General features: G+C 38.2%; 1 protein-coding gene across 4 annotated transcripts; it reads right to left on the bottom strand.

The window, feature by feature from the left end:
• Nucleotides 1-1,149: 1,149 nt before the first annotated feature.
• On the bottom strand, nucleotides 1,150-86,153 carry A1CF (APOBEC1 complementation factor). 4 transcript variants are annotated; one of them, XM_073241044.1, is made up of 13 exons: nucleotides 86,047-86,080; nucleotides 64,941-65,036; nucleotides 61,554-61,697; nucleotides 47,150-47,284; nucleotides 45,199-45,329; nucleotides 40,500-40,738; nucleotides 26,688-26,852; nucleotides 21,205-21,302; nucleotides 17,011-17,284; nucleotides 15,104-15,309; nucleotides 12,296-12,432; nucleotides 11,392-11,543; nucleotides 1,150-8,372 (listed from the first exon to the last, which is right to left on the bottom strand). In XM_073241044.1, the coding sequence occupies exons 3-13, from the start codon at nucleotides 61,650-61,652 to the stop codon at nucleotides 8,221-8,223; spliced, it is 1,788 nt and encodes a 595-aa protein (XP_073097145.1). In that variant the 5' UTR covers nucleotides 61,653-61,697; nucleotides 64,941-65,036; nucleotides 86,047-86,080; the 3' UTR covers nucleotides 1,150-8,220. The 4 variants fall into 4 exon arrangements, with proteins under 4 accessions (XP_073097145.1, XP_017515096.1, XP_073097147.1 ...); XM_017659607.3 differs by lacking the exon at nucleotides 64,941-65,036 and having other exon boundaries at nucleotides 86,047-86,153; XM_073241046.1 differs by lacking the exon at nucleotides 64,941-65,036 and having other exon boundaries at nucleotides 15,104-15,285; nucleotides 86,047-86,153.
• Between the last annotated feature and the right edge of the window lie 35,743 nt (nucleotides 86,154-121,896).

The following is a 121,896-nucleotide window of genomic DNA, read 5'->3' as shown; positions in this document are numbered from 1 at the left end:
CCTAGCCACTATGCAAGGCAGCATGGGATTAAAAAGAACAATTGAAACTACATTGAGGTAGACCTTGAGGGTTAGTTAGAGTATCAAGTCTCAGTTCACAAACACAAGCATGAAAGAAAAAAAATTACTTTATTTTTCTATAATTCAATTTGATTTTTGCCTGTGCTCCAATCTTGTAGGACAGGTAAAAGCAACAACTTGCCAAGGTTCATCCTCTCATTCTTGAATCATACTACAATCTTTAGTATCCTACATAGCGTAGTTATGCAGCTAAGTTCTAGCCAATGTGCTGTCAGCCACAGTGTGTGGAAGCTTCCAGTAAATCCCCTTAAGGAAAAGCTAGTAGGTGTCCTTTCCTCTTCTGCTTTGTCTCTCTCTACCCATCGGTTTGGAATGTAAATACTGTCATCTTAGACCCTGAGATTGAGACCATGCACGTAAAGCAACAAAAAGAAGGACCTTTTCTTCAAGACTGTGAAGCACACTACCAGCATTTTATTGCTTTTGGGGACTTTTGAATGCAGGACAGTCGTATCTCATTTAAATGGCTGCTCTTTTGGGAACTGTCATTGGCAGCCAAATCTAATCCTAGCTAATTCAGAATTTGGTGCTTAGAAGTGGGTGCTACCTGTAACAGAAGTTGAAATATGTGCCATTGACTTAGTGTAGGATTGACAAACTTTTGGAAAGGGTCAGATGGTAAATATTTTGGGCTTTGTGGGCCATATATGGTTTTGGACCCAAATTCTTCCTTTTTTTAAAACAACTCCTTAAAATGTAAAAAACATCTTAGCCCAGTCCTTGAAAAATATAATAACCATTCTTAGTTCAGGGGTCAACAAAGCACAACAAAGATGAAGGCTAGATTTGGTCCTCAGGGGACAGTTTACTGACCTCTATTCTCATCCAGTAGACATTAGCAGATGCCCCCAGGGCAAATGTTGACTTCAGAGCCTACTTACCTTCCTGGAGTCATGTTTTCTCACTATTTTTAGTTTTTGAGTATTTCTCTTGTTTTCTTTATTGATTGGAAAATAATACACTTAATTATTAAAAGTTACTTCTACTCTCAGAAGATGTGCCGGAGGGAACTTCTGTAATAGGGCAAATGTAAAGAAATCACAAAAAGGACATTGCAATTACGAGACATTAATATTTAGATATTTATTCAAAAAGGGTACAATTCTAGTTTTTAGGGAAGAAAAATAAATCATTAACTCATGTTGATACTTTAAAAAACTTTATAATGTTACTTGAAAATTCAACTGAAGTCATTTTGCCATCCTAGAATCACACTAGTCATCGCTAAATTGCATTATTTCTTATTTCATGTGATTTATGATTCTACAGTGCCCATTATGGTCATATTTTCCAAACCAATAATTATCTTCTTAGTAAATGAATGTTGTAATTTAATATATTTAGATAGGTCACAGTGTTCTATAAAACATTGTACTCAGAGTACAAAAATAAGTGCTTTATGCACACTCTTTAATACTGTTTTTTCTCTTGCTTTTGGTACTTCAGCTAACTAACTTCACATAAATAGTCAATAATAACAAAAAAGGAAAAGAAGCAGGAGATTGTTTAACATCTGGAAAGTAGAAATGCATTTTGCTGACAGCATGCTTTTCATTAAGACAGGATAACAATATCTGGCTATATTACAGTCAGAAAAGTAGAAAAAAAGAGGGCTCATGAAGGAATAGGAATAAAAATACCAATAATTACATTAAATATTTAAACCAGTGATATGATGGATCAAGAATAGATTTATCTGCACCTTATGAGTCCAAAGATCTCTTAGGAATTACAGTGGCAAGTGCCAAGTTTCAAAATAAAACCTACATTTGAATAAAATATGTATACTTCATTGCAAATGTATACTTTGTTACAAAAAATATAGGTACAAAGTTTGTTAAATAGATTTCTGGATTTTATAAACACAAGTATATTTGGAAAACAGGAATAGTTAACAACTGCAAGTAAACAAAATGCATGGGTAAGTGCTCATTAGCATCATAAATCAGTATGCAAATTTGTCAATTCCAAGTTTTGAAGCATGTTTTAAAGCTCTGGACCTCTAAAATTATTTCTTCCTATTTTTGCTGTCTTTTATATTTCTTCTGGAGAAAATATTTGACAACTCATTTTACTTAAAAAACAATGGTAATAGAGCAAGGGTTAAATTCATCTTTGAAAAGGCTTACTGTACCAACCTAGTGTTTGGTAATAATAATGGAAACTTAAAGTTTAGAACAGAGTTGATTTATTTTTGGGATTTTAAGTAACAAAATCTACCAGCTGATGCACTTAAATTAAGTGCAATTATATTCCATTTTTAAAAATTCAGAATGGATCACTAAAGTTTGTACTCCATAGGAGAAAGAAAGGAAAGAAGTAGGGAAGGAAGACAGAAAGGTATATATGTATATATATATATAGATAGATAGATAGATAGATAGATAGATAGATAGATAGATAGATAGATAGATGATAGAGAGATAGATATAAACATCTATTTATATATTTGTATTCATAGTTCATAGTTTCTGGCATAAGAGTAGGTATATAGCAAGTACAGAATCATACATTCTACTGAAGAACAGGTTTGTGTGTTAATAGTAATAGTACTATATAATTTGTTTAATTCTAAATATTAGTAAAGTGAATAAAGGAAGTGTAAAAATGAAAATACCTGTTAATAGTATTTTTCATTAAAATATAATCAAATATTTATATGGAATTATGTGAAGACTTTTGGGTGAAGAACAGTTCATGAACAACCGTAATGAAGTTAAATGCAAGTGAATTAATATTTAAGCAAATTCGTAAAACAGGAATTAAGGGAAGAAGCCAATGTGCTTTTTAAGGTTTGGGGAAATCCTTTCTGGTTTGGGGTATAAGTAACTTCGCTTAAGGAAGAAAGGAACCAGCAAATCCTCTAAGACCCTACTAATGCCGGATGAATCTTGCCAGGACAAGCACATGTCTCTGAGGGCTTTCATCTTGTCCCCTGCCAGACTGGCTAAGTGGCTGCTAGTTCTGTTAATTAAAGGCAAAACTCAGGACCCAGAGCCCATGGGCAGTGTGAGGAAAACTAGGACCAGAAAGGGGCTGGGCAGAGGGTCAGCTAGATGGGGAGTGGATTGAGGGTAACCATGCAGGAGAAGACGATGCATTCCTCTCTGTTTGAGTAGTTGGGCCCTTTAGTTTAAGCTGCGTGTGCTCTGGAGCAGATAAAGCCAATTCTACAGCATTAAAAAAAAAAAGCCGGTAAAGATGAGGTCATTGTTTAATTTGTTGTCTACAACTGGGACACATTTGAGAGTAAGAGGGGCTAGTGTTGATATTTATAAAGTAGGACAACAGACATAAGCCAGGGCTGTCTTGGCAAAGCTAGGGATATATTGTCACCCCAGAGGGACATTGCTAAACCCAGAGTGGGAATGATATTCTTGTGTCCAAGAAGTTCCTGCTGGCAGAAGCACTGTTTTTTGGTGTCTCCCCTCCCCTTAGATAAAGTAATGTATGTGAAGAGAGAACAAGGCACATTCTTTTTCTTGGTTTCTCTCTCAAAATAGGATAAAAGTCTGCAGAGATGTGGGTGCACAAGTGTTCTATATTTCATTCCAGCACTTTTGAGTGAATGAAGGCTTCTGATTTCCAGAAAAATAAGGGAACTGTTTTTCTCTTCCAGATTGGTTGTGAATTTCCCTTCACTGTTAACTGAAGTATGAAGTTTTCTTTTTGTCTTTCCTACAAAACTGAGAATTGGGGATGTTTAAGGTCTCCAGTCTCTCATAAATGAATCTGTTTGCTGAAGGTATATACTGCTTTCACTATTAAATGTACACTTTTTCCTTTCTGTGTAAACATTGTAAGAAAAACTTGGCTTTTAAAATGGGGATATTTTGGGAACAGTAGAATATTTTGTACCCATTTTTTATAGAATACAATTTTTAAAAAAATGTTTTACTTCATAAATAAAGAAATAGGGTATGGGAGTCAGAAAAATCTCATTTTTATAATTGTTTTACTGATTACAGCAAGACTTATGTTGCTTTGTTCTAATGTTGGCAAATATAAACATATAGCCTGGTGAATACATTGAAGTTTCTATGAATATATTCTTAAAAAACTCAGAGCATTTTCCAGATGTTATTAGAATGAGGTAAAATCTCAACATCAAATTTGACAGTCAGTTTAACAAAACCCAGTAGATGACTGTTGAATGACAGGCAGGAATGTTTGCTGCCTAGTTTCTCTCTGTCTTCCAGTAAGTATATTAAAATTCCTAAATTATGCTATTAATGTTTTCTTTCAAAAGTATTTATCACAAAGTTCACTTATGGTGCCATATCTGAACCATAGTTCTGTCTTTAACAGATGTATCTACTATATATGAAAAGGTGTCTACAAAATATAAAAAGTATCAAGTCTCTAGGTTAAGTTGTTGGTACATTTTCATCCCCTGGGAATTTCTTTTATGAGCATTAGAAGGAGTTAAATGATCATGGCCTTATATGAATATTGAGGCACATTGTTCACTTTTAGTTAACTCCTTTTAGGAAATCTCAGGGCTAGAGTTACACAATAGTAATAAATTTTATCAAATTTTATAGCTGTGAATACAGAGACAATTTACTCAAAATGCTAACTTTTTTTTATTGGCCCTTATTCTATAAAAGGCATCCTGGAGAATCTTCCTATCACCATGATTCAAATCATGACCCAGTTTTCCAAGACAGAACAATAAAATAATCATTTAAACATCTAGTGAAAGTTAACATAAATTGAAGATAATATTGAAGCCATATTTATGAAAAGTTAGTCCGTGTGACTGAAAGAATGTTTGTGTGTATTTTAAAATTCTAAGTAAAACTAAAACTAATTTCCTGCATAACTACTACCAATTTAATTTCCATCCACCATTAAAAAGTTAAGGAACTGTGATTTGGAAATCTGTACTCTTTTGTGGATATTTTTTGAAGTCAGTATTTTCTTAACATGAGGTAGCTTTCTAGCAGCATTTGGGTGCTGTTACCCAGAACAATGTGGTTTGGCAGCATACCAGGGTTTTGGCAGTGGGGCTGGGGGAAAACTAGTCATCTAGAAGAATTATATTTTGTTGTAGTTAAAGATAGTCTTTAGCTATAGTGGAATGGATGGGGTGGGTGAGAAGTACAGCAATGAAGAGGCAGCATTTTTACAGGTAAGAAAGTAGCTATCTAATCTCTCAGCTGTTCCATTTCCTCCAAAGGAACATTAGCTGCTTTCAATTCTCTCTAAGCTATTACCAAAATATAGAAACCCAATTCTAATATTTTACTAGATGTTTTTAGATGATTGATTTGGTTATTTTGTTGTTTTTGCTTGGTTGGTTGACTCATTTTTTTCTATGAAGAATTTTTTCTTGGAAGAAAGAATAGAAAAATAGATATTGATACACAAGGTACAATAGATATTAAATGAGGTGCTAATTTCTGAAGTTCCCAAATATGAACATCAAGCCAAATAAACCTCTGATTCTACTTTTCATGTCTTAAAAAATATCATTTTTTTTTAAAGTTTCAAATTCATTATTTCAGGACTGCCTCTACATTACTTAATCTGGTCAGAATATAAATAAAAACATATGGCATGGTAGGCACATTGTATGGATATGTTCTAGTGGAATTCAAAGAATTCTCTAGATTTTACTAGAATGAAATAAAATCTCAGCAAAAAATAAAGCCACATGAACTCACTTGAATGAAATCAGTTCTTAGGGGATAAATGTCATGAATATTTGTGTTTTTCCTTGAACAAATAATGAGATGTTCCTGTGGTAATTTTCTTGATACTCCAACATTATTGTATATTTAGGTCTCTGTTCTTAACCCCTTTGAAAAGTGATTATGATTTAATCTGGGATAATGATTTTTCTCATAAAAAGTTTCCCATATTAACTAATTATTCATTGTGATTAAATGTAAAACTCCTGGATCAAACCATCTATTTTGCATTGACTAGACATGCAGAGTGTCCTTTTCTATTAATTTCAAATATTTGAAGAACACTGGAACTTTTGCTCTTGGAATTTGGAATAGTTTTTTGGACTGAATAAGAATTTGCCTGCCCCCAGTGACTGTAAATTTGGACCTAAGAATTACTTAAGGAGGAATTTTTTCATTTTCTCATTTTTAGAATTACTTGAAAGAGTTATTTTACAGCCAATATGAATTATATTCAAATTCATACATTTTATGAGATGAGTATAGGTAAAATATGATTCGGCTGTTTTTAACTTAGATGATATTTTCTTGCATTTTCCTATTTAACAAAAGTGAAATAGAAAACAAATTAAAGGATAGAGTGGAAATGCAAAGAATATAGCAGTTCCCAAACTTAGACACACATTGGAATCACCTAAGGATCTTTAAAAATCCTGATGCCAGGCTCTGATCCTAAGACATTCTGTGCAATTGGTAGGAAGTGTGATCTTGGCATCAGCAGTTTAAAGAGATTTCTAGGTGTTTGTAATGTGCAGTCATGTTTGGAACCACTGTACTAGGGAATATGCGAAGCAAAATATAAAGCTGAAAGCCCAGGCCTTTGAGAGTTTTGAGCTATAGCCTTTGACACCTGATTGGAGTTAATAGAACTGAAAGATTACAGGGACTTTTTGTTACTGGAATTTACTTGATTTTTATTGGAATCTGGCCTGATTTAGTTGTGATCACAGAATTCCATTAAGGAGGTGATAAATTTTTGTATGCCTTTATGTTTGTTTTTCCTTGTGTTCTGTAGAATTTCAAGGGCCAAGGTATTTTAAAAATGGGAATTCTATTAATATATACCTGAAACTACTAATGAGACTAGAGTGGTAGTAATAGGTATTTGGTGTTCAGACCTCAGTTATTTCTGTTGGAACAAAAGGCAATCATTAACAAGTATGGCAAGCAAGTAGGGCCTTCTGTTCACCTCCAGCCCAATGTGTGTATCCCCCTTACCCCATCAGATATTCTAGGGGATTTTGGTAAATATACCACCCTTGCTAAGTGTCTGAAAAATCAACTTCTAATCAGCAGTGGCAGATATAAGGTTTTCCTGGGACAGCTTCGAGACTAAAGGACTCAGATTTACTTACTGAAGTAAAAAGAAGGGATGGTAGAGGATTTCTTGGGAGGTGTAAGTGCATTAGGTAGTCCAAGGCTGAACCCAAGTTAATATAATAGTCTCTGAATGCTGGATGGTGGTCTGGTGGCTACAAAAAAGACCACAGAAATGAGAGTAATTCTTCACTTCTCTCTTTGTTTGAAGTGACATTTTAGCCAATTTGATGAATAGGAAAAAGTACCACAAGTGGTACCATCCATAGGTTTGATTTACTCCTTTATGATAGTAAAGATAGGCAAAATGAGACTGAGATGAAAATAAGTCAATATGGTCAAGTCAAAATGTTAGGATGAGAAAAACCACTTCAAGTTGGAATGGTTATTGTGTTGTGGGGTCCTTGGGAAGGGTAGATGTTCTATGGAAAAAGAGGTGTGGGCTAATAGATTAACAAATGATGGGCCTGGATTTGTTTTAACTGTATCTAAAACACATCACATTAATTTCCAGAAAGTCCCCAGGTACTGTAGGGTACAGGGAGATGCTGACCTATGACAAACTGACTGGATGAAATTTTCAGACTAAAGTGATAGTGACTCCATCAAACTTTGAATAGTTATTCACAAGCTCCAGCCTGCAAAATACAGCCCATGAATGGGCCTTGGGGAACATGTTTTGAAAGCATTTTCCCTCCTTCCTACTGCCTGTTAGTGTATCACAAAGGCAGATGTTTAAGCTACGGTTAAGACCCTGCAGTTTACTTGGCTCCCTTGTAGTTGCTGACTGCTCAGGTCTGCTTAGCCCCTGAATTCTTGCTGGCAAAAAAAAATCTCTCTTTGCTTTGTTAGGGTTTGTACACACACTTCCAACACACTCAGGAACCCCAGAAGAAAAACTTTTGGGGGTAGTGGTTTTTTAGCTTTCTGTTAGAAGCCTTCTTGACATTTGATTTCATCAGGAAAAACATTGTCCTATCACGATTCTACAATTAGTATCAGCTGCTATACAGTCTCGGGACAGGCATTACTTTAGTACTACTTGTGATTATTAGTGGACAGTTAGAGGTTTAATTCCTTTAGATAGAGTTTTGTGTCTTATTCTTAAATTAAAAGAAAGATAGCTTCAGAAGGCTCCATATCCATCCCCTCGGGCAGTCACTGCAAAAGTGGGGTAGACCTCGTACGTTGTATATGCTGCTAAGTCTTGTCCAAGGGTCATGGCTTGCTTGAGCTGGGCCGTGGACACTGGTGCCGTTGGGTTAGGGACAGCATATCCTGGAGGAGGAGGCAGAGAGAACTTCATGAAAGATATTCAGATTTGCTCCCTGGTGGCTTCTCCTCTTCTTTTTGGATATGAAAATCTAACATATTACTTACAGCCAGAAATTAATATGTACATTTTAAAAGATGCTTTCAAGGGATATAATATCTGGACCAATTGACTAGGAGACAGTGTGTTCCTTCAACCACTTGTGTCAAAGTAACTTCACACTCTGAGAATCAGAAACTTTGGGGATAGATTCCATGAGACAGAAACTTAATAGGGCACTGAGTTGATTAAAGCTTGGGATTTAGAACTTCTTCAGAGGGTCCCAGAATTTACAAGGGAGGGGAGGTGACTGACGGGTTGGTAGGTCATGAGAGCTGGGCATCTGTGGGCCTGGCACCCCACCCCCATCTAAATGAAATATTGAAAGCCATTGCCTTTACCCAAGAGGGATGTGTAGGGACTGGGTAGACCAATAGGAGGAATATTTGAAGTTTTAGCATGTTTTCATATGGCACCAAAGATGCAAACCCTAGCATGTCCAAATTTAGACCTAATTGTGAAGGACAAAAAACATTTTCTCACCCCACCATCTAACTGTCTTTGATGCAGTTGGAGGTTTCATCCTCACCAGTGGAGAACCAAGGGGTTTGAATGGTAAGGAAATCGTCATGTGCTTTCACAGTAGTTTTATGTCTACTGATTAAAATTCACTGAGAGAAAAGAGCTTAACAGCTATTACTATCTAAGAAGCAATACTTCCCTGTTAAAGTTTTAGAGCAAAACCTGGCTATTTCTGAGATTCAAAATTGTAGAAGATGACAAGAAGAAGGGAAAAGTATACTTAGGCAGCAAAAGGGGACCTGATTTCTTAAAAAGAAAAAAAAAGCCCATTTGGTTTCTGTGCTCTGGAAGTCTGCCCAAGCTCAGACACATTGATTTCTTTCTGGTGGCTGCTCAGGAAATGATGCCAGGAAGCTTGCTGGACTATTTTATAAAAAATTGAATACACTCCTTGGCTCATGCACTTTGGGCAGTAATGCTGACTAATGCACTAGTAAAGTTTGGCATATTTTCCAAGGATATGAGAAATGTGTTAACAATTACTTAAAAATTTTTGGAAGTAGTATTTCTAAACTAAGTAAGTAATATGTGTGTGTGTGTGTGTGTGTGTGTGTGTGTGTGAGAGAGAGAGAGAGAGAGAGAGAGAGAGAGAGAGAGAGAGAGAGAGAGAGAGAGAGAGGGAGAGAGAGAGTGTGTTGTGTAGTGTAGATTTTATCTTTAGGGATTTTGACTTTTCTTTTCCAATTTGGCTAATTTTTTAAGTGCAAAAGTATTAGTGTTTCAAACAGATTCTTCCCTTGGAAACTATTATTCTTTGCTTGATTCCACAGCAATGCTACAATAGATGCTCACAAATTCTTAGGCATTCCCAAGACAACTCTCATGCCCTAAATATTGTTTACTTCTTGTAGGAGCAAATAGAAGTGAGGATAAGATAAAACATTCTTATGTTTTAAAGCAAATCTCTCCCAGCGAAAGCAAACTTTAAAATTCTCCAGACAGTGGCTCCTTTATTTTTATAGCACCTTCAGTTAGGCCTCTTGGGGGTGCAACTGTTTGCAGAACAGGAACTCGGTGTCCTCCAGAACTTAGAAGCCCTAGCAGAAGTCCCCAGTAGACTGACATGTCAACACCAGGTTTTATGGAAAGCCAGCCAGCTTGGGGCTGATGGCCCTGGTACAGCCCAGCAGGGACCCTGCCCCATGCAGTGGTGGCTGTTGCCTTGGTAACTGTGCAGGGGCGCACCACCCATCCCCATGCTCTGCAGGTCAAAGCTGGAATTGAGGTCACATTCTCATGTGAGGCAGGATTAGTTTAGCCTCCCCTGCTAGAATGGAGGATACAGGTCCAATTTTTGAGGAATAAAAGAAAACCAGAGCAAACTAGGTGTTATGGATATAAGGAATATAACAGTTCTCACATCTATGCATGACCAATATATGAATTACTCAACTGATGGGAATGTCATATTTCTAGGTCTGGTTAGAACTCCCTGAATTGGTCTTATGGGAGGTATGCTGACACAACTAAGTCAAGATGACATATTTCTTCAAAAGAAACAATCTATTACTAAATAAAGAATGGAGTTACTCAAACTGCTAAAGAAAAATTTCCAAAATAAATTTCTGCCCTTTCATCTCTAGAGGATTCATTTTTAATTATTAGCATTTATTGTATGTAATAAATGGGGAAAAGCCTTTTAAATGTGACCTTAAAGGCATATTGGCTTACAGATAGGCTTTACTTTAAGCAGTCAACATATGCTCCAGAGCAAAATTATAGAACAAAAAAATGAGGCCTGATATTCCAGGAAAGATATTGTAAGGATCTTTCTCTCTTTCTCATTCTTTCTCTCCTGCATACACAGTTTTGACTTAATTAAATAAAAATGTGATTTACCATTTCTTTCAGAAAGCAAAGTGATGAGGTGGGATTGAGTAGATCGGAGATTAAAACCGAGGAGGATGCCCAAGGATTGCTTAAAAGCTGCTTGACCTTGGCCCAATTCTTCAATCCTTCCAATACTTGGGTTTCTCAGTATACAATAGTCATTGTGCTAGAACCTATATCTTGTCCTGCCATGAGCATTACTGAGATAATATAAAGCATGTTGAGCATTTAGGTGAGTGCCTGGCACACAGTAAGTGTTCAAAAGACACCAGCTATTAATAGGTAGTTCCAGACTCTCCTACTGAATGTAAAAACGGAGCCAAAGCAAGCCAGACACAGAGAGACTGGTTCATTTGAAATCCCACAGCTGCTTAAGGCTGAGCTGAGACCCGTGGTGCTGCCCGGCTCGGTTCTCTGGCTTCATACCTTACTGCTGCACCCATGTGGCAGATTCTTTTGGAACACAGATGATGTGAATCAGATTTATTGTAGGTCGTGTTCACCAGCGACTCTGAGTCCACAGTACTAAGGAGGGTTTCTGCAGGGTGCCGATTCCCGCGCAGTTTACCTTACCTGTAAAAGCGGGAGCGGTAGGCGCGGCCGCAGCTGCAGTGGGAGCGTCAGTGCCCTCGGTGGGAATGCCCAGGGTCTGCAGGGTGTACTCGGCTGCATAGGTCTTTGCTTCGTCCACGTAGGCGCTCAGCTTCGGAGGCGTGAAAGGGTGGCTGGAAAGCACAGGTAGCCAGGGTAGGCATTTTAAACTTGTGCTACTGAGAGAGGTGGAAATCTACGGTGCTGTGAGCTTTTTGAGATGATTAGATAATGGACCTCTGCGTGGGTATTTTTCATTCTTTTTGCTTTTAAAGCTTCCAAATATAGATGCATGTGGGAATATCTGTCAATCGATCTAGAACCAGTGGTGTTTGAAGACATTCCTGTAGCATGCTTTTAACTTATTACATGGCTTTTCTAAAGTACATGTGAAACACTGGTTCTAAAATATGTAGAAATCAGGCTTGAGGTAAAATTCCAAAAATCGTGTCCACCAACAGAAAGGTTATATCTTTGGTCCAAAATTTAAAATGATAGGGCACAGTGTTAATCTATAAAATGACAATTTCATAGGGCTCAACCTAAATACCACACATTTTAGAGAATGGCTATAGTTTTCACTGCTTACATTTGCACTTTTTACATTTAACATCTGCAGTTTTCCATTTGTTGATTATACTACCCAGTCTTGATTGTCTATATAAAATTTGAGAGCTTTGAGATGCCAGTCTGATAGCAGGCACATACATCCCAACTGCACATCTCAATGGTTGCATTGAATGAACAATGAATAGGTAGTATACTTGGATATTTACCTTATTTAGAAAATGGTCCAATACACTTAACATACAGGGGGCTCTCACACTTAACATTAGGAGGCTATCCCCAACATCTAAATGATCAGGGATTTGGAGAAGCTACGCACATGGTTGGATTCTGGCTGGCCAGAGCAGGAATGGTGATTTTGTATAAGAATAGTTGTCTTTGATCCTGTCCAATGGCAGAATGCAGCTGATAAACTGGCTGTCCCCAGTTATTTTTCTGACAAATTTCTTCTAATATCTACAAGAGAAAAAAAGTGATTTCCTTTCAAATGTCACATTTGCATTATTTCCCCAGCTTGCAGGTTTTAAAATTCTAATCATCAGAGTTTAAGCTAATATAAGAAGATATAAAATGCCACATGGTTTAATGACTCATAAAACTTAAGATGAACCCAATTTGAACTCCATTTAAAGTGTTATGTCTATTAATTCACAAAAATCATTTTCACACCATTTATTCTAATATGTTTTTAGTTTAGTCCATTAGCTTAACTTTTTACCAATAGTTTAATATTAGGATTTGATATATTTATTCCATTTAAAAAATGATATTCCAGCACTGTGTGGCTGGATTTATCGTTATTATCCTCAATCCTTCTGTTAATAATGGTTTAGAGAAAATTAACTAAGACTACTCTTATTTTATGTCATTTGTTATAGGGTTTTCACATTTTCAGAAAAATAAAGTTAAAAAGTTTAATGGGTTAGTGTTTGCTAATGAACATTAATAGATGGGTATTGAAAGTTCAATGTCTTTGTTTGGCAAAACACCCCTTCTGGCTATTTTTACAACTATCTGACTTTTTAGAATCTTTCTACATGCTTCCCCCGCCGCCCCCCTTTCCTATCATTACTCCAAACTGAGTCTTGTCTAAAGGCACATTTGTTTTTCATCCTAAAGCCATTTTTTGGTGGCCTACAAGCCCCAATGCTCCCACTACTCAGCAGATTCAGTAAACTGTGTAAAACAGGGCAAAGGTCTGAAAAAAGCATCTCTTTGGGACAGAACAATGCCCCCAGGTGAACCTACGGATCTTCCTATCTCATTTGTTCTGATCTAATCCAGCTGCAATAGCATGACATTTTCCAGTTTATTAAATTTGTAGATGGCTCCTATCTTCTCTGTTAACTTTTTCTTTTTAATACTGTTAGTTATGCAGTGACTCTTGTCATCTACAAAGCACTCTGTAAGTCTCCTGGGCCATAGTAAAATGCTTTAGCTGGCAGCCTGTCTGTTCATGCCCAGTGTGCTCACACATGCGAAAGGAGTACTATTTCTGCCTACTGACTCTGCAGGGCAGTACTCGACCCTCTGCTCTTGTTGGACGTTCCTAACTTTGCTATGGAGTTGTTAAGGCTCCATCTATGTTGGTTGGGCTTGGCATGGTCTTCAAATTCTAAGCCATAGTTACAGAAATTCAGAGTCAGTTTAATTAAATGACTTTGATTAGTCGATAGAGATGTTTGCTCGTATGTTAATATAAAGCACGTCCAATTTCTAACACAGGAATAATATCAAAAACAGAAATGATTATTCATACTATAGCAGTTCTTAGAACTGTTACACAGAGTTTATGATTGTAATTATTTTTTGTTAAAAAAAAATTTCCAAGTCTCCGTGTACTTTAATTAGGTCTCTTGCCTTGGGTTTTAACCTAAGGGATGGCTAGCTTTTGTGTTTTCTGAGCAAAGCTCTGTCATGGCACTTACTAGATTTAATTGTAATTACCTGTTTATGTGTGAGTATCCTCTTGCTGGATTGCCCTATGAATTTTGATGGCAAAGATTATGTTATATTCACTTTTCCATCTCTAGACCCTAGCACAATACTTGGTGCATAATGAATATCCAGTAAATGGTCTTTGAATAAACAAGTGGTTGCCATTTACCATTCTGATAGGCATCGTTTTTTTTAATCGCCTGGGTAGAGTTAGCAGAAACCTTAGATGAACCAATTTGTGTCTATAAGAAAGCCATTAATCCTACAAAAAAAAAATTACTCAAAATGAGCTTTTAGAGAACCAAGTTTTCTGCTTGATATCGCGATCATAAGGCTACTTCCATAGATTTGAGGCCTACACATTTGGGGTGGGAGCAGGGATGTTTCCTTTAGGGTACACAAACTGTAACTGAGCAACTAGAAATTGTTACTCAGCCAAAGTGTCTCTGCAGAGAGACCAGCATGTACTGCACATCCGCAGAGAACTTCTAAGGGTTAATACAGATCCTGACTTGTGTTATTTTTAGCTCTTATTCACTTTCCATCCTGGAACAACTTTTACAACTTCTAATTTTCCAATAATAAAATCTGCAGCCTTGTGCAGAAACATGGAAATTAAGAACTGTGAAGTGAAAACAATAAAATGTATCATAATGCCATTACCCAAATTTAATCACTGAAGAGTCAGTTTGACATGAGTGATGCATCTCATAGTTAATATGAGCAAAGATCACTGTGGATAGCATGGTGTCTTCTCCTAAACAGTATTTCTAAGAACAGATGTCCTAATTGGTCTGTTCATTCCTTGTCATTTGCTAACAGACCTGGCTCACATACAATAGACATCTATCCTGAATTAGGGTTTTGCCTCCATTTTATATCCGTTAAGGTATTGGTTGATAATTCTTAATAGCTCTCAGGATCTTTACATTTCAGTGAAGATTATTTAAGGTGTCAACTCCATAATTAGAAAACAGAAAGGGTCTATAATGGAACAATGGCACTCAACACCCAGCATTCTCTCACAGTCCCGTTATGTTGATTGGCCACTTTATCTGTTTAAAAAAACAAAACAAAACAATACCATAGCCCAGGAAAGGATCAAGTCAAGTCTTTTGATGAAAGGTGACTGATGGTCTTTAGCCTAACTTAAATTTAAAGAAACTATCTTTGGAATATCATTACCTACCTGGGGAGCAAGTTTAATTCCTTGTGGTTTTAAAGTGACAGGGTTCATCGGGGTGAGCTCCATCCCGGGTAAAAGATCATAGAGTTTGTCTTCTCTCTTGTCTCCTTTGACCTGGTATCCACGACCCAGGCCTGTGTATGCCAAATAGCCACGGCCGCCCAGTCCTCTCACTCCCGCAGCCCCTACAGGTACATTCATGTAAATTTCTAGGGATGTAAGAAGGCATTAAACTGAATCAAACCACCAGAAAATCACCCTGAATCTTACTGTAATGGAAAAGTTAGCCCAAGTCACATTGATGATTGCTCTGAAGATGGGTAGAGAACTCTAGGATTCTAATGTAATGAAACTCAACATCACATGGGGTTCGCCTTAGGTGTCTTTTTTTTTTTCTTTTAACATCTGTGGAAGAAAGCAATACTATCAAAGCTATTGATGAGTACACAAGTAACTTTAAAACTTTGGTACATGAAAAATTTTACAATTTGTGTTTTCAGTTAACCTTCTGTTGGGAAGGTATTTATTAAAACATCCCAGCATGATATGACCCTAAATATTAAAAATCGGTCTTGGACTTTGTCATTGATCAGTAGTAAATTCTAGCTTCCCAATAATTCCATCTCAGTGACCTGTTGGAAAACCAGTATTTAGGAAAGATATTTTTAAGTTGACCATTTTCTCTGTTATATTCTGTCAATGTGAGGCTTACATTTCCATTGAGTTTCATTAATAGATTCTTTTTGATTTTTTGTTTTGTCACTGTTATCTTGATTTCCTATTGGTGGTACAAAGAAATAAAAAATTAAGTTGATTACCCTTCATCCATGAACATCATCATTGATTCCTTTCTTGTTATAAGACAGGTATTTTTTCACTTGAAGTTGAGTTTGCTTTTTTCCTACATTACAACTGGTTGACAACTTATATTTAAGGTATGGATTATTTAATGATGTGATTTTAGATTATAAATGCATCATGTTTTAGTGACATTATTTGTCTTCATACAGACAAATTATCCTAAAGGAAGTCCTGATTATTTCTTTTGCATTATAATTTTGGAGTGATTGTTTTATGAATATGGAATTTTTAAGGCTGTTGAAGACTAGAGCTCTTAGGGTGGTCAATTCAATTTCCCTGAAAAAGAATAAAACACATTAAGATAATTGTTTCCACAGTAATATGCTCTCCTTATCTCCTATATTGCTTGAACTAGCTGAAAACTGCTTGAATATTTGGAATTCTCATAGGGTTCAATAGGAAAGATTTACTGTTTGGCAGTCAGACTGAGGGATTTCCCCCCCCTGCCATTTGGACTTTACTGTTTAGTTCTCTATATCCTGGAGAGACATAGATGATTTTCTTAATAGTGTGACTTTTTAGAAGGTATAGCACATATTTCTTGGGGTAGGTCAGAGAAGAGTATTTCATATCTCTTTTAGGATATATTTATGGTAATTTGTGATTTATATATGATCATGATGCCACTGAGCCACCATCAAATACATATGTGCCTTGACATGTTTTTGCTATTTGAGATAAATGGTTTCCATTGGACCATATTACTCTCACTTGAAAGTTTTTAATGAGTCATAAATGACTGCAATAGGGTGGTCCAATGATAAGGGATGTGCTAATAATTAGTTTGTGCAAATTTCATGGGCTCATGAAAATATCAAATGTGTGCATTAGCCTCATTTGTATTATGTCTGACCACACTTTTTCAATAACCAGTTGTAATGTGAAAAAAGATTCCTATGGAAAGGAAACTATTGATACAACATTTGATTTTTAATAACCAATTTTCCAGTATTTTTCTCTCAGTGGACCCATCCAATTTATGTAAGGCTATTGCAATACATCATTTGAAATCGTAGAATTATTCTAGGGCGAGAGCTGATTGGTGTTACCTCTGACAGAAGGGGCTCGGATAATGGCCCTGTTGCCAAGATGTCCCTTGGTGGCTGGGAAATGAATGCTGGGAATTGCTGGATAGACCTGGGGGGCATAGAAGACAGGAGCTCCAAGGTAGGTTGCGGTGGGATCGTAAACATGGCCCAAAGAGTAGGTGTACTCTCCTTGCGGCATGGTGCCCCTTCCACCTGTGCCTCGTGTGTACCTAACGTAACTGTCTTTGTCCACTGGTTTGGCTAGAGTCACTTCGATGGGGGACCCATCCAGCACCTGTTGTAGAGAGCAAGGAAAAAGCAACATGAAAAGGTGTGAAGACAGCCAAGTGTAGCTGAGCCTTGGTAACATGCCTTCTGCGAAGTGTGAGTTTGCTGCTATATTGACTGTTCCACTTACATGTATCTTGTCTCTGAGTAGGTTTGTGTGCATGCCAGCTCAGTTTTCTGTGAGTGGTTTTGTTGGTAAATTGCACACCATAATAGGACAACAGGTTTGACAGTTACAAATTGCTCACTGTTCCTTGATACATTGATTATAAATTTAATCTAAATGTACTTAGAAGAAATTTAATTATAAATTATAAATTATATAATTCTAAGAAATCTGAGGTTAATTGTGGGTGGAATATGATCTGCACAACCTAGCACAGTAATATGAGGTTAAAAGAAACCAGTAAAGATATCTTATCAGGGGGTAACACCTTGGCGTGGGCAGTCGAGTTATGCCTTTCCAGCTACCAGACAGCTAAATGTCTTACATCTTACAGCAGCTACAGAATAGGTAAGTTTTTACTGGAAAAGAAAAGAGGCTTAAAAGTGGAGCTTTACTTAAGGAAGAGAATTCAAGGAGGCTATTGCACTGTCCTTCACAGATCCTTGTACAGAAACCTTTGATCTGCTTAACCATTGGGAGCTAATAAATGGGATGGTAGCGCAATATTCAAATTTCTCAAGTCATGCATGATTTAAAACTTGTCCTCAAGAATTATTGGAGTGGTTCTTGTCTGACATAAGTTTTTGACATTTTGCAAACAGATCCAGCTGTTGAGGATAATGGCTGTGTGTAGATCTGCATGCATGACTCACTTTCATATATTGCTTGCATACACAAGAGACAGATAGCACTTACCAAATACTTGATGGATTGATGTATTTCTTATCAAAGAGACAAGCTATTGTGAGGAAACATTTATAGCTTATTTCAAATAAGACTATTAAGAGCCTCTATTTTGTACAAAGAAAAGAAATTATGTAAAGTGTTCCTGGAGAAATTTATGTTCACAGCAGCTCATGATGTCATGAGCGAGTCAGTGGTTCCTGGATCATTGAAGTCTGCTGGATGAAGATTATGCTTCATAGTCATCCTAACCATTTTGGTCATCCTCTTGGGCAACTTCCTCTTAGTTTCATATATCTATGTAGCTTTTCAGTAGCAGGAGCCAGTATCAAATATGTTAGATGGGACACACCGAGAGAGAGAATCAAACTGATATTCAACTACTTTATACTGATGTTGATGTACTTAGGAGAAACAGACTTAGGAGTATTGAGTAATGGGGTGACCTTTGATAGAAACTTCTTTATCTTCAGTCTTGTCTTGAGGAAGATTGGAGACCCAAATAGGTCTCTGCTTATATGCATTTCCACATCAAGAGATATTTTTAATGGAATGATTCTTTACTTCAAATTCAGATTTCTCATCATAATAGATTTTATCTGTATTCCTCTGCTCCTCTAACAGTGTTTAAAATCAATATTGTATTCACTTATTTGGTTTAGAAAGTTTCAAGAGCTAGAGCAATATCTTCTTAGTCTGTATGCTCCCAAGCCAAGCAAAATTTATTGTACATTATAGACATCCACAGGAATTTACAGAATAAAGAAATAATCATCTGCAAAGCTCATTTCATCACCTTTCACTTTAAATGGGCTTCCCTTCCTACTTCCCTCACAGTATTATCTGGACTCCCATAATTAAAACCCATAAAGACTCAATCCTTCTTTCTTACTCCTACAGCCAATTAGTCCCTCTGTCCTTTGAATCCATCTCCTATAGTCCTGTGTACCTGTGTAGAACTCTCTCCTACATTCCATTCCTGTCCTAGTTCAAGCCCTTATTTCCTCCCATTTGGGGGACTGTCATAGCTTTTTAACTAATTCCAATTATATCTCTATCCCTACTCTGTAGACCTTCAATCTTAGTAGATTAATTTCCCTAAATTGTAAATGTGGTTACCCATTGCACAAAAATTTTCAAGATCTCATCTTGTCTAATAAACCAATTTTAGGAAAACTTAACTTTTGATTTTCCCTTATGGCATTATAGTTGAATACAATATTTAGTATATATTTGCTAATAATATTGAATATATATTTGAGTTCATAATATATATATAATTGCAATAAAAATATCTAGCTATAAATATATCTATCTGTAAAAATTAGGAACAATTTGAATAGTTGGCCATTGTAATTATTCCAATGTAATTAGCATTTGGTTTATGATTGACTGTCCCTTCTTAGCCATCACCACATATCTTCAGGAATGTTTTCAAACTGAGAAACCAACCTACAAATTGTTTTCAGATAACACTTTTATGATATTAAATATAACATCAATGAAGATGAAGTAATGTTCTGCTTCATAGACATGTAATTCAATATGCATTAATTTTTGGTTTGCAATTTTTTTTTTTTTTTGTATTTTGGAGTTAGTACCATTTCCCCCCATGACTCAAACATTTCTGGAGGCCCCAGAATAGCTTCTAAGCCCAGGCCCCACTGTGTCTGGAGGACCTGCACTGGAGATCCTGCCTTTGGCCTCTACATTCACTCCCCACCTGCCCCCAGCCTCTCTGCTCTACATGGCGCCCTCTTCAGGGCTCCTGAGCCTTTTGGGTTGGATTTGGCTCATGCAAAGCCCTAGGAGGTTGCGGGGAGAGGTAACAGTGAGTTTGGGCCATGTCTTCTCCTGGCTCCCTCTTTAAGAGGTTATGTTGGTCTGTCTCTATCCATTGACCAAAGATCACTAATTCTCTCAGAGATACACTCTATAAAATTCTTTGTCTTTTAGGTGTCCCATTACTTCTCCAACCCTTTGTCTCTTTGACTCCTGAGTGCCACGAGCCTTACGTTCCTGCACCATCTCCTTTGATTTCCCTACCCCCACACTCTCACTTTTGTAATTTGCTCATTTGCCGCCTGGCTGCTGTTAGGACTGGTTGATGCCAGGTCAGACAAGAAGCCAGCCCTCTGTGCCTTGTGTATGATGCTCTAACCAAACCGATTTATTTTCACTGTTCTCCAGTCATATCTAGCTCTTTCCAAATTCTGTGCCTCTAAGACTGTCTCTCCTTTTCCATGTTTTTTTCTTTTGGAATCCTGCCTAATTTCACGACTTCTTATAGATATTATCCTCTCATATTCATGACAGTTTTCTGATTCTTTATGGCCCACTTCTCCTTTCTTTGAATATTTTTATCTGTTTTTTTTTTAATGAAACTTACTGGCTGTATTTTGCAAAAGCATTTGTGTACTTGTTATTCCTCTGACATACTTGACATACTTTTAGTTCTTTGACAAGCGTCTTTGGTTTGATTCTTTTTGTATTCCAGACATTATTTTTGGCAAGATAAGTGGTCTACAGAAAGGTTTTAATGTTTATTGCACTGAAAAGTAAGTATTATATTGGTTTCTATATACAGATCAGAAGTAAGGATATAGAGATTAGTCTTTCCCTAGAACTTACTCTCGGCAAGGTGAACAGATTCTAAGCCTTCCAGAATTAGAAGATCAAACTGGGTAGCAGAATGATAACAGCTACCTTGACATCTTTTCTGATCATCAGTCTGCAAAATACTGCACTACAAAGGTGAGGATCTCCTTGAAATATGAGAGAAAATTGGGATGGGGAAGAAACACCTTGAAGCAGTCTGCTCCAATCTCTTCTTTCTAAGTAAAGTGAGAATTAGTGACCTGCCCAAATCAGCCAAGATTAGAGCTAGACTGGGTATATGAGCCGCATCTCCACTGTGTTGTCCACCACTCCTATCTTAGCGGACTGAGGGAGCCGTGTCAGAGTCAGAGACAGAGAAAGCCTGAGGGAGGTAGATTTTCAGGATTGTTCTTTTGAGTAAAACATCCACACCAAACTCTAATGGTATCTGTATGTAATTTTTCTTTGTGTCACTTTACCTTCCCATTTAAAGCTTTCATAGCCTCAACTGCGTCTTCTCGGTTATTGAAGTGCACAAAAGCATAATCTCGGATTTTCTTTACCCTCTCCACAGCACCTATAAGTAGAATGAAAGTAGCTGCATTAGTAAACTTGGAAGAGATCACACTGAAAATGATGTATTTTACATTTAGTTTCCAAGAGTATTTGACTTCTTTTTTTTTTGAGGCTCCATATTTATGTAAGGACCTCACTGAGAATATTTCCTTTGTCCAGGTTTAAAATTCTGCAAATTCAACAAAAGATTTTGTTTGAACTTTTTTTTCACACCCATATTCTGCCTTATAATTAGTTATGGATTTGTTTTTTCCACTTTTTAGATTGTAAGATCTTTAAGGGTAGGAGTAATCTTTCCTATTATGTACTCTTTGTTGAATTGAACTGAACTCAGTTATTGGTCATCTTATAAATATTTATTTATGTGTTTATCTTTTTTAATTGTATCGCTTTCTCCTCAGAAAAATGCCTTTTTCTTTTGATTTTTATATAATAAAATTTTGGAGTTAGAGACTTAACAATGATGTACTTCATTTTTCTTTAATTCATTTTACCTTTTTTTTTAAATTTAAAGATTAGGAATCCTAGTTCTGACAAAGTAAATGAGATTTATAAGAGTTCACAAAGCTAAAAATTAGAACTCAGGTTCCCTATCTTCTTATCTAATACTTTTTTATAAAAAAAAAGGTGATTTCTAAAAGAACATCTGAAAACTAAGATAGTTCCTTACCATAGTGTTTATAATAACTAAAGGTTGGAAATAATGTAGATATCCACTACTTCTACCTTGAGGAATAACTTCTGTAGAAACATACATATGCAAAAGGATCATATGCGTAAGGATATTATCACACCACTGTTGAAATAGAAAAATAAAATGACTTAGTGTCCATTTCATGAGAGTGATGAAATTTGATATTGTCATATCAAACAACAGTGAGGAGTCTTTAGAGAGAACAAATAGACCCATATATCCTGGGAAAGATTAGAGAATTTTTATTAAATTTAAGAAATTAAAAAATAGTAAGTGTAATATTATATCACCTATGTTTTTAAAATCCCAACCCATGTATATGTGCACATAAATATGAACACACACAGAGAACTGGAAAGATAGAGACCAAACTGTTAATAGGGGTTACTTCAGAATTGGGGAGAATAAAGGGGACTTTCATATTTTAATGTATGTTCTTTGGTATTTTATAAATATTTGCAAGGTTTATATAAATTTTTTGTGTGATGTAAAAGTAAATAACAAATCAGCCTAACCTGTTTTTATGGAGAGAAACCACTATGTCTGTTGATGAAAACATAAAAATAAAAAGCATTGTACCAAGTTGGTTGAACTTTATATTTTATGTTCTATTATCAAAATGTTAAAGAATATTGTTGCTCATTCAATTTTAATAATAGAACTTTTGCCTAGAGTAAAGGGAAGATGGAAACTTGTTTAATATTAACTTGTTAGCAGGTTGGCATGCCAAGTATCCTCTTTTCACTACATTCCCTTGGGTGTATCTTAAGATACTGGGTTTTCCTCTTCTGTTCTTCATTTCCAGAGAAACATAAGATGGGACCCTGTGCCAGGGAGGATCAAAGGAGGGAGTAAGTCCTCTCCTTTCTTCTCCTCTCTGTCTAAGTTCAGTTATCTATCCTACTAGACTCAAGGTCACAAAGACAATTAGAGTTTCCACTCTATCACATGGTTCAATGGCTATTAACTCTCTACCTTTGGAATAATGGTAGGGCTGTCATGCAAAGATAATTTAAAAACATTATGGCATTTCTCTCTCCACTCAGCATTTAACCCTTGACTTCTTATGATAGTGGTTATATAGAGTAAAATTATCTGGCTAGGCTGACAAATAAAGGTATTTGAGACCAGGAAGCATGTGAATTCCAAGTGAACTTCCAACATGGTTTCTTATGCCTTCCATATCAGGTGGGGTAATTATCGTGACAACCTCATGGCTGGTCTTGGTAAGTGAGAAATACAGCACGGGCCAATGAGGACCTCTACCTTTCCAGTCTTTGCTCCATTCATTCTTCGGTACCATCCTCCATCTAGGCTCCACTAGACTCTTAGCTCTCTGAGAGCAGTATCTGCTTCAGGGGCCTCTCGGCACTGTCTAATGCAGTTCCTACCTAGTGCCTGTGTACAGGGGCCATTCAATAAATATACCTGGAATGAGGCAATATTATCAATCAATTCATACTCCAACTTCTAGCAACCATGTTAGTTAGGTGATATTTCAGATATAATGAATTTAGATGTTCTCAAATTCTGCTTTGGATATTGAAATTGGCTTGCATTTCTGAGTGATAATGTCTAGCTGCACCTGCTCTTGGAGATCTTGACATATGAAAACTTAGCCTTATAAGACAGAAAATTAGAAAGTGAGAGTTTGTATCAAAAAAGGCTGGTTTTCTCTACCTGGCTTATTTTAATATGTTCCTTCTTTAATTTATAGGAGTTTGTATATTGATTGAACATCACTTGACAGAGGGTGAGGCAATAAAATATCAGTTGTCATATATCAGCAATGATGAAAAATACTCTCAAATCATAATTTAGGGAATTGGGAAAATACTACTCTGTTATCAACTAGTCAGTAGCACACCAGTTACCTGAAGAGAAACATACCTGCAATCCAAAGGAAAGGTTATCAGAGAGTCATGGTTTTCCAAGTGTGGTCCTCAGACCAGCAGTATCAACTTCACCCCAGAACTTAATAGAAACACAAATGCCTGGGCCCCTCCCTAGTCCTACTGAATCAGAAACTCTAGGGGCAGGCCAGCATTCTAACAAGACCTCCAGGTGATTCTGATGCTAAACTGTTTTAGGAATATCACATTTGTAGAATGACTATAATTGGAATTTCAGCAGATACCCTTAGGCTATCCTGGGGAAGAACATACATTTCCTGCCACAGTTTCTGTTCTGATTATTATCTATATTTTTAGGTTAATCAGGGTTAGAATTATACATGGTCAAATATTTGCTGGGAATATTCAGGTTCCTTCAAGGAACCAATCTTTAAATAGAATTTTTAAAGCATCATTCTCCTGTTTCTCTCTACAAATCTTTCTGGGTAAGTATAAACACATCCTTTCTGCTGGAAAATAAATTAGTTAGCTCTGACTTGTTCTTCCCAAAGCAATGGCTGCTAGTCATCTCTCCCCTGCAATTCTTAGTATATTGTAGGTGCTAAAAAGAAGCCACACATCATTATAGAGCTCTGAGCATTGTGCTACCAGCCTGAGAGAGAAAGGCAGAGGGAGAGAGGGAGAGAGAGGAAGAGAAAAAAGCAGGTTTAGCATTTATTATTTTCATTATAATTAATAGGGCCTAGGCATGTGTCTCTCGTCAACATGCAGATGGGGAAAGTTGATAACCAGGGACTTTGAAAGGAAGTAACCTTTTAGTAGTTTCTCATTCCAGCCCTTTCCCCCCCTAAAAAAGTAATGTTTCCATTAGAATTAATTAGATAACAGTGAGAAGTATTATTCACTATGGGAAGGTAGAAAGTCAATGCAAAGTGGGAGGTGCTGGTGCAGCAGTATTTATACACACACATGTCAAGTCCTATGTCCACAACTGCAACAAATTCAGATCTCAGCTTATATGTCACTTTTCTGCCTACCACGAGTAGGCTGTAATTGCTCTTATTCTTCTGGAGCATCTTAAACTCTTTCCATACACACAACACCCCTGTTAGCAGCTCCTGCAGTGCTTGGAACATAGGAGCTACTGAAGTAATGACAACTAAATGAATGAATAAATGAATGGAATAAGGATGGGGCGTGGCATTCATAGAGTTGTACAGGACATGCTCACATCCAGGATTTGCCACTTGCTAGTTGCATGACTCTTGGCAAACTACTTAACTGCTCTGGGTCCTGGTTTTCTTATCTTTAAAACAAAGGATGTAAAGTAACCTACACTGGCGGGTGGTGTTGGTGAGTAAGTGCCGCTGCAGTGCCTGGCAGCCAGTCCTTTGCACCTGTAGTCTCTGCATTGGTTATGGCCTCAAGCTGGGGAAGGAGTCACACCATTACACTAACGTGGCAGGGGAGGCTGAGCTCCTGAAGGCTGGAAAGAGACAAACCCCTGGTGAATTTTTAAAAAGACAGGAGAGACAGCCTCACTCATTACCTTAGGATGAATCATCAGCTTATTCTGTTCTACCTGACCATTGCCAAGACTGGAAAGAGGCCACATGAGTATGTGAAGCGAATCTTTTCAGGCAATTGTCACATGGCCCATGGCCCAAGCTTATCAACAGCCCTCAGAGTTACTGCCTGGACATAAAAAACACTCATTTATGGAATGGTGTTACCACAGGGTAAATTTAGGCTAGAGTGTGTTCCAAAGCCCACTAATCCCACAAGATGTCAGTCAAAAAGCAGGAGCTATGGTCCAAAATTTGGGAAATGAGCCACCTCACATCTCTTCTTTTGGAGATTTCCAAAACATGCAAGAAGGTTAAGGACTCTGAACAAGTTTCAAAAGTAAAAATCTGTTTAATGTTGCCGAATCTGTTTTTACTTATGTAACCGTGGACTCATTTTATCAGTAGCATCTAACAGTTTATAGAATGAATGTTCTGCAGAAATGGTTTTGGGAAGTGTTTTCTTGGATATTGTTTCTTGAAATGTTTTACCTGTCTCAGTGTTGTAGTTCCAATATGAGGAAAATGATGGGGAGTCAATCTCATGGCTTAAAATTGATAATGAATAGTATTGATGAGATGAGCAGCAACCAATTATCGCCTTCCACCTTCCTTCTATCCATTTTCCTTTCTTGTCACTAGAATGAGTTTCCTAGAAATGTCACCTCCTTACTCATGTACCTAAAGTCATAATCATATTCCATTAGACCTGCAGTTCTTAACTGGGGCAGTTTTATCCTCCAGGGTGTATTTGGCAATGTCTGGAGACATCATCTTGGGGGTTGTGACTAGAAGCCTGGATGCTGCTCAATATCCTATAATGCACAGGACAGACCCCTACAACCAAGAATTATCTGGCCTAACATGTCAAGAATACTGAGGTTGAGAAACCCTGTGTTAGATCTCTAGTGATGGTTATGCATTCGTTAAAAGAACAAATATTTATTGAGTATCTGCTATGCTCCCAGCACAGAGACAGGGGCTGAGGAGACAATACAAGCAAAAAGAACTCATGGAATTTATCGTTTAGTGCAGGAAATATGCATTCATTAAGTAATTACATAGATAAATGTAAAATTATAATATTGATAAATGTTATAGGACCACATGTCTCTCTTTTCTAATCCAAAGGTAGGAATGTAGTTTTATGGTCTGCATGTAATTATGAGAATGAGAAATGAAATCTAGCCTATTTAAAGTTATGGGAAGTCATCTCAAGCACAAGTGTTTTTAAAGTATATTTTGTAAAAGTAATCTTCCATGAGATGTCTTACCTGGTTTGATATTGTTGAATTCTTTCTCAATCATCTCTTCAGAGGTGGACAGCATTAGGTTTCTTACATAAAGGATTTTCACTGAAGACATTGTATCTTCATCCACTTCTACTTCTGGTTCTGCCCAGTCTACTGCAATAGGATGTCCCCATAACTGGATTCTTCCTGGTGGAAAGGGTCACAAGTATGATTGATGATATGGAAATCGGGACAACATCATCTCAGTTCATAGTGGTGGCCTTTTAAATGGAAATGACTCTTGAGGTCTTGATTGGGCAAGAAGACCAATAGTAAAAGGGGTGATTATTGATTTTAAGAAACATCCTAAATAAATGTAAGAGCTGCGTAGAAAGGAGTTCTATATGGCTTATTGTAATGATTGAGTATAAAGAGAACTAGGATGCAGTTTGAAATGGGAGAGAAATGAGGCAGCAGTGGGCAATGTTTGCATCTTAGGATGGTTCTCACAGGGTGAGGGGAGTCACTGAAAGTCAGATAGCAGAGGGGAGAAAGGAAAAGAATGGACTTAGGGCTCAGACATAAGAGCCTGACTTCAGGAGGCACTAAAAAGAATACAGTCTAAGTACGTATGCTATTGTGATTGGTGACCAGTTGCCACCACTGAGCTGTCCAAAAATGGTGCATGGGCAAGGGTGGGAGGGGCTCAGGCACCCTAGTTTGGTCAGGGCTCTGACCAGCTGTACAAATTAGGAAAACAGAGAGCAATGGAACAATGTATTACAATAAATTAAATTGTTTTAAAAGGGCAGTTATCCATGACTACATATAGTTTTGTAATCCTATAGTTGCCAATTGTTGAGTGTCTTGCACTATGCTATGTGTTTCTCAGATGCTTTCTCAGCTCCTTTTCATAGTAACTGTGGAGAGGGGAATGGTGTTCTTAGTTCTACAGAAGAGGAAGTGAGCTTTGGAGAGGATAGCTTGCCCAGCCTGTTTCGTGCCTCTACCACTCCCTTTTGTTTTTTGTTACCCAGCTGAACCCCTATACAGTGCAGATCCACGCTGAAGTGATGAGAGGAGGGTGAGGGTCAAGTCAGTTTCTAAATTTGGTAGAAAATCTTGTTTGTTTTTATTAGTTGTTTGGGAACAAGCTACATCCAGGAAACAACCAAAAGCTTGAGAGAACAAAATCAGAAATTCTCAGTATTGATAAGAGTTTAGTTCTTTAATTATTACACATGGGAGGCAGTTACTCTCAGTCAGAATGCATCTTTTTATTCTTTGAAAATCAGCCAATGAAAGCATCTGTGGTGTTGGCATTCTATAACCCCCAGCAAATCACAGGGACATCCTCAGGAGTTAGCTGCTCCTAGAGAAGCTGGCTGCCTGGTTCGGCACTGCATCCCAGAGGACTGTGTTCATTACTTTCTTTCTTGCCCTCCCCTCTGCTTCTCTTCTACCCCCTCCTTGTCTTTCCATTCCATTGCTCTCCTTCCCTTTCTTTTCTATGCTTTACATAGGCTTTGCTGATTTTCTTATTCCAAGTTCCCTAAGGCTCCCAGGTGACTCTGGCTTTGTAGCTCAGTGGTTCTCAACTTTGGCCTCACCTTGGAAGAAATTAAACAAATACTGCAACCTGGGTCCACTCAGTGGTGTGCTGGATCCAGTTCTTTTTCACTTGCAAGAACAGACTGTTAAATTTTCAGAATTTTGTAAGCCAGTTGATGTCACCTTGGTGGCTCAAAATCAGCCACAGAGGGAGTGTTAATACCATGGAAATCTTCAAATGCTACAAATAAGGGCTTTTGATTTTCTCTGGGAGTTGGCTGTTAAAGATTTACCAGCTCATTACTCAATTTTGATATAAGTGGTCTGGACTCCAAGATTCTTAAAATATTCTCAATAAATTCAGCCAAAATTGAGAACACATTGGCTTTTGCCTTGATTGAATTTAATGATTGAGTATAATGCTTCATAATGCTTGAGTATAAAACTGAACATATAGCCCATTGGCTTTTGCCTTCTGTGGATAAAGTTAAAGGTTCCTATGGCCAGGATTCTCACCTGGCCCTGGTTGGCTAGCTCACTACACATGTGTGGGCAATATGTCATTATTGACTCCATATAAAGAGTTCTGCCCAGTGCTCTGGGTGACACGGTGGCACGGCTGTAGGAGAAAAGAGATGAGGACAGAGACTGAGACGGCTGTGGGGGTAGGAGGCCCAGAGGCAGAAACTGGCTTGCTGCAGGCAGACTCACTCTGAGTGGACAGGATTCTAGTGATTGACCTGCCACCATGGGAATAATGTTGGGTATAAGCCCTTTCACCCCAAGAACGTTCCACTATCATTTCTTTGGTCACATTGAATCTGTAGTGAACTTGCCTGGGGCTGAAACCCATCGGCAAGATACCTTCCTAGCCTGGGACCATGATAAGTCACCCACAAGCCTGAAGATCTGCCAAAGGTTCAAGTGGAAGTATAATAAGCACTAATTTCCACAAACATCCCTATGGAAGTCAGAGTTGTAGATTTAGGAATGTGGGCTTCGAAGTCAAACAACTTCAAATATCAGATCAATAATCCTGCCTAGGAAACAGTCTTTGTAAGCATCAGTTGCCTCATCTGTAAAATTGGGATAATAAAAGCACCTACTTATTAATGTGAAGACAAAAGAAGATACATTTAAGGGACTTACCTTATCACTTTTAAATGAGGATTCAGTAATGCACTATCTTCTTGATATTTTTGTATGTTTTTCTCAGAATATGCACTGAAGGTTCGATAAGATTTTTTAGACTTCCTCTTGTCAGTTAGAAAACAGCAATGCATTCTGTAGATGCTTAATAACTCCTTAATGAGTTGTTCCCCAGGTGTTCCTATTTACTTCCCATGCAGGTGAATAGCTAGTATTAGTAGTTGGTAGATTTAACAGTGGATCACAAACTGACTCCACAATAGAATCATCTGGAAAACAAACACCAGTGCCCAACTTGGCTCCTCACAGAAGCCAATTCAATTGATTAGAAGTTGATTTTGGTACTGTTATTGTTTAAAAATCTCTTTGGGTGATTGTCTTGCCAATGGGTTTCAGCCCTGGGCAAGTTCACTTTGGATTCAGTGAGACCAAGGAATGACAATGGAATGTTCTTGGGATTAAAGGGTTTATTACCCAGCTTGTTCTCCCTGTGATAGGTTGAGCACTAGAATTACATCTGCATCCAACATTCTGCAGGTCTGTAATCCCCCTTCATCTCTGCCTCCACCCAGAGCACTGGGCAGAGCTCTTTATATAGTGATTCAGTCAATAATAGCTAATTGCCTACAGGTGTAAAAGCAGTAGCCTAGCAGCAGGCCAGTTACATTATTATGTAGTTCAGGTTCAGGTGAGGATCCTGGCCATAGGAACCTTTACTTTATCCACAGTGATTCACATTTGCAGCCCATGATGGACAATCATTGATTTAGATTACTGGTTCTGGAACTTGTGTGTAGGAGCAGAATTATTCTGGAAACATTATAAATGCAATGTGGGTAAGTTGGGGTTCCTACGGCCAAGATCCTAACAGAACCTAAACCATCTGATGATGTAACTGGCCTGTTGCTGGGCTGCCACTTCCGCACCTGTAGGCAATAAACTATTATTGCACTATATAGAGAGCTCGGCCCAGTGCTCTGGGTGGAGGCAGAGATGCTAGTGCTCGACCTACCGCTGGAGAACAAGCTGTGTAATAAATCCTTTCACCCCAAAGAACGCTTTACTGTCAATTTCTTTGGTCACACTGAATCCATAGTGAACTTGCCCGGGGCTGAAACCCATTGGCAAGACAATTGTTGAAAGTTGATGGGGTTCACTGTTGACCAAGGAAAAAGACAGGCTGCCCTTATGGGAGGGGTGCTTCAGCGGGCTGCCCCTGTGAATGGGGAAACAGTGGATCATCCCCCAATGGGTATGTGGTCTGAGGTGGCTTGCCTCCTAGAGGAATGGGCCCCACCCCAGGACTGGAGGTGAGTGGAGGTGACACTTGAGGCAGTAGGGGGGGCTCTTGGTAGAGTGAGCAGATCCTTTGAGAAGCAGAGTGCCCGTGAGGCAGCGAGGACTGTGCGTTGGCTGCTTCTCATAGTATTAAAAAGGTCTACAGAGGAGACCCAAGAAATGGCAGTGTGAGAACAGGAGCTGCAAACTTCACTAGATTCCCTGAGGAGGGAAATGGCCTTGATGCAGGAGGCGGCATGAGAACACAGGCGGCAGACTTCTGTGGATGCCCTGAGGGGGGAAATGACATTGATGCGGGAGGAGGTGGCACGAGAACATGATCTGCAAACCTCTGTGGATTCCCTGAGGAAGGAGATGGCCTTGATGTGGGAGGATGCAGCACAAGAGTGCCCGCAGCAAGGAGGCATTGGAGACAAGACGGCAGCACTGCCAGGTGCTCTGAAGGAGGAAGAGGCCATCAAGGAAAAAGATGAACTCCTGAGGGAAGCACAGGCAGAGGTGTCACGAGAACGGCAGCTGTGAGGCATTGAGCTGGAGGTAAGAGACCTTCTGAAGACTGAGGTAACATTGCTGTGAGGCACAGTAGAAAAGGTAAAGGTTGTAGCAGAGGAGGCACTCGGGGGAGGGAAGAGAAAGATGCCATCAGCCCCAGAAATGGAGGAGCTGGTGAAGAATGAAGGGTGGTGCCGGAGGCACTGGCACCTCCTGTATTGAAAGAAAATAAAGACCCAGCAGCTGAAAGTTCCCCAAGGGGAGGAGCAGCGCCCTCCCCAGGTTGTGGAGCACTCTATGGTCAGTCCCTATACTCAGGCTGAGCTGGTGGATTTGAGCCCCTGGTTTAGGCATAAGCCCTCCGAGTCAATATCAACTTGGCTCCTGCGTCTGTGGGACTTAGGGGTGGATGGAATTGTTCTGTCTGGATCAGAGATGGGAAAGCTGGCTTCCCTGACAGTGCAGCCTGCCTTGAGGCAGCCATTACAAAATACACATCAGACCCCAGGAAATCACTCCCTCCTCGATTGGCTTATGGCTGCACTTTGTGCTGTGTGGCCCAATCCAGGTGATCTGCCATCCTCCCCTGCTAGATGGCAGACATATCCTGAGCTCCAACAGGTGCTACGAGAGCTAGGCATGAGAAATGCCATCTATAGTCCAGAGAATTATAACCCAGATGAAGGGGTTTTTACTACTGGGGTGAGAAATATTGTACTTCAAATGGCTCCTACATCCCTCTTTGGGTCTCTAGTGGCCATTCTTTCCCCTCACTTAGGGCATCCCATAAGCGAGGTGACAAATACAGTAGCAGACTTAGGAGAGGCTGAAGCAAATGAGAATCCAGAAAGAAATAAGACCTGTTACTCACAAGAAGAATTTACCAGGCCCTATGAAGGTTACAAAGACCCAGATGTGGGTTGATTTAATATGGACAGGAGCAGATGGAAGGAAATTAGATGAAAAGTCCAATAGGATCTTCCTAGAGCTATGGCAACAGCTGAAACCAGAGAAGCAGTTCCAGCCATTAAGAACAAAGAGGCAGAGCCATGAGTCCAGCCTGTGTGTTTGCAAGACTGCCTGCTGGAGAACAGGCCAACCAGGAAGGTGATTGGCAAACATGGTTTGACTGAGGACAAGGTCGAGGTATCTGCCCTGAGGGACCAGGGGGGGACTGGAGGCCACATGTTGAAATAGCTATCCATTGGTCCCCAGTGAACATACAGTGTGTCCTGGCTCTGGTGGACACAGGGGCTGAATGTTCACTGATTCATGGTAACCCTGAGCGGTTCCCCAGGACTCCCACTATCATAGATGGATATGGGGTAAGCCTATCAGAGTGAAAAAAGCCCAAATCCCTTTAGGAATAGGGCATCTACCCCCAAAAAGAGTATATTGTGTATATATCTCCTATTCCTGAGTATATTTTGGGGATTCATATCCTGCAGGGTCTATGGTTGCAGACCACTGCAAGTGAGTTCAGACTGAGAGTACATGTGGTGAAGGCAGTTCTGAGGGGACATGCCAGGCACCTGCCCATAGCTTTGCCTGTGCCTCAGTGGGTGACTAATACCAAACAATACAAACTGCCTGGAGGGCGTAAAGAGATTGGAGAAACTCTCCAGGAGCTGGAAAAGGCGGGTATTATAAAGCCCACCCATAGTCCTTTCAGTTCCCCAGGTGGCCTGTAAAAAAGCCAGATGGCTCCTAAAGTATTACTGTGGATTACAGAGAACTGAATAAAGTCATACCCCCTATGCATGCTGCTGTCCCCTCTATTGCAGGCTTGATGGATACACTAAGCCATGAATTAGGAACATACCATTATGTGGTAGATTTTGCTAATGCCTTCTTTTCCAGACATTGAGCAGGAAAGTCAGGAACAGTTTGCCTTCACGTGGGAAGGATGGCAATGGACTTTAACCATCCTCCCACAGGGATACCTCCACAGCCCCACCATCTGTCATGGACTTGTAGCCCAGGACTTGGCTACATGGGAGAAACCACCAATGGTGTGGCTGTACCATTATATTGATGATGTCATGCTCACATCTGATTCTTTTTCAGATCTAGAAGGTACAGCACCTAGACTGCTGCAACATGTACAGGAGAAACGATGGGATGTAAACAGCACCAAGGTTCAGGGACCTGGTTTGTCTGTTAAATTCTTGGGGGTCTTCTGGTCAGGTAAGACCAAAGTTATACCAGAAGCAGTTATAGACAAAGTCCAGGCCTTTCCTACTCCCACAACTGTAGCATTGCTACAGGAGTTTCTGGGTCTTCTAGGCTACTAGAGAGTGGTTATACCATACTTGGCGCAAATTCTGAAGCCCTTATACCGGTTGGTATGAAAGGGCATCAGGTGGGACTGGGATGAGACATGTGCATCTGCCTTTACTACAGCAAAACAGGCAGTCAAGGCTGTGCAGGCCTTGGATGTGATAGACCCATCAAGGCCCTGTGAGCTGGATGTTCATCTCACTGAAGATGGTTATGGCTGGGGTCTCTGGCAGCAGCTTGAATGAACTCACCAACCTGGATTCTGGTCACAACTCTGGAAAGGGGCAGAGGTATGACACACTTTGAGAGTAAACCAACTGGCTGCCATGTATCACGCCTTACTGGCTACAGAACCCATCATTGGAATGGCCCCAATAAAGGTAATAACCACCTATCCCATCTTGGGGTGGGTACGAGACTGGACCCAAAAGCCAAGGAGTGGTGTGGCACAAACACCCACACTAGTGAAGTGGGGTGCTTACCTACAGCAGTGTAGTGCCCTCTCTAGTAGCCCTTGGAGTGAAGTACTCCAATGCTTGTTGGGGCCGGTGACATATACTAGTGAAAAGCAGGAAGAACTTGCTTCTGAACCATTAGTAGCAGAGAGTCCCTTTCAGGAGGGAAGAGCCCCTATACCTGAAGATGCATGGTACACAGATGGCTTCAGCCATGGGCAGCCACCAAAATGGAGGGCCATAGCTTTCCATCCTAAGACTGAGACAATGTGGATGGAAGATGGTGAGGGGAAGAGCAGCCAATGGGCAGAGTTGTGGGCTGTGTGGCTTGTGATCAGCCAGGAGCCCTGCCCTATAGTTGTCTGCACTGACAGGTGAGCAGTCTATCGGGGCTTGACCCTGTGGCTACCAACCTGGTACCATGCCAACTGGCTGGTTGGTCACTGACCCCTTTGGGGGAAAGAACTGTGGCAAGACTTATGGGCCTGTGGTCAGACTTAAATAATTACAGTATACCATGTGACAGGTCATTTGCCACTGGCATCCCCAGGAAATGATGAGGCAGATAAATTGGCCCAGATACATTGGTTAGAAGGAAAGCCTGCCTCTGATATAGCCCAATGGCTACATCAGCATTTGTTGCATGTGGGGAAAAAGACAATGTGGGCTGTAGCCTGTTAGTAGGGCCTGCCTTTGACCTTCGAAGAAGTTAGTAAGAGCCCAGCAGGAGTGTGTTGTGTGCTCCAAAAGGGACTTACACTGAGTTCCACAGCAACATGGGACAATAGCTAAGGGGCCTATACCCCTCGTCAGGTGGCAGATAGACTATATTGGGCCTCTACCTGTGTCAGAAGGATATCAGTATGTGAAGACTTGTGTGGACACAGCTACTGGACATCTGGTTGCTTTTCCTACCCATTGTGCAGACCAGCAGGTGACCAAAAGAGGCCTGGAGCATCTCTTTGCTGCCTATGGCCAACCACACGTGATTGAGAGTGATCAGGGCACCCATTTTATGGGACATACACTGCAAGAATGGGTACAACAGCTGGGAATCAAGGGGAAGTTTCATGTGCCATACAATCCTACCACAGCAGGCATGATAGAGAGACACAATGGCTTGTTAAAATCCGGACTAAAGTCAGATACTAATAGTTTGCGGGGATGGTCAGTCCGTTTATGGACTGTGCTACGACATTTGAATGAGAGACCCCTAAAAGGAGCTCTGAGCCCTATAGACATGTTGACACACATGACTGTCTCCCCTACACAATTGTAAGTACAAATCAAGGAATAATCACTGAAGCCGAGGTTTGGCCACCAGAATAACATCTTGCTGCCAGCACCAACTGCACTGAACCCCAGAGACTCCATTGAGTGGACTTGGCCTTGCACCTTTTGACACATGGACCAATGATGGCTGGCTCTCCTGACACCTTGGAGACAAGGCCTGGAAGCTGGCCTCCTGTGTATTCCTGGGATAACAGCAGAGTGGCCACCAAAGGTTACCACACCAAAGGTTGGACAGCCAGAAGGTAAGTGTATCTTACTGGGGAGTTTTGTTTCATTTTGGCCAGTGTATGCACCTCCAGTAGCACTATATATAGACCCTTCAGTAACCCCTGCAGGGAGAGGAGTAAAAGTATGGTTGGTATAGTAGACCTGGATGGGACCCCCTTCCTGCTACAGTCCTATCACAGTACCACTCTCTTGCATGCATCCTACCTGATGGACAAGATTTGCCTTTGTTGGTGGCATTAAAACACATGTCTTATCGCCCCTAAAGTCTCTGTGGATTTGAAACTTCCTCTGGCTTGAGGATTATTATAATTTTTGTTATTAGGGATCTCCTCTGGCTTGAGGATTATTATAATTTTTGTATCAAAATCTTGCTGTATCTTAATTTTTATTATCTCTAAGTTGTTGTTATCCTCTGTTGCTATTGTGGAATCTGGTTACAGTGCTTCCTTCAGCTTTCTCGCACAGGAACCACTGCGGAAGACTGAAAGCATGTAGATTGTAAGGCAAGAATCCTGGAGGGGTGGAGTGTGGGAAAGTTGGGGTTCCTATGGCCAGGATCCTCACTGAACTTAAACCACCTGATGATATAACTGGCCTGTTGCTGGGCTACCGCTTCCACACCTTTAGACAATAAGCTATAATTGCGCTATATAGAGAGCTCGGCTCAGTGCTCTGGGTGGAGGCAGAGATGCTAGTGCTCGACCTACCGTGGGAGAACAAGCCACATAATAAACCCTTTCATCCCAAAGAATGTTTTGCCCTCAATTTCTTTGGTCACATTAAATCCATAGTGAACTTGCCCAGGGCTGAAACCCATTGGCAAGACATGCAACTTATCAGATCTTACTGCAGACCTTCTGGGTTAGGCACCCTAGTGGGGCCCAGAACTCTGTACTTTAAGAGGCCCTCCAGTTGATTCTGATGCAGGTGAACAGTGAAAACACCACTAAACTTTTTCAGAGCATCCTTAGAGTGCTTGAATAGCCTCAGAACTTTGTTCCAAACATACCTCAGCAAAGATACAATGTTATGAGAGAGCTGCCACTATTAACAAAAGGGGTAGGTGGCTGGGGAGCCAATACATCACTTCAGACAACAATTTCTGTCTTCAAGTCTGGATCAATTAGGAAGAAAAAGCTCCTTGTCCTTACTTATCATGTTTCTTGAAGACCTCATTCTTTTGAAGTAGGCCCCTCAGAGGATTGCCATTTACTGAAATCCTTTATTACTATTGAATCTATGGTAAGGTAATAGGTAGAGTGTCCAAATGGGTAATAGATTTTACTCTCAGGCCTCAGCAGACATGAAACCATTTTCTCTGGCTGGGGTGTTCACCACTGTGTCTCATCTTGTTAGTCAGCTGATGAGGCAGCTGATTAAAAAGCCAGCTGAATGAAACTCAACTCAGCTGAAGCCAATGTAAGAGCCAAGGGCAAGGCGGGCTGCTTCAGATCGGGAGGCGGATGGATAGTGGATAGGGATAGTGAGGCCATCTGTATACTGCTGGATCCTGGGCAGAAAATCTACAGGGAAAAGTCAGGCCCCTGGGCAGTTGCAGAGCCGCAACGTGCTTGAGAATTCCTGAAGCTCCACTGCTCAGCCCTGCCCGACCTGGTCAGCTCAGCTCAGGTATAGAAAGAAGCTCATTTGCTCCATCAATATGCTGTTTTCTTGTCACCTTGGTAACCTGAAATCAGCCAAGTAGGGTGTTAATGTTGTGTAACTCCACTAAGAGGGGAAGCTGCCCATCAGGAAGTTCTTTTTCTCTAGGAACACAGGCCCTTAAAAACTATCATTGTCCCACTTCGACCCTCTTTCTCTACTATCTTCCCCAATCTCCAAATGATGTACATATCTTTTTTTTAAAATAGATAATTAAGGATGATAATGATGAATGTGGGCTGGAATAGTGGCACCTTAGGGAGGTGGTGGCTGAGCTGGGGCTTTGAATGCCAGGAGTCAGCAGAGAGCATGGGGAGGACAGGTCAGTCTAGTAGTGACTACAGCATTAGGAATAAAGGACACAGAACTTCACGTGTTGTTGTCTAGGGCACTGGGGAGGTTGTCCTGATATAAAAGAGGGTTTTTATTGGGAAATAGAGGGTAGCAAATATGGCTATAAAGGCTTGGGGTCATAGATGAAAGACCTTGAATGACAGGCTCAGAGGTTTACTCTTTGTTTCATACAGCAAGGAGTTGGTGAAATTTTTTTTTTTTTTGGTGGCATCTATTTCTTAAAATTGAAGTATAGCAGATATACAGTATTTCAGGTATACAGCACTATTATTTGACAGTTGCATGCATTATAAAATATTCATCGCAAGTGTAGTTATCTGTCACCATACAAAGATATTAAAGTATTCATGACTATATTCCCTATGCTATACTTTTCATCCCTGTGACTTATTTATTTTATGCGTGGAAGCTTGTACCTCTTTATGCCCTTCACCTATTTTGCCCATCCTTCCACCCCTCTTTCCTATGGCAACAATAGATTTGTTCTCTGTATCTGAGTTTATTTCTATTTGTTCACTTTATTTTTTTAGATTGTACATATAAGTGAAATCATATATTTGTCATTCTCTGACTTACCTCACTTAGTGTAATATCCTCTAAGCCCATTCATGTTATGGCAAATGGCAAATATTTCACTCATTTTTTTGGCTGAGTAATACTCCATTGCATCTCTGTATTACATCCTCTTTATCCATTCATCCATAGATGAACACTTACGTTGCTTCCATATCTTGACTACTGTATATAGTGCTGTAATAAACATAGGAGTGTCTATACCTTTCTGAATCAGATTTTGTCTTCTTGGGGCAAATGCCTTGAAGTGGAATTACTAGATTGTATGGTATTTCTAAATTTTTGAGGAGTTTACATCCATCAACAGGTCACAAGGGTTCCCTTTCCTCCACATTTTCCCCAATGCTTGTTATTTCTCATCTTTTTGATAATAGTCATTCTCACAGGTATGGTGTGATGTTGTGGTTTTGATTTGCATTTGCATGATAATTAGTGATGTTAAGCATCTTTTCATGTGCCTGTTGGCTATCCCTAAGTTTTCTTTGGAAAAATGTCTCTTCAGTTCCTCTGTCCATCTTAAAATCAGGGTATTTGTTGGTTTGTGTGTGCCTGTGTGTGTATGTGTGTGTTGTGTGAATTCTTTATATACTTTGGATATTAACCCCTTACTGGATATATCATTTGCTTTTTTTTGTTATTGATGGTTTCTTTTGTGCAGAAGCTTTTTAGTTTGCTTTTGTCTTCCTTGAATATTTATGAACTGACAAGTGAGTGACAGCATTCATCCTATCAACAACTAGAGACTGGATTCCTAATATTTGCAAGAACTTATTGAAAGGGTGCCATGATATTTTGGGAAAACTAATCTACTGGTAATATTCAGGATGGAGTATTCCAAGGGTGGGGTACATCAAAGAGAAAGCAGACCTGGGAGCATGATTAGGAGTCCTTGCAAAAAATAGTCTAAGGCTGGAATACATGTGCTTAGACTACAATGATGGCCTGAGAACAAGGTGGATATGAGGAACTTTTCTATGGCAGAATTTTTGGTGTTGAGAGAAGAACTGAAGAGGATAACCAGATATTAAGTTCAGGTCACTGAGAAGCTAGATGTGCCCATGAGGAGTTGCAGTGATTCTATGCACTGTGAGTCAGACGACTTGACCTGTGGGTAGTGAGTGGTGAATGGAAACTTCAACATTAAAAATACCTACTCTTGAATAGATTTAGCTATTTTGGGGGCTGTCCCATTGTGGATAAAGTGGAGATTCCTATGGTCAGGATTCTCACCTGGCCCTGGTTGGCTAGTTAACTACACACATGTGGGCAATATTTCGTTATTGACTCTATTAAGAGCTCTGCCCAGTTCTCTGGGCAACACAGCGGCTGCATGGCTGCAGGAGAGCAGAGACGAGACTGGAGTGGGGGCAGTGCTGAGGACAGAGACTGAGATGGCTGTGCGGGCAGAGGGGCCCAGAGGCAGAGACCGGGTTGCTGCATACAGACTCGCTCTGAGTGGACAGGATTCTAGTGACTGGCCTGCCATCATGGGAATAAAGTTGGGTATAACCCTTTCACCCCAAGAACATTCCACTGTCATTCCTTTGGTCACCTTGAACCCACAGTGAACTTGCCCAGGGCTGAAACCCATTGGCAGGACCTCCATCTTTTCACTTTAAGTTGCTTTCATGAAAATATTTAAAAAATCTTCTGTAAGCTCAGGTGCTACCTCACAATTTAAAACATTTCTAGAGGACTGATCCTACTGGTTTGTTTCATTTTTAAGAATGTGTATGAGGGCAACATAAATCTAGGTGCTTTGGTTCCTGTTTTGCTTTGTTTCTAATTCTGCTGGCTTTCCCATGTTTGGAGAAGAGTTGATTCCAATGTGTCTACGCTGTCATTCTTGAAAGCTTCAGTGAATATTTTAGAGCAAGCAGAGGGCTTTACATTTTTCCTAGGCTGATCTGCGGGAATGCCTTGGTGGAGTCTTAAGCTCAGGAACTGATGGTTGGTGGCCCAAGTGAGACCCACTCTGTGGTTGTATCTCCAAACAAAGATGACTTTCTATGGACAACACTTATTTTATCCCCTCAAATTAGATAGAAATCATTAGAATCTTAAAGAAGTATGTCACTTGTTGTCATTGGGATAATATATCACTTGCAGATTTATTATTTCTACATTGTAATAGATAATATACCCTATTTCTAATAAGGCTTGATAAAATCTATACATAAAGGTAATTGTTGATTGATATATTTACTTTTAAGAGTCTTCCCTTTAAGAATTCAATATAGGAATGTTTTAGTGTAAAGTTTTGGATTTCTCCAGTGCATTAAGTACACTAGACTTAATGCATAAAATGAATCTTTTTCAGAACACAGTCTGTGAAAACTTCAGGGAACTGAAATATGTCCTATGAGATAAGGAGACAGAATCAAAATATCACACAACCAAAGACAGAGAGCAAGAAAAGAACAACAAACATTTGTTTCCTTTGCTAAGAAGCATAGTCCCTGAGGCAGACAGGACAGAGTGGGGAAGCCTCACCTTTGAGGAGGTGGTGCTAACTTACCTGGTAGGAGTTTCCTCCGCGCCATGGCGGCTGCGCGGTGACTTTCATATTCCACGAAGGCAAAGCCCCGGTTTTTGGTCTTATCTGCAGCACTCGGGTAGACGATGACGTCAACGACTCCTTCGGTGACTTTTTTCATCTCTGATAAGATTTCTTCTCTCTTTTTGGTTTTTGGGATCCCGCCGACAAACAACCGGCAGTTGTCCACGCTGGCACAGACCCCTAGGAGGCGCCCGTTTCTGCCAAAAGAGCGGCGATTTGACTGGGTGTTTGAATCCTGGTGTGAATAAGGCTTAAGACAAGTGGAAAACGTATGGCCCTGGACCTTCTATGGCCTGCAGGTGTGGGGTGTTTCGTCTTCATAGTGTTTAAGCTATTCTTAGACAGTTGAGGCTGCTTTTGAGAAATTGGAAGATCTGTCAACACTGGTTCTACATTTTTAAAGGAACAAAAATTATTTGAAGCTGAGTAACATCTATTATTTTAGAATAGACGTGAATGCATCAGGTATTAGCAATCTTCACCATTCCCTAGTATATCCCCAATACGGAAGCCTTTGCACGTGGCCCACATTACTCATGGAACCTGCCTGGATTTGGAGGTATTTTGAGTTTGCAACTCCTGTCGCTTCCTTTCTTTTCCAGCCAAAAAGGGAATCTATTGTTAGCGTTCCTTCCATTATACACTGTTGCTTATTATCAAGTGGACTTAATACCTTCACTGGGAGAGTGTAGATTGATTAAACTTATCTGGGGGACATTTGGCAAAATGTATCAGAAGACTTGTGTGCATACCTTTGGCCAAATAATGCCCCTCCTGGGAAAGTGACCTTGGGAAATAGATGTGAGCACCAACAATTTTATATAAAGATATTTACTGCTATTATTTAAAACAGTCCCCAGATTGGAAAAGAGGGAAGTATCCTGCCATATGGGATTGGCTTAATGTATCTCAACTGAGATGACACTGATTTGGAGGCACTTCCTCACTGTACACTGTAGTAGATTTGTCATCCCTGGTCCCTGCCAAGTGAATGCCAACAGCCACTGTTAGTTCATCCCAAAATGCCTCATCTTCTTTCTAAATGTCCCATAGGGTAGACAGTACTGCTCCCGGCTGAGAATCACTGGTAAGCAAATGATGGGCACTCACTGCAGAGTGCTCAGCGGTCATTACACACAGTGACGTAGGCGAATACTGGAGCATGGAGAACACAGTCAGTGATTCTGTAACATCTTCCTGTGTTGACAGATGGCAACTGCATAATGGGGATGAGGATTTAATTAATATAGGTAACTGTCGAACCTCTGTGTTGTATATTTGAAACCAATATGATTGTATATCAACAATACTTCAATTAAAAAAAAAATTAAAAGAATATTGGTTAAAAAAGCCAGTTCACAATATGCTGCTGGATTAAAAAGAGACCCTAAAATAAGTGTGTGAAAAGGCCATTTTGATTAAAACTATATAGAGAATCTAGTGATCATCTTTGGGCAATGGAGTTATGGAGGAATGTTTTCAACTTTTATTACTTTGTGGGTTTTTTTTTTTGCTGTTTACTTTGCATAATCTATTAAGCTGTGTGACTTTGCAATAACACGAATTTATTCAAAATGAGTTAAGATCCTTTAACAGAAACTACTCATTCACGACATATACAGGTGCTCGGTCACATGAGTGGGAGATGACTCTGACTTCTTGGAATTAGTAGCTCTCCATTCTGCGGTAGGCATTCTGGCCAGGACTGGGCCACTGCCCTGATTGTCTTCTGTGCTTTCCTGAAGAACGAGGGCCACAAAACCAGATCTGTGCTAGGTCCCTCTCAGTCTGAATACTGTCCTAAGAATGTGGTATTTCTTTGGGGAGGGAAGGGTTCTGAAAGTGATCTTTTGTTTTTTTGTTTTAATTTAATGCCCTCCCCCATTTCAAGATACTTATTTAGAAATTATTTTTGGTAGAGGGCCAATTAATATCAGTTACCAGCAGGGGGAGCCTACAGTCTCTATGGCTTGTCAGGCATCTTTCCCAGAATCATTTGGAGACAAAAAGCCATCTCTCAAAAGCTGAGGGCAAGACTTTAATGTCTCCAGAAGCCAGGTATTTAAACAATTCTCAGTGAATATTTGATGAGGAGGATGATGATAGGATAATTGTAGGTCTTCTCTGGATAAGAACCTTAACTATCCCCTGAGAAATAGTGGCTAAGAGCAAATCAAAGGTTATTCTCTGTAAGAAAGGTTCTCTCTGGCAGAGTGGAAGTTGGTGAGGTGGGCTTTGGGTATCTTTTCTGCTATTTTATATTCCATTTATCCTACCTCTTAATTTTTAAAGTAATTGTGTCTTCACCTTGCTCCTAGCATCTAAACTGAACTTCAACTGGAATTTTGTTCACCAACTTTCTCTTTCCAAATGCTTTGTTATATTTCTCTTCTTCCTTCTCTACTACTGCCACCACTCTAAACAGCAGCAGATATTTATAGAGCATCTGATATGCTGGACACTGAGCTCTATGTGCATTATCTCATTTATTTTTCATAATACCCTTGTGAAATTTGTGTATTTTTATCTATTTTATAGATAAAGACACTGAAATTTAGAAGGTACTGTTACTTACAATGCACCATAGTAGATTTATTGTATTCACTATTCATACCCCATCTATTTTCAAACAGTATGAACAGGCCCCAGTATGTGACTATATTTTCAGTAGATACAGTAAACCCTGTTGATTTTCTACATGGCCAGTTCTACACCCATCTCAACTTAAATGCCATTTTTGGAATAACCCTTACTATTACAATGTCTGCGTCCCATGAAAGACCAAGGAATGGGGATTCTTCCAATCTCTGAAACTGTATAACTATAATATTAAAAAGATATTAAAGTATAGCTTTTTGTAGCCCTTTCCAAAATACTTTAATATGTATTATTTCATATAATTGATGTTCAGAATTTAATGCATATTATTTCATACGATGGCTATTCAGAACATCTCCATGTGATCAGGTGCTAATGATAAAACCAATGCATAAGAGGTTAGAGGAATTGTCCAAAGGAACCTGTGCTTTGATCTCCTAATCCTACACCAAACAGTTCTCCATATAACAGACAGAGTTCTTCTGGATCCATGAGGACATGTGCGGGAAGGCAGCCTCCCTTATATTTTCTCTAAGACTCTGTTCCAGAATCTAACTTTGGGACTGAATGGCCAGGCTACTAGCAGTTGCCTAATCTGATCAATCTTTGTGGCTAAAGGGTTTTAAGAAAAGCTATCATTAACCTATCACTGCATTCCAAGCACTGAACTAAATAGTAAAAATCTGTATAATATCTCCACAATAAAACCAGCGAAATGAGTATTGTTATCCCCACTTTATAGATGAGGAAATTGAGACTCAGGTTACATTGCTTGCACTCAAATGAAGCCTGTCTGACCCCAAAGCTATTGCTTTTTAATTGCTGCACTAATTTTTCTTCCAGGTGGCCCAGGGCTTCTTTTTAAGAAAGGATTTATGACCATTCCCTCCCAAAGTGAAAGTTTTAGAACTCAGCCCTATTTCCAGGTTATAAAAACCAGTTACTGATTATACAGGGTCAGTTACCCCCTGGAACCCTCACTAGTCCCATGGTTTTAAATGCTGCCTGTATTTGGTCAGCTCCCAAATTTATATTCCAACTGTGGCCTCTCCCCTGACTACAATAACGTCCAGATGGTCACCTCTCCAACATTTCCCCGGGATGACTAATGTACACCTGGAAGTATAAATTGAACCCAAGCTGTGCTTTTCATGTTTCCTGCTATTCTCCCAGTCTTTTCATGCAAACCCTCAGTTTCTTCTCTGAATTCTAAATTCACTCACAGTATTTGACAAAATATATCCCAAATCTGAGCCCTTTTTATCCCCTCCCACTCCACCACTAACGCCCTTGTGCCAGCACTATCATATCCTGTCTCCATCTAGATTATGGCCACTGCTCTCTCACTGGCTTCCCTCCTTCAATCCTCACCCTGCTATAGTCCATTCTTCACCCAACAGCCAGTCATTTTGAGAAGGGTGAATCTAATTGAAATTCTCCTATGATTTTTTTTTATTAGAATAAACCAAAATTCTTAATCATGGAGTACATGGGTCTTCAGCCTTCCTCTCTCTACTGTGTTGTAGCTGACTTTCTGTCACATCCAGCTTGTTCTCATTTTGGGACCTTTGGGAATCATCTTCCTCCAGGTGTGTCATAGCTCACTCTTTCCATTCAAGTATCAGTACAAAGTTTATTTCCCTGGAGAATATTTTCTTAAATGCATCAATTTAGAGTAGCTACCTCCTCTCACAATTTTATCCCATACCAGTTTTATTTTTTCATATTTTTTTCAATAATCTTATGTCCATTTGCTTCCTGTGGAAATAGGAAAATGTACCTTTATATTTCTAGTATTTTGTTGGGGCCTAGGACATATTTATGAAATGAGTAAATTAATTTTGTTTCTTAGGATATTTTACATAGGTTAGGTTGGCACCTTTTATATAGTATTGATACGAAATATGCCTTTAAACTGATTTTTACAAAGGAAAATAACTGAGATTTTTGTTTCTGGTTTGGCTATCTTTCTCATATACTATACTTAACAAACTTGATAGAAGAACAGATACAGGTACATTGTCTGATTCACTTTTCATCTAGAAGAGATGTATCTTACCTAATTTCATAATTATTAAGTTGCTTGATTGCATTCTTGGCTTCTTGCTTATTTGAGAAGGTTACAAATGCATATCCTCTATTGTTGCCATTAAAATCCATCATCATCCTCATTTCATAAATTTTACCAATCTATAAGTAATAGAAAAAGAGAGAATTCATATTTATCCATCTGCCTTCCAAATGAAAACACACAATATTTTCTGATGTCTGTCTCTGCCATATTTGGCATTTGCATCCCATGTGGAATGGTTTGCATATTTTCATGTTGGGATCAGATCTGTTATCTGACATGGGCAAAGTCAAGTTAAAAAAAAAAAAGTCAAGTACAACTGGCATTTCAACCTGAATTAATAGAATATCTTTTGGACAGAGCAAATGACCTTTCACCACACAATTACATCTATGGGTTTATACCATGCCTAAGGGACTTGAAAACAAGTTTGTCATCAGAAGGACAACTTTTGATAGATTTGTCCTTATGCTTTATTTTGGCCTCTGAAATCTCCATAGTTGTGTCTTTACTCAGCTGGCCATACTCTACCACTGATGTTTAAAACAAAAACCAGGAATGCTCATTTGGAACCTTGCTAATCTGACTTGTTGGCTGTCATTTCCCCAATCATGACATCAAGATGAGCACAGATGATGTGCTTCAGAGGGTGATATGGGAGCCCCGCTATTTTCTCAGCTCCTTAGGCTGAGGGTACATGCGAGTTTTAGACAACTGACCCAGGGCAGGACCTCCATGGTAGGAGGGTGCTCACTCTGTTCTTCTGGCTACAGCTTTTCTGCTTTCCCTCCTGCTACCCTAAATGTTCTCTGGCAGTCCAGACTCGGCAGTTTATTATTGCTGCCTGCAGTAAGAAGGGTGGCCCAAATAGATACGAGGCACATGGGGTTGAGGGAGAGAAGAGGTGTCGTTCAGCATATGAGTATATGCTGTTACCTCAGTGGGTGGTCCCCCTTGGCTCAGTTGCTCCTCCGAGGTATTCAGTGATGAACACTTATTGCCTCTGGGTGCATTAGGAAAGAGTTAAACCCTGTTTCATCTCTATGTTTCAACTGTTTCTTACTGTTCATTTTCGAACACCAAGAAACACTTGAATGTAGTACGTAGAATTCTTACAGGATTAAGTTCTCATAATTTATGCACATGCTAAATGAGATTATAAAAAAAATTAGCACTTCTGAATCTGAAGCTGAGTTACGTGCACACATGTGCACACACATACACAACTGATTTTGGCATTTAGGGGAAGAAATAACTCCCATTTTTACTAAGTTTTTTAGGAACGTGGTTGCTTTAAACACTACTTGGTAAATTGAAAAATTTTAATTTTGCATTCTCCCCTTTATTTTGGGTTTAATAACTTATTGGGAATTAAAACTGAGGAAATTTATTTCTTAAGTATATAATGACTTTGAGAGCCCATGTTACTATCTTGTTGATGTATTAGGGTAGACAAATTCAAACTCATAGAAGGAAATTTCATTCTGTATCAGTATGTATAGGCACATGTTTGACTCCTGACAAGAGTATATATTCCTTTTATGTGAAATTGTTGCACTTTATAAAACCACATAAAAATGTTAAGTTGGAGCAATACCTTTTTTAGACAGGTTGTGATAGTGTTATTCTTATCTGAGAGATACGCTGAGTTTGCAGTGAGATGGCTCTGCCAGTGGAGAAAGGGGATCAGCATACAGATTTGAAAGTCACTAGCAGTGGTAGCTCCAGCTGTCAGTAACAGGACCAAGAGCTGAGTCAAGGCAATGACAGTAAGGGCACAATCATTAACAGCTAGGACCATTTTAACTTTGTCCATGTGAGGAATAGCAGGTTGGAAGAGAATTCCTCACTGAGCAAGAAGAATGAGTGTGAATTCAAAGTCAAGAGAAAGTATATTTTCCTTGAAATCTAAGAATATTTATGTTAAATTTGGACTCACTTTTTCACATAAGGGTATGAGTTCATCCTCAAAAAGGTCTCTGGGAAGTTTTCCAATAAAAATTTCACAGCCCCTTTCTGGGGTTGCAGCATCCCATCCAGGGGGAGGGCCGCCGTATTTTCTCTGTCCATTTTCCTGCAAATTCACAATGGGTTGTACGGAGAGAAGAAAACATCTTTAGTTTGAGTTCCACAATTATTTTCAAAATTGCTTCACATTAAGGAGCATATTTGTCTTTGACAAGACTGGTGGCCTGGTCACACGATAAAAGTCAAAGTCCCTTCTATGTGAATTTTAATATGATAATTTGGGCTTCATTGTGAAAACTTGTAAAGTGCTGGAGAAATATAAGGGGTTATGAATTTTGTTGTTGTCATTCAAACTCAACAATATCTGATCATCAAAGGATTTAACTCTAATTTGAATCCAGGGTTCTGATTTAACACTGAAGTCCATGCAGTGTCATGGTAAGGGGTCTGCTTGGCTCTATGACTCATTAGCTTTGGGACCTTGGGCAAATGGCTTGACTTCTTGGAACCATTGTTTTTCATGTAGAAAGTGGGAACAATACTGGCTTTTGATTAAAGGAGGTAATGTATCAAGTATGCATGGTACAGGTCCTGACATGTGGTATCTATTTAGTAGTTATTCTCTTTTTGTCTCCTTGGATTTAGGCTGTGTCATGTGCTACTAGACAAGGCAATGTGAGCCCCTAAATAGAGATATTGTGAAGATTAACATTTGAAAGAGTCAGATGACTAATTTTGGAGATAGCTAGTTGAGGGACTTTAATCTGTTTGCAAAGCTAACAAGATAGGGAGAGGTATTCACTAATGTTGGATCTCTGTGGGGAGCAATGATGTTCTCAGTCCAAACAGAACTGGCTTCTGTTTTTCCCCTTGTGCTCTGACAAACCTTAGCAAACCCAGTGTCTTCTTCAGGGAGGAATAGCACTAGTGTTTCTTGCAGTGCTGTTTTTATTTTTCTAGAGGTTGAAGACCTAAAAGTAACCTCAGGGGTCCCAAAGAGAAGTATGCGCGTATTCTACCACGAGGGATCTGAAATAGTTCATTTGGTGGAGAAGGGTAAATTTACTTTCCACTTAGGCATATCCAGAGCTCTTTCATTATACTTTATTGTGATTTTTTAGAGAAAGGAAAATATAAGGGACCAGTTTACAGTAGTAATCAATAGTCATTGCTAATTTATTCAACAAATACTTTGAAAAGTTTTATAGTATGATACAGGTTGTAGGAAAAATCCCAGTAATGTAAAGGTAAAAATTGTTCAATGCATCACCCCACCCATCTGTAGTAGTTACAGTTGAATTTGCCTGCTTTTCCAAATATTTTCTATGTGCATTCTCAAGACATATTATTTGTTTAAAGAAGTTTTACATGATAGCTGATTGTTGTTTAAGATCAAAGTAAAATACCTTCTAGTTTCACTGTTAAAATTCTACAGGCATCAACTTGAGACTTTCTCAGTTGTAAGTGTTAGCACGAAGGCTTTTTGGCTCACAGCATTAAAATGTCTGTGACTGTGATCACATTTTTATTCCTACCAATTCATATCACGTTGCTTTAAATTAAAGATGTCAGATGAGTGTTGTACCTTGCCTTAATTAATTTTTGCTTCAAGTAACTAGGTGCTTTTCACTTCACTACATATTTAAATATTTGCCTCAAGAGTTTTTCTGTATGTTTTTATTCCCTTATGTGCTTACAGGATTATCTAGTAGCAAAATTTTAGTATTACCGTGACATCTGAGAAATGAAATGTTTTATACTGATAAGTCTTTGAGTACTTAGTTTTTTCTATATCTCAACAAAACTTTCCCCCAAAAATGAAGTTGATATTTTCAGAGACATTAAAGTTTTACTTATTTTATAAAATGTGTCTGTGTGTGTAGCAGTTATTACATGCCAGACATTCTTCTAATCCTCAAACAGTGCCACATCTTAAGGAATGTTACTGTCCCCCTTTTACAGAAGACATGGAAGCCCAGAGAGATTAAGTAATCTCATGAAGTCACATGGTTGAGAAGCAGAGGCGACAGGATTTGACCACAGGCAATCTGGCTTCAGAGTCCATCAGCTTCATCCCTACTTTTTGCCTTGCTATATGGAAGCCTAATCATTTATAACAGATTTATGCATTTAAGTACTTACTTATGAAAAAATTTATCATGCTGTGAAATGGCAAGCTCTCTGCTGCATTTAAAATCCTTCCCAATTTCCTATCACTTATTATACAAATTCTGGGGGAGAACACATCTTGTATCTTTTGCTTGCAGAGAGGCATATTTCTCTTGACAAACTATAATCCTCCTCTGTGGGCCAGCTGTCACTATTTGGTTGATGATAATCCTTCTGAGGCCATTTCTGTATATCTGTAATGTCTAGGGATATACTATTTGAACGATTATTGGAATAAATGTGGTATAACTGACAGTATTTTTACTCCTGAGGTTGAAGAAACCACATTTTCATCCCATAATGTTAAAGTGGCTCTTCCAGAATTTCTGATTAGACAAATTTGTCTGATAGCTTGAAAATAAATAGGCAACCAGCAGGCTGACCTTTTACATTTTCTCTTCAACTTTCCTTCTTGATGTAACTGTGAAAAATGTCACCAAACTGTTTTGTGCATGTCACGTGTGTAGGAGAATTCCTCTGCTTACAAGCCAAAATGATTGGGCAAGAAAGCTTCTTAATTGTCTTTCTGTGGTTTCTTTAAGCACTGGAGATAAATTCCCCAAGAATATTTTTTGGTCACAAAGAGCCTGGCTGCTTCAGAGATGTCACGAAGTTCCCACACTGGGGAGCCACGCTCTACGAACCACCCACCGGGCTTGGAATGCACCAGTGACGGAGCGGAGCGTCAGGCCAGTTTAAGATGGGCACTGGGCGTTAGTCATGGAGTTGGAATAACTGTCCACTACTCAGAAAGGACAGTTAGGAGCTGGATTGCTGGTATTTTAGGTGCTCTTTTTATAGTTGAGTTTAAAATAGATAAAGCTCACTTATAACTGCTCTTCCCCCTCTTGGCTGATGTCCTTCTGCTGGGATGCATTTCACCTCACAGCACAAATGTATTAATAGTTCACAGAGAAAGACTACAGGTTTTTGTTTTCTATGAGAATATGTTCACATAACTCTGGGACTTTTTATTTTTCCAGTTGAACACATGTACGCCGTTTACCCTTTCTAGTCACACATAAATAAGTGAAACCTTCAACACTGTAAATGAAAAATTGAAGACCTAATTCTAACTATAAATCCAGTGGCTTTAACTTAAATATTGGATACTGAGTCTTCCCAGTAACTCAATTTATATGTTAAGAGTGTTTGGAAGTTCCTTCTGCCACAGATATTTTAAACCTTTCATGATAGAATCGTAGAGTCTTTAAGAACTTATGTATACCATCTTGACCTTGGATAAATGACCTGGTATTTAATAAATGATTCTAAGCAATAGAACCTAGCATGAAGGTCAAAATAGACTGAGTTCATTTTGGCCACCTGGCATCTGATATTTTTATACATCTGGGGAATATGAGCAAAACTGCCTTTTCCTATAGGAGTTAAAAATGCCAGATACTTGCTTTCTCAGCTTCTCTTGCAGCTGGGACAGTCATAATTACAATAAAGTATAATTGAGTTCTTGTGAAGAAATTGTAATGGTGCAAACTTTAGTGGTGACTACTCCATAATGCTGGATATTTTCTTATTCCAGATTTGTGATGTGCTTTTGGATTCATTCCTAAAAGTTTACTCTTAAATTTAGTTCTCCCAATCCAAAATTTCTGTAAACCAATATGTTATAATAAATTTTTCTGCCTAATCAGGCAGAGTTGATTTCTGTTCCTTGCACATCAATTATGGTAATAAAAAAACAAAAAATAGCTAGAACAACAGCTAACTGTAATTGAGTCAGGCACTGTGCTAAGGGCTTACATGTTTTAAGTCACTTAATCTTCTCAACAAACATATGAGGATAATACTATTACCACTTTCCTTCTATGGATGAGAAATCTGAGGCACAGGTTGTATGCAAAATCATACAAGCAGTTAAGTGACAAAAACAAAATTTGAATCCTGAGTCTATGCTTGTATTCATGACATTATTTTTCTTTGGTTTTTATGTTAACCTAATATGCTCATTTTATGGACGAGGAAGCTGGGTTTGAAGAAACTGAGTTCAGAAATATTATGTGGCTTGCCTAACGTCACACTGGTTTAATTTATTGCAGAAAACGTTAGACAGAAGTTCCTATGATTCTCAACCTGGTGAACCTTCAGGGCATTCAGAAGTCACAGTGACTTTTCTTAATTCTGCATGTCATGTGTCACACCTATTGTTCAGCAAACATGGAGCCCAAGTGGTTTATAAACTGGAAGGATGTTAATTAATGAACCCTCGTTCAGTCTGGTTTTTTTTTTCCTGAGTAGTGATTTCAATTTCTTTAATGGTTCTTTGGAGATTTTATATTCCAAATCCATAATCAGCTTTTGGTTCTCTTTGGTTCTTTGTTTTTTTCTTGTAAAGAGGAAAGAAATTGTGTGCATTCTCTTAGTAAACTTCCTTCAGATGTTCTACCCATTTTCCAGTTGATTTATATTTATATTTATTTCTGCTCCTGCTAGCTCAGGGACTGGACAATCCACCCATTCTTGTTGGCACTTCAAGCCTTCACAAGCATGCCTCAGCAGGATTGTATGTCAGACTCCTGCAGGATTCTCATATTCGATGCTGATGTATCGAGAACATCTCTCGGGATTGTGTTGATTGCAGTTCATGAATTAACACTATATTTTCCCAGTTATTGATTTGTGAGATGAACTAAAGGTCGTTTTTAGGCATCATTTCTATTACTTGCTACCTATATATCTTTTCATATACTAGGGTTCAAGTCAAATCTGTGGGGGGCCTTAAATAAGATATACCAAAGGATCCTTTTGGGATATAGTTTACTTTGGCTTGTTTGTGACATTTTTGTTGCCTGAGGGCAACAGACAGTGCTGTAAGGAATATTCATTTGATTAATTGCATATAAAAGATAATGATTTGTTTTGGGTATTGTCTCTTTACCTTCACATCTTGTTAGGATCAGTGGCTTCATGTTGGTAAAATCTATTTTAGGCTGAAAATTCCTAGAAAGTAGAATTTATTTAACTTACATACTGTAGAAGTTGGCATTACCCTTATTAGTTGCTACTTAGAATCCTTACAAGGCATATGGAATATGCGTGCCTGATTTTTCTAAAAATAGAACAGTAACAACTCTAATATAAATACTGAATAAATAAGATATTGAAATTGTAGAAATGTGAAACTACAGTTAGCAACAGAAAAGCTAGAGCATGAACTTAATATGCAAATATAAGTTTAGCTTTATCATGATATAGCCTAGTGTTTTTCAAGATGTGGTATGAGAGATGATTATTAGGTAGTGTAATAGGCCAATGTTTATTTTAATGGTTATGCATTTTATTGTACATTAGGAAAAACTATCTCATAAAGCCTGTGACTTTTCCATTTATATAAGTGAGAAAAAGTTTACTTCTAAAATTAACTAAAATAGAAATAGTGAGTTGATTTAATGAATTCTAAATAAATAATATTATAGGTGCCTTGTGTTTATGGCAAAAATTATGAAGAAAAATGCAAATTGCTTTTGTCTCTTGAAAATGTTTGACTCACCACAAAGCCCTCACGTATGACCTTAAGTGTATGATACAGCTTCCATGAAAATGACTTTTAGTAAATCATGAATCTTGTTCCTGTCTCTCTTTGGAGGGCTGACCATTGAACACCTATTGCCTAGGAAAACACTCCTTGCTTCATTTCAAGTTACTAAGTGTCTCATGGAGGCAGAGCAAATTTATGTTATCAAACGATGTGCTTAATAATATCACCTTTTAATACTTCCCCTTTTCTGTAAGGTTTGTATGTGACAAACCTTTAGGAATTCAGTATCTCAATATTTGAAGTATTCAAAAGCAAACAGTCTTTTAAAAATAACTTATAAAAAGTTTTATGAAATTCAAGGTTTTGGCCAGTTTGTGGGCAAGTTAAATTCAAGAGTATCCTTACACAAAATTAGAAATCAGAAAACATTTTTTGGATGTGTAGGTATATTTCTACATAAGAGAACAAGTAAAATGCCAACTCACTTCTAAGACTCTGTTCACCTTTTGCAGCAAAGTTCCCCTAATAATGGACTGCAAGACATGTATTTATGAGACCAGGTTTTTTCTGTGTACATACTTCTGGCTCTGGACATGTGTCTTGACACAGTGTTCCAGTTTATAGGAACTTCTCAATTCCATCCAAGAAATAACTAGGTGAAAGTTTTGGTGATTCCTTTATCCATTTTGGGCTTTTTTTCCTTAGAAGTGTATAATTTATTCATTGGCCTAATCAAATTTTTAATGATAGATACAACTTGCCTTGCCTTTCTGAATGGACTAATATAGTAGATCTGGTTAAATTATATAAAGCTGTCCACATGCAAATAAAGATATTTGTCTCTGCACAGATAAAGAACATTTGGTTGGTATAATTGCTCTGCTATCCTTTCCTACTTCAACATATGCCAAGAAGAATTCCATCTAATACACCTGTTTTTTGGAATGTGAAAAGTTCAATATGGTAATTATTCTTACTACATTCCCATGAATTGTAATTTCTGACCAGTAAGCAACTTTGTAAGCCCTGATTTTAAACTCTTCATTTACAAAGGAATATGCTGACTAGGTGATTGCAAATCTCCTGTGAAGGTGTTTGGATGTTTGTGAAACGGAGGCTGCCTTTGACACATATTTGAACATGGGAAAATGTTCATAGGATGTTTGGGAGTTAGTCAATAGGATCCTTAAAGGAAATGTTGTAGGGACTTCTAAAATCGGTATATCTCCAATTGCAAATCCACGTAACACCTATTGCATTAACTACTTAATGACTTTCTTTGCATTGATTTACTTAAATCTGTGCACAACCAAAAACATGTATCATTCTTATGAGTGGATTTTCAATATTGTTTTCCACAAATGTAATTATAAAAACAGTTGGTAAAGAGGGAAATCATGATCAAATGCTGCTATATACTGTTGTCTTCTAAAAGCTTTGAGCCCTAGTCTTGTTCTCTTTGCTTAAAAAGATTAGCAGGGGCTGGAAAGATGTTTAAGACATACCTCTAACAACTAACTTTTCTCAGAAAGCTTGAAGAAGAATTGAACTGTGGAATAATTTTCTTACTGTGAGATTTAGTCATTTATGGTGTGTCAATGTACCATTTAACAACATCTCAATTCTCTGCCCCGCACCTTAGAAATCGTGTTAAAAAGCTGCTGAAATACTACCCAAGTTCATGATTGAGTGGTTCTGTGGTGTCATTTTTCCTTCCTTGCCTAGCTATCTTGGAAAAGTATTTTTGTATCTCGTAATGGTGAGCATTTAGGTTTTTAAGATGAAAGGTTACTTATTTTTGGTTGCTGATCAGTATTAAGCAGGTAACAACTTAAAACATTTTGAAGTTGCCTGCCAAGTCCTAAGTTTAAACAAGCAGTCCATGCTTCTGTGTATTTGAGTCATGAAATTCACACCTATTTTTAAGGTGATCAATAAATGGAAAACCTCATGTGCTTCTAGTTCAAGGTAAAGCAAAGATTTTGGACCTAATATTGAAAACGTCATATAACACCACCTCTCTATTAGGCTATTGGAAGAGAAATTCATTGCTGTTTGAAATGAGCTGCTGGAAGGCATTTGTTTCTTAGGATGCTAAAGTTCGCCTCACATGTCAGGCACACACATTTTCCACAAAATGGTTCACAGAACTATTACTTCATTTGGAGTCTTCCACACCATGCTATGGCATTTCTGACTAGTAGAAGCAAAGCTTCTGAGGGACCTTAAAATAAAGTTGGCCAGTGGGTGGGTGGGGTGATAAGCTTAGGGAAACATGTGCCCATGGTGATCTGGTCCCATCCTGTTCTGATGCTTCTTTACCTATTTAAAGAATTAGTATTCATGTACTTGGTGAATGACCTAGGTCTTCAGATAGCAGGGATATAAGTAGGTGGTGAGAAAAGGCAATAGAAGAAAAAGTAGGACCGAGGAGCTATATTTCAACATGAAGTCAAATCCCTATTTCTGTTCCTAGGATTTTTGTTTGGTGGTTGGAAAAGAATGTCATTGCCACAGCATTCTTCATCTGCTGCTCACTGAGCTAATCTAGAGGAAGGATTTTGTAAACACTGGGATCCTAAGTTACTTATTATTTATTGTGTTATTTGTAAAAATAATTATAAATTGAGAAATACCCAAGTAAAATAACTAAAATATATTTTTACCAAACCCAAGAGATGGGAGAGCTAACTTAATTTGGGATACCATTACAAGAGGGATGATATTGTAACTGGATTTGTGTTGATCTAGCACTATTCTTTGCACATTATGACTTGTGCATGTTTGACATATTGAACAAATGAGAACTACAATATGTGGTTGCACTGAAACTCCATATAAGAGAGCATGCATAGCAAGCAAATTTGAGTTGTGGAAATTAAAGGCTGTGTTTTATTCCTGATTTGAGGGAATTATTCCCAGGGAACCAGGCTCATGGCTGACTAATAGAGGAAGGGAAGGATGAAGGCTATTAATTTCCTATTTATCTGTAGTAATCTTACTTCATCTTTGGAATTAAGACATGCTAATGTCTTTACTGCTCCAAAGTGTTGTGTGCTTTGTAAATGCTTTGCTTAAGTAGTACTTCCCAGGTGGTTGCCTCTTGCAAGGGTACAAACCTTGCAAGTTTTGTTTGCTCTCATCCTCTAAATCTCAGCTTCAGCATCACCTTGTTGGAAGAAGGTTACCTGCCATGTTCATGACATTCATGGCACTTAGCATGATCTGTGATTAATTTGTTTGCTTCTATACTTTTTCTATCTTCCCTTGAGAATAATCTTCATGAAGGAAGAAATCATGCCTCTCTTTGTGGGATCAATGAATGAATGAAGAAGGGAATGTGTGAGGGCCCTGGCTTGTGTTGGCATGAGTCATGAAGTGGTGGCATAAAGGATGCCATCCCTGCCTTTAAGGAAGCTTAAACACTCATCTACATTAGAGGGAATTTTCTTTAACAATGATTAGTGTCCAACACAGTGTACTAGATTAAGGGTTAGAGTTGGGGCCAACAAACTTTCTGCAAAGGGCCAGATAGTTGACATTTCAGATTTAAAAAGAAAATCAATCCTTTAAACATGTGAAAACTATTCATAGCTTGCAATCACTACATAACAGGCTGGAGGCACCTTGGTAATGGATCAGTTTGCTGACCTCTGGTTTATATCTCTGCTGGAGTATATACCTCTGGGGCTTGTTTTCTAACTGCAGATGGAAAGGGTTGGACTTTGTCAATATTAAGCAAATTTCAAACATACAAAGACTTGGAAGAATACCCTAATGAATGTAGGTTCCTATCATCCATCATCAATAATGCTGTTTACTTCATGAAATTTTCCCAGTTTTTCTACTTTTAACTGGATACATCTTAGAATTTTTTTTCCTTACAATGAAAATAACCTGTATTTATTAAGAAAGTTTGGAAGATAAAGAACAAGAAAAAAATCACCCTAATCAGAGATTACATTTTATTATTTCCCAGTAATTTTTTTATTGTGCATGAATAATTTCTTAAAATATTATTTGGAAACAGATATACATTAGGATATTTATATATCCTAATTTTTAACTAAACATAAAAATTTGGACGTTTCTGTGTTTCAGTTTGAAATTATTTTATGTGACTATTTAATTTGGAAATATACGGGTGATCATATTTTATGTGACCAGTAAAATTTGATTGGACATTTTGGAATATGCTTAGTTTTTAAACATTATAAATTCCACTGTGATGAATATCCTCATACCTAATATGTTTCCTCATTCCTTAGACCAAAGAGTATGATCAGTGTTCAAGGCTCTGTACAGAAAGATAGCACCTGCTGTATGAGCCATTTGATGCTGCCTTATATAGTCATTTTTAATTTTGGATAAGTTCATTTTCATCCCAACTACTTCATATGCACTTTAGGTCAAGTGCCACATCTCATACTTCTGTAATTCCAATGTCTGACACTAATACACTGTGTTCAATGATAGGGACTGAGAAACGAAATAGAAAAATGGAACAAAAATACCTATGTTGACATAGGACAACCACTGATTTCTGAAAGCACCAGGCCTCTTATACCTCATCAAAATTTATTGTGTTGTAATGATTTTTAGAAAGTAGTCTATCAATAGTGTAACTGGACAAACTGATAGTGAACACCACATTTTAAAGCATTTAAAAATAGTGTATAAATATCCTGAATATATTAAAAAATATTTAGGCTACTTAGAGATGATCTTTATTAAATATGTATTTAGCCTTAATTGTAGTAGCATTGATATCGATGTAAACTGACCCCACAATTGTGTGGAAAACTTTCTGAAAATGTTCATCTAGGAAATGTGTTTTCTTAGTTTTAAGGAGAAAATTCCAAATAGAAAGAGCATCCATGTCACAGAGCTTATACCCCACGTCATTAATGCATTCTTGAGGGAAGGATCATCATAATTTATTTTTTCTTTGACTCTCCAAGAAATATATACTAGTTATAACAAATGTGGGTAGTACAGTTAAGAGTAGAAAAAGTTGGTGTGTGTGGGAGTGAAGTAGCACACTAACTCCATTGCCTAGAGACAGACTATTTAAGAGTTAGTGTCACAGCACATTAACCTCCAAAATATTTCTATGTGGCATAATGACATTGTGAGGTTGAAAGTTAATTTGTCAACATTATAAAAACTTTTTTTATCAATACTTAATGAATATCTACTATATTCAGTACTGTGTAAGTTTCTTTCCTTCTCTGAAGTACTTTTAAAAGATTTTCAGCTATCAATATCCAAAGAGATGAATTATAAAAACCTATCACAAAATTTATTTTCAGACTCTCATAAACACATGTTGTTGCATCAGTTGTGACATAAAAGACTGGCCCACGTTTTTAAATAACCTGCAAAATTCTATTTTGACAGCTGTATTTGTCCTGCTAATGATAAGAGCATAAATTAGTCACCCATTGGTTTTTTGAATTCTTGTTCTGCAAGTTGATAGTCAACATTCAATGTCAGACTGGATGACACAACAAGAACAAATCCTTCAAACCTTAACTTAGCAAATTCTGTAGCATTTTAGATGATCATTTTATGGGTATACTCCTTGAATTGTATTAAGAGGTTTTTTTATCTTCATTTTTTACAGGTTTTTGAAAGAGATGTTGCCTTCTTGTTTTGATAATGTTTCCTATAACCCAGAATAGGAGGACTGAGGTATTGAGAAGGCTAAAGGATTTTTCCCTTAGTTACAAAGAGTTCAAGGCTGTGTCTCAACATGTGCTGGTCTCTCTTACAATCACTTTATCCAAAATGGGCCACTTTACTGACTGATAACTAGGTTGAGCAGATAGAAGAATCACAGCACCATGACTAATAGAGTTGGGGTGGAACTAGGCCAATTTTCTGGAAATTAAGGCTGAGAATTGTTAAGATCACCCAACATATATATGTTAGAGACAGGGCCAAATTATAGGCTCTGATTTGAAGTCTTAGGTGACTTGTTTAATACTTTACAGCCACAATTAGAGATTTTCCTAATTCATTAAAAATGACTAAACTGTGTCCTGTATGTATTTACATCTTGATTAGAGGCTTTAAGATCTAGATAACTAGGTTTTAGAATTTTGTTAATGTCTACATTGCAGAATTTCTGATCCAAATAGTCCATTTTGCTAACAAATAAATATTACTTAGAGTGAATCATGTTACAAAGTTACAAAGTTGAGGCTCAACAATTTTTTTTTCTGTGCCCTGGCATGCTAATCTCTAAAATTGCAATCTTAAAGATAATATTATAACAGCTGTTAGTTTTGCAAATCCTGTGAGGAATTTTGGCCAATAGCAGAGGAATTATAGCCTCTAAATCTTGAGCAACATCCCTAACCATCTTGGGCCTTGTTGTCCTTATTTGGACTGGATGCTCATAGTAGCTACCTCTTAGTACTGTTATAAGGGGCAGATGAATTAATATATACAAAGTACTTAGAATATGTGCCCAATAAATGTTCATCATTTTGTTGTTATCATTGTCATTAACTTGTGATCTAAATCCTCACTAACATTTTCTGAATGTAACTGAATAAATAAGATCAAAGTAATATACAGATCGGCCATATATTTTTAGAGTTATTTTATTTGAAAAAATAATTAAAAAGCCTTGTCTTTTTTTCCCCCTCTATAAATACAAAAGTTCTTAAATAATACAATAAAGTTTGTAAAATTATCTTAATTGCTTTTGGGTCTTTAACAATATTATTTGCAAACTTTTTAGATGGCTGTAATAATAATATAATTTTCTGTCCTTGAGAGTTTAAATGATCGCATAATGACTAAAGACTATTTCATTTGTAACAGAATTTTAAGATGATGGGACTCTTTTGGCCCCTGGTCTAGATGTGAAAGCATCACTGGCCCACCAAGCAGGGTGAGGAGGTAGCAGGAAACCATTTTGTTTTCTATTCTTGACTGACACCCGCCTTTCCTTCCTCATCTCTGAGTTTAGGAAAGAGGTTGGAGAGTCTGTGAGGAGGTTTTGGAGTTCATCCAAACATATTTGGAGACCACTGCTGGTGTGTTGTGAATCTTCCTTGCCCTTAAGTGAGAGAGGTATTCAACTGCTCTCACTTTACCTGAGGCAGGAGAGAGGGAGAGAAGCAGTCAGGAAACCACTCCAAGAGCTTGATATGTGCTCCCTGCATTTGGGGGCACACTAGGTTGGTGGGTCTACCTCACTCCTGAAATAACTAATGATGAACAAGGGGTTGGCCTACTGTTTTGATGTTGATGAAAAATGGTGGTTTTGTGCCACCTGCACTTCCAGATTTTGCACGGTGAGAGAATGTGTGACTGTTTCTAGGAGACTAGAGTTCGGTGTGTGGGAATCGGGTTATCTTTCATCTTTTCCAAGAAGGCTGCTTGGAGTGTCAAAAAGAGCTTTGTAGAAGGAGACTGAGGCCCAGGAACTGGCCAGCTGGAGGAGAGATTCCCAGCAACGCAATTAAGGATGTCTCTCATGAGCCCACAAGGCACCCCATGAGCTTTCCATACCTGCCAGACCCAGATGGCTCAGTGCCAATTATCAGTCAAGTAAAAATTTCACTGTCTGCTCTCTGCTTTTATCCCTCCTTTCAGCTTCAAGTCTGAGTAAGAAATCATAGTTAGCAAACTGGCGGAGGAAACTATGCTTCTGAGAGAGTAAAGGAAGAAAATAGGAAAGAAATTATCCTCCGCCCTGCCACACTTGGGAAAGGGCAATAGTTATAATTTTGAAGTTGTTATTATTACACTGGACTAGACATTTTAATGTTTAATGGAGGATCTTTCATTATCTGAAAGTTATCTGAAAAGTTGTGAGACTTGCTCTGAAGTTCATCTGGGGCAGTGTCTCGGCAGACCAGTGTCTAGAATAAAATTAAATGGACAATTTATATTGTTTTAGGATGAATATTTCTCATGAAGTTCTTGTTGATTGTGAAGATTATATATTCATATGTGAGAATTAAAATACTTCCTTACTGTAAAAAGAGCAACATTATTTCTTCACACAAGATATGTCTCATACTAGTTTGCTTTGTAATGTACCATAAAGTCTCTAAAGGAGGCTATCATAGAGGCAATAATAATATACAGATAATTCTTAACAACTAAACTGTGAATAGACATTTTTAAATTATTTCTTTCTTCCTTTTCAAAAATGTTGACCATAGAGAGAAATTATCATATATCTAAACTGGTTGGGTAGGTGTTAAGAGAAAACATCCTGAAGTAGCTAGGTTGACCAAATGATCAGTCCTTGGAGCCTACATCTAGAAGTCTTCCTACATCTGCAGTAGGAAATCTCTCTGGAACCTCAGGCTAGTTCCTAGAGAGTTTTTTCTCTGCTGATTCTTAAAACACTAGTTTGGTTCTACATTAGAACCTTTGAGTGACAAATTCCAGCTTCTTTTTCATCTACTAAAACGGCCTTTCAAAATTGTGACTGTCTCTGTGCATATGGACATCAATTTTGCTTTCAAATGACAAGGTGGAGTTGGAAACCAAAAATGGGGAGGACATCGCCTTCAGGGTTGCTTACAAAACTGAAATGATGCAACTTCCTTTCCCAGTGGAAAGAACATCCATCTAAAGAGTTATATACTGACCATTCAATTTGCATCTTAGGACCACTCCCACTCCCACCATTCCGCGGATCCAGCGGTGGGTCTCAGCACATGTCACAAGAAGTTCCTACCTGGACCAAGCTATATCCTGTGCGCTGGACCAGGGCGCGGAGGGCTGCTTCCTTCTGGGTGCCGCTCAATCCATCCCCGGATTTGTGATTTGATTCCATTGAGAGTGATTATCAGCAAAAAATCAGGTTAATTAGGATTGCTCACTGAAACCAAATTTAAGATAAATTAAGTAAATTACTATTGCCAAGTCCAAACTTGTCCTTTTCATGAAGGACATCTTTAGGAAACATTCTCTATAAATGAGTCATTAAAGTTGCAACTAACAGCCACACACAAACACGGCCAGTTAAGTATCCTCATTAAAGAGTTTTTTAAAGATGTTCAATTTTAGCTGAAATTTAGAAGTCAAAAATGAATAATAATGCTTCTCCAATTAGAATGCAGGTCAGTAGTTCTTATTTCAATTATTTCAGAATGTCACCAAATGCTCAAAAACAAATTAGCTCATGTTGATTAAAATAATGTGCAGAAGGGTCCTTGCAGATATGGGAAGGGGACACTGTTGCCAGCTCAAGTCATCTAGAATATGATATCAAAATCCTGTCTATGTATATAGGTATAAATATGCAATTTCAGCATTTTATTGTCTGTATTCCATAGGGGAACATGATTGGAACCCCATTCCAAATATGATAGTTGCTCAACTCCATGGCAAGGATATGTCCATCCTGAGTGTTTCAGGCTATGGCAGTGTGAGACATTGGAGGCTCACATATACATAGGCTGTTGTACAACACAGACCTGCTAGGTCAGAGGGTGCGGGGCTCAGTGAAGGTTCTGTGCTGCATTTTCACTCTGTTTAATGTGCTCTGCCAAACAAGTCAGGGGAAATGTGTTTTACAATGATTCATATTACATGAAAACCTAATGTATTTCACTATTGGCCCTTTTAAAACTTTTCCATCCTATGTGCTGAGAATTCCTATACTGCTTTTGACTGGTAATTAAAGATTCAGGATGAAGAGACCATTAATATAAGAAATGGGTAAAAAAATCAGATGACAAAGTGAAGCTGAGGTGATCATGCCACTTCAAAGTATTCTGTTAAAGTAATAAAATAAAAAATGTCCCCAAATTAATAGGCAAGCATCATCTAGAAAGTAATCTTTTCAACCCATTTTGGAAGACCAAAGGAAAAATGAGATTCCAGAGAGTATTATTAGCTGTTATAAGGATAGAATAATTTCATGCTCTGCATATGAGCGTGGCCATTCTTGCCCTCAATTTTTCTAACAATTCATCCTTGCTTCTGACCTAGGTCAATTCAGTTTTTACTTAGTCATTCTTTCAAGAAGCACTATTGTCTGTATGCCAGCCTCATTCCCCTGCCCAGCTTTAGGGCACTGTATTTCACGGACAGTTGGCTAATTCAGTTAAACACCAGTTTCTGTGTCTGTACTTTGCAGAAGGCAGTGTTTTTGTTTGTTTGTTTGTTTTTTAGTCCTAATTTTGTATCTTGGCTAAAACAAATTACAAAGCATTTTTCTGGCAGTAGTAATTTGATGTACATGTAGCAATCCAGGTTGAGGTATAGTGCTTTACTTACACATTTATAGTGTAAATACTCTTTCTATGGATGCTACAGGGTAGGGGTAAAATGAGACCCGGACTTAGTTTATAATTCTAACCTGGTGAATACAGTCATAGAAATCTCTATGAAACAATATAAGTTCTCTTAAAAAATAAAACCATGAAAGGTATTTTGAAGGTATTTACAAGGAAAACTACACCCTAAGAGAAAAATCTAACTCTTGCTCTTGCTCTTTTCCCAACTGTTGCTAAATTGATCTGGATACTCTCAAACTCTCCCGCATGCTGGACTTAACCTGCAAGAGCAGGGGGGCCACAGATGGACTAGAGTCTGAAGAGGTTAGTCGTGTGTGTCTTACAGGTATTTGAAGGCAAAAGTCTATTGTTTTTTTGGCCAAGTTGTAGATTTGCTCTTTGTTGAACTTGATCTTTTCCATCAAAAAGATGTTCTGAAATGATGTCACAGTGAAATGACAAGTTTTATTTGCAAAGCCTGCCTGTAGTTTTGGTTAATTATTAGGAAAGATTATTAAAGATATCTTGACATCAGAAAGGTCTTTGGGTTACATGTAAGTTCACTGTGACATTTTTGAGGAAATCTGTAAAATATCTCAGTATAGTGTGAAGTCATTGGAAATCAGGACACAGAAGTAGAATTCTACAAGAGACTCTAGATCCCAGTGCTTATTTCTCAAAAGCAACCCTTAATCCCAACATTGACCTAATCTAAGGGGTGAACTTGAATCTCAGAAAAGCATTTTTTTTAAGCAAGTCAAATTTTTGTTAAAAATTTTGGTCAGTTTGAATGGTTTTGAAGGACATTTTCAAATTTATCACCTTGTAAATTCTTCAGATATGAGACTATCACATTTTGAAAGAGTAATTTCCAATGTAATTTATTGAGGCAAAAGAATTTAAAAACTATACATAACAAACATTAAGAGCTCAGGGAAAGCACTCGTGAGTATTTATCACTTATTCACTTAAAAATCACTTACTGAGTACCTACTATTATCCAAGAATGTTTTGAGACACTGGGGAGATAGCAGAAAACAAAACCCCTCTCACCCTAAAAAAAGAATCTCATTCAATTTTACAGTGGGTGAGAGAAGAAGGGAAATAAATAAAATATGCACTATGCTTATAATTACTGAGGGGAAAAAATTGGAAGAATATGAAGTGTGTGTGTGTCCCTATCCACCCTTCCCTGGGGTCAGTGAAATTTTGGATAGTGTGGCCCCTGATAGAGTGAATTTGGAGGACACCTGGGTGAAGTGAGGGACTAATCTGGGGGCACAGCATTCCAGTCAGAGAGCCTGAAAGTAGGAGGTCCCTGAGGTGGGAGCTTGCTGCTGGAATCATGAGAAGGCCCATGTGTTGGGGACAGAGCTGAGCGAATGAGGAGTTGGGGTCAGAGATAATGGCAGACCAGGTCATGAAGGATCTTGTAGGTCATGGTAAGACTTTGGGTTTTGCACTTAGATGTCAAACCAGAGGATCGACAGAAATTCACTTTCATTTAAAAGGATCACTCTAATCTGTACTGAGATCTGGTGTTACTGAATTTTATTTCTAAATCCTGATTCCCAATGACTTGCCACTGTGTTGAGATTCATACACATACTATCCAGGAACACTCTAGCCCATATCCAACACTGAGAATACATTGAAGGGAGTTGGACAGGGCTGAGGTTAAGGTGAGATATGGGAGATGAGTAACGTAAACACTCTGGTTCTGTTTTTATTTAATTTTGCTATTTTGTTTATTATGGATTTTTTCATTGATTTTTGACATCTTTTTAAAAATGTATTAAAATATCACTAGTCTTGGTTATTGAGATTTTATTGCCACTCACATTTTGCATTTGAAGCAGGGCCTCACTGACCTCACTCTAGTTGGTAGAAGAGTCCAGGGGAGAAGCAGGGAGACCAATTTGAAACCATTGCACCATCTAGGCAAAGGATAGTGGGTGTGGTGAACATTGATCAAATCTTGGATTTATTTTACAGATGAATCACACGCATGAGAGAGAACAAGGATGACATCCAGGTTTTAGTTTGCGCAACTAGAAGAATAGAGTTACCATTAAGTATGGTGGGGACTAGCAAGTTTATGGAACAGGAGCTTACTTGTAGGCATGTTGATTTAGAGATGTTCTTTCAGCTGCATGGGAAGGTTGAATGGAGAGTTGAATATGAGCCTGAATTTTATGGGAGAGTTCCGGGCAGGAGATATCAATTTGGATGCTATTTGCCTAGAAATGATACTTAATCTGTGAAATTGAATGATATCATCTAGAGTTTGAGTGTAGAAAATAGGTCCAAGGGCTGATATCTGGAGCAATCCAACTTTTGGAAGTCATGGGGACAAGGAGGAACCAGTGCAGGAGAATGAGATGGAGCAGCTAGGAAGGTAGAGAAGAACCAGGGGGCTGAGGTGGACTGGAAGCCCAGTAAAGGAAGGAACTTGAGAACAAGTGAGGGATCAGACATAACCAGTCCTGCTAAGTCAAGTGAGATGAAGCCTAAATAGGGACACCGACCCTGGAGTTTGATTTCCCAGGTTCAAATTCCTATTCTGTCTTTAACTGTGGAGCCTGAAAAAGTTCCTTAAGCTCTTGGTGTCATAGTTTCCTCAATTTAGGAAGCAAAAGGATTTCTCCCAGGGTTATGGTAGTACATGAGTTAGTATGTTGAAAGGGCTTGGGAAGGATTCCTGGCATTTCCTAAGTGCTCGATTAGTGTTAGGCATAGGCGTATCAACTATAAACATAATGAGAGGCAGTACAACCACCAAGCATATCCCAACTTCTCCGAAATTCTGCGGTAAGAAATACTACATTTTTGTAGCATAGCACTTTCATTTAGATGAGAAAGGCTGAGAGAAGAAAGTGGCAATGAAGTGGAAGTTGGATGGTGAAAGGCTCTAGTCATTGTAACAGGAAGGAATCAGGCCCCCAGCCCCACTGCACCATCAGTTTGCTCATTTGTGAATTGGGCTAACAAGCACGCTGTGACATTGCTATTGTCAAGATGACATGAGAAAACACCTGTGAAGTGTTTACTTTAGGTCTAGCGAATAGCAAGTCCTCCAACCAACTTACTGTTACTGCTAATAACAGTTTGGAGGAGAGAAGCTGAGCAGAGAATAGCAAAGCATTTCCAGAAAGGGCTTGTTGGAGATGACAGCACGTCCTTGTGGAATTCCCTTCCCTTTTCTTTCTTCCTTATGTTCGCTCTGAAAAGGGGGTGAGGGAGGGGCTAATAAGTGAAAAAGCCCAGAGGTTCTTCCCGCTCTGCTGACTTTCACTAGTCTGCCATCAACATCTCCCAGTCCTCTGTGCGTTTCTCTTAGCAAAGGAGAACTTTGTTCAGGTGTGTGCTGGCCACCAACCCTGCAACATAAAAATCTTGTCTTTTATTCCCCTGCCTCCACTCCATAGGAAGCTCTGAGTCTCTTTCCTTATGTATAAAATTAGGATAATAGTGCCTACTGTGTAGATCTGTTTTAAGGATTAAATGTGAACACATTTAAAATAAAGTTGTTCCTGACATTTAATAACTGCCCAATAAGTGTTAGTTATTATATTAATCAGTATTATAATTAATCTCTAATTCCATAGGATAGAATTCCAAAACCACTTGGAGGATTAAAGTCCCAAGTCCTTAGCATGCCACGTTATCTCTTCAGCACTAGATCTGGACTCTCCTTCCAGTGTCACTCATGTACACTGACACTGGGAATTACCATGTTATCTTATACTCTGGGCTCTTGGCTTGGAATGTCCTTCCCTTCTTTTCACACACCTTCATGTGCTACATTGGCCCTGGTGATCCTTATAGACTTGATGGGCAGGTTGTGTGCTGTGTGACGCTTTGATCCTTCCATGGGTAACATCAGGTGCCACCTCCTTAATGCTCTTCAGAAAGCCTGTACCTCCCTGTATTGTTGCACATTGTACTGTGATGATTTGTTTACATGGCTGTCTTTTTCACTGTCAACTTCCTGAGTGTAGGGACTATATTGCACTCATCTTTGTTTGCCCAGAAGGCTTAGCCTGACATTATGCTAAGTACTCCATAAATACTTGAAGAATAAGTGAAAGAATTTTTGACATTTTAAAAATTACAGTGACTTGCACTTGAGCAAAAGAAGTAAAGTGATTCTGCATCTAATCTCCTAATAATTATTATTCTGTTTGTTCTAGTCCCTTCCTGAAAGTTCTGTCTTAGAGTAAGTTTTCTTTATGTGAGAAATTGATTTAAGTGGTTTCTCTTCATTTATGAATATGTCATCATATTTACTGGAGGAGTAAAATTTTGAGTGCGAAGTGGTTGAAAAATGGAGCTGACATTTTTCTTCTCAGTGCCTTTCTGGTTTTATGTTTACAACATTAGTGCCTTTTTTACCAAGAAAAGAGGACCTAAAAAAATTGAGGTTTAAGATTTCTGAGGTTTAAAATAAAGTTGTTCCTGGCATTTAAATTCACAAGTGGATTGGAATGAGCAGCTCACTTCATCACTTGGTTGAGACTGCTCAGTAGAAATTTTCTGAGTTCACTCTTGGGCAAGGTCAGAGCTGCTGTTCCTGACCCTCGACCCTGATGGCCTCAGGTGCCAGTGGGTCCTGGTTCAGGGAAGGTGGCAGGAACACAAAGACAAGAAGGAAGCTGGAAGAGAGAAGCAGGTAGTGGGTATAAATTCTGACCTTTCCAAATCTAGAGCTATTATGGGGATACTGTATGCTGCTCTTTAATTATACCCTAATGTATTAAGGAGAAAAGCAGATGTTATACATTAAAAATGGGGGTCACAGAAAGAACCAACTTGTGAAGGAAAAGTATGAGAAGGTTTTAAGTGAGATTTGTTATCCAGATTTCCCTGATGTTACAGCACTGTTGGAAGCTCTTTTTTAAGTCTCAAAATAGGAAATTGGGTAAGACCTGAGATAGAGGTAAGAGAAGTACATGAGGGAAAACCACACCTAAAGAGTGAAGAAAGAATAGCCCAGAAAAGCAAAAGCAGAAATGGTGGTTGTGAATGATAGGCAGAGGACAACGAAAAGGAGAAGAATAGAGACAGATGCACGTGGAAGATTTCTTGCTTTAAAAACGAAAGTAAGTATCCTCAGCTTTAGCAAAAGGGCCAACAAATACTAAAATATCTGCTGCATACCAGGCACTGTGCCAGACAATTTAGAGTTAGGAAATGAGGTAGTTTGTCAGTCTTACAGTTTCTATATTTATTTCATTGAATTTTTCTGGAGAGGATGGAAAAGAAATGGGAAAGAAAGACTCTTTCTGACTTGGTAAGCAGAGAGGTATTCTTTTATAATTTAGTGGGGAAACACTGGGGCCTGTTCTAGTGATATGTCCCAGGTGCACTTCAAATTGCTGAGAGGTTCACTTGCCACTGGGACCGCTCCAAACTCAACCCATTCTTTTCCCAGTGTTGTATTGTGCGCTGAGGTAGCGTGATGTAGGCTGGGCATAACTCTTGTGCAATATGCAAGTTGTACATGTGTTTTCATCATGACTTTCAGCCTTTTTTGAATTCTCCTGGGAATTTTACACAGGAGTTCCAGATGGTATGGAAATGGTTTGTGAGGGATTTACGACCAAAGTTTAAGCATTTGCCTAACGATGCTGAAGTAAATATTGCTTTGCATTACTTAATAAAGAAATACAAATTAGCTCTGATAGTCTCCTAGGGAAAATGTTTACAATTGGTCTTAAACTTATTTTAGAAGTGAATTGATGTGATAGCTCCTTATTTGGTTATGCATCATGAACCCCAGAGCAAACTAAGGAAGAATAGGCATATATAAAACACTAAGTATAACCATAAAAACATCACACAAAGTCTGACTATGTGGCATCCTATTCTTAAAAAGCCATAAATTTCAGCAAAAAATAAAATTACCCAGAATTCCTTCTATATTATTAAGGCATTAGTATTTGGGCTTGGCCAATTTGGGCCTAGACAAAAAAATAAAAAAATAAAGAAAAATTAAAGTTCCTAATAGACATATTAATTTCCTTGTAATTATTTGACAAAGTCCTCTTCTAGTAGGTACCACATTCTAAGAGAAGGACAAGCTTGCATTTAAATTTAAGTTCTGCCACCATGCTTTTAACTTTTCTGGGACCCTGTTTCCTATTCTAAGAAAAAAATAACTAAATTTGTTTTCTTTTTTTAAATAAAGGTTCAAATAAATCAGATGATATAAGAGCCTCTAACAAAGAGCTTGGTATACAGAAAATGCTCAATTAATGTTTCCTTATCTGCTGCTCTGGTTGTCTCATTTTAGCCATCACTTGTGGTGCTCTGAATGGCTATTCTCATTTCTAGAAATGTCCAATGTGAAGAAAAATGCAGTTTTGAATGCCTTATCATGACATCTTTTATATTGCTTTAATAGTTTCACTTATGTTTGTTCTGATCTCTCAGTGGAAAAAATCATTAAGGTCCACAGTCTGTGTGTGTGTGTACGTGTGTGTGTGTGTGTGTGTGATTCATAGACCATGTTAGTGTTATAATGAAAATTGGATACAACCTAAATATCCAATGAAAAATAAATACTTGAATAAGCAGTATAGGACAGCTAATAAAATTGATGTTCTAGTAGGATATATAAAGATTTATACAGATTTTGTGAAGTATCAAGTGAAAAAAGGCAGGTTACACAACAGAATGTGTAGTCTATTTCATCTGTTAACTTTTGTATTCATAAGACTGATTATAAAAGGTTAACTGGTTTTCTCTGGGTGGTATGTTAACAGATTATTTTGATCATTATTGCATATTTGAGTGTTTTCAGCTTTCTCTAACATACATCTCTTACTCCAATAATTTAAAATGTTAATGAATGGCAATGAAAACAAGTCACATCAAAAATTGAGATGTGCTCAAGATTCTATTCTCAGGAAACTGTTTATCATTTATTAGGGGAGAAATGTTGAAGATGCAAGCATTTAATTAAAGAAGCTAGGGAAAGAATAAAATGGACTGAAAGAAATAAGGAATCGGAGGCAAAAATAAATGAATAAAATGGAAAAATATGTAGACTTGATAAATATAAGAGCTGAATGAAAAGATTGATTAGTGAATTATCATACCTCTGGCAGTCTTGACAAGGTAAAAAGGAGAAAACCTCTTTTTAAAAAGGGAAAAATGTATGTAACTACAGATTGAGACTTTTAAAGAAAAGAGTGTTTTTATCAACATATTGAAAAATGTGGTAACCAATTACTTAGAAAAACAAATTTTCCAAATTGCCTCAAAAGTTAGAAATTTGAACAAGCTGCTAACCATAAACTATATTGAAAAAATTCAATGTTTTCCTCCCATATAACAAAGTCCAAATGGTTTTATTAGGCAAGTTTTACAAATCATTTAAGAAACAGTTCTTTGCTATAGAAAGCCTTTTTGAAATATAGAAAATAATGGAAAACTTATGAAATTATTGACATATTTAGCATAGTTCTGATGCAAAGCAGACAAATATCACAGAACAGGAAACTATAGACCAATATCACATGCAAGTATAGAAAGATACACAGCAAAGTATCAAAACACTAATACACAATAAACATGAAACATTTATTGCAAGAGTACAGATTATTCAACATTAGGGATTCTATTAGTTTAATTAGTTTTTCTTTACCAAATTATGTTCATCCCAGGATATATAAAAGTGACACTTAATAAAATTCAACACCTGCCGTTAGTTAAAAAAAAACAGAAAATCAAACTCTTAGTAAATTAGCAGTAGAATAAAACCTCCTTAAATTGATAAAGAACATCTATCAGAAACATGCAGCAAACATCATACTTAACAGTAAAACACCAGTCATTCATTCTCACTAAAAACAAGGAAGTCAACTATACCAAACCATTTGAACTATAAGAGAATACTACCACATCAGTTATAAAGTAAATGTTCCTTAAGCAGAAATAACAACTGAAATGTAGTGAGAAAATCTGAACAATACAAACACAACTTATAAAAATAAGCCAAATACTGTAGGATGTCTTTTTGTTCTACCAATGGTGTCCTTTGCTGTACAGAAGCGTTTTAGTTTGATACAGTCCCACTTGTTCATTTTTGCTTTTGTTTCCCTTGCCGGTTAGCAAAGGGAAAGGGACTGGGGAGGATGGATGGGAAGGGAGGGTTAAGGGGGAAAAGGGGCCTTACGATCTGCACACATAATGTGGGGAAGGGGCATGGGGAGGGCTGTGCAACACAGAGAACACAAATAGTGACTCTATAGCATCTTACTATGCTGATGGACAGTGACTGTAATGGGGTATGTGGTGGGAACTTGATAATGGGGGGAGTCTAGTAACCATAATGTTGCTCATGTAATTGTACATTAATGATACCAAAATAAAAATAAGCCTAATATCTAAAATCTATGTGAAGGAAATGATAAAGTTCTATTTAAGGATCAAAAGGCTTGGATAAATGGAAGTCTTATTATTGGAAGATATCAATTTTTCCCAATGATTAATCAATACTGATTTAATCCCAATAAAATTATTTTGAATTTGACAAATTGATTCTAAAGTTCACCTGACAGGAAAAATCTTCAATAAATGCCCCCAAGAGGTGTTGCAAGTATGGAATTACTTGGAACCAGCCTAATCAAAAGCTAAATAATTAAAACAGGCACAAGAATAGACAAATAGATTAATGGAATGGAAAAATGTCTAGACTCATAGGCATGTTAATATTAGAATTTGCCAGTAGGTCCCATTTCACATTATAGGGAGATCAGAAACAATTTGAGAAAAATACAAGGTTGGCATAACATCACACAGTATATACAAGATTCTAAGTGGATTAAAGAAATAATCATTAAAAGCATTATATAACTACTAGATGGAAATATGGGAGAACATTTTTATAATCATGAATTATACAAGGTCTTCCTAACCAAGCATGTCAATATTCATAAGTGAAAAGACTAATAGATTTGACTATCTTAAATTACAAACATCTACAATGGAAAAATGAAGTGAAAAAGAATCCACAGACTAGAAGAAAATGATTGTTATGTAATTTACAGAGAATTAGTATCTGTAACATACTTTTAAATCAATAACAGACAAATCAGTAGATGAGCAAAGGATATGAGCAGTTAATTCATAGAAAAAAGAGTTTATAAACTTATTTAAATATGGTTATCTTTAGTGAACAGAAAAGGCAAATTACCACAAAAACCCAAGATATCTTGGTTTGCAAAGATAAATGGCAAACTTGTAAAGATTTCAAATAATAAACATATTTAACATTTGCTGAACACTCACTATATATGATGTGATAAAAATTTTAATTCATTTAATCATAAAAATTTAATGGGTAGCTGTTATCATTTCTATGATACAGGTAACAATCCAAGTTAGGGCTGTTGCTCAGGTAATAAGTGCAAGATCCATGATTTGAATCTAGGTAGCCTGGTGCCAGAGCCTATGTCCTTCATTACTAAATTTGACTTTTCAGTTTCCTCACCTTAAAAACAAAATAGGCAAGTGGCCTAGGATGATCTGGGAGATGATAATATCTATCCAGCTTCCCCTAAAGTGTTGCTGCGAGGAACACACGATAACCGTGATAAAACTGATGAGGGTGATGCTGTGAACCTGTATTTTCTCCTGTGGGGACAGATGGTCTTGGTCATCTAAAGCACTATGCTAATTCAGCCACTTCACTGGAATGAAAATGCACTATTGTAATAAGTCTTTTGAGTAGTGCTGTGGGTGGACTGTCCAATGGTTCACTTGGACACGTTCATGGTGCAAAATGGATACATGGCAATGACCAGCTCTCTGCTGTGTGCTTGGTCATACCTCACTGAAACGTCCCTCCTTGGCAGAGTGCAGAGGCTTCATAGGTGATCGAGGAATGTATCTCTTGGCAGGAGGTGACATGGGTTTTATGTTAATTTCTAGTCTTACATTTAAATTAAAGTGTTGGTTCCTTCTTCCCTTTGACCTTAAGCTCTTCTGGATTGTAAATAGCCAGAGAGGAGGAGGTCAATATTTGGACCAGATATGTGTTGGACTAGTGTGATGGTGGGTGACCAAAGCCACAGGCACTTCGGAAGAGCACCAAACACAACTATTTTGGGAGTCTTCTCTCTCTCCCTCTGTCTCTACATTCAAATGTCCATATAACTCCCTTTTTCCTTTTTCTGTCTGTTAGTCTCTTCCGTTCTTTAATCCTTCATTTTGTTCTCTCTCTCCTTCCTTGGTGATGCCCCTGGCTAAAGAAGGTGCTGACTTCATCTGGAATCTATGTCATACTTTTAAGACAAGACGTTAACCTTGTATAGAAACAATGCTGATAGACACAAGTTTGTAAAAAAGTGGCTATTTTTGCAAAGATGTATAGGTACTATTATTCTATACAGTAGAATCAGCCAATTGTTTGATTACTCTTTGGTGATGTTTAAATTCATATCCACCCTATTTGAAGTCATTCTAAGTCCTAAGTAGAGTAACTTGAAATAGCAAAACTTGAGATAGTGGGAAAATGGCACTAGTAAAGTATCTATAGAGAAAAATAAAACATACCAGAGAAAAACATACTATTGGAACTGTTTAGAGTCTATCAGAGAAAAAGAACAAGCAAATGTACAATAGACAAATGATTGTCTTGTAATTTTTGTATGTACCTTTGTATATATAGATATGTGTATATACACAGACATATATACACATGCCAGAACTAAATCATGACATTATAAACATGCAAGGGGGTTAGGAGGCATGTGTTTCCAATTTTCTCTCTCTCTTTTTTTTTTTTGCTCATTTAAAATCAGGAATCAGACACAATTTGAAAATAAAAAGTAACCCAAATTCTTGGGAAAGTTAAGGCCATTCATCATCATTCTTAAAAAAAAATCCTGACATCTAGAAATCCTTTCTGTTTTACTTGAAGAATAAGTAATTTTAAGTAGAACAACTTATTTTAATTTAAAAATGTGTTTAACATTGCATAATTTATAGTGCAGCAGAAAAACCTGCTTTTTTTAGTATAGGCTCATTGGATGTCTTAGAGGTACACTTTATCTGCTTCAAAAAATGTTTCACTATTTGCTTAAAATGTCCTTTAAATATCAACAAGAAGCCTTCAAATCTCTGGGATTTAGCTTGAAACTATAAAGTACAAAAGGAGCTACAGGAGATGAAGCATTAGCCTACGTGTGCCTTGTCAAAATAGGACTTTGAGATTTAACTGCAAGCATTTCTAAATTTTAGCAAGTAATGATCACTCCATTAAATCTATTTTAATCATGCTCTGAAAAAGAAATTCACTGTAATCTTCTGTTCAGGATGTGTCCAGTTTGAGTGAGTAAACTGTGATTTGCAATAACTTGCTAAGCAGTACACTATTCTTAAAATATTGTACCCCTATAAAACATACTTCAAATTGGCAAATAAGATAATTTAAGAATAGCCTTAGTGGACACTGGCTGACAACAGGTCTGAGATGTAGGAGCTGTGGAGAAAGAACAGCCTCCTTGCCTGGCTTTATGTTGTATACCGTGTACCTAGGTGTCACTACCCTGCCTGCAGAGGGATTCAAATTCAACTGGTCTGGAGTGGAGCCCATGAAATTATGTATTTTCAAACCCTCCAGGTGATGATTATTTGCAGCTGAGCTAAGAACTGCTGAATTAATATTTAGCCCATACATGTTAAATTTCAGACAAAACAAAATAATGGAGAGTAATTGAATTTATTCCAGCTGCTAAATAGATGAAATGGATAGCACATAAAAAATTACTTAAATGGAGAAAAGCTCTACAATAAAGAAACTGGAATATAGGAGAAAAGAGGGAATGATTCCAAACATTAATAGTTCTGATGTCTCCATTTTCATAATTTCTAATGAATAAATGTTTTCTTAATACTAGTATTTAAAAGTAACAACCTTGATATAACAACAACAAAAACCCTAACATTTTCTTACTAGGTTTTGGCATACATGATTTGTTTTCAACTCAGTTTCTATGAGGACTGACCAATAAAGGTATATTATCACTGTAGCAGAAAACTGTGATGTGTGGCTTTGTATACGGAGAGGAAACAAAAGCTGAGAGGTAGAGAGAGATCACAGAGTGAGGATGGCTTTCAGAAGAGAAAGGCGCAGATATAGAAAGTAGCTGCATCAAGTTAACAATGAAGTGTCTTGGCAGATCTATGAATTCCTACTGCTTGAAGGCCTTTGATCCAGAACAGCCTCCAAGCCTTGTAAAGACTGGATCTTGGCTTTTTCCTGTTTTCTATACATACATATCCTTCCTTGTTACTCCTTTTCATTTCTACTGCCAAGTCCCACTCCTCCTTCATTATTAGACATAACGTGAGCTCCGTCAAAGTGTAGAATGAAACTTCCCTGCTTACTACCCTCTAGTCAGGCACCCCCTCTTTGTTTTGCACACTGCAGCTAAGTCAATCTCTCTAAGATGTCCATTCTAATATTTTCTTTAAAACTTTCATTGGCCTCATCACTAACTATACGAAACAGTTCATTCCCATAGCCTGACATTCAGTGCCTGCCATGATCTGGTTCTAACTCTACTTTCCTGATTATCTCATAATGCAAGTCTAGAGCTATTCTGTCCTGGAGTCCATCAGGTCTGCAAGACACTCCAGTTACTTCTTAGGTTCCTTTCTTCTGGTTTCCTTTTTGCCATATGCTTATAGCTCCCATCCTTCTTTCCACAATCTCCCTGGCTGAGACAAATTCATGCTCTATCAGGTTGTATGTGGTTATGTGGGTAAGTGCGTATGAATGCACAGTCACACATAGGTGGGTATGAACGTGTATATATGCACAGGAGTGAATTAACTCCTGGTGGCCAGTGTTGGCAGCACACATCACACAAGAGACCTGTCTCTACACCCCTTTCCTTTTGTAACTTGCTCTGACACCACATACTTTCAGTAATCCTCCAGCCTCTACTCAACATGGGTAAGCATATCAGAAACTCAGAACAGAGATCCTCATAAGTGACCTGTTCTTGGCAACACTGAAGATTGAGGATGAATTACAAGTAGTTTTTAAATCCAAAAAATGTTTTGGGAAATTGTAATACATAGAAACTGTATGTGCTTGAAGGAGGAAGTGAGTAACGGGAAGGAAATGGAGGACCTTAAAATCAGACATGAGGAGCTTTCTATTCCCTTTAGATTATACTGTGGTGCTTACATTTATATGTCAACTTGATTGGGCCACAGGGTGCTCATACATTTGGCCAAACTGTTATTCTGCATGTCTGTGAACATATTTCTGGATGAGATTAACATTTGAATCAGTAGGTTTTGTAAAGTAGATTGCTGTCCCTACTGTGGGTGGGCCTCATTCAATCAGTTGATGACCTGAATGAAACAAAAAGATTGAGTAAGAGGGAACTCTGCCACCCTGGGACTTTAGTCTTTTTTGGCCTACAGACTTGAACTAAAACATTAAATCTTGTTGGGTTTCCTGCTGGAACTACTCAGCAGCTGTCCTGGGTCTCCAGCTCAATGACTCTAGATCTTGAGACTTCTCAGCCTCCATAATCATGTGAGCCAACTCTTTATAATAAATCTTTTAGATAGATAAGTATGTCACTACCTGTCTATGGTTAGGTACTAGTAGCTAGAACAATGACAACACTAAAACCATTTTTGTATATGCATTAGCTAGTTGGAATTCCAAATGGAGTATCAGTTCTGTTTCTCTGGCAAGCCCTAGCTAATAGATGTACATAAATACATATACAAAAGTGTTTTCATTGTTCTAGTACCTAAAGATCAAGCTACAGATAATTGTTATCTTCACTCGGTAGTGATACCCCAGTTCTTCCTGCCACATGTGACTTTCTTAAAGATCCCTAGGAAGAAGAATTGGCAGGGTTTAGAAATTCTAGAATGGCATAGCCTAACAAGAATAGAATTTCTTTGCATCTATGTCTTATTTCTAAGTTGACTTAAAAACTGGTAAAGTGATAATCACAGCATGCAATGTAGGACATCCTTCAGCTTAAAAGCAGATGTTTATTCAATAGTCCTGGGGCCAATAATCTGTATGGCAGATTACAGAGATCTGATGAACTGTTAGTGCCATATTTCATTCATTATTGGTTTCATGTTATTATGTCTCCTTTTCTCTTGTTGAGATTGTTCTTTTGAACTTAGTTGCTGCATCTGGTTTCCTCAGACCAATTTGTAAAAATTAAGTTGAGAACTCAATTCTCACCAAGACTGCCAATCACTGTCTAAAGGTATATATTTGATACTTGAGTGAAGCTTACAAAATCCAACTATTTAAAGCTCTGTGGCCCTGAGGTAATGATATGACACTTTTAATGAAACAAGGCCTTATGTTTCCTTAAAAAAAAAAGCTTATGTAAATTCTGACTTACATGCATTGACATAAATTGCCCTTAGTAAATTCTTGCTCTTTAGTTCTAGTCAGCTACTGAGTTCTGATACTTTGACCTTCTTTTGAATTATCTGTCATTATCTATGCAACCATCATTTCATACCTAGATTATTATCTTAATTTGACCTCCTGTATTTTCAGTGCGTAAGACTGGTTAATTTTCTTAACTGTTTTATTATGTTACTTTCCCCATAAATGACCCCATATTCCAAACTCTATCAACTACTGTCAAACTTATCCAACTTTGTACTTCATGTTAGTTTGCAGGGTATAACTTCTCTCTACTCAGTTTGAAGGATGGCTAGAAACTAGGAGAAGGCAGGAAATTTAGGAGTGGATGAAATAGGTAAAAGTGATGAAGAGGTACAAACTTCCAATTATAGAATATATTAACCATGGGGATAAAAGTACAGCATAGGGAATGTAGTCAACAATATTGTAATATATTTGGTGACAGATGGCAATTTTACTTATTGTGGTGAGTGTTTAGTAATGTAGATAATTGTTGAATAACTGTTGTACACCTGAAACTAATATATCAACTATACTTCATTTTAACAAAAAGAAAGTGTAAGGGCAGGGGTGTGAGTGCAAATAGCATGCATGGTTGAGAAGTTGAGTATGGTTAGAATGTTGAATCCAAGCTGAGAGGGGGGCACTGGGAGAAAGTGGAGTGATAAGGCTGGTGAAGAAGTAAACTGATATTGGCATGATAGAGTGTTCTTGTTTTCCTGTGATGTCACTGGGATCAGCTGGGAGAATCCTTACAAGACCCTGTGTGCTTTCGAAAGATGACTCCATGAATTTTTGTTGAAACTGTACTGGAAGCAAAAAGGGTAGTTTTGGGACAGGTAGGGAAAAAAAAAGGCAGAATTACGACTGTAGTGATGAGGATGAAGACAAGGGAACCGTAGCCTCCCCAAGGCTGTGCACATGTCCTTTTTGCCCCAGCCCTTAGCCCTAAGCACAGTACTCAGTGGACGCTTCATATGTATTTCTGAACTGAGTGGAAATTTCACATTGCCTGGCTACTCCAGACTTTGGTCTCTTTGTCCTGGTTTTCTAGTTCACTACATAATATTAGAATTCACAGTGTTTTGCCCTGTGTTGTTCATTATTGCTTCCTGAACAAGTGAGAGTCAGTAGGAAGCCATGGAATCATGATTCAAGCTGACTTAGGTTCAGATGTTGAGTTCTACCCTTTAAGAACTTGGCAAACTTGGGTTAAGTATTTAACCTGGTCCCAGTTTCTTCAATTTGAAGTTGGGGATAATGATGCCTGCCTCATGGAGTTGTTTGGTGACCCAAATAGGTGGGATGAGTACACAGCATAGTTTAATACATGTCACTCAGTGAGGCCTTTCTTCTCTTCCCCTCCTACCTCTTCCTCTTCTCTTCCCAATTAGGTGGCTCTTTTATTCAACAAACAATATTGTGAACCTGTTATGCGCATGAAACTGTTAGGGCTGGGAACTGAAAAATAAGTAGAATAAATTTCTTGCTTTACAGAAACTCCTAATTTCTCCTAGTACATAATACTCATCGTCAAGCAAAGTAAGGGACTTTGGAAAAGAGAGTGATAGATTATGCTGGGACTGCAGGGAGGACTCTGGAGAACACTTCATGGGTTCCCTGGATTTAGAGACAAAAGTACATCTTTGTATCCAACAGAGCATCCCAACAAAGGGTCAATAAATCAAATTCCAATGGGTGAGGTTACAAAATAATCTCAAGAGGTCTCCTTGGTGCCTTTCATCTGTCCATTTCCTTTATGGTTGACACTAATCACTAATCCCTTCCACCTCAGTCCTGATGCCCCACTTAGCAATTCCCCCACGTAATTTTCTCTTTGGGGGTCTGTTGTCATGCCTGTGCAGGGTACCAATCTGGGGACAAGTTATATTACTTCATGCTTGCACAGTTGCCATGCTAATTACCATCTAATTCTCCAACAATCTGTGTCTCTGTAAGTGGCTTTGAGTACTAGATGAGTTTTTCTTCTTGTAACTATGGAAATAACAGAGCCTGAGGGCTTTTCACATGTTTGTGAGAATCTAGATTTCTATTCTGCTTCCCCCTGTAATTGCCCAGGTTCCATCATATCATTCTATACTGCCTTGCTTAAGAGGCCCTACCTGTGATAGAGAACATCTCTGACTTGGAAAAAATTGCAAAACCATCAGGGAGAGTCTTCCAAACTTGTACCACAAGCCAGTGGTAGGAATAATTTCTAAGTCACCTGACCTCCAGTCTAAAAAGCAATTTCTGCATGTTGACCTTAGAGACTCTCCCTACCTAACCATTTTCTTCTGTGAAAGCATTTTGTAATCAACACAGAAAGGAGATGGTTATTACAACTGTAATAGCTAAGGTTTATGCACATGGGCTGTTAATGTTCTAAGCACTTAGTGCCTTGTTTCCTATAGAAGAGGAAATAGGCAAAAAGTTAATTCATTGCAGGTCACATGGCTAGTAAGTGGTAGAACCAAGATTTGAGCCCAGGCACTCTGGGTCCCCCAGAACTTCCTACTTTAACAGAGCAGTTGTCTCGATCTTTGCCGTGCCATACTATGAATCAAGAGTTTGAGATCACTGGGCTTTAGGAATCCTTTGAAATCTTGAGATACTGAATTATTATTATAGGAAATATTTAACTTCATGTATTATTTTGAAAGGCAAGTGAAAATTAGAGTTTCTAGACGTTATAGGATTCTCATCTTAAAATATCCTAAGGGATGATGTTAATAGTAATTAAAAATTATTTCATAAGTAAATTCTTCCTCAAAGGTCAGACAGATATCTGTCATTCAAATACCCTGTATTGCTCTCTGGTTACCCCTGACACTTCAACCCTGGCCTCTTTCTCCTCCACTTCTTCTCTTCCCCACCATCAAAACTTACTTGTTCTAAGTACCATTCTTGCAAGGCTTTACCAAGCTAGTTAATTTGCTAAGTGATTTTAAGCTAAAGTGTTCCAGAAAGAGAACGTCTCCAAGTGCCCCTTTCACTCACACTGTATCACAACTAATTTGTATTTTAACAAGGAGCTCCTAGAAACACACCCTTAGTATCCTAAATGAATAACTGTATTGAGGTTGGTGGAGCTGCTATCTGGGAATATCTGGGTATGAATTTAAAGTCTCAAATTAGGTCAGTTTAAATATGGGACACCCGTAACATTCATAGACCTGGCAGCCCAATTATTCTTTCTCTGGGGAGAAGGGTGTGTCCTCTTCAGACACTAACAGTACTGGTGTAAGGGAGCCAAGTCTTTCAGGACAATAGCTTGATATTTTTGGAGAGGCCTCCTCTGTTCATGGTGCCTGTGCCTGCATGTATTTCCTCCATGATCTGGGCCAGGCAATCTTTGAGAGTTACAAAATGGGGCTCCTTTAACTGAGTCTCTCTGGCTATGTCAGTCTGTGAGTCTGGGCATTGCAAAGAGGGTGGGACTCAGAGTGCAGAGAACGTGCCTCTTAACTGTGGAGGTCCTGTTCATCTGTTTCCCAGACTTTGTGCAGATGATCAGGTTGAATTAGAAATGCTGTGCAGAGGAAGACGGTATATGGAAAGGGCCAGCCTGAGGGTTTGGGCCCAGCACATGGGTTTTCACCCAACCAAAAGGGTCTTTTATTCTTGGGAAACTCCTTCAGCTTTTTTCTGTAAAATAAAGGACCCCAAAGTTTCCTTCCAATTCCACAATTCAATGCTTCTCAATGTTCCATTTATACCCTAGATGTAGGGAGTATGTGTCAGACTGCTGAAGTGCATTCCCATTTTTGCCACCTATTAGCTGTGTGACCATGGGCAAGTCTATGTCCTTAAACTTTAACCTCTTTATTGGAAAAATAGCATAGCAATAACACCTATTCCATAGGGTTCCAGAGGATTTAACCTGTGTGTCTGGCACATGGTGGGAGCTACCTAAGGATGTAAGAGCTATTATTAATATCATTGTTATGATCATCATAGGGTGCCAATTCTAACTGCTTGGTATGAAATGCCTGAATTGTGAGGCATTCTTAGGGATCTTCAGGAAAGAGGATTCCCAAGATGAGTATTTATATGTGCCAACAGTTTCCCTCTTCTTGGTGTCACATTTTGATTTCTGATTTCCACTGCAAGTAATTAGAGGCATTAGGGTTGAAGTACATACATCTAGGCAGCCAGCTGACTTCATGCAGAAGGTTCCAGTTGGAATAATGAGCACTAAACACAATCCTAATAGAAGAGCTGAATGGTGGAATAGTCAAGACAGGTTAGTAGAAATGAAAACAACTGCATGTATCCATTATACTCTGCCAGCGCTCTGCCAGGCTTTTAGGAGATACAGAACCCTCCCTTCCTTCACTTCTCTCCTTGTTCGTTACAGCATCTGCACTGGTTTAAATCTCTTTAGGGTTTTCTTCTGGGACCTGCCTGGGACTGGTTTTCCTCTCGTCTTCCATGTGAATCCTTGTGGCCTCTCTTCATAGTTTCATCTAACTTCTTAATTAATTCATCAACAAATCAGTTAACATGCAGTACAGCTGTTGAAGCCTCCTTACATAACCAACACTATGTCACATAAACAGCACGCCTTACAAACTCAAGGTGAGAGCATCTTTCAAAGAGCTCGCTTTGTACAACTGGGATGATGAATAATTAGAATAACTCAATTACCTTGAAGAAACTGGGCATACCAAATTGACTATGAAGAATGTGGCATTAAAAAAATCTAAAAATTTTCTGTCTAAAATGCTTTGTGAACTAGAATATTCTATAGAAATAAGATTTTATTAATCCTGTTCAGTTTGTGTTCTTTAAATCATTGGGCATTCCCAAAACAATGATTATTTTTTAACTTCTGGGAGAAGAGAAGACATTACTCTGTTGTTGAAGGTGGGATTTCATAGAATTGCAAACCAGTTTGTTCACTCAGTCATTCCATCTAGCCAATTGTCATGTGCTAATTGTCTTTAGTCATATTACTGATTGGGCAGAACACTTGTACATAATCTTGCAAACTAAAGGGAGTTAGTTATCTTAATCCATATTATGCATCTCTCTTAATATTACAGGGACCAAGCCCTCTTGGAATAAGCAAACCTAGAAAATGTTTTCCATATGATTGTTAGTACCTATGCATATAAAATTCCACTTGTGTGTCCATGTAAGAAAAAAAAAAGCCTAGTCTATATATCTTGAAAGACAAATTAGAGGCCTCAAGATACCAACTTATTTTAGGCAAGACAACAATTTCTATAAATGGAAGTAGTTTAATTTTTGGTTTGGATCAGACACACTCAACATAAGATTTTAGTTTGTTAAATTCAAGATTCTAAATAATTTTTAAAGCTGATGACCTAGTTGGATTAGGCTTGATGGCACAAAATGATAAAGTCGCTCCTCCGATCTAATCAGCAGCAAACATTTGTTTGTAAGAACTGCCTGGATTGTACAGTATCAGACCAAGTTGCGGTGGGCTTTGGATTTCTAATGGAGTCCCTGCAGCAGTGCTGTTCCCTTTCCAGATATCTTGCCTGGGGTGGGGAGGGTTGGGGCTGGTGGGACTGCACTTCAGAGGATCCTGGTTACTGTTTTCATGAATAAGATAAAATGGTGTTTATCTTCCATCGATCAATACTGTCTTGTTTGAACTTATTGAGTCATTTAGAGCCACATAAGGTAATGAAAGCCATTGTGCAATAGTACCCAGCGTACTACCCAGCTTTCTGGAGGGTGGCAATATTTTAAAAGCCAGTTATTGAGACAGATTTTGAACATCAACTAGCTAGCTGTGTGATGAAATGAACACACACCGTGATAGGGTGGCCTGTGTGTTTCAGTGAAAAGTGCATTGAGTTTTTATAACTAAGCATTTTCTTAGGTAACATTCTCTAAAATAAAAGGTTTTTTTTTTTGAATTTAGAATGAAAGAAAATTATAGGTGGTTGTGTCTTTCTCCAAATAAATAGAAGAGGATTGCTGTTTGTGGCTAACCAAAACTTCATTATTTACGTATTAAACTATAGTACTATTGTTTGGACAAAGAGAAGCTAATTGGTAAGTTCAGAGTTTTAGGAAATTTTTCTGGAGGTTGTTACAGATGGGAAATGGAAAGGGAAGAAAGTTTTGCTGGAGTCCTATTGTGTGCCAGGGACTGAGCTTAGTGATTTTACCATACAATCTCATTTAATCGTCACTAAATTCTGCCGGGTAGAGTTTACCCCCTTTCCACATTTGAGGAATCTGAGATTCAAGGAAGTTAAGTAGGAAACCCAAGGTTGCAAACATACACGGTTTGGGAACAGGCATTCGAACCCAACTCTGTCAGGAGAAAAGGCCAGTGTTCTTTCCAGAATTAATTTGGAAAGTCTCTAAAATAGGCATGGATTTGTTGGATGAAATATAGCTAGACTGTAAGGGCCCTGAGATGTTTTTGATCGCGATGATTTCAGTCGGTTCTGGTGATGAATGCTGGACTTGGGTTATAAAAATGATGTGTTCTTAATCTGAGTTGTGAGGAATACTTTTCTGAGAGACATTAACAGGGGCTGAGAGAAGTTGTTCAGTGGTGAATTAAGCTTAGGAAATAAAGCACTGCCTACTCTCCTGGAGATTCACAATGAATGAACATATGTACACACAGTAAATCCCCAGTACCTTGTGAGTCAGTATAATGGTTGCACACCTGGGCTGATCTGGAGTAAGATCACCTGGCTGGGAGACCTCACTCTGCCACTTGCTAACTGGGTGATTTTGAGCCTAGGCAATTTATCTGTGCCTCAGTTTTCTCATTTGTAAAATGTTACAACTTTATAAATCTTATACATATTATAATTTTATAAATCTTATAAAATGTTATATGGCTGTTCTGAGATAAATGCATGGGAAGTGCTTAGAAGTGTATTTGGCAAAATAGTGCTCTGTATGTGTCTGTTATTATTACTCAAAACACTCATGCAGTAGTAGGCCCTGCTTTGACTTGTCTAACCACCACTACCTCAACTTACTTGCAAACAGAGTCACTTTTTTTTAGGGCCACATTTATTAAAGTCCACTGAATGCAGTACAGGAAATATTGTATTTGAAATGACACACAACCAGAAAAAAATGAAATATTCAGTATTTTCATATCCACTATGTCATTTTATGCTTTTGCCCATAATAATGACTTTCTTTTTTCTTGTCAACATTCTTCCCCTTTCCCTTCCACTAGCTAAATAAATTGAAACAGTAAATTGTGAGAATTGTCTCAAATGGGCAGTATCAATATTCTTTCAGGAAATATGGCCCTTAAAATGAACCTATAAATAGTTTAGTACTCTGTATTTAGCAGGGGAAGGCCTAACACTTTGACAAGTAAGTGATTTCACTTTTATTTCCAGATCTATGCTCCTATTGTATACACCTCAGCACATTTTATAAATGGTGTTTTCAACCAGATCAACACATCTTTGATACTCCTAAATTATAACGAGTTGAGTTTGCCAATATATGTTTTGCAAAACACTACTTCTGCACCCTTGCACAAATAATGCTGTGTCTTTCATCTTCTTGGAGATACACAATAAACATCTGAAAAGCCTTATAGTAAATGAACTTGTTTAACTTGGAATTTAATCTCCTTGTAACTTACTTTGGTAATCATGCAGCAAATATATTTCAATCAGAAAGTCTAAAAGATTTCTGGTAAGAATGGGGTATTCCTGGTAAGTGCCCTGATAAATTTTTCTTTAGATAAAATACCATCATATTTTAGTTGTGAATGATCTTTTTGGAGTGAACAAAATGATCATGTGGAAATATATCCACTGCACACAGATGCCCAAACCATCCTGAACGGAGAAGATCTAATAATTAGCCATCTCCAGGTTGTGATTTAACACACTCAAAGCCAATCATTTCCCATGACTGTTTTTGTTTTCTTTTGCTAGAATGAAAGGTGAATTGCCTACGACATTCCTTTGGTTCATAGAATAATGGCAAAAGAAAGCAAGAATTCACCAAGTTGATTTTTGTTTTGTTTTTCATGATTGTTCAGGATAAAGGAGAAGGAAGGAGATAATTGATTATGAAGTCTAAAGTAAGATAGGAATTCTGACCCATACAGAGAACTCAGAATCTGCCCGTGATGTTAATACAATTACTTTTTTTTGTTTTTTTAAGTTTCCCAGGGTCTCAGGACCAAGACAGACAGTCAACCACACCTCCCTGCTGTCTGGCTATGGCTAAATAAACTTCACAGAAACATTAGCTCTGCTCTTGAACCCACAGTGGTAAATCTACATGTATTTTTTTTTTTTTTTGGCTCAGGAATTAAATAAAAGAGAAAACGACGGCTGCCATCTCATTATAAGATCATTCCAATATACCTTTTCTCTTTTCAGGTTGCTTCATTAGTATAAAAATGACTAGTAAGTTTCCTGAATTAGGCTGTATAAGAGAAGCAGATAAATGCTGTTTCTACTGCACTCCCATTGATCCACACCGCACAGTTTCAGAGTCGAAATAGAAAAGGCAAAACACATGGACCATACCTGAGTGATTTCAGAGATCCCCACCCGGAAAAGGTTTCCTTGATTATGGCAAATTCAACGTGTCACTCTGGTTATGCTTTAATCATCATATCAAACTCCAAAGGTTCAGTTGCTTTAGGTTTGGTTTACAATTCCTGTAGTTAAACTTTAACTCACCCTGTCTCTTGCATCCATGCAGCCCTTTGACCAGATAATTGAGTCACTACAGCTTAGATGGAATCTACAAAACTACCACGTTCATTTGTTTACAAAATTAAAATTTATTTTGCATTATAAACCACTGATGTGAATATTATTTTGAGGCTGTTTTAGGGACTTTCTATAACGAAAAGTAGGACTCACTGCAGTTTGGCTAACTATGCTTGCATTTATGTGAGCTCCCTGTTTTCTGCTATGCCAAACTGATATTGAGCCTAAAGTAATTGGGGAGAGTATGTCCTCTTCTTTTTTTTTGGCACTTTTTTATATCACTGTATTACATGGAGTAAAGTATGGAGTTTTAGGTCAAGTATGTAGATAAATGGTGGCTTACAAAAATAAAATACTTAAAGCGTTTATTTCTATGACCAAATAAATAGGGTCAAATCAGTTTGGGGAAAGCATAATTTGTTGTATACAAGCTGCTCATTCATATTTTAAGAGGGAGCCATCATTCTGAAAGCACAAAAATCAGCTGTGTTATGAGGTTTATATGAGATCTGAGGCTTGAAATTTCAGTGGTAACTCTGTTTCTTGAGCAATAGAGAAAAGGCTTTTTTCAAAGATAAAAACTCTACATTCTAAATTCTCTGGCAAGAGCTCCAGTCTATTGAGGAAATTCCTAAAGGTAAGAAAACCCACTTAGAAAAATCAAGACCTTCCTAATTCTGAGTACATTTTAGTTTAAGGGCTGATAAACCACAGGCCCCCGAGCTGGAATTAGAGGAGGACACTCTCACTTGGCTTCAGCTGTAATGAGAGGAGTCTAACTTTCAAGGAACCAACTGTATTTTGTCTATGGAAAAGCACAGGATAATCAATCCTTCCACAGCAGAGAGCTAGAGGAAGATGAATCAATTAAACACATCTGGGAATATAAAAGGAGATAAGTCATACGTTGGAAGGCTGGTTTGGCCTATAAAATCTTCAGTTCTCAAACCTGTGGAAGCCTTGATTTACCCTAACTTCTCACAAAACAATGCATGACAAGGTTTAACAAAATCACTCCAGAACAACTGTTTTGCCCTGGAATTGTGCCCCTGGAATGAGCCCTAAAGGAAGCATTTGTATCCAACTCACCTAGACAGCTGCATGAGGGACACATCCCTGTACAGCCTCCTTGGGAGTGGATCCCCCTCACCAACCAGTTTTACTGTTTTTTTTTCCTAGTGGGTTCGCATGGGTCTCAAAGGTGTAGGGAATCTGTACTTGAGTTTACCTGGTCCTACGGAGAGTTGTTGATATAAGATTGTCAGTCCTGGGAGGGTTTTCTTTGTTGTTTTGTGTGGTAGGTGCCTGGATGGCAAGAGTGAAGAAGAAAGGGAAGCCAGGGGTTTTAAGTATCTGGTGGAAACCCCCCAAAAATACAACAGGTAAAAGAAGGCATTATATTAAATAGTTATTACATATGTGTACATATAGGTTTCTTACTTTTGGGGGTCCTAACAGTCAATAGGGCAGGGCTATACTCATGTTAAACCAAAGTTTTTGGAAATAAGTTAAAATTTCCCTAACGTCTGATCATTCAGATAAGACAATTCATATATTACTCAGAAGAGCCGAAGGCAGTGATGAATTTGGTGGCATTATTAGGATATTGCTGGAAAGCTTTTTCCTTTTTATTTTATAAAACATTTTATGGCAGTGATAAGGCTATGTTGATCAGCAACAAAAAGAAAAATAATGAATCAGCCTTTCTTTTTCTAAAGATTGCTTAAGGGGACATTCTATGGTCTTACAATGAAGAGAAACCAACTGATTAGAATGAAGTCAAATCCATTGCTGTGATGTCATTAACTGAATAGAGGGAAGTAACTACCTAGAATGGCAAGGCTGGCTTATATTTTGTAAAAAAGTAAATCCTGTTTAGCACTCCTGGGTCCTCATTCTCCAGAGAGGGACAAAGCAACCCTCCGGTAAACTGTTACACAATGTAAACAAACAAGTCTGGTTTAAATAGTGGCTGATAAATGTCTTTTTCATTTATTTATTCTACAATTGCTGAGGATCTACTATCTGCTCAGCATTAGGTTAGATGTGTAATGATTTCAAATGAGAGCTGAGTCTATTAGGCTGTAAAATCAAAATAGGTTGCATCTCGTGTTTTAAAAACAATAGGATAGAAAATAAGAGAATTGCATCTAGAATGGGTATGTGTTCATGGAACTTACGTTTTAGTTACATGTAGGTGGACGTGTATACTGGTGTGATGTGAAATTTATTTTTTATTGTGGAGCACAATTTTAAAAGCTTGCAAAATACAGGCACACCTTGTTTTATTGTACTTCACTTTGTTGCACTGCACAGCCATTACAGTTTTTACGAATTCAAAGTTTATGTCAGTCCATCAGCACCCTGTTTTCTGCAGCTTTTGCTTACTTCATGTCCCTCACATTTTGGTAATCGCCAATATTTCAAACGTTATCATATTTGTTATGATAGGTGCTCAGTGATTACGACTTACTGAAAGCTCAGGTGATGGTTAGCATTTTCAGCAATAAAGTTTATTTTGATTAAGATATGTAAGACATAGTGCTATTTAAGACATAATGCTATTGCACTCTTAATAGACTACAGTATAGTGCAAATATAACTTTTATATACACTGAGGAACCAAAAAATTCATTTGACTCACTTTGTTGTGATACTCACTTTATTGTGGTTGTCTGGAACTGAACTCCCAATATGTCTGAAGTATGCTTTTACTATGTTAGTCTTTTGGGGTTCAGTGGCTAACAAGCCAGATACAGAGCATACATTAAACAAATAGTCCCCCCAGTGATTAACAAGTATAGTTGTGTGAGTATTAAGAAGTACAAATTGCTGAATAGAGCGTAACATACAGGAACCTAACCTAGTGTGGGGTTGGGTAAAAACTGAGGAAAGGTATCCAGAACACCAGGTATTTAAACTGAGACCTAAAGGGTGTATGGGAGGGAGGGTGATTTCCAGGGTTATACTGAGGCAGTGGGAAGTCACTGAAGGGTTTTAAGAAGGTAAGCCACGTGATCTATTCATGTATATTTTGGATATAGAGAAGGGAATAAATTGTCATGGCATAATATTGCCTGTTTCTCTCCTTTTTGCTTGCCTTAGAATTATTTATTTAGGTATGTATTCCAATAAGTGTTAGTAATTTGGATTTAATGGAGTCAGACAATCTAACAAACCTATTAGGAGGTGGCAGGTGATGATAGTTGAGTTTAAGGTGCTGGCCCTGGAGTAGGAAAGAAAGGATGAAGGAAGAGATTTGCAAAGTAGTTGTAATCGGGTCCATAGTAAGTGCTCATTAAGATGTAGCTTTCATCAGTCATTTGCATGTGAATTATTTGGCTTGTGGATTTTAACTAATTTTGACTTTACTATTAGACTGGCTTTGCCACTCAACAGAGCTGGCCTATTTTGTTAAAAATCATTGATTATTTATTGCCAGTGTAGGCAAAACATAAAGCTGTAAAAGACTTAGAATGAAATTCAAAGCCAAAGATAACCAAGAGCAGGAACTTCTCTCCCAGCCATAATCCCAAACCCAGTTCTACCTCAATAGAAGATTTCTTCATTGTTCTCAATTGCCTAGGAATTCAAAATTCATTGTGGATGTTCGGTGGAGATGTGTAATTAACTGGAATGGAGCATCTAAGGAATGAAAGAGCCATGTCAGACATACCACCTACAGTAAACAGCCTATTTCTCTTTCCTTGACTATTGTATAGAGAGAGCTCTAAGCCAGGAGCTGGTACTGGGGAATCTAAGCCTAATGCTATCACACATGAGCTACACAATCTTGAACAAGGTTCTGTCCTTTGTTGAGTCTCTACATCCTTGCCTTTAATGAGGAAAAACATCTACTTCCCTTATGCACCTCAGTGATTGACTGGTCAAGTGAATTGGTGTATGTGAAAATTATTTGGAAACTGAGAGTATCCTGTGAACACAGAGTGGAATAATTACAGAGGAAATCATATCTATATCCTTGAGGCTATGTCTGTACAAGTTCTAATCTATGAAATAAGAACTTACAGGGAGTTAAGCCTGCTCTTTTAGAGATTGATCGCATTTCAAATATAAAAGCTTGATGCTATTCTTAATGCCTACAACTCTTTGGAGATAGCAAAATTTGATTCAGTAAGTTAAAATCTATCTGTTCTCTAATGTCATATCCCAGGATTTTACTTTTGAAAATGTATTGGTTTTGTAACTAGAGCCATCTAGTGTTGAATTGATTAAAACACACACACACACACACACACACACACACACACACACACACACACACCCTTTTGTTTTGGGACTATCATTTGGCTCTCCTGATACATTTGAATGATATTTTCATTATCATATAATTGTAGGGTTAAATGAGTTCTTGAGAATTTAAAGTGTAGGTTATATCATGGTCAGTGAGGTGTTACTGGCCCTGTCTTTTACACCTGAGTCGAGAATTTCCCACTTCTTAGTCCTGGTTCCTTATCACAGTCCTTCCTGCATCTAATGAATTATCTTAAAATTAGAGTTTTCAAATATTATATATTTTTTCAGCAATATCATTTAATTCAACCAACCCCAAAGTTAAAGCAAATATAGATTTTTGTAAAAGAGCAGTTTTAGAAAAAGAAATCCAGTTACCAACCTGGTTATTTTCCTTTATTGCTATTAGAAAATACTGATCATTGGGTTGTTAGTCTGCTTAATTTGCTGAGCTCTATTTTTATTTCCTGTAAAGAAAATAATTCATATAGAAAGATCTCCACTAGCATTTGGGTAACTCTCTCTCAAATAGTTATTATGTAATTTCTTTTAATGACCATGTCATTACCTAGTTCTTTGAGTTCATTTTACTAAGTTTTGAAGAAGAAGATGTCTTCTTTTCCAAATCTAGGAGACATTCTGGGAGAAGCAAAATTAAAACATCTATTCACGTGTGTATGTGCATACCACACACATCCCAGACAGGATGATTATTGCAGATCTGTGATCTTTTTCTCCCCCTTTCACACAAATGTACTACTCCTCATGATCAACTGTTATTTTGAATTCTTTAGGTTAACAAGAATCTAGGAAGTTATATATGGCAAATTTAAGAAGCATCTGAATGTTTTTCCAATAAAATTAGATGTGGCTAATTTAGCAAATTCAGACTTTCCACATCCAAGCAATAAAACATTTATCAATGAACTGAAAAGGGCAATTTTTCTGATTTTCTTAATAAATACTTTGGGATTCTTAATAAACAGAATAACTTGGGGATCAAGAATAACAAACAGACAAATAAAGTGCTAATTATATGCATCAATACATTTTCAAGTGATGAAAGAAAGCTGAAATTAATGGCAAGATTATTATGAAGAGAACATTAACTGCTAAAACAAAACAGCAGCTGTTGCTGTAATGGCCCTATTTCTAATTCATGTTCTGGTTTATACAGAAAGGGAAGTTACCTTTCAATTGTGCTTTGCAGTTTGCTGAACACTTTCACTGGGCTTTCGTAACAACCATACCAGTGTTAGGAGCTGGTAGAGTATACTGTTTAGTGGCATGGCCTTTACAAACCAAGTACTCGGGCTGAAATCTTCACTAAACACACACTAGCTGCCTAACTTCAGGCAAGCCTCCTAACTTCTCTAAGCCTCTGTTTTCACATCTGAAAAAGAAGATGATAGCAACAACTACCTCACAGCTTCCTGTGAGACTCAGAGAAGGTGAAGAAAGTGCTTAGCTCAATGCCAGATTCATAGTAAATATTTATCTATATTAACTGTATGTTAATCAGTTTTAAACAGAATCTTGAAGGTTAACTGTACTTCTTCCATTATCCTAGCAAATAGAAACCTTCTGTGTGTCCTCAAAATATACTGCTCTGAAAACTAGTGTTTCCTGTCAGAAGGTCCAAGATCATTTATGTGTTTGGTTAACACCGTGCATTTACATTGTGGGGCAGACAATGTGAACATGCTTTGAGAGTCACAGATGACCAGAAATTAAGATATTATATGTATTTGTTTTGTCCCTATAGCAACTCTGGGAAATGATTAGGGTAGGTGGGCAATTTCCTTGAAGACGAGAAGATGAAATAAGGGCTTAAATGTTCTGTGCAGAGGATCTTTTGGTGCAGGAGTGAAGCAGAGTTAGGCATGTGCCATTTACTCACTCAGTGGCCTTGGAAATGTTCTTAAAGTGTCTGAATGTAAATTTTCTCATCTAAAAACGAGACTGATACCTTCTAATTTACACTATTTTGTTAGGATTGAATGAGCCATGTGTTTGTGGCATGCCTAGCAATTGGTAAGTTTCTTCTCATTTCCATCCAGACTAGGCAGACCTGGGTTCTTTTCTTGGTTCTTCCACTAACATATCTGTATTTTACATAGACTGCATTTAGGAAGACTTCTGCTTCCTGGATCTGAGGATATATGTCTTCCATATTAAAGTCTTGATCATCATTTCTTCAAATGTTGCCCCTGAACCTATCCTCTCTTTAAAGCTCTGATTAGAGACATTTTGGTAATTTCTTCAGATACACCTTTCACTTCACTAAGTTCCTTTTCTACCCCATCTGATCTGCTGTTTAATCCATCTTAACCCTTCCATTGGGGTTTTAAACTTCATCAAACATGTAAACATGTATGTGTATGTGTATTGTGTATGTATTAGAAGTTCTATTTGATTTTGACACAGAGCTGTGAATTATTGTTTATTTTTGTTTTCAGTTCCATCTTTTATTTCATAGATCATAGTAAATATTTTATAATCTGTTATGATAATTATAGTATATGAAGAAATTAGTGATTAAATTCTTTTTGTTGTTTCTGTCAAGTTTCTTTCAAGCTGTCTCAGGTCCTTATAGTTTTGCCATTTTAAATTGTGAGGTTATCCTCAACAGGTGCTTTTATATTTGGGAATCCTGGACCACCTGTTTGCCAGCTAGACTGAGGGGAGTGTTCCCCCAGAGAAGTGTTGCATTTGCTTTCTCTGGGACACATTTCTATCTTAATTTTTTTACTGTGGGGTTTCTGAGACTATGCAGAATATGTATGATACATGTACATGTGTATGTATGTGAACATGTAAGTGTATATAGTTTATAGATACAGATCATACATAAATATCTTAAAACTGCATAAGGAAAGGTCAATGGTTAAAAATAGGAGAAATTTTACCCTACAATATGGGAGAATATATTTGAAAATGACAGATCCGATAAAGGCTTGACGTCCAGAATATATAAAGAGCTCACATGCCTCAACAAACAAAAAACAAATAACCCAATTAAAAAATGGGCAGAGGAACTGAACAGACAGTTCTCTAAAAAAGAAATACAGATGGCCAACAGACACATGAAAGGATGCTCCACATCACTAATTATCAGAGAAATGCAAAGTAAAACTACAATGAGGTATCACCTCACACCAGCAAGGATGGCTGCCATCCAAAAGACAAACAACAACAAATGTTGGCGAGGCTGTGGAGAAAGGGGAACCCTCCTACACTGCTGGTGGGAAGTAAATTAGTTCAGCCATTGTGGAAAGCAGTATGGGGGTAAATCAAAATGCTCAAAACAGACTTACCATTTGACCCAGGAATACCACTCCTAGGAATTTACCCTAAGAATGCAGCAATCAAGTTTGAGAAAGACAGATGCAGTCCTATGTTTATGGCAGCACTATTTACAATAGCCAAGAATTGGAAGCAACCTAAATGTCCATCAATAGATGAATGGATAAAGAAGATGTGGTACATATACACAATGGAATACTACTCAGCTATAAGAAGGGGCAAATCCTACCATTTGCAGCAACATGGATGGAGCTGGAGGGTATTATGCTCAGCAAAATAAGCCAAGCGGAGAAAGAGAAATACCAAATGATTTCACTCATCTGTAGAGTATAAGAACAAAGGAAAAACTGAAGGAACAAAACAGCAGCAGAATCACAGAACTCAAGAATCGACTAACAGGTACCAAAGGGAAAGGGACTGGGGAGGATGGGTGGGAAGGGAGGGATAAGGGGGTGGGGAGAAGAAGAGGGGTATTAAGATTAGCATGTGTGGTGGGGGTGGGAGAAAGGGGAGGGCTGTACAACACAGAGAAGACAAGTAGTGATTCTACAACACTTTGCTATACTGATGGACAGTGACTGTAAAGGGGTTTATAGGGGGGACCTGGTATAGGGGAGAGCCTAGTAAACATAATATTCATCATGTAAGTGTAGATTAATGATAAAAAAAAAAAGCAGTTCCTGTGTGGTGACCTCCAATGAGTTCTACACAACAGTATAAAGGGCATATAAAAGTGTAGGCAAAGGGTTTGTTTGTGTTTATACAGAGGATCAAAGCCTAATTTGGCTACCCCAAAAATGAACTAAGATATGATATGAAAAAGAACTTCCAACAACAGCACTCTCTGGAAGACTCATGCCAGAAGATGATCATCAAAAAACCCCAACAAAGATCCACGTGCTGCTACAGTTGTAGATGCACTCATCCCACCTGTTCCTGGACTTGCCATGGGAATGAAGAAGGAGATATCTAAGCTGGCCTGTGCATACAGTAAAACAACAAATTTGACTGGATCTATACTGTTGGAACTCAACCAAGAACTAGGAGAAGTGCAAATTGTAGTGCCCCAAAATCTTACAACTACAGGCTATTTACTGTTAAAAGAACATATGGGATGTGAACAGTCCCCAGGAATGGGTTGTTTTAATTTGTCTGATTTCTCTCAGACTGTTCAAGTTCAGTTGGACAATATCCACCATATCATAGATAAGTTTTCACAAATGCCTAAGGTGCCTAACTGGTTTTCTTGGTTTCACTGGAGATGGCTGGTAATTATAGGTATGCTTTGGTTATGTAACTGTACTCCTATTATGTTACTGTGTGTGCACAATTTAATTAGTAGTTTAAAACCTATTCATGCTGAAGTTACTCTACAAGAAGATATGTCAAAGAAATAATCAATCTTCCCATGTTTTCTTCCGTGTGCTACTTCTATAGCTTTTCTTCTTCCTTCCTAATTACAACCCCTAAATAGAATTTGTGCCTCATATTGAATTTACCGTGTATCACAATTCTTCCAAGTGGTAAAGATACCTCAAGACAAATGCTGGGCATAGAAGCCATAGGGCATAAATATGCAAAGAAGTAAAAAACTAACCTTTTCAAACAATAAGGCTTCTCTCTCACTTACCAACTTTACATTTCCCTATATGGCCCCGGAAGATGACTGGTTAGCCAGAGATGGGTAAGATTCCTCAAGGGAGGAACAACCTAAGACAGGCACAGTCGCAGGGGGGCCATCAGGTGAGAAATTGGGAATCAACAGAGGTGAGGCTTAGAACCTCTCCCCCCCCGTTCTGAGAGAAATCTGCTGCATCTGTGGATGTTTTATTGCCCTTGTCTAGCTTGGATTAATACAAAGTCTACAGGCACACACCTGATCATCTACATTTACTCTCTTACAACACTAAACTATGTTTTCTACCTTTATCTTGCATCTACCTACCACTTCAGCATTTTATTAAAAATAATAATAATAAAGAGAGAAATGTGGTATCCACATATAAATCAACTATAAAAATGAAACGAATATTCATATTTGAACTGACTGTTTATAGTTCATAATGCATGATCAAAACTGAAAGTACTGTTCACCATGTAACTTATTCACTATGTAAGAACTTGTTCGTTATGCTTCAGAAGATTGGAGACTGACGAAAATTAGGCTTGGAGTGGATTAATGATTATACATTGAGCAATGAGTCCCCTATACAGAATTTTATTGTTGTTAACAACCATTTGATCAATAAATAGGAGAGATGCCCTCACAAAAAAAAAAGTACACACTTCCAATTGTAAAATAAATAAGTAACCGGGATGTAATGTATAGCATAAGGAATATAGTCAAAATATTGTAACAACTTGGTATGGTGATAGCTGGTGCCTAGAATTATCATGTATATAAATGTTGAATCACTGTGTTGTACACCTGAAACTAATGTAATACTGTGTGTCAACTACCCTTCAATAAAAAAAAATAGGAGAAATTTTATCTTACTCAGAGCTAAGATTGAGACAGGTAAATTTCATTTTCATTTTCCATTGCCAGTGGGCAAATATTTTCCAGTTTGCATTCCATTTTGGGTAGTGCAGTTCCATTGACTTAATGAATTGGTATTGGACCCGATACCAATACCAGCTCCATGCTTCTCTCAGGTCCAAGGCCCCCACCTGGTCACCGTTGCCTGTTTCACTTGTTTACTAATATCAGCTCCTGCCAATTTTGGCTTCCTTATTGCTTTTACCTTTCTTGGATTTCCATTCTTGTGAGATCAGCTATATGCTTATGTGAACATGCTAGGTTCTATCTACATTTTTCCATCTTTTGGTGGAAAATATATCAATTTAAATTAAGTTTGGATTTGTACAGTAGGAAACCCAAAATAGCAGCAATTTAAACAAGCTAGAAATTCATCACTTTCTTATGTAAAAATAAGTTCAAAGGAGACAGTGAAAGCTGGCAGGGTGGCTGTAAGATTTTATCATGGACCTATGATCCTTCTTGCCCTTGACCAGAATGTAACCCTCATCTTCACACATCTGGATCCTGACTGAGCTCATGATCACATATGGAATGCAAACTGCAGGACAGAAGATGGGGTTTAGAAGTTGTGTCCCCCTCCTTATAGAAACTCTCCTCAAAGTCCCATTCAGCACTTGTGGTTCTATCTCAGTGTCCAAAACTTGATGAACAGCCTTACCCAGATTCTAGTTGGAGGAATTATTCTTTAAAGGCTTTTCCCAAACAAGATCAGGCTTCTTTACAATGAGGACAGAATTGGGACAGGCAACTAGTATTCTCTAGAATTGTAAGTTTATCAAGATGTCTAGACTACAGGATTGCAGCTAAAGGAACAATTTCCATTAAGTTCTTAGATCATACTTAATCCTGGAGTTATTGGAGCCAGCATGCATGGCTTCTGCTCTTACAGGGTTTTTATCTAGAGGGATATATTGTCGTACACATAAGAACAATTATTAGAGAGTGTCCTATCTCTGATTCTCAGTTTTCTCATTTGAAAATTGATATCCACCTAGGGATTTTATGATGGTTAATTACATATGTCAACTTGGCTAGGTCATGGTACCCAGATGTTTGGCCAGACTTTATTCTGAGGTTGCTGTGAGGATATTTTTTAGACGAGATGAACACTTAAATGAGTAGGCTTTGAGTAAAGCAGATTCCCTTCCATAATGCAGACTGCCTTTCGGCTCTGACTGCAACTCTGCCATGGGTCTCCAGCCTGCCAGGCTACCTTGGAGATTTTGGATTTTCCAAAGCTCAAAAAACCCACATCAATCCCTAATCATAACCTAGATGGGCCAATTCTCCATTTTTCTAGTACCAGCTCCTTTTGGTGAGGCTTCAGAGAACAGTATGCATAGCTTTATAATTTCACCTCTCTATGTGATTGTCCACATCTGTAAGCTGGATCAGAATAGATGCTTTCTAGACCTCCTTTCAACATCAATCTCTCCCTCAATCTCTCTCTCTCATATTAAACAAAAACATAATGTATATGTATAAACATACATATATACACACACACATGTATTATATATAAAATTATGTTTATACATACACATATTCTATAGGTTCTGTTTTTCTGGAGAACCCCAACTGATACAGCTTTGTAGCTCATAGAATACTGATGTTGAAAGGAGGTGTGGAAAGCATCTATTCTGATCCAGCTTATAGATGTGGACAATCACATGGAGAGGTGAAATTATAAAGCTAATCATACTGTTCTCTGAAGCCTCACCAAAAGGAGTTGGTACTAGAAAAATGGAGAATTGGCTCATCTAGGTTATGACTAGGGATTGAGGAATTCCAGCCTCTGGATAGAGAACAAACCAGGTAAATTACACCAGCACTCACATAATCTCCCTACATGCACACACAGACTTGCAAGAGGCAGGCTACTATAAAACCTACATTAGAAATTTGATAATAAAACAGGGATAATAAAATTAAGAAATGACCAGCTAAGGTCAAAATGCATTTGAGTAAAGACAACTCCTTGAAACAGAAATAACCAATTCAGATTGTAGAAGGTCGAAGAATTATTACCTCAGATATTTGATAGGAATTGGCATTCATTAAAAAAACCAAAACAGGATATTATAAAAAATATCTTGGTCAGCTAAAAATACTGTTGTTGATTTGGATTTCAACAATGAAACTGTATTTAGGTATTATTTATAATACCATTCTAAGAGTAAAATCTATTGCTAAAGACTTTTCTAAATAAAGTGGTTGGTAAAGAGATGCTTAATAAAACTGAATTTGACATGTTGGAATGGAGTTGGGTCAAGAAAAGAGAAGCCTACGAACGCTCACATTTAATTCTCTTGCCATCAGAATGGCAGTTACACTGTACAGAAGCCCTTGGAGAGGGATGTTGCTCTTCGCTACCTGAGTGACATCTGCACCCTTTAAGCATGAACTTCCTTTCCTGCAGCAAAGTTCTGTGACTCTGGTAATGTGACCTCCTGAAACACAAGTGTATTGACTGATGGGGTTATAGTTCTAGACAAAGGGAAGCAGAGTGGACTTTCCTGTGAACTGCTGATTCAGAAGCTCCCATCACAGGAAGAAAACAAAGAGAGTATGAGATCTGGAAAAGTCTTTAGTCTGACCCTCTTTCTTTATAATGGAGGAAATTGAGTCCCAGAAGAAAAGATCTTCCTGTGCAAGGCTGGCAAAAATTTCAGTTCAGGGGAGAATATTAAGACCTGAGATAAGCAACTCCCAAACTTGAATTCCAACTTTAGAAGTTGGTGAATTCTAGCTTTGAATTGGGAAGTCAGTACGGGAGTTCACTGGGATTATATGGCTGAATAGTAATGGCTGGTAGGGTGGGGCAACACTTTCAGGCTCTCGAGGTAGATTTCCTGCTTATTTAAATTCTAGCTGCCCCACTCACGAGCTGTCATATCTTGGTGACATTTTTAAAATTCTTGATGCTTAATTTCCTTCTCTCTAAAATAGGATATTTTGAGAATTAGTATAATTACAAAGTATAATTACATAATAACCCATTTTCTAGCATACACAAAGTATTCAGTGAATGTTAGCTATAGATTATTGAAGTAAAATGTGGGTTCCAATGATATGATTAGTTCACTACCCAGGAAGATTTAGAAATAAAGGGGAAAGGGAAGAGTTCCTTTGTATTGTTATTTGACAGAACTGTAAGAGAGAGTGTAAGAGCTCACAGTATATTCAGTTTGTGTCAACCCCTGCTTTAAAATGTGTTCCTGGTGTTTGGTGTAGCACTATTATGCCTGATTCCTGGTGTAAGGGATTGGGGAGGAAGGCAGCTCCCAGTATAAAATGCATCCCAGGTTGTGTTTGGCCAACTAAAATATTTCTAGATTTTGTTGCTGGAAATATTTTTTGGCCTGTCTGCACAAATTAATTCTAACCCATTAGCTTCACACAACAGAGCACCAATGAAAATAGAACAGCCAGACTTTACAACCTCACCCTATTCTGTTCATTCAGTTGGAAAACGAGCTCCAAGTTAATGGCAGTTACCGTGGATTTGTTTGCTGCAAAAGGGACATTCATCCAAAACACCAATTAAAGGCACACTTAATTCAGCAAGACCTACTTTGTGGAGTTCCTTTGAGTTCAAATATCTGACTTTATTTCAGAGGAGCTGTATTTTTTTATTTTTTAAAAATTTTTAGTAGGGAAGTAGATTTGTATCTTTACCATTTCCATATAACTGTGACTGATAGGACTTTAAAAATGGTTTCATCTCATTAGAGATATGCTGTATCATACAAAATAGGCCATTATTCCAGGTTGTATAGAAAAAGCAGGGGGTGAGAAAGATTTCAGTTTATGTCTGAGCTCTCTAGTAGATCTGCCACATAATTCCTGAACCTTAGTTTCCTCATCTGTAAAACAGGAGTGTTCATACATACCTTCAGAAGTGCTATAAAGAGTGAGATGGGTTTTCTGTTTAAAGAGCTTGCTACCAGGCTGAGCACACAAGCATTTAATGCATGTTAGTTTTCTTCATAGGCAGATGGAATAAATGGCAGCAATTTGGATGAAACAATCCCACTGTGGGATTTTATCCTCTCTCCCAGGCAGTCACCCTTGGTTAGGCTAACTCAAACGGGTGACTCTAGTGATGTGTATTTCTGGCAAAGAGATTTTTTTTTTAAACAAGTAAATCCTACCAAATAAAAACATTAGCTATTCTTTAATGAGTCCACACTCACCTCTTCCAGGACTGGCTCAGGAAAACCATTTATTATGTGCAAATAGAGAAGTCAAATCAAGCCTGCTCTACTACTTCCATATGCCTCTCTTTAGAAACACCTTTTTTGCTTTTTTTTTTTTTGAAGCTTTTGCATCTTACTATGCTGATGGACAGTGACTGCAATGGGGTGTGGGGGGGACTTGATAATATGGGTGAATGTTGTAACCACAATGTTGCTCATGTGAAACCTTTATAAGATTGTATATCAATGATACCTTAATTAAAAAAAAGAAAAAACTTATTAAAGAGTGGTTTTGAAAATTTAGAACACATACCAGATTTTATTTTTACAAATGTTCCTTTAAAATAAACTCAATTTTTAGAAGTTTTAAATTTATAGGAAAATTGTAAAGACGGTACTTAGTTCCCATATATTCCGCACCCAGTCTCCCCTATTATTAATTGCTTTTATTAGTGTAGTACATTTGTTACAATTAATATTGCTACATTATTTCTAACTAAAATATACACCTTATTCAGATTTCCTTAAATGTTACCTGATGTTCTCTCTGCCACAGGAGCTCCTTCATTTATCATCCTGTCAAGTTCTTTTTGGCTGTGACCGTTTCTCACACTTTCTTGTGTTTTTGATGACATTGACAGCCTTGAGGAGTACCGAGCAAGCATTTTGTGGAATTACCCTTAATTGAGATTTATCTGATGTTTTTCTCTTAATTAGCCTCGGGTTATGGGTTTTTAGGAAGATCACAGAGGAAAAGTGCTGTTTTAATCACATGATATCCAATAGACATACTATCAACATGTTTAATGCCAGTTGATGTTGACCTTGGTCCCTAGTGGAAGTAGTGTTTGTCAGGTTTCTCTTCTGTGAAATTACTCTTTCTTTTCCCTTGCCATCCTGCTTTCTTTGGAGGGAAGTCACCATGCACAGCCCGCACTGGAAGAGTGGGGAGGTATGTTCGCCCTCCTGTAGGGTGTACTGTGTACATAATTTATCTGGAATTCTTTTGCATGAGAGATTTGTCTCTTCTCCATCATTCGTTTATTCATCTGCTCATTTATATCAGTATGGACTCATGAATATTTATTTTATATTTTGGGTCATAATTGAATAGTACTTTTTTTCTTTCTCAAATTGTTCCAGCTTTGGCTGTTGGGAGCTCTTTCAGTTAGTTTCTCTGTCCAAGAGCACTTTTCACACTTGTAATTTTACACATATTTGTATGATTCTTTAATACAGTTTTCTTCACAAAATCATAAACTTTATGAGGTCAGGGTAGGTGACTTATTTTGATTGCTTACCACTCTATCCTTGATACTTAGAAGTATGTCTGGCATAGTAGGTTCTCAATACTGAGTAGATAAATACATGAATGAATGAGTAAAAGAATGTGTCAGAATATATATGCCATTCCTAAACTTCAAAACAATTCTGAAAGGCATTATTAGTCCCTACTTACAAATGGAGAAATTAAACTTAGAGAAGTTAAGCAACTTGCCAAAGATCACACAGCCAGTAAGAACTTGAACCCAGTATTTTCTGACTTTATGTCCATAGGCATCCCTGAATATTGCTACTGCAAAAAATGTTAAAGCTCTTCAAAAGTCTAATTGTAAGGTTATGTCTATGTGTCTATAATCACCACTATCACTGTTTCTCTACTTGTCTGTCCTTTTTCTTATGTATTACAATAGATATGATCTAGTGTTGACAATGGAACCAAAAAAACTCAGTATAAGTTTCAAGAAAAACCTTAAATTTTACCTATCCTTCTCTCAATGTATAAATTATGTATCTCCAACCATTTCTCACATATCTCAGTTTGCATGACAAATTCCAAGATTTGAGTAAGCTATGTGTCTAAGTCAGTGTAGGTTACTCCAGTATACTCGTGAGAGTTGAATAAAGTGCTATTCTGATGTTCATGGAAATGCTCAATAGGGACTTTCATTTTATTTTATCATCTCATAAATAGTGACAACAGGTGGTGAGGTATAATGGAAAGCAGATGGACTTGGGGAATGGAGAGACCAGGTTTGACTCACGGCTCTGCCGTTTCCCAGCTTGAGACCTCAGCCTAGTTCCCTAACACTTCCAGAACTCAGTTTCCTCCTCCATAAAATGGTGACATTCAAAGGTGCCCACTTCATAAGTGACAATTAAATGAGGCACTGTGCATTAAGTGCATAATACAGTGCCTGTCACATACAAAGAACTCAATTCATGATGGCTATTGTTTTTATTATCACTGTTATCATCCCCTTTGTTCTTTGGAGATCAAAGTTATTAGCAAAGGGGGGAAAGATGAAGAGAATGTTGAAAGGCAATCATGCAGTGTCCACTACAATGCTTTTCTTTTTCTTTGTTTTAAACTAACAGTCAAGGCACTTCTGTTTTAAGGTACATTTTTATAGTTGAGTAATATTGTTGAAACCAAAATTTCTTTCATTTCATGATTCAATAAGCATCAAGTTTCTCTGGTAAATATTTGCACAAAATAAACTCTATTTGCAGTTGTCATATTTAAATATAGGTAAAGTTGTAAAATACCTCCTTGGAACAAATGTACTGGTATTTCAGACTTATTTGTTACAATATTCCAGTAATACAACATTTTTATTGTATCATACATGGTATCAGCATCTCAGAGAATCAAAGTGGGGTGAGGGTATTTTAGCATAATATGTGTGAAAATAAAACACTGCTCCATAGGAAGGTATTTGCCAAAATTTCACTGTTATGAAATGAGTGTCTTGTCTTTATCACTGGGGAGAGAGAAGAGTTGCCATTAACTGAACTTGAGAGAAGAGATGGAATGTCTTCTGTACCACAGATGTGTGTTTTAAATTTACTATCTGTTTTACTTCTGGAAAAAGATTAGAAAAGACACTATTAATTAAGACGGTAGAATTCTTAAGTTATGGACAAAATGGCCAATTTTCTTATCCAGTGGAGGGGAAGTTGGAACTTCTAGGGTTGCACCCAACAGTGAAATTGCCATTATCTCCACTGTGGTGAGAAACCAGAGGATGTGAAACACTTTGGAAGTGGTGCCAGGATCAGAATGTGAGGAATGTGCCCAGAGTTACCAGGGGAAGAAGGTGTAGAATTGGGAGCGCAGGGCTCAGAAGTCCAAGGAAAATAATAGCACAGGTCTCAAAGATGACCACAGGGGGTGTGGATGAATGCCAGCCAAGCTTCCAATGAAGCCATGTTATCAGGATAGGTAGGACAGGAGGCTCTGGTATTAAAGAGACTTGAGTCTCTGCAATTTATGAGCCATGTGACTCTCACTTGATGGTATAACCTCCAGCCTCAATTTCCTTGTCTGTAAAATAAGAAAAATAGGATCTACGTCATGCTCATTTTATTGTATTTCTTTCTTTCCTAAACTATCTCAGTCATTACCTATTTTATTTCATTTGTTGGTTTTATTTTTTACCTGTTTTCCTGAAGATAATATAAACTCTGTGGTGGTAAGAACGTAGTTTGACTCATTCACTACTACATTTTCAGCACCTCGCACATTGCAGATACCAGAAAACAAGATGATTTAAGGAATAATGTGTTTGAGTAAGCAAGAGGAGATGGAGTCAAGGAGACAAACTATAAAGACTGAAAGGAAGAGGGTATAATTCACTGCTTCAACACTAATATGCATATGAATCCCTTAAGGATCTCATTAAAATTCCATATTTCATGGCTGACTAGTATTCCATTATGTATATATACCACATCTTTATCCATTTATCTATGGCTGGACACTTAGGTTGCTTCCATATCTTGGCTATTGTAAATAATGCTGCAGTAAACATAGGAGTGATATATTTTTTTGAATTGGCGTTTTCACTTTTTTCAGACAGATACCCAGGAGTGGAATTGATGTATTGTATGGTATTTCTATTTTTGAATTTTTGAGGAATCTCCATACTATTTTCCATAGTGGCTGCATCAATTTACATTCCCACCAACAATGCATAAAGTTTCATTTTTTACACGTTCTCACAATAGTTTTTTATTTTATTGTTTTATTAAGGTATCATTAATATACAGTCTTACAAAGGTTTAACATGAGCAACCTTGTGGTTACTACATTCCCCTCTATTATCAAGTCCCCCCCACATGTCCCATTGCAGTCACTATCTATCAGCATTGTAAGATGCTATAGAGTTACTACTTGTCTTCTCTGTGCTATACTGCTTTCCCTGTGCCCCGGCTACATTATGTATGCCAATCATAATATCTTTTAATCCCCTTCTCTCTCCCTTCGAACTCACCCTCCCCACCCCCTTTCCCTTTGGTAAGCGCTAGTCTCTTCTTGGAGTCTGTGAGTCTGCTGTTGTTTTGTTCCTTCAGTTTGCTTTGTTGTGATAGTCCACAAATGAGTGAAATCATTTGGTACTTGTCTTTCTCTGCCTGGCTTATTTCACTGAGCATAAAATACCCTTTAGCTCCATTCATGTTGTTACAAATGGTAGTATTTGTATTCTTCTTATGGCTGAATAATATACCATTGTGTATATATTTCACCTTGTCTTTAACCATTCATCTACTGATGGACACTTAGGTTTTAGGTTGCTTCCATATCTTGTCTATTGTAAATAATGCTGTAATAAACAGGGGTGCATATGTCTTTTTGAATCTGTGACCTTGTTTTCAGGTAAATTCCTAGAAGTGGAATTCCTGGGTCAAATGGTATTTCTACTCTTTAGTTTTTTGAGGAACTTCCATATTGCTTTCCACAATGGTTGAACATTTACATTTACATTCCCACCAACAGTGTAGGAGGGTTCACCTTTCTGCATCCTCACCAACATTTGTTGTTCCTAGTCTTTTCGATGTTGGCCATCCTAACTGGTGTGAGGTGATATCAAATTGTGATTTTAATTTGCATTTCCCTCATGATTAGCAATACAGAGCATCTTTTCATATGCCTGTTGACCATCTAAATTTCCTCTTTGGAGAAGAGTCTGTCTGTTCATATCCTCTGCCCATTTTTTAATTGGGTTACTTGCATTTTGGGTATTGAGGTGTGTGAGCTCTTTATATATTTTGGATGTTAACCCCATATCAGATATGTCATTTACAAATATATTCTCCCATACTGTAGGGTGCCTATTTGTTTTATTGATGGTGTCCTTTACTGTACAAAAGCTTTTTATTTTGATATAGTCCCACTTGTTCATTTTTGCTTTTGTTTCCCTTGCCTGAGGAGATGTGTTCAGCAAAAAGTTGCTCATGTTTATATTCAAGAGATTTTTACCTATGTTTTCTTCTAAGAGTTTTATGGTTTCATGACTTACATTCAGGTCCTTGATCCATTTTGAATTTACTTTTGTGTATGGGGTTAGACAGTGATCCAGTTTCACTCTCTTACATGTAGCTGTCCAGTTTTACCAACACCAGTTGTTGAAGAGGCTTGTCATTTCCCCATTGTATGTTCACATCTCCTTTATCATATATTAATTGGCCATATATGTGTGGGTTTATATCTGGAGTCTCTAATCTGTTCCACTGGTCTGTCGGTCTGTTCTTGTGCCAGTACCAAATTGTCTTGATCACTGTGGCTTTGTAGTAGAACTTGAAGTTGGGGAGCATAATCCTCCCAACTTTATTCTTCCTTCTAAGAATTGATTGTTTTGGCTATTCAGGGTCTTCTGTGGTTCCAAATGAATTCTGGAACTATTTGTTCTAGTTCATTGAAGAATGCTATTGGTATTTTGATAGGGATTACACTGAATCTGTTGATTGCTTTAGGCAGGATGGCCATTTTGACAATATTAATTCTTCCTACTCATGAGCATGGGATGTATTTCCATTTATTGGTGTCTTCTTTAATTACTCTCAGGTCTGTTTTGTAGTTTTCAGTGTACAGGTCTTTATTTCTTTGGTTAGGTTTATTCCTCGGTATTTTATTCTTTTAAAAAGATGAAAATGTAAATGTAATTGTTTTCCTGATTTCTTTTTCTGCTAGTTCATTATTAGTATATCAGAATGCAACAGATTTCTGTGTATTGATCTTGTATCCTGCAACTTTGCTGAATTCAGATATTAGATCTAGTAGTTTTTGAGTGAATTATTTAGGGTTTTCTATGTACAATATTGTTTCATCTGCAAACAGTGACAGTTTAACTTCTTCCTTACCAATCTGGATGCCTTTTATTTCTTTGTTTTATCTGATTGCTGTGGCTAGTACCCCTAGTACTATGTTGAATAAAAGTGGGGAGAGTGGGCATCCTTGTCTTCTTCCTGATCCTAGATGAAAAGCTTTCAGCTTTTCACTGTTAAGTGTAATGTTGACTTTGGGTTTGTCATATATGGCCTTTATTATGTTGAAGTACTAGCCCTCTATACCCAGTTCATTGAGAGTTTTATCATGAATGAATGTTGAATTTTGTCAAATGCTTTTTCAGCATCTATGGAGATGATTATGTGATTTTTGTCCTTTTTGTTGATGTAGTGGATGATGTTGATGGATTTTCAAATATTGTACCATCCTTGCAGCTCTGGGATGAACCCCATTTGATCATGAAGGATGATCTTCTTGATGTAAATTCAGCTTGCTAATATTTTGTTGAATATTTTTGCATCTATATTCATCAGGGATATAGGTCTTTAATTTTCTTTTTTTGTGGTGTCTTTGCCTGGTTTTGGTATTAGAGTGATGCTGATTTCATAGGATGAGTTTGGAAATATTCCCTCCTCTTATACTTTTTGGAAAACTTTAAGGAGGATGGATGTTAAGCATTCTCTAAATGTATGATAAAATTCAGCAGTGAAGCCATCAGGTATAGGGATTTTTTCTTGGGTAGTTTTTTGGTTACCATTTCAATTTAATTGCTGGTAATTGATCTGTTCAGATTTTCTGTTTCTTTCTGGGTCAGTCTTGGAAGGCTGTATTTTTCTAAAAAGTTGTCTATTTCTTCTAGATTATCCAATTTATTAGCATATAATTTTTCATAGTATTCTCTAATAATTCTTTGTATATCTGTGGTGTCTGTGGAGATTATTCCTGTCTCATTTCTGATTCTGTTCATGTGTGTAGACTCTCTTTGTTTCTTGATAAGTCTGGCTAGGTGCTTATCTATTTTGTTTATTTTCTCAAAGAACCTGCTCTCAGTTTCATTAATTCTTTCTATTGTTTTATCTTCCCAATTTTATTTATTTCTTCTGTGATCTTTATTATGTCCCTCCTTCTTCTGACTTTGGGCCTCATTTTTCTTGTTTTTCTAGTTTCATCATTGTGAATTTAGACTGTTTATTTGGGATTGTTCTACTTTCTTGAGATAGGCCTGTATTGCTATATACTTTCCTCTTAGAACTGTCTTCATTGCATCCCACAGAAGTTGGGTCATTGAGCTGTTGTTTTCATTTGTCTTCTTATATTGTTGGATCTCTGTTTTTATTTGGTTATTTATCCATTGATTATTTAGGAGCATGTTGTTAAGCCTCCATGTGTTTGTGGGCCTTTTCATTTTCTTTGCACAATTTATTTCTAGTTTCATCCCTTTATGATCTGAGAAGTTGGTTGGTAGGATTTCAATCCTTTTGTATTTACTGAGACTCTTTTTGTTGCCTAGTATGTGATCTATTCTGGAATATGTTTCATGTGCCCTTGAGAAGAATGTGTATCCTACTACTTTTGAGTGGAGTGTTCTTTAGATGTCTCTTAAGTCCATCTGTTCTAGTGTGTTGTTCAGTGCCTCTGTGTCCTTATTATTTTCTGACTGGTTGATCTGTCCTTTGGAGTGAGTGGATGTTACAGTCTCCTAAAATGAGTGCATTACATTCTATTTCTCCCTTTAATTTTTAGTATTTGTGGCACATATTTGGGTGCTTCTATTTTGGGTACATAGATATTTATAGTGGTTATATCCTCTTGTTGGACTGACCCCTTTATCATTATGTAATGTCTTTCTTTGTCTCTTGTGACTTTCTTTGTTTTGAAGTCTATTTTATCTGATACAAGTATTGCAACTCCTGCTTTTTTTCTCCCTATTATTTCTATGAAATATCTTTTTCCATCCTTTCACTTTTAGTCTGTGTATGTCTTTGGATATGAGGTGAGGCTCTTGAAGGCAGTATATAGATGGGTCTTGCTTTTTTATCCATTCTGTAACTCTGTCTTTTAATTGGTACATTCAGTCCATTTACATTTAGGGTGATTATCATTAGATATGTACTTATTGCCATTGCAGTCTTTGATATCCTCACAATAGTTTTAAAAAACTCTGCAGATTCTAATGCAGTAGGACTATGGTCAGGCCTGAGATTCTGAATTTTTAATAAGTGCCCAGATAATTTCAAGGCTATGTTGCAGAGACTATACTTTGAGCAACAAGGCCTAGAGAAATATTGAGTTTGACCCTGTAAGCTATGAGACTAGGGAACTGTGTTTTTAATAAACTTCTCAGTTTATTATGATGTAAATATCAAGGTTGTAGAACTACTGGGGTAATGAAAGAGGAAAAATAGGGATTTTAAAAAGCATGGAGGGACTAGATAAGTTGGAATTAAATGAATATTTAATGACAGTCTAACAGGCTAAGATTAATGTATGATGATGCTTAAATGGAGTTCTAGGATCCTCCAGTATAAGTCTTTATTAGATCAAGGAAAAATGGTGGCTTCAGCACTGATTCCAACACTTTTAAACTTTATATCACTTAAAATGAGAAATTATATATGCCATCCAATTTAATGCCTACATATCCTCATTACCTTAACTTTAATGCCTATGAACTTACTGGCAAACACTGAAAACAGATTGATGGGTTTTCTGATACCTGGAGGTGTTTTCTAAAGAACCAACTATGTCTTACAAGTAAAATGTGCCTCTTTGACAAAGCAACAGACCCCCTATTGAAAATGAAGAGAAAGAAGTTGTCAGCATATGCTTCAGATTTTAATTATTTTTTATATTTGCAAGTTAACTTTGCTTGTAAGATTACATTTAGACTGCAGTATTAGTGGTTTAATATTAAAGGAGGGAAGAGGACATAGTAGCTGGTATTTTTGTAGGTCTTTGGCCTTAGGCCACTGCTGTGTACTATTTTTGCCTGACTTTAATGATAGAAAGAAGAGCATAGTCACTAAGTCTGCAACATTGGCAGAGCTGGTATCTTATGGATGGAATTAAAATTCAAATTGTATTCAAGATGATGCAGAAGCAGCTTCTTGTTTACTTATTAAGTACCTTATTGACTGGTTGTGTCCATCACATCTGAAAAGGACTTCAAGCAGATTCAACAGATGTTTGAGTGTCTGCTGTATTTGAAGGTCTTAGGCTAGGTGCTGGGCAGAAGAGAGACAGAAGACTTGAGTGCTGACTTCAGGGTGCTTGCAGTCCTAGGAAGAAGGTCAGACAAGCACCTGAATAGCTAAGAAGGTACAGAGGGATGTATCCTATCAGAAGTGTTGGTAGAAGCCCATGTGAATTATAAGGAGGTGGTGAGAATTTTCATCAGCATTAATTACAGACTTGATTTTGGAATTCAGTAACATTATTCAAAATGTAAAATACATGTGCACTTTAACTCTGTTGTCATAGATAGTTTACACTACCTCTGGGTGCTGATCCAGGTTTTGTGAATCTTGAAATATATATAATCTTGCAGTTCCCTCTTTATGGGGAAAAAATACACTAGAGGATCCATGTAGGCACTGGACACTGAAACCTGAGCTTCATTGAACTTCACTGTAAACCTGCCTCTGACCAGAGCTAGATGTATAATTTAGCATCACTTTTAGTAGCAAAAGCCTGGACTGATCAAATTGTTCATTAGAGTACTGGTGAAATAAATTATGACATATAATAGATAATACTACACGGCTGCTGAAAAGGATGACAGTGATCTAGCTTTACGTACTGATATAAAACAATCTATAAAACATTATGAGATGATAGAAACCAAATGCAGGGCAGTGTGTATAATGTGCTGCTACTTATTTTGAAAGGGGGAACTTTTCCACACGAAGATATGTTCAGAGATGCTGGAACAGCTCTGAAACTGGTAGCATGGTTGCCTCTGGGAGAGGGTACAGGACGGGGTCGGTGGTGAAAGGAGACATATTTTTTTTTCTCTTGTACCCTTTTTTTACTGTTGGAATACCAAGTACACTTAGAGCATATTCAAAATAAAGTTAAAAGCAGAAACAACCAAAAAGAAGAGTGTTTGAGACAGGCCTGGGAAGAAAATGGCATGAAGATCTGTTGGCTGTTGTCCAGGGTGAAGACGGGTTCCAGTGTTCAAGAAGCTCTTTCAAGGAGGTGTTGGGGAGCCACTGAGCAGACTCACCTGTCAGTCAGCTGGTTCTGAGCCTGTTACTGTCTTCCATTAGGAGAGAGAACTAGGGTCCAGGCAGTGTTTTGCAAACAAGAGCAGAGGCAAAAATGTGGGAGTGGGAGAGAAACTGGGAAGATGGACAAATCAGTCAGAGAGCCCATTAGGTATGGAGGAAAGTGATCTAGAAAAGGACCTCAGGACACAGAAGAAATAAGATTGATCTAGTTAGGAAAAGTCATGCCCACCTGTGAATTTTAACCTGTATCTCCTTTAGGGTTGGTAATATATGCAAATTGTCTTTAAAACCGTTATTCACTTGGGAAGACTCCTGTTGCCAACAGCCCTTTAGACCTACCTCCTCCCTCTTCTGTTAGGTGCTTCAGGGAAGGACAGGTCTTCTCAAGGACCCTGGCTGTGGTGAGAAACCCACGGTCATTATCAGAGGTTCTTCTCAGACCTGACCTTATGAAAATTTGGAGGGAAGCAGAAAACTCTCTGGGCCTCCCTAAAAATGAAGACTCATTCATCATGCATCTTGTGTAAGAGATGGAAAGTGGATGGAGTGAATAGTCCAAGAGTAAACCTGTCCCAGAGTTCTGGGTATCTCTTCCTATAAGTTGAATAAACGGCCACAAGTGTGATTTTTCTATTCAGTAGGAAAGATTCTCTGGTACTTCTGCAAGTAATCCTGCTTTCCTGAGGATGGTTCACATTCCTTTAATTGACAACAAAGATCTTTGTTCTTCAGAGGTCAAGATAAAAAGCAAATTCATCCTGATTGTAATAACTCAAGATCCTCACCTCACATTGGGAGGCTAAGTATGTACTTTCCAGAGAACATGTTTCCATTGAGAAGGGCATGTGAGTGACTGCGAGAAGAACAGAATGATCAGAGTGGACTGCAGCTGAAAAGACAGACAGCAAAAAAGACAGACAATCAGTAATGATCACTTCTCTGACTTTGCAATGCTGCCTACCTTTGGTCAGGAATAGTATACTTGATAGAGTATTCACGGTTGCCTAGGATAGAGTAGTTCTCAAAATCGGGTCTAGGACAGCTTGAAATAAAGTGCTTGTGAAAAACCAGATTCCTGGGATGCACTGGGCCCCAGTTAATAGTAAATTCAAAGGGGAAAGGAGTGGTAGCCTGGGAATCTGCATTTTGACAAAAGTTTCTGGTGATTCTTTTGTTCACTAAAGTTTGGCAATCATTGTGCTAGTAGCTCAGGATTTCTCTCCTTTTCTCACCCTCCACGTGTCCTTCCATCCCTGAGCTTTCTCTCAGCTCTTGAGCCATGCTCTTCTGGGTTGGCTGCTCATCTCCTCTGCTCCTGTAATGCAGGGGCTTACCTCCATCATACCTTATGTCCTCATCATCTTCTCTTGGAAATATGTGTCCTTGTGTTTCCTCTACCAGATTGTGCACTCTTTAGGGCCAGGAGATGTGTATTCTAGTTTTGTATGCCCTGTTCTAGAATTCCAGACATTGAAACACCTCACCAAAGAGCTTCTCAGTCACAGGGGCTGGGATGGAGCTGCGGTGAGATTGGCTCTCAATCACTGCAGAGCTGTAGCATGCAAAAGTGTGGAATGGAATCAGGTCAGGTCAATGCTTCTATGATTTCCCTTTAGCTTTTTGTGTCCTCAGTGAGAATCTGGTAGTAGCATGCGGAGGAGCTCATTCAGGGATGTGCATCTTGTTCTCTTTGCTTGGATCTCTCCCAGACTTCTTTTACCCCCATACCATTAGGGCAATACCCACTTCTGACAATAGCTAGAAGCCCAGGCTACTGTTTGCAAAATTCAGATATGAAAAACAGAATAGGTTAAACCCAAGTTTCGCAGAAAAATAACTCCAGAGCACTGGGCTTACATTAGCTGACTGTACTAGAGATGGGAAAACAGGTCAGTGACAAATTTAGGTCCTGATTTAATCAGGTAGTCTGGAAGGCAGCCAGTAAGTCAGGACAGCTCAGATAGCAGAGCGTGTTTCTCCCTAGCATTCTGCTTAGAGGCTTTTAGCCTCCATTCCTCCACAAGTGCTGCTAAGTACTTGAGTGGTTTACAAAGCACTTTAAAATGAATTCATATCAGGCTGTAGGTGGTTATGATGGAAGTTGTGGAACCAGTGTCAAAAAGGGCCCCAGAATCATTTCTAGAATTTAATTCCATCATCTTTGTCCCATCAGAAATTAATTGGTTTTCTCTATAGCTTGAGATTTTTATGGGCTGGAAAAATGAGGATCTGAAATTAGGAAACCTGCAGAGGTCCCTAGTAATTGGAAGCACTCTGAATAGGAGGAAGGACAGCTTTCCACACAACACACAGAGCCAAGTTCTCTAGGGCGGAGAGAAGAGGCTGGGCTGGGCTGGCCCTGAGGCCCACATGTCGGGTTCAGGCCCCTCCACTGAACTGCCATAGGCTTAGGCAAAATTGATTTTCTTCTCCCACCAGTCCTCCCTCAGGGCTTCACTTCAGTCCTGCGCCTGCCCTACTGCTCACACAGAGTTCTGTGTGCCTCTGGATAGGATGGGGATTCAACTCGTTAAAAACCTTTACAATCAGCTTGACGAGCACCCTCCAGTCCAGGAAAACATAATGGAGTCCATAGGGGGGGAGGGTGTCAGCGGCTCTGCTACTCTTGCCCACTTCTCCTCCAACCCTCAGTGAGCTTGGGCCACTCACAGTGCCCACTCCATGGTTCACTGCTCTTTTCAAGGTCCTAGGGGAAAATTCCTTCCTCTTTCGGATGCTTTTAAAGTTCTACCTCTGCTGTTCTCTCTTGGGGTTGTGCCCCTCTTCTGGGGTTGGCTGTCCATCATGCACTTCCATCTCTCCAGGGTGGGCCATGGTGGGGGGTGGTCCCGAGGAAGCTGCGCAGACCCTGCCGCTGGGCCATTGGGGTGAAGATCAGACCTGCCCTCTGCTGGGGTGGTCTGCCTCTCAGGGTACTTTTTTGTGGCATATTCTTTTTACACTTTGAGTTGCATTACCTGCCGCCCCTCTTTGTTGTGTAGGGCTTTGAAGGTGCTGAGCCTCAAGAAGCAGGCAGTAGGTGTGGAGTGGGAATAGGCTCTTCCAGCACCCTCAATAGCCAACCTCCTTGGTGATTACTCAAGTAAGATGATATTTTCTGGGTCTCATGTTTGGGAAATTGTATCTGAGAAAGATGAGTGTGCTTATAGAAACAATAGAATAAAATAACTGAAGAAGACTTTTAGCTTGATAATTTTGATATACATGGTTGGGTTGATATACAAGGGCTATGATACCAGATTTTCTTTGGACTATCAGAATGACTATTCCTTCAAGTCCCTGGAAGTAATAGGCTACCTCATTCATGTTTCATACATGAATATAATTTTCTCATCTTAATGATTTATCCATTCAGAAGAATATGTTTTCATTTTGGGAAACACTTTAATGCTATAAGCTTAATGGTGAAGATTAAGAATTAAATGAAAATTTGATGAATATTTCAACTCAACCTGGAGTTTTGTCCCAGTTTTGGCATTTAGTAGCTATCTTACTTTGAGTATCTCATTTAACTAATCCTGTTATCTTCAGCTTGAAGTAACTGGAAATAATAATAGTTGAGTCCCATGATTTAAAAGTGTACAATCAAGTACTTCTTTAAATATATTCTGCAAAAGAATCATCTAGAGAATTTGTTAAAATACAAGATTCCTGGGCCCCATGCCCAAGAGAGGTTCTTATTTATAAGTCTGAGGTAGGCTGGAGAATTTACATTTCTGAAAGACCTCTGGTGATGTTCCTGACAGTGAGCTACATTTTGAATAGAACTGGAATAATATCAAATTAGCAATTCTCAAACCTGCAAAATAGGATCATGTGTGTATGTAAATTACAGATTCTTAGGTTCTACCTTTGAAGAATGGGATTCTAAATTTTGGGAGGGATCTGGGAATCTTTGTTTTCAATACATCCCCAGGAAATCCTTTGTTCTGTTGTTTAATCCTCAATAATAATGTTTTATTTTTCACTGATTTTAGACTTAAAGAAATGTTACCAAAATTGTACACAGAGTTCACATATACTCCTCACCCAGGTTCTCCTGATGTTCACAGTTTACATAATAATATAATCACCAAAACTGGCATACTAACTCTGCTACAATACAATTAACTAAACTGCCCACTGCTCAGAAAAGTCTGACACAATCAGTCTGTGACAGGCTGAATAATGACCCCAAAGATGTCCACACGCTAATCCCTGGTATCTGTGAATATTACCTTACATGGAAAAATGGACTTTGTAGAGGCACTGAATTAGGGCTCATGAGGTGAAGAGACTGTCTGGATTATTTGGGTGGGACTGATATAATCACAAGCGTCCTTATAATCATAAGGGGCACACACACAAAATCAGAGAGGAAGACAATGAACTGATGGAAGCAGAGGAAGAAAAGGTATTTTGATGTAGGGCCACGAGCCAAGGAATGAAGGCAGCCTCTAGAACTGCATAAGGCAAGGCAGTGATTCTCCCCTAGAGCCTTCAGAAGGAACCAGCCTTCCCAGCATCTTCATTTTAGCCTGGTAAGACTCATTTTGGATGTCTGACCCCCAGACTGGAGGAAAAATTTTATGTTTGATACTACTATGTTTGTGGTAATTTGTTACAGGACCAATTGAAAACTAATACACAGTATATGGCTTGTGTTTGAGAATCCCTGAAACTCAGAATTAAACAGGAAAATGAATATGAACATGAGTGGCTGTATATTGACATGTGTACAATAGGGGATCACTAAAGGGTATTTTGGTTACTAAGACAACAAAAGCAAACATTGAGATGCCTGTGTGTTCGCGTCACTGCTGAAGCTGTGTCTTCTGAGACAGGATGTCATCTTCACTGGGTCAGACTGAAGAAGATAATTGCCCTGGGAGGCTGCTGGTGGGACTTCTGCTTTGCTCTCTGTCCCCTTAGCCTCTGATCATGAAGACCAGCCAAGCAACTAAACCTTCCCTAAGGCACTGGTTTGATTTTTGTTGTCTGCTTCAGTTGTTTGTTTTCCTTGTTCTTTATTGAGAATGGAGATACTTTTACTTAAAACACATACACATATTCACACACCATTTAGGGCTTTGCATCAGTTCGGCATGCTTTCTTATTGTAAATTAGAGTTTTCTAAAAATAATGCTCCCTGTAGATTCATATTATCTGATGTCTGTGCCTTTTTTTCTTTTCTTTTCTGTTATTTTCATCTGACCTTTAATTTATTCCTCTTTATCTTTTGTCTGTTTGAATCTTATTTTTCTTTCACTATATTTCAATTGAACTGTCCCAATTCTTGTTATCTTTTTAACGATAGTATTTTTCCCTCTCATACTGTTCATTGTAATTTTTATCAGCAATGTTAGCCTACTGTGAACTTCTTATCTTTGTTTTGATATAGCTCTCATTTGTGTTTTCCTTTAATTTCATTTTAGTTCTGGATCTTGTTTTTATAATTGTAGCAGGAAGCCTGGGTTTTGGGGGATAAGGGAACAACTGTACTGTCAATGGAAAATTTGTAGGCCTTTCTCTCTCCAGCCAATTCTGCAGGTATCACTTTTAATAAATGTCATATTCTATTCGGTGTTGGTTCTCAAATGCACATACCCCACTAAGTATATGTCACAAACACTTTTGAAGGATGAGCACAGCCCTCCCTGAAAGGTGGCAATGAGAAATGAAAGTGTTTGCTGATGTCATCAATGACCACTTGTTCTGAAGTCTTTGGAGAAGCTGTTCACAGGTGAAGAACAGCAGAGATGCTCAGGATTGCTTTGTGGAGGACTGGCTCATCTACCGTTGGTGCCTCCCAAGACTGGTATTCCTCTCTTGGTAAGGCCAGAGGTACTGTAAGGGTCTGGATGTTCTTCAAACATTACAGCTGCTCTTTGAAATTTTATTTTCACGAGTTTGTATAAGATCTAGACTTTTGAAGACATTCCTTCATATTCAAGATTTTGACTCTGTCTCAGTTAGGTTTCTTGGTTGTAATGAATAAAAACAAGATCTGGTTAACCAAAATCAGAAAACAGTGTATATGAAATATATTGGAGATAGCTCCCAGAAGGTTTTGGAAGGTTGGAGGACCAGGTTCAAAACCAGGCAGGACTGCAGGCATCAAGAATTCTTATCTGAGTCCACACCACAGACACAGTTTGGTTGAGGAGTCACCACTGGGCTAACTTCACTGTTCTGTCAAGGTCAAGGACTCTGCTGTCAGTAACCTTAGTAACGTTGGCAACCCTCATCCCTACTCCCCAAGATTTGGAATCCTTTGTTAGGAGTATTCAACTGACTAGGCTTTAGCCATCTTCTTTTACTCTGGCTGCCAAGGATAGGAAGTGGGAAAGTCTTTTGACTTCTACAGTAAGAGGAGGCTTCCTGAAATAGGGTGCTCGGGTGATGGGCAGTCAAATATTATAGATGTGTGCTACAGATGCTCCTACTCCAACCAAGACATAAAGGAAGTGGGAGATGTTCAGGGTAGGTTTCTATCTAATCTTCCAAGCCACACCTTATTGGCAGCTCTCTATTCTCACTGTAAGTCTGGTATCTCTTTCTGAAGTCTTCACTATTGATCCTTAAAATTTGCAATTTACTTATCAAGGGGAAAATTTTCCTTCTTTTTTCCTTATCAGACCATATATTCTTAAAGCTGCAAAGGTCTTAGAGATAATGGTGTCTAGTCAATTAAGATATTTTTGGCTACAAGTATTGGAATGCCCAAATAAAAATGGCTTATAGAATCAGACATTGTTTAATGACTACTGAGGTTGGTAATGAAGCAGTTCAAAGGTGGCAGGGCACTGGGTCAGAGTCTATATAATCCTCTTAGCTCCCATGTCAGGCTTGCATGATGGCTACCCCAGCTCCTGGCATGAAAGCTTCCAAAGACACATAGGAGGGAAATTATTTTTGATAGTGAGGAAAATCTTTTCCAGAAGACCCCAGGAAAATGATCATTTTCCAGTGGCCAACACTGTTTAGATGCCCATTTCCTAGCTGTATAGGAGGCTGGAGGAGTGAGATGGTCATTTTTAGCTTCTATAGTGGAAGATTACCTCGACCAGCAATGAAGGAGGGGAGGGAATGACTCCTGGCAACTGACAGTGTTTGATTAGCATGTAACTCAGCACTTGATTTTTGAGGAGACTGAGACCCAGCAGGAGTTCGATGGTTTGTACAAAATCACAAGACTAGTCAGTTATACATCCAATAACAAAGCCAGGGAACTGAGTATTACTTCTACTCTGTTGACCACATCCCTATTATATGAGTGAGCTTTGTGATGTAAGTATAGGATAGTTATATTTACGGAACAGGGCATTTCATAAGGGAGTTTCATATCATGGAAGATTTAATTTCCATTAACCATGACATAGCTTTTTGGACCATTGTGTCCCGTGTGCAAGTGGACAATTTGCCGTCTGTAGTACAATTTTTTGTTTTCCCTCCATAGTTGAGATTAGGGATAACATACTGAGAGGAGAGGGAGGGAGAGGGAGAAAAAGACAAAGGGAGATAGAAATTTAAAGAGACTACGTAGGTAGAAAAAAAGAATCCAAATTACACTGCTATGAGGCAGGGCCAGTCCAATCTTGTGAATTGAAAAGAGGGCAATGTAGAGGCCCCTGGACTCCACTCTGGATCCATTGTGAAGGGCATGTGAACATCCCATCCTCTGCCCACATGTCTCTGTGGTACTCAGTGTTATGGGCACAGTGTGTCCATGGCAGATGGAGATTGTCTGAGCACCTCTTACCATGATTGCTACAGAAGTGGGCAATCAGCATCACTTGACAAACCATGTGGATTTTGCTTTGTCTCGGTGCTAAGTAGGTTCTGAAGGTCGAGGGCCTAAAGTGAGGGAGAATAAAAGAGATGTGGGAGGCAAGCAAACAAATATGAACCAATATCTACAATAATAGGAAAGGAGGAAGAGGGGAAGGGCTGATACTTTATAATAATGTACAGATGTTTCAGGGGAGGAATACAGAGGCTGGGTCCCCTAGAAATGTTTCATTGCCTGCCCCATCCATAGATTGTTGAACATTCTGCCTGATCCAGTTCTTACTCAGTGCTACATAACGTGTACCTTGACACTTTCTGGGCCCAGATAATTGGTCCAGGAGTGAACATCTTATCCAGTATCTGCCTGCATACTGGTTAGTCAGCAAATTTTAAAGCTTGGCTTGAAGAGATGAGCTGGACCAATCAGACCTTATTCTCTCCCTGTTTCCCTCCTTCTTATTAGAACAGAGGAGCTAAGACTGATAACAGTGGTGATGGGTAGAAGGACTGAAACTGCGCAGAGCTGGGACTGCTGGCCACCTTGAGCCATGTGCAAAGTAAATTAGAAGAAGCCGGTTCAGAAAGGAGGACAGGTCAAACTCAGAGGAACCAAAGTTAGAAAATCAGTCCCTGAGAGAGAAAGAGAGGGATGGGGAATAATAACGGCCTTTAATCATTCTAGTTTCCAGTTAAAATGCCATCTGTTCTTCACATTCTGTCCTTGGTCCATGAAATATCTGTACTCTTGTCATTAATCCTACTCTGTATTTATGTTAGTATAATTTCTGCTGCTTGTGACCAAAAGAAAATGAAAGACACTGGGAGGCTAGATGCCCCAAAGGCTGAAAGTTCATTGCTGGAGGCTTCATATTTTGATCTAAACTTAATCTTCTCCCAGGCTCTTCTTTAAAATCAGTACTCACATATCATTGTGTAAAATTGGTCCTTAAAAAAACAGTACTCACATATCATTGTGTATCTTCTACATTGGGGAAGGTGAATTGTAGACAAAAGGAAAGGAGGAGTTAGGCATGGAATTAGCACAGAAACGTGAATTCGCTTTCAAGTAAAGTTTTAGAACAGAGCCTGTGGAGAGGGTGAAGCAATGAAAGGAGAGCTGAGGGATTCCAGAAGCAAATCATGATCTCCTCATTCTAAGTAGGGGCACTCATCAGGACCAGTGAGCTTTAAGACTGAGCTATTGTCTTGAAAATAGGTATAGGGTCAACTTTCTACCTTTGCCAAAATGGTTGACCTCTACCAAGCCCTCAATAGTTTAAAAAAAAATTGAAGATAGAGAAAATAATGGATGGGGCATAGTCTGTCAATGATGTCCTGAGATTTTGATGTCACATGAGTTACCTGGAACACCTTTAAATAAACAATGACCCCAGGAGCTGTCTCCTGTTTTTTCCTCCTGGTCATCATTAGCAAAATTTAAGTAGCAACAGAGATCTTTATAAAATGTTAAGCCATGGGCCAGGAGGTTTCTGTTTGAAAAACCTTTCTTTAATTTTCGAAGTGAGCTGATAGTAAATAAGAATGGCTGTTCATCCCCACTTCTTCTACCTTCAGTATATACAGAGGGCAAGGTGGCCCCTTGAAACAAAGGGTTAATCTGCATCATCCTGCAAATAGCACAGTAAGATTAATTTTTTTAGAGCTTTGATGTTCTTTGCCTATAAAACCTTTGATCTAGGCTTAGAAAAGAGAGCAACAAGTTTGTATATATTATTAGCTCCTCCGTGCAATCTCATGTTCTAAAATTATGGTTCTAAAATTATCAGTACAGAATTTAGGACACTGATGAGATTTTAGGTCATTTCCCCCTCCCTGATTAAGAATCATTCATCTGAGAAATATCAGCAGTGCAGATTTATGTAAGAGAGAAGACAGTTTTGACTGGACTTAAGGTATGGGTGTATAAAAAAATGACCACTTTCTATAAAAATAAAGAGTTTATGTTTATCCAAAGATCAATCTTATTTATGTCTGTTTATTGAGTCAAAAGCCATTCATTTTATGAATGTGGGCTCAAAACTACACAAGGGGATATGTAAGGAAATAAAAGAAAACTACAGCATCTCAGCCAAACCAGGCTGATTAGTAACAATCTACCCATGACTTGCACACACCTGGATGTGTTAGACTATTAAAAATAGACAACCAAAAGTGAATATATTTTATAAAATGATAAAATTGTGTTCATTTCAAAAGGGCTTTCAACTTCAAAAATTTATTTGAGTTGGGGGTGGTTGGTGGAGATGGGGAAACGAAGCATGTCATTGAAGAAGATTAAATGAATAAAAGGAAGGCCTTTGAAATCCTACAGTTTTACAGATCCACAAGCTAATAGGCTTCTGGAGACTTTTCCCTGATTCTAAATTCTCAGTGATCCAGGGGCTCCAGGGATTTTTAGACTACAGCCTCTATGGGACCAGAAGAGACAAGGTTAGTGAAATATTTCAGGGCCAGTAAAGAGATGCAAGATGACAGGGTACCAATATCAGAAGCTCAGACTACTTCAAAGGCTATGGTGGTGTTACGTGCAGCTCAGATGAGCTTGTTTCCATGCATCCTCTGTGGAAGTGATGGTGGAAAGAAAAAGACAGTTGCTGATGGTGGCCGGTTCTTCTCCCTTCTACCTCTAGGAACAAAAGAGGAATGGAAGGCATAGGTATTAGGCTGAATCATAGCAGGACTGGGGCTGGCTTAGCTAAACTATAAAGAAATCTCAAGGTCTTTTAGAATGATCATATCAGTAGCTTAATATAATCATTTCTCCAGCCGATCAGACAAGTCAGTCTGCTTCAGGCTCAGCCCCGTGGGAGTTTCCTGCTGTGAGTCAGGCAGCCACGGTGCTGTCACCTCGAGTGATGTCCATGCTCAGACAAGTCCTTCAGTCATTCCTGTTCGAGAACCAGGTGTTTCATCTCTGATGATTCTGACTTCAGGTCGTGATTCTGATTTCAGTTTGTGGTTTTAAACTAAACATTCACTCCAGACATCTGGGAAGCTGCTCTTCAGCATCCTTGGTCTCTACTTTTTATTTCTTCTGTTAGACTTTTAGTCCTAGAAAAAAGTCATTTACAGAATTTTTTATTAAGATGAAGAGGACTTCATGAATATTGTCTTCCAAATATATTTGCATTTGGGGGAAAATACAGGGGCACAGAAATCTAACTGAATAAAGGGCAGTATTTCAACATTGTCATGAATCATGACACATAACCCAATAGCTACTTTCATGACTTGTGAAGCCTCACT

This window comes from Manis javanica, chromosome 7, assembly GCF_040802235.1.
Source record: "Manis javanica isolate MJ-LG chromosome 7, MJ_LKY, whole genome shotgun sequence".
NCBI lineage: Eukaryota > Metazoa > Chordata > Mammalia > Pholidota > Manidae > Manis > Manis javanica.
Note: the sequence above shows the minus strand (reverse complement) of the source record. Positions and strands in the feature narration are given on the sequence as shown.

Excerpts from the sequence above, each read along its gene's own strand:
- A1CF (XM_017659607.3), bottom strand. The coding sequence starts at position 61,652 with ATGGAATCAAATCACAAATCCGGGGATGGATTGAGCGGCACCCAGAAG. Across the intron at positions 40,739-45,198 it reads CTTAATAATTATGAAATTAG|AAACGGGCGCCTCCTAGGGG; the intron begins GTAAGATACATC and ends CTCTTTTGGCAG. Across the intron at positions 26,853-40,499 it reads GCGGAGGAAACTCCTACCAG|GAAGAATCCAGTTATGGGGA; the intron begins GTAAGTTAGCAC and ends CCTTTCCACCAG.